This window comes from Lagopus leucura, unplaced genomic scaffold (assembly GCF_019238085.1).
Source record: "Lagopus leucura isolate 7727_CA_CO unplaced genomic scaffold, USGS_WTPT01 Super-Scaffold_100017, whole genome shotgun sequence".
In the NCBI taxonomy this organism is placed as follows: Eukaryota; Metazoa; Chordata; class Aves; order Galliformes; family Phasianidae; genus Lagopus; species Lagopus leucura.
Genome location: NW_024962271.1, coordinates 6512704 through 6644172, shown reverse-complemented (window position 1 = coordinate 6644172; position 131469 = coordinate 6512704). Strand labels below are relative to the sequence as shown.

Genomic DNA, 131469 nt, shown 5'->3' with positions numbered 1-131469 from the left:
GTTTCCAATGGAAAACTTGTTTTTCTGGCTGTAAAGTCCTGTATCTCACCTGTGCATTTTGAAAGGATAAAATAATACCGACACATTTTTTGCAAGGAAAGGTCTATCTGGTCCTGTGTCTACTGAAGAATGAATTATTTATTCTTCTATTTGTTTGTTTGTTTGTTTTCCTAATAAATTGTTAAATAAGGCACCGGTTCTCATGTACTCTGCATTTCCTGCCTTTTTGTACAATATTGCTTTGTGTATTTACATGTAATGTTTATTTAGCGTGCAGAAGGCCAGAAGAGAGAGGAGACAACTGATTACAAAATTTTTGATATTCTAGACATTTACTCTGTAGCTGCTATAGTACAGAAAGAGATTATTTTGACAAGTGCTGCTTCATTTTTTAACAAGTGGTAGGCGTTTCTTAAGAGGCAGTGGGCATATGATGTTAAATTGGAACCAGACTTAAGCAAACACAGGCTTTCTTCTTTGACAAGCTTACAGTCTCATTAGGGTAAATTACTGAGTATTGAGCTCCCTGTTTCTCTGATTAGATGGTTATTGGGATCCAACCTAATTAGTTTAAAGCTGACTTCGTATCTCTACACAACACTGTCGTTATTCCTGTGCTGCTGTGGAGGCATAGTCTGAAGTCTTCATTTGAAATCCATTAAAGTCGAAGGAACTCTTTCTCTTGGTTGAATGAGCTTTGCATCAGGCTGCAAACACGTCAAGTGTACAGTACAGAAAACAGAGAGACCCAGGCCATGCAAGTCCATGCCTGGCATTTCTATTGGGATAAAGTGCCGCAGGGAGGGGACTGGGAATGCAGGCTGTGAGGCCAAGGAGCAGGTGAGGGGAGCTTGTTTGCATAATGCATGAGTGCAGCAAGGAGAGGAGGACAAATCAGAACACCAGAGAGATGATGGAAGATTTCTGAGGAGTTCTGGTGGTGTCAGGAGAGACTTAGATTTTGTATAGAGCGGGGCAGAAGGGTAGTCTGGCAGTTGATGCAGCACACTGTGGGAGAATGCTGTGAGCCAGAATTTCTGGGAGAGTCAGGCAAGTGAAGGCAGGGCTGACGATGTGTGGTGAACGACACTAACAGAAAACAGTCAAGGGGGGGGTAGAGGCTTGGTTGGGGAACAGACAGCACAACCAATCTGGTGGTGAATATAAAAGTCTTCCTTTTCCTAGTGCATGAGATGATTCGCTACTACTGACAGGCTCCTTAAAGAAATCCAGCCTGGCAGGAATGGGGGAGCAGCAGGTGAGCCCCAGGGTGCTGAAACAGACAGTTGCTCTTTGGACTGGTGCAGACATGAATGTGCTAAGAGGTGATACATTTCCACCCCCTCTACCCCCCCCACAAAATCTGAAAAAGCATAGCAAGCATATTTTAGGGCTGGATGGAATGTTTGCTCAATTAACTAGTCAAAACAGGATTTCTTTGTGTTTCTCACAGTGCTGCAAATGGAACTCTCTTTATGAGATTTAAATTCTTTGCCTGTATCTTCCTACCCAACACATACCATCTCCAGGAGCTTTACCAATATCTGCTGATCCAACTGTTGTGAAGTAAATTAGCTCTGTTTTGTCTTTTGTCTGAATGGATGTGGAAACATAGGGTAGAAATCAGATAGTTTGCACAAAATTTCTGGAAGATTTACTACACAAGTGGAATGATAACATTAGAAGGAGTCACCCTGTCATTAAGCCTTGCCTACTGCCACAGTGTTGTAATTATGTCTGGAAGTCCAGAATGATCTTCATGACACTGCTCTACGTACTTCTACAAAACACAGGTTGCAAAACATACCTGTAACAAACTTAAAACTATTAATCTTACGCAGAAGATCAGAAGCTGCAAACTGCCATGTCCCACTGGAAGAGATCTGGAGTGAATAAGAGCTTCACCATGTTCTTAGATACTTGCATTAATATGGAACTTGTTAAGTGACATTCCCGGATTATCTGGAAAGCAAACTCAGTGCTACACTACAAAAGAAGACAAAACTATTACTGTCATATTCCCTAACAACCTGATTTGAATGAATAGCTTTCCTGATTTTGCCTAACCTTGTGCAACAAAGATGTTTAATACCATAAAGAATGTGAATACTTTGGCTATACCTAATGTTTGTGGTTTCAGGAAAAAAAGTATTAATTTTCCCCCTTCCTAAAAGATCACGTTATATATTAGAGGTAAAAATATGAACTGTTTCCTAGCCTGTTTTGGACAACAGGAATACAGCTCAAATGCAGTGCAACAAGCACAATCAGTTGATAGGCACTAGATCTCCTTGAGATTAAAATGGTACATTCAAATCAGACATGAACAAACTAACCAGATCAGCTTCCCTCAGTCTCTGCATCTTCTATTGAGCCTTGACATCATCCTATGATTCTCCTCTGAATCTTCATTCTTTTTTATTTCCTTCCTGAATTAAGGATATCAGAAGCAGAGTGCAATGTCTGAAAATGGATATATTGATTCCTCTCTTCAGTATCCCATTAGATCTGAAGCTTTAGACTTGTTCCTGCTGTACTGCCATGAACAGGATGCCTAGGAGACTGAACTAAATGCTGAGACTGAGGGGTGACCTATACTGTTATTTCTGCAAACTCATATCCTGTAACCATTTTTAGGTATAGATATATTCTATATGTAGTCCTGCCAGAGCTCTAAAACACTTCAGCTACTACAAGCTAGAGCCAAGGCAATGGTCCAGATTGTTATCTCTGCTGTGAGGCTGAGCGGTGGCTGCTGATTGACAAAGTGATAGCCTTGTTGCTTTAGTGACTGCACATTAGAAACAGAAACTGGTGTCATTTCTGTCACTTCTGTCATTCCTGTCTGCAGAAAGCCCAGATGGTACTGCATAGTTTGATGACTGGCTGGAATGGGCAGAACCCCTTGATCATCTAATTTTCTGGTGTTGCTTTGTAGGTTGCTTTTTTGTCAACCATTTAGGCCTTATTAACACTAGTAGGTAGGATAAATGCTTTCTTTTCATAGCAAGCAGAAAAATGAAAAACCTTTTCTAGAGTCACAGCAGAAAGTTGTAAGCAGGTGGAGTGCAATTAGTTAAGCTGAAATCAAGCTAGGGGTTGTTGGAGAATTTACCTGGCAACAGTTGTAAGCATGCAGGCTTTGGGAACTGATGAACTGCAGCTGTGCAGATGAGTGCACCACAGGGGAAGAGAAGGTAGGAGGTGAGGGAAGAGGAGAAGCAGGGAGACAAGATTTCTTGAGATACAGGCCTGACTAGAAGAGTAGACTTGGGATTTGTAAGGTAAGCAGCTGTTTGTTGTTATTGATGTAACTGACTTATGGTCTTTTCCTTTTTTTTCCTTCTTGGCTTCACTGGAACATTCCAATTCTTATTTTAAAAAAGAAAAATCACTAAAGAGAACAGAGGCTCCCAGTTGTGGCCAGTTGACGCTTGAGTGTGTTGCCAAATAAAAATTGTTGTTTCTTTAATTTGATATAGAACCTTGGGGCCAACCTGAGTTGGGAGATTTTAAAATGCTTTAAAATATTTTAGTTTTTTTCTACTTCACATTCCTTCTGAAACTGCTCTAATTACCTTTATAAACATCTGAACAGTTACTGTTTCCAAATACAAAGAACAAAAGCACAGGCACAGTGAAAATACCAAATATTGATTTGAGCCTTGAATACCAGAACAGCTCAGCAGGAGGTATACAAAATATTTCTGAAAAATGATAACTTATCACCTGTAGACCTGGCGGTTGCTGTCCATTATGACAGACTAGCTGGGGGGCTCAGGTGACTTCTAGCCTTTAGCTATTTGTGTCTCTTCCAAGGCGAAGAGGAAAAAATCTCAACCCTCTTCACAGTGTTTGCATTCAACTCATTTTCTGCATCTTTCTTTCACCTAAGTTTACAGAGGTGCATTGAAACACACCACCCACAGCAATGCAGCAGCATCAAAATTTAACTGCAGTAATGGTAACTGATGCATGAACTGCTTTCAGATAAAAGATTTAGCTGTCTTGTTCACACCCTTGCAAGCATGCATGACTCTATAATTTGATTTTGTGGGGTGGGGCTTGGAGGTTTGGCTCTTGCTATGTAACGTATCTGCATTCCCCTTTATAACCAAGCTGCACTTGAATGCTTATTTACCCTGTGCACTCTGATGTGCTAATTATTTCCCTGTTAAAAACATTCTTGTATTACCCTGGGGATACCAGAAATGTTAATGCTTTTTCTTGCAGTCAAATTTGGCTCCATGGGGATAATGAGGGCTTCTCTTTGCTCTCCCTGGCTTGTAGGGTGGCAATGGGGAGGTACTGCTGTTGAGATGTGTGCATACGATTTTGCAGGGCAGCATAAGAAGTCAGGGGAGGTAGAAAAGTCTCTGTAATTTCCAGTGTCATCATTCTTGGAGAAACAATCTGTTTCTGTTTTGGTCTTTGCTTTTTCATTTGGATAGCTCACATCTGGTCCAGACCTGTTTGTGTAGTTCCTGAGGTTGTGCTCAAGCATTTCCCATAGTGAGTGTGGGTCTGGACTCGTGATCTCCAATTAAAGAATGAAAAAAAATAGTGCTTGAATTAAAAACCACGGATCATTTGATCTTGTGGTGGAGGATAAAGAAAGTGATCTGTTTGTTGTGGATCTACCATGTAGTGAATGGCATTCTGGGGTGCGTTAAAAAGAGCGTGTCCAGCAGGTCGAGGGAGGTGATCCTCCCCCTCTACTCTGCCCTGGTGAGGCCTCATCTGGAGTACTGCGTCCAGTTCTGGGCTCCCCAGTACAAAAAAGACAGGGATCTCTTGGAAAGAGTCCAGCAGAGGGTCACAAAGATGTGAAGGGCCTGCAGCATCTCCCCTATGAAGAAAGGCTGAGTGAACTGGGTCTATTTAGCCTTGACAAAAGACGACTGAGAGGGGATCTAATCCAGGTTTATAAATATCTGAGGTGTGGGGGGCATAGTGGTGAGGCCAGTCTCTTTTCAGTGGTGAGTGGAGACAGGACAAGGGGAAAAGGGCATAAGCTGCAGCATAGGAAGTTCCGCACAAACATGCGCAAGAACTTCTTTACAGTGAGGTGACGGAGCACTGGAACAGGCTGCCCAGGGAGGTGGTGGAGTCTCCTTCTCTGGAGATGTTCAAGACCTGCTTGGATGCCGACCTGTGCAACCTACGGTAGGGAACCTGCTTTGGCAGGGGGGTTGGACTCGATGATCTCTGGAGGTCCCTTCCAACCCCTACAATTCTGTGATTCTGTGAAGTGTGTTTGAGAATGTATGTTCCAGGTAGCCATCTAAGGCTGTGCTTGTGGTACTCGAATCTTGATTTCCCTGAGCATTCTGGAGATGGGTGGTGCAGCATGGCTGTTCAGTGATGTTACACTGGTTTTCTGCAGTGGCTTCAGATTTGTTTTGTTGTGGGCATGAAGTAATAAAGGGTAATAGTGTCTCTCAGGACCTCCTTCTGCCTTATATCTAGATGTAAAGTGTTAACAACAGCTCACTAGACGCTAACTTTACCTAGAATAGCTAACTTGATTTTTGTATTGATAAGTGGTGGTGTTCAGTTTGTGTTCATGCCTGGTTGGAAGTGAGGTAAGAGCTGTAGTCAGACCTCAGCCAGCCTAGAATGCTTTTGGATGAAGAAAAAGCATTTCCTTCCCTTCCAACTATAGATATGAATTAGTAACAACTGTACAATGAAAGTGTGCCAGCCCTTTGTCTCACTTACAGGAAAGATGGTGATGCTCCTGGTCTTCCTTTTTTTCTAAAGAGAAAATGGGCAAAAGAAATTGAACTGTGTTTTATTTCGAATGGAAAACTTAAATATGCTGACACAGAAAGTAGGTGTGAATGGCAAAATGGTCCATCTCCATGTACTGCGTAAATGCACATAAAATGATTTTTTTCTTCCAGAGTTAAAAATGTTACACATTAGTATATATTATATTGTAAACTGCTTCCAACCTACGTGGCTTTCTTTCCTTTTTTATGCTCTACTGTTAGATATGCTCCAGCTGCTTTCGCATCCAAAATGATGTCCATGTTCTCTTGCATTTATTAAGGAATTAGATATCTTGTGATTCTTTTCAAGTGTTACATCAGTTACTGCCCCAACACAGGTTTTGTTATACTCCACTTTGGTGTGTTTATTGATTATATTTGCAGTGTTCACAGGACTTTAGCATTTCATTCAAAATATTGATTTGAATTAGAGATCTGGGTCAGACACAGCCTCATTCATCCTCACTGTGACCCCACTGAAATTAATGGCATACCAGAGGTGAGCTTATCTCAGTATGATCAGTCTGCTGCTGAGAAAAGGTGATTAAAAGTTGTTGGTTTTCTGTTGGGTTGTTGTTTTGTTTTGTTTTGTTTGTTCGTTTGAACTTTGGAAAGAGGGTAATTTGAATAGCTGCTGAAGTATTTTTCCCCAGCTTTCCTGCTCCAATTTCTTAAAAAAAAAAAAAACAAAAAAAACCTTAAAAAGAAAACTAAAAAAAAAAAACCAACCTCCAGAGCTTTGCATCTGTTTGTGTTTCTGTCTCTCTCCTACTCTCTCACCCCTCAGAAATTAAATATTCACTTGTGGTTACTAATTCCCGAGATAATTTAATTTAACTTTTGCTTTTGCATTTTTGTACAATCTCGTCTTTCTCAGTCATACATAAAAAGAATCATCCTTTTTGTCAATTGCTCTGAGAACTATTATTTTTTTCTTCTGTTTCACAATAGAGGGAGCTCTAAAGAAACTTATCTTTGCATAAACAGCATAAACAGACTGCATCTGCAAAGTGCTTGCGAAAAGAGCAACTTGCATGCTCCTTATGAGTTATACCTGTGCACACTCATCTTTCAAAGCAAAGACAAGCCTGCCTTGTTACTACAAGTGAGTTTTCATGAGTTGCTGCATAGAAGCTCATAAGTACTTTTGCCCTGCTCAACGGGAGTCACTCTGCAAAACTCACTTCATGTTATTTCTCTTCTGAGGTTGCCTGGGGGCTCTGCTCCTGTTAATGCTGTACTGGGAGAGCAAGGCGGTCTTTACTAAAGGAAATTTACAGCAGAGCATGCATATCGAGACAAGTGTTTTTCTATGAGTGAGTGTTGGACCTGCAGCTTCAAGGGAGGGTTAATTCGTGCTGACTGGCTGGAAATCATGTCCTGAAAGGCTGGTAGTGACAGATGAGCCAGTTGTAATACACTGTGGCCACAGCGATTCTCAGGTGTTTGTATGTGGGAAAGGGAGCTGGTGGTGCCAGCTGGAATGTTGGATTGTTTCCCCTGTGGCTTTGAACAACTTATTTAGCTATTTTTGCTCAAAAAGTGTCATCTTGAAGGATAAAAATGTATTAGGAGCCAGGCTGGTCCTGAGTGTGTAGGTGCTCTGTGTAGAGACTGCATCTTCCTTTATCAAAACCATCTGTTGACAAGATACGCTCAATATTTGGTGGGGACCTATGGATTTTTAAAATAATTATTAATACTTTTAACTGTATTTGTGTATGTAGTGCCTGGAAGCACAAGAACAACTTCTTCCAAAAAATCATTTTGCTTTACTCTTTTAGAAGGAAAAACAAAAAGCATTGTATTGGGTTCTTAACATCCTTGTTTCCAGGGGTCTTGTTTCCCCGAACACACAAGGGCATAGATTTAAAAAAAAAAAATGACAAAGGACATCCAGCTTTGATACAGAACTGATTTAGAAGAAGCAGGAGTTGTTTCTGAACTCTGTATGCCTTTGTTTTCATAAAATTATCCTTGCTTTTTTTCTTGAACCAAGGGTTTTTAAATAGAAATTATGTATTTCTTATTTTCCGTATGTTCTACTAAATTGAAATGCCTCTATTTAAAACAAACAAAAACGCTCCTTCCTCTGTTGACAAACACTCTTTGAAGTGTAATGTGGTGCACTGATATGTACATTGCTGCCTTGTTCATATTAGAAATCTTTCTCAGGAGTGAAATAGCAGAGTTGATAGTAAATTTCTGTTCTTGTATGTCTTCACCTTAGGGTTAGTGTGTAGCTTAGATTCTTTTTTTTTCCTTCTGTCTGATGGCTCTTGAAACACCAGCTGCTTATGGTAAATGCTTGTCAGCTGAAAGGTAACCACACATCAACATAAAGCTTTTCAGATGTGACCAATTTAGTTTTCCATTTTTGGCCTCTGCAGTTCTGTAGCATTTTAAAATATGGTCTGCATTTTGTATTGAATTGTGTGATTAAAGAATACAAACTAATAATATGCAACAATTTCTGTTCTCCCTCCCTCAGTGATGATTGTCGAAGGCTTTTATTGTTCTCTTTGAGGAAGTGTCTGTGCAAGCAAGAGCCAGCCTGCAGACACAGCTTCAGTATTAAAAACACTTGCTGGTATGGAGTGTTTTTAAACCAATATAGGATAGATTGATTTTAAAACGAGCAGCATTTCTTTTAATCAGGTAAAGCTGCATGTATTCTAAGATGTTTTGTCCATTGTGTCTGTGTATGCAAACTGCTAGGAATGGGTCTTGTTTTGGGAGGAGGTATGCTTGCAGTGAGGCATGGTGATGAAGGAATTTAAGGCTCTCCACTTAATCTTGAGGAAAAGTTTAGTGAGGAGAGTTTTTTGACTGCCGGTTAATAAGCTGCAGTGAATGGGACACAACCTCTACTACATACTTTAAATTCACTACTATATTGTGACCAGCTGACTTTCAGTTTAATGATACAGAGCTGTTAGAGGAGAAAGAAGCTGTAACAAAATTTAAAGGAGAAGATAATTTAAAAAGGGTCTGCAGACACTTGTCTGAATATGCCAAACTGATATCTGTCATGGAGCACCATAAGGTTTATGCAGTTATATTTATTGTTGATACCAGTTATTCAGTTCCCACAGGCATGAGTCTATCACCATGCTTTCAGGCAATAAATATTAAACAAACAACAAAAAAGAACTAACTAAAACCCACCTAATAATAAATTCCTGTTGGTGAGGAATTTCTTTTCTTAACCTTTTAAATTATTTATTTTCAAGACTGCAACAATATACAGCTTTGCAGAAATGTCAGGTTTGAACAAAGTCTGTGTTCTTTAAACAAAAATCTCCTTCGATCCTAGAAAAATAAGAGTAAGCAGAAATTTCTCGTAAGTAGCATGTTTCAAATTTCAGTTTGCTGCCAAGGGCAGATGAGGCACCATCTTGGCATCTGTGCCCTTCTTTTGGCTGTTTTGCATCACCTGAGCTTTGCTTTCACTCATTCACAGCTGTGTACAGCTCGTGCCTGTTAGGAGAGGAAACACTTTCTTTTGCTAAGTTAGCCTGAAACAGTAAAAACATGGCTTGTTCTTCTGATTCTGGTTTTTCTTCTAATAGATGTCTGAAATCATAGTTATTTTTGTTGTTTTTATTTTTTTTTTCTAGAAAACAAGTGTGTAACTGTAGACTTCCTCAAATACTGTAATGTATTTGTGGAGTATAGGCCCTTGCAAATTCTGCTTATGTAAACCAGTATGTTTGTGGTTTGTTTTGCTTTTTAATCACATTTTTGTTAAGAATATGCCTTTCGTCTTTACACTTTAATGTTGTCTTTAATTTTATAAACGTGAGTAGATAATTCCACTTAGATTTGCCCACAATAGCTAGGAATCTTGATTGGTCTAATTCTTGCTTTGACAGATTTGCCGTTAACATATATATATGCCTAACTTAAAGTATATGGATAAGAGTCCTTCAGTGTAATCCTTTTAGTATAACTGATAAACTCAGAATTATGTTTGTTGCACCACTCACTATGCTTTCAAAGAATCAGCCAGTAGATACACAAAACAAATAGAATAATTATTCTGCTTAATAAATGTTCATGTTGAAAGTCTGTGCAAAACAGAAGTTATTTGAAGAGTGCAGTTGTAGAGATGGTGGGAGACTGCACAGCTATGAGCTTGCTGCTCTGCTCTAGGAGGTGAACATCAGGTGCTGAGCAGGGTCTGTAAAATCTTCCCCACCTACCTGACTGTGATCAAGAGTAGCACTGATGAAGGGCAGCTGTGTTGTAACCTCAAATCAGGGTGTTATGAAAAAAAGCTGTGTGAGGCTGCCCTGGGGACATTCTGCCTTTGTTCAGATGTGGTATTTAAGCTCAAATCCTGGTCTGAGCTACACTGCACGTGCACCAGTGTCTGGCTTTGTGCCTTGATGTCCCTGACCTTGCCTTGGCTTCCCTGCCTGACCTCAGACCTACCTCATCATGGAAAACTCGTCTGGTGAGTGTGGGGCTGTGGCTGACCCCAGTTCATGCCACTGGACCTGCTCTGCTTGCTCAGGGATTGGGGGACGGAGTTGCTTGCTGCTGAGGTCCCTGCCTGTGTTGCTTTGCCCTTGTACTCCTGTTTGTCTCCTAGGATAGAGCTCTTGCTGCAACAGCCAATGGCACCCCCCAGGTGCCATCATCTCTTAACTTGCTGTTGGTATGGGTGCCCATGAGAATAGACAAGTACTCTTGTGAGAGTGGACTTTGTTGTGGAAATATGTGAGGAGGTGTGATTGTGATGGGATGTTAAATTGATCATTTAACAAAAAAAAAAGTAGTAGTATTGTTCTGTGTTTATGGATGGTGCATTATGTCAAAGATGTAACCCCTCTGTGCATTGTGATGACGTTAGAAAATAAAAACAAGGTATGTAAGTGAAGACTGTGCCATAAATTCTCCAGACGAGAGGATTGATCTACCTTCTCTTGGATAAGAGGAGTACATTGTGTATTATTGTTCTTGTTGACTTAAAGGCTTGAAAGTTCAGAACTGAAGAAGAGCAAATACGCACTAGTAAATGTTTCTACTGCAGGTTTCCTGACTAGGTGATAGATTGCTTTCCTTCATGCCTGAAGTGCAACATCCTCGGATAGCTGTGCGTGCCCATGAGCTCATAGTGCTCGTGCCCAGAGCCCTCTCTGGTCTGTGCTGTTTTGCCCGTAAGCTTTACACCCTGTGACCTCAACAAGGCTCATAGTGCTAAGAATCTGTTTTTAAACAACATGATAAAATGTTAAGATGGTAAGGAGAATTCAGTGTAAGCTCAGAATGTTACATCTTGAGGAAGAACTGAATGCCGACTGTCTCCAAGATATAGCTCATGATTTGATAGGAGGTACCCAATTCTTTTTTAAGAAATTCTGAAATAAAAGGGTACATTGACAGCAAATAAGCTCACACTTTGGGTCACAAATCTTCCTCTGCCATGACTGTAGGCTGTTGCTCACACTAGAAGGTGGTGGTGGTGTTTTTTGGTTTTTTGGCTTTTTTTTTTTGCTGCCTAGGAAAGAGGAATCAAAAAATTCCATGCAGTGTGCCAGACTGAGGTCTGGTAGAACAGAGCTGCTTTGCTGTAGCATCTGTGCTCAGCCTGAGCTTTGCATCTTCCTTGTGCTGGACTGACAGCGTGCAGTGTTCATATCAATGCCTGAAATAGCATCTCTGGGCCCAACTACGCTTCAGTATGTGGGCCTGAGACCAGCCTGGGGGCCAGACTTGTGTGCAGAAACCTGGAGGGCCTTGAGGCTGCTGGGAGCTGCAGCCAAGGTGTTACTGGACTGCCGGGTCTGCGAGCAGCTCTAGCTGTGCTCCAGATGAAACCGTGGGGTGAGATCAGAATGCTCTGGAGCAAAGTCCCTCTTATTTTGCAGATGTAAAGGAGCTAATGTGATGAAGATGCTCATAGAAACTCAGGAAATTTCTCTAGTATGGATAATTAACAATAGTTGACTGACTGTATTTCTTTTAATTTTCAGCTTTGACAGGTCATTATTAAAGAACCAGACATATTTTAGAAAGGCTGAGTGTAAACATTACTTCATCCCTTTGCTATGAGTGCTCAGTGGAGCTATGCTCCCCCTTCTTTTTATTTTTTTCTTTTTCGTTCAGAAAAGAGGAATGTTTTCTCTTTGTGAATAGGTGTAAAGTACTAGCTTGTGCCAAGATGCCTGGTATTTGGCCTCCTCACATGCTTGCAGGACACGGGTTGCATTTAAAGCAGGAGAAGTGTAGAGAGTTGGGACAATGGATATTGGGGAGCAATTGAAAGATTAAAAAGAAATCTCAGACATTACAGAAAGACAAAGACTGTAATGACAATAAAGGCAAGGACGGTATAAGGGCAAAACTTTGTAGGGAAAAGAAGCAATCTTTTTTTTCCAGGGACAAGCATAGCTGTGCATTTTTTCATTGTTTATAGCAAGTTCATATTTTATTATAACAAGAGCATTGCAATGGAGTTGTTTGATGAGAACTCAAGTAAAAACAAAACAAAACAACACAGTGATGCTGCACCTTGACTCTTCCTTTCCTCTTTATTCCCTCTGTCCGCATTGTTTAATTCTTGCAAGTAGGGCAACCAAGGGGAAAAGAGCTAATGGCACCTGGATGGTTTTCATTTTTGTCTGAATCTCCTCTTTAGAATTATTGTTTGAAATGTAGGAGATTGTTGACTTTCAGAAATTCAGAGTTGCAACCAATTTGAAACTTCACATTAAGCAAGCAAAAAAATCTGTTTTACATCTGAGTTCAATAAATCAATATTCCAGTTGCCTGTTGCCCTGTGATGTACTGTATGCCTTGATTAGGCTGAACAACTACTTCCTCCCAAGTTTTCAGGTTAGCTGGAGCTCTTGCATTATACCCTCCTGGGACAGAAATGGGAGACAGGAGTTAGGCCAGTGCCCTTGCTGTGGATCAGCAAGCCTTGCTTTGGAGTAACTTGAATTCACCCTGAATGGGCTTTTAAATAAAAAGGGGTCTGGTTCCTTAAGGAATCATTTGATGCTAGCCCAACTGGTTCTCCGTTTGCCTCAGAAAGTGATGTGTTCTCAGCTGTATTATGCACGGGGCCACACAGGCTAAGGCTAGACCTTTGTTTCCCATGTAGGATGACATATCTGTTCTGTGTTAAGTGGCTGTTAAAAAAGATGAAAGTAATCTGACATGGTGTCCTAACAGTGTGGTGGGGAAGCTCGACTCTATTGCTTTAAAAACTTTTAAAAATAATTAGAATTTAGGTGATGTCTCATTTGTACCAAGTGGAGTGTTCTCACTAGTTGTAGAGAACCTTTGTCCATCTCTGGCAATACAGATTTATTTTGTACATGCGGTTTATCTGCCTTGTCTATTCCTAACTAGAAGAATTAATATATTTTGATGTACATTTCTCTGTAATAATTTCTGCATAAAACTTTTTCTTCAATAATAGGCTTATACATTAGCAAAACCATCTAAGAAAATGAACAGTATTTTCCTTCAGAAGAATATAACTTCAGAAACAGTAATTATCATCCAGAACACCGTTAGTGAACATTATTGTTATTATTAAACTTCCTTTCTATACCACTTCTTAAGAAGATTGCTTAGTGCTGTCATGTCAGATCCCACCCTAATGCAACGTGCTTCGTAATTATTTAAAATAAAAGTCAATGAAAACATAACCAAATCAAAGTTTTTAAGTTTATCTGAACAAGAGTTAGTATTTACATTACTTGTGTAGAAATCATCAAACTTCCAAAACCTCAGGAGCATCTAAGAAAAAATCAACAAAAACCAGCCTCTAACTTCAGTACCTTTAAAAACAAACAAAAGCACATTTAAAATAAAATACTGTAAAATGTCATGATGTGCTACAACACTGAAATCCCAAAATTTCACCCAGAGCTTCATGTTTATAGTGGAATGTCAAGTCTTTTTGTTTATTTTGTATTGATTTTATTTAAAAAATGAAAACTAATTTTCTGTGGCTAAATAAGCATAATAAAGATGCTTTCAAAAGGAGCATCTGCCTCGTAAGAATTCTTTTTTGGAAACTTGGATTCATTTTGGTTTTTTCTCTCATATATGAATGTTTGCTTGACTAAGGAATTGAGCTTTAGAGGTAGAAAATGAGGACTGGCTGGTATCCAGGTGTCACTTAGATATGTTAGTTTTATTTATTTTTTTAAATAAGCGGTCTCTAATGGGATACAGACCAGGACACACATTCAGGCTCATGGAGATTTATTAGGTTGCTGCTGTTCCCCTCTCGTTTCATTAACCCTGCTTGGCGCCAGGCACACGCTCCAGCTTGAGGCAGGGGCTGAGCCCTTCCTTCCTCTCGGTGTATGGACGGTACCCAGCAAATTCCTGCCCAAGAGCAGGAAGGTGCGTGGGGAGGGAAGCAGAGCGAATTTGGGAAATGTTATGCTGGGGTGGCATAGAAGTTTCATGGAAGCTCCTTGTGCCCTCACGTATGCTGGCACAACGCCTTTGCTCTGACTGTCTGGGAAAACACCCATACGCATCAGCTCCAGAGACTGACATCTCTTAGTTGGAAAGTCCTAGAAATCATTTTCTTTTTTTGGAGATCAAATGGAAGACTACTCAGAAAAGCTCAGCTTGATTACAGCAGGCTGACATGGCATCAGGAAATGGAGGTCACAGCTCACTGCCTAGATGGAATTCTTTGAAGATATTGCTGTTCAAGGAGATATGGGGGATGAGCTTTAAAGTCAGCACCTAGTGCTTTCTACAGTGGGTCTCAAAATGATGATGTGCTTAATGTATATTCCAAGCTTGCATTTCAAGCTTTTTTGTAAAGCTGTACATGTTACTCTGCAGTTACAAAGCCAGACCATTGATAAGGTCTTATAAAAATGACTTAGACGATATGCCATGAGTGAATTTGATATCAGATTGATACTGACAAACATTGGCAGAAAATTAGGACTGATCACTGGAATATGCAGAAGCAATAGGAGTGTCACAGAAAAGCTCCCTGCAGTAGAACTTGCTCTGATTCCTTTTCACGTTGGTATTGAGAATGAGGAAATTGAGGGTCAAGAAATGGACACTGCAATGCTACTTGGCAGAATGGACAGTCCAGATTTGTGTGACTGAGAAAACTAATGGGTTTCAGATTTTTTTTGAAAAGCCTGGAACTGGAGAAGCTGTAACCTCTGTAATATCATCCCATTCTCTTGCCCTTCAGCAACTGCTCTGTGGGGCTTCCTGCTCTGCAAATGGAAAAGGGGTCAGATAAGGGCAACATCTGTGTGCCAAACTGACTCTCAGCCTTGTATGCTGTCCTTCTTAGGGGTATGCAGACATGAGTAATGTTACCTAGTAGGTTGAGGTGAATCTTTTTCATATCGTGTTCCACCATTAATATTGCTGAATGCTGAAGGGACAACCTGTTGAGTCCAGGTGGGGGATATGCTACCTCTCATCTGCTTCCCAGGAGACTTATTTCTAATCCATCATCTCCACATGTCTAGAGACTAAGTTTCTCTATCAGTGAAATGTCGTTAGCCATATACCAAAGAGGAGACTGTAAGCAGTGGTGTGTGATACTTTTGGTGTTTTTGTGAATCAGGTATTTACTGTGAATGGTGCAGTTTTGGTCAGATGGCAAATCTGGGAAATACTAGGCCCTGGAGTAACTCAAGGCCTTAAGAATTCATTACATAGGTGATGGTATGACATATGAGAAACCACCTGAGGGCCTCCAGGACTCTAGAGGTGACATTCAGTGACTGTTCGGCAGCTGGACTGACCAAAGTGATTGTTTTCCCCAAAGGAAATGTCTTGACTAAGGTGGTCAAGAGGAAAAAAAAACACCAAAACACAAAATTCATAAGACTGCTTTATCAGCACGTGTCAGGAGAGAGAAAGAAGTGATAGATAAAATGAAAACAGGGATCTATATTTCAGGCTTCCACCTGCCAGCTGGAACTGAAGGTAGACTGACACACAATAGAGCTCTGAGATCAGATGTGTGTTTGAAAGCAGACTCCATGTGAAATATGGGGCAATACCAAAGTTGTGAGGTTGTACATGGCATTCATTTCAGTTGCTGGCAAGCTGGATGAGTGTGGGCAAATGTATAGTTAAACATTTGCATTCAGAAAGTAATATAAAATCTCTGTCAAAGCTGAGAACTGAAACCATTGATAGGAAGCACAGCATTAAGTGGGGACCAGCTCCTTGTGCTTACACGTTCTTCTTGGGATGTAGCTGTCAGTATATGCAAACTAGGCATGTATTTTACAACTGTAGGTTCATTAAGGTATAGTGATTTCAAATTTCAGCATAATTACTCTTTCCAAAGAAATCATGTCAGAAACAGGGTTTGTGTCGTTGCTTTGTGAGTCCCCTTATAACCTACAAATTTTTGGACCAAATTCTAACTGAATTTGAGTGAAACAGAGATATGAAAAGTCGTGTGTTCTTAGAGTGATCTGAAAACAGCTGAGGAGCAATTGCAAAGGGAGTCGGAGTTTTTCCACAAGAAAAGCTGTGTTCATTAGAGAATCCTACAAGGACCTCAATCTTGAGGCGTAAATTCTATGAGAAATAATACTTTATTTTGCTGCTCAGAGAAGGATTTATTTTAACATCTTAAAGAACTTCTAAAAGTGAAGGAGAATTATCTCCATAATTTTGAAGCTGTTAGTCCCTAGTGCTACAAATGTTTATGTGCAAGACTAGCCTAGGCGATTCATTAGACTCATTATTTTCCTCACAGCTATTTCCTTCAAACCTGTGCGTAAATACTTTTAAGATCAGGCCTTTGCTGGAGGTATGTAAACACTAGAAAGAGCTTTTCGCTGTGGCTGAAATAAAATGTCTCCAATGATGGTTAACTGTCGTCCGCTATTATTATCATCATTATTTAATAATGAAAATAGGGAAAAAAATACAACATCCCACTTGCTTATGATACTGACGGCTTAGTGGATATCTTTCCTGAGTTACTGGCCCTCAGCTAGGGAAAAGCAAACTATCAGCAAATTAGATGAAACACTGTATGTATTATGGGAGTCAGAAAGTGCCTGTGAAGTGCATTTCTGATTGCAGAGCTTTAAAAAAACCTGTTCTAACTGTTCATAACTGTTCTAAGGCCATTTACACAAGAGAATGGGAGCTGAATCAACTGTTTTTGTTTTTTAAGAAAAGCAACCCAGTTGCTCTTATAAAAAATAAGAAAATTATTCCACTCTGATGTCAAGCTGGCAGTGCTTTTTAAGATATAAAATTAGCATTGAACAGTCTGTTCTGGGAGCCCATCGTTTTAGTACAACATTTTTTCCACCACAGTCAACACTGAATTCACTAGCATTGCCCTCCTTGCTTCAAGTGCTGTAGCTGTTCAGTGAGGAATGTAAAACTAAAATGAACAACAGTGAGGAGGAATTATTAGGATTGTTTACAAACTTAGATTTGCATGAGGGAGCGGAGATATTGACAGTTATACTTTAAGCTACTGCAGCTGGATAAACATTTATTGGATAACTCGAGGCCTCTTTCTCTTCCCTATCCCCACAACAGAGAATGAACCAAATGCAAGTCCAAGCTAATCTGAAAAATAATAGAACAGCTTTCAACAAAACCCATTTATCTATGAGGTCAAGAAGCCTCAGCCTAGTAATGCTCCTCGCTAGGCTATTCTTGACAGCATCGTCATACTATCTAGGAGGCCAGAAGTTGCAGTGTTACAGACCACCCAGAATTATTGCTCCCGCAAGGCAATGATAGTGGTGATATGATGTCAGTGGCTACAGACTTGAACTAACCTTTTAAAAACTTGAGCAGCAGTGGGAAATGCACTGCGTTGCTGTGTTTTATGGATTGATTTTCCTGGATGCATTTTAGCCACTGGTGAAAACTACATGGGTAGATGGTAAAAATAAATGAAATTAATCTGTTAGAAAATAAATGAACTAATATCAGTGTGCAGAGCTAGATGTAATTAATAAATAGGGCCTCTGTATATTTGACACATCAGAATTCTGTCAACCTACTTATAAGATAGAATATCTCATGTTTGTTTTGGTGAAAGGAAAACAGGCTTTCCCCTGGGATAAAAATATGACCGCATCCCAAATAAAAGAAGACTGTTTTCTGTATCTGTAGGCAAAACTTCTACTGCCTCTGGATGTATCAGCAATGTAAATCTGAGTGCAGTCTAGAGGAAATAACCACTTGTGAAGGCTTTACTGAACATGTGTTGAGGAAAGATTGTAGAAGTGAATTCCCATAAATCTGTTTCAATTGCTGAATGATTTTTCAAGCTGCTGGACGATCCAATATGTTGGTCTGATTTAAAACAAGGCAAGCAACCTTGATTTATTCTTTTTTTTCCTTGAGTGAAAAGAAATTGTGCCATAGGTTTGAATGGAATCAGGTTTGGCTTGAGAAATTAACAACATTCATGGGAAAATGTTTATAGGCATGGTGATCTGTTTGTGTAAGTGCTGTTTTACAAACCTGTGTCCCATTTTGCATAAGGAAGCATATTTGGGCCCAGCTGATCACAAATATTGCAAGACACGCAGAAATCTCATCTTCTTCGTTATTCTAAGAAACAGTCTGCAACCTATTGACTGAAGCTCAAAAATAACATGATCTCTTTTGTCTTTATTTTCTCACTCTTTGTGCCCTTTCAACAAATCTAACAAGATGGTTATGAATCATGGAAACCACAGTACTGTTCTGCTGGTATATCTTTGATATCTGCGTGTTTGTGGATATGTTCTTCTATTTCACTCATAAAGCTGGATGCATCTTATGTAGCAAATACTCTTTGGTTTATGTATGAAGTATTTTTCAGTGCATCTGGATGTAGTGACTAGTACCTGTGTGCTTGTGGTGGGTTTTGGACAAGCATTTATTTCATTTGAGGCACTTTCAGTTCTTAATGCTGAAGTCACATCTAGTACTAAATGCAGATGATGCTGTCATTGGCTTCCCAAGAAGCTCCCAGACCTCTGACTGCAAATGCTACTTCTTGAGCTGTAGTTTAGCACGAGTACAGCTAGCAGAAAAAAATATCAGATTAAACTGAACTTCTGAACTTCCAACAAGTCCTCTGTGACCATGTGACTACACCTGGTATGATCTCTATTGTATGAATAGCTGCCTTAAAATCTGCTCTCTGCTAGTAATTAGTCTCGCTATCCTCCTCATGGAGGATGAGGAAGTGGTGAGTGCTCTGATGTTTCCCTTCTAGTTCCTTCCAGTCACTGATCCCCGAAACTATTAGAATTTGAAATCCTTCATCACCTTCAGTTGTTACAAAGATGAGTATCAGCTATCATCACTTCTCTGTTTCAACTAGCCTCCTGGAGACAGAGATAAATGTTAGCTACAGATTATCAATAATGTTTCTCTATGACTAGAAACAGCTTTTATTTATATCACAATGCTGTAAACTAAAGCTGCCTTTCCATAGTCAGCACAATCCATTTTGAACAGAACCACTCTGTTTACCATCTTTCTATAGATAAACCTTGTAATGGGAACAGAGATGGTTGCATGATTTTTTTCCCCACTATATTGTATTAGTCATAAATTTCTTTGCTTTGTTTTTTTTTCTCTGTTTGTTTTGTAAACCGCTGAGAAATATCCCACTCCTTTCATTGCTGCTGTTGTTAATGTGTGCAGCATGCCAGGGGAATGAGGTGTAGCAGAAACATCTCTTCCCATCTGAGTAGATATGTTTCACGGCCAGAACAGCACAGGGTGTGGTGTGCCGTTCTCAGTAGTTTGACTCGTGGCCCAGGAGCAAGCTTCTCCACCTGCACTGATTTGGCAGCATGTGGCCCTTGCAATATCTTGGAGAGAAATACCTAGAAGAGTAGGGTTAAACTTGTGCTTCTCCATTGATGGATGGTTTGGACTGTGATTTGCTTCTTGATCTAATCTTTAGGGTGAACTGTATAGTTCTTTCCCTAATTTGTTTTATGTATGAAAAGGATCTTTAGTTGAAGAAAGGTTTTACCACTTGGTCTAGTGAAAACTGTCCCAAGTGCTGTTGTTTGAGATGGGCAGGCTTCGATGTAATGCCACCTATACACACAGTAATTTGATCTTCTGGAGCAGATCAAATTACTGATCAGAGCATGATCGCCAACATTCTTCTCTTTGTCATGTTTCTCATCTTATCCAAGATCAAGGCATCCCACTCCGCACACCTCAACACGGCCTCTGGCTGGTAGCACCTGAAACTTCACCTATAGAGCTCATTTCCTACAAAGTTCTAGGCATAACCTCACTGCCCTTCCCAATCCAGCTGAGCCTCCCTGTGCAGTTTGGTAATATTCTGTACAGAGGGATCTTACAGAAAACCCGGGAATTATTCCTGTATGTAATGTGTTGCCTGTTGTTGATGTGTCACTTAAAAAGGCTTAAGAAATATACCTGATTTTCATCTGCTAGTGCTGTTGCTCCTGATAAATAGTCTTTCAAGGGGACAGCTTCAGCTGCCTGTTCCTCAAAACAAAGAAAAAGTCCCTGTCCAAAGCGTCCTGGTTATTTGACTGCATCTCTGGCTCAAGGAGTTCAGTGGTCTTTGCATGTCCTGAGAGCTGAACCAAAAACTTTTAAAATATGTGCTAGGAAGGCTGGTAAATGTGCCCTAAGATGTAAAAGGAATTAAATAGTTACTGGGAAATTTGTCTCCTTGTTTTCTTTGGACTAGCTTAGTTTCCATCACTTTTCTTTCTGATTTTAAAGGGGCATAATTAGTAGAAAATACAGTAGATCAAAAGGAAGTTTCAGTTTTGCATTTGTGAGGTGATTATTTGTGACCCTGGGGAAGTTTTGATAAACTCAGTGTGAAAGACGGGTGTATTCTTATTGCACTGACCAAGAAGTATATTTCATGGAGTCTGTAATGCTTTGCTGAAAGCTGAGCATCTCCTTTACTTAGGACTGACTTGGGTGGATTTTTGTGGTTACAGCCACCCACACGACAGGGTGGAGATCCTGTGTTGTACCCTGGATGTCAGCAAGGAAGTAGCTTCTTTTTTCATCCTTGACCATGAGCGTTCCCAGTCCTGGAAGAGCCGCTTATTTCTCTTGTGCCTCGAGGTAATACAAACACGATGTGTTTAAGTGTTTGTTACTGTTGCTTTTTTTTCCTAATGGGGATTAGGTAGAGCCCTTCACTGCAATTACTCGCTCCCACTGTTGATTTCTAACTCATCGAAGCAGTCTTTTCAGTAGCTTGCTCTTACCTTGGAAATGAATCATATTTTGTGGCAGGAGTCAGTGAACTTCTAAGGGACAGAGTGCCTTTCTGTGTGGAATCATTCCAAATAATGCAGTGCTGGGCAAGAGACACGCTGGCGTATGAATGTACGTTATGTTGCGGTATAAACATGCTGCATCCTCTTCTTTTTGTGACACATCAGTATGTCCCGAAGGAACAGAATGTGCTGCGCTGCATTTGTTTGAGGACAATTAAGTCCTACCTATAGATTAGTGGAAATTATCTTGGGCTCTGAGCATTGCTGGACACTTAAACATGAAGAGTGGGTTTCTACTAATTTCTCTAATGTTTTAGAAGCTATTTTTTTATTTAAATGAGATCTTGGATATTAAAATAAACCACTGTGTGACTGTTACTATATTTTATTTCTTTAAAAGGAGAAGAAAAAAAAAAACACACGTATTCCCTCTTGTGAATTATTGTGGCACTTTTCCCCTCTGAAAACCTTGTCTTGTTCTGGAACAGAGAACTACTTTTATCTTCCAAAATCTGCTGCTTGTCTTCTGACCATAAGAGATAGAAGCATCAGTTGAACTTAAAGTCAGTTGGAAGGGTGTGCAATATTCACAAGGAAATGTTTGGTTAGGAAACAGCTTTCAGAATTTCATCTAGTGATGGAAAGCAATGTGTTGCTGAACTCTTCTCTACATGTTTAAGGAGATTTTAGCTTAAAAACTCAATTTCCTACTTAAAAATGAAACAGCTGCATTTTGATTACAAGCTGTTTTCATGTTTTGTTGTTTTGGAAACACTTGTTATGTTTCTCTTTAACAAATGTAACGTTACTTCCATTTCTGCTATCTGAATTGTGGCGATTTCAGTGTTTCAGCTCAGGCACATCAATGACAAAGGCTTATGTAAATGTGAAAGTTGCATAAAATAGTTTTAAAGCTTCACATAGTTTTTACACAAGGCAATAATTTACCCTTAAGAACTACATTTTCAGAAAACATGGATAGGAGTATACTTGCCTTAGAAAACAACAACAAAAACAACATGATAGACTTTTCATGCAAATAAGCAGTGTCGATGGCATGGTGAGTCTACGTCAGGCAGAGTCCATTTGTGTAGGGAATAAACCCCACGCACAGATTCAACATTACTTCATGACGAGTTTCATCACTGAAGTCTCTTCTCAGTGTTAATTAGTTTTAACAAAGAAAATCTTAGTTGATTTTTGCACTGGTTTTTCTTGTGTATTTTACCTAGTTATTCCCCATGCTCAGCAACACATTAATTTGCTCATCTCTTAAGTGTTGTAAACATTCTGCTCTGTACTTTTTGTAACCAAGACAGTAAGTTTTCACATAGGATAATTCAAAGTGATGTAACCACAGGGAGTCAGAAAAGCAGATAAATGCTAAGATTAGAGACTATCAGACATTTTTTTGGCTGAACAAAATTTTCTGGAAATGTATCACTGAGCCAGAACACCTGTGGGACAAGTGAGGATGGAGAAGAAGCATTGGAAGAAAAAAAAAAAGATGACTTGCACTTGGGTTATGAGAAAGCAAGTACCTGCTGTGTCTGAGACAAAGGAGAGATTTTCGCTCTAGGTCACTGGAGTGTGGCAAGGTCAGGTTTCAATCTCGGGATCTCACCTCTCAGTGAAGTCCCCAGCTCTTTCGTGTATTTTGATAGCCTTTCCTGCTTGCTGAGATGAATTGTGCCAAAATATCAGTACTTTGTAGGACATGCGTTGCTTGTGATTTATGACATTGGGGTAAAATTATAAGAGTGCAATATAAAGACATTAATAGTTTCCACAGAAGACGCTTGTTGTCTTGTTCCGTTCTGGTTAAAACTGAGTCAAACTGACCATTACATCTCAAGCTGGCTTTGAGAGCTTTAAGAGAGAGCTCGACAGGAGTCAGTGGTACTCTTGGGGGACTTCTGGTTGGAGTTCTCTTGGTCATCCCTCTCTACATGTGCAAGTGCATTTCTTTCCTGCACAGCCTGGTAATCCTTCCCGTCCCCACCACTGGAAATGCTGAGGAAGAAGTTCTATTCCTCTTCACTGTCATTTTTGGGAAATAAGTGAGATGGGGATTATGGAGCTGACTGGTTTCCGAAACACTGAACATAAAGCTATGAAAGGGGCAAGAATTAATGTAAGACAGATGGTAAGGAAAATGAGAAGTTAAATAATGGCCACAACATTTTCACTAAAGAAATATTTGTGGTTTGTCTCAACTACATCTTGAAAAGGCTGTGTCAGCTCTTCGTAATCGAAGAAAAAAGTGGTGTGGAATGATAACAAAGATGTACCAATGACTAATTGTAACTAAAAACTATCCCAGATAAGCACCTCAGAAGTGCTTGCCCCAGGCACTTTTTCACTGTTTGCTTATTTCTTGGTTCACTGAGATGAATCACTTCTACGGCTCTCAAGTTGTGCCTCACCTGGAAATAAATATGCATATTACTCAGCAGGTTTTCAAGTCTTGATTAAGCTTGTAAGTAGGATAAAATTATTTTTGCTGGTTTTGAAGAGACAGGTTGCATATTGTTGTAGTATCATTTGACTTCAGTGATGCACTGCTTTCTGAGTTCCAGTATTTAGGAATGGAGCAGCAAAGTGTGCAGGTGGCTAAGGCCACCACCCCTGTGGAAATACAGATCAGAGCTTTGCTGTGTACAGAAGCTTTATGTGACTCTCACCTCAAACATTTCTTAATAATATTCAAATTTTATTGACGTAACACAAATCCTCCTCCTCAACTCTCAGCTCTCTGATTCATGCCCACGGTATGCGAGGGTCTAGGCTAATTGGGAAGGCTTGCTGAAGTTCAGTTCTTATGTCACCTTGACCAGCTTTTTTCTTTTAAGCTGTTTATTTTTAAGAAGAGAAATCCAGGGCAGAATATGCTCTTGTCTATCTCACCGGTGTTGATTTGATACTGTCATGGAGAATATAGCCCTTGTATTTGAATTCTGTGAGGAAAAACACATTGACTTGGTGTTGTAGTTCATTTTGTTCAGAAACCATTCTTCATTTATATTTATTAACTAGAAGGTCTCTGTTATACAGAGTTGTATTTATATAAGTACTACGTTTTAAATGTTTACACACTCATAAGATGGTGGGGTTTTTTTGTTTGTTTGTTTGTTTTCCCATTTCACAGAAATCCATTTCTAAATCTTTGTTACCATGGTCAAAACAACTTTACAGACATTAAGGAATTGTTTCTTGAGATACCTCTGGGATATAGGCACTGCTGTTTCAGCTCTATGGAGGGTTACTAAGACTTAAGCAGACTGCTCACAGAAAGAGAGAAGAGGGCAGGAGCAGAAGCGTTAAGTATTGCACGTTGAACATCCTTACTTTGGGCAGAGCTGCACAAACGAGCAATCTGTTCCGCCGTCAGGAGCTCAGTGTTTTGTAGGACACTGTCTCCCTTCAGAAGTTTGAAGTATGTCAGAAGGTTAGATATCTGTGGTATCCACAGAAAGGAAACAAACGTGTCTGCGCTTTGAGCTGTACTCATTTTGGTAACTTGGTTTGCATAGTTAGACAGAGACTCAAGTTTCTTGTCGATCTGTTGACTCTTCAGCTCTGAGGTTTGGTATCTGCTTTTATGTAGCCATAATAAAATTGCAGTATGTGTGCATACCTTGGCAAAACGTCATGCAGGATTATGAGAGGTATTTCCCTAAGAGAATGAGTTTGTATCACTCTTTGTGTAATACTTAGCCTGATTGCTAGCAATTTCTATTGTTTTTTCCTATTGAATTTCTTTCAGAATATCTGCACTAATTTTTTAGAGTGAGACTCAAGGTTCCAAGAACACGAAGAGCGGTATGTAATGTGTGCAGTTTGGAATTACTGATTGCACTAATTGACTTCATCTCCATGCTTTTCCACTCAGTCATGGGGTATCGAATTATGTCATGATAGGGGTACAGTGCACCAGCGAACCACAGAACGCACAGGCATCCCTTACCTGTGCTGGTAGCCCTAGGGACAGCAAGGCAAGAGATGAAAACTATTTTTCCAGGATGTAGCTGGCTTTGCTTTTCTGAATTACCAGAAATATCCCATCTCCAGAAAGTCTTTGTATAGGGAATACAAGCTTTTTCTGTTTCAGCTGTATTGCTGTCCTACATGCAAAGAAAGCAAACTCACAGTTCAGGTCACTGAAGGTTTGTGTGTGGATGGAGAGGCTCTCCTGGATGGAACAGAGCTTGTCATTACTGACTTTATGGTGAGACCACTGGTGGTGCTCTCTGGCTAGCTATGGGAGGAATGATGTGTGAGCAACTGAAGGGAAAGCAAAGGATTATAAGGGGATCTCTGTAAATGAGCAGACAGTGATAATTGTTGATTGAGAACATCAGGAAAGGTCAGGCAGCAGCAGCTCCTACCTGGCACCCATTTGGCAAGTTACTGTCACGGACACAGCTGTAGGGCTTAGCTCCTCAGATGTGGTCAGTGTTATAGGAGTCAAACATCTTCTGTAGGTTGTCTTGATCCATCTCTTTTGCGGAAATATGCATCTATGGCTAGCACAAAACTGCCTTCTTTGACATGAGTGTGTGTGACTAAGTGCTTGACAGAATATGTGGGGAAAAAAAGTAGGCATGCACCTGAGCATAAATCCTTGGAACTCTTACAGCCTCATCTAGAGTCCAGCTTTGCAAATGAAATCCTCCTGTGTGCAACTGTCTTTTTAAACATGCAGCCAGTATTCTCAGGGGTTGCATTTTCGTATATTTATGCTGTAGCTATATAGATCTTTATGTGTACACTTGAATTCCTTTTTCCCTCCGTTGTATCATTCCAGAGCTTGAGGGTACAGCAAAAAATGAACATGGAGTAGGAGGGTGTTTCTTGGACTTCACTTTTTTTTTAATTTATTTTTTACTCCTCAGGAGCCATATGAATCATTCATAACCATGAAAAGACTGTGTAAATAATGTGGAAAAACAGACTTTCTGTCCTATTTTAGTACTTCAAGATATCAAAAAAAAATTCTGCAAAACTGCTGAAGTAATCTGGAGGTAGGAGGTTTACTATTTCCCCCTTGCATGCCACCACTGTTGCTCTGGAGACTTTTAAAAGCATTGAGTGGCATGAAAGCTAGATGTGACATTGTGCAGGCAGTTGTGGATGGTAGGCTCTTGCGGGCCCATGAAAGTAAACTTTCTGGGGGCAGCTGTTCTGTGTCACTGCTGTCATGTTGTTGTTTAACTGGAGGCAGCAGTTAAGGGGAGTGAGACCGCTACAGGGCTGCTTGCTGCCACTCATACAGGGAGCCTCACCCTCCATCAGCAAATAAGGAGAGTGTGACAACAGAAAGGAAATCACAAAGTGTCAATGCATTAATTCAGGACTCTGCTTGTTTCTCATCACTGTGGGAATGTCTTTTAGATATTATAAGAGTTTATAAATAGCAAACTTCAAGGCAGAGTGATGTGCAGTTTGCCACCATTGCTTTGTGGGTGAGTACATGTTTGAAAATCTCCTGATTGCTGTTTCTGAACACCATCACCTTTCCAACATCTTTGCTGCTCAGGAGATAAGTGTAGGTGTTCAGAATGGGTGGTTGCTCGGGATGTTCAAGACATGATTCATATGCTTATGATCAGAACACTACCTGATATCTTTTCTTTGAGAAGGGAGGATTTTGGGGGAAGCCCAGTATACTGTCCTGCTTTATGGATTTGTTCTTTCAGCAATAAGGTGCCATTTAAGACATCTCTGATAACACATTTGCAAATTTACTAAGAAAGAATATGTGTGCGTATATATATAAATATGTTATTTAACCTTCTCTAGGAAATGGAATTTTGGATTATTTTTCCCCCTCTGAAGTATCTGCTGAAGTGCATTGGGAAAATGCTGCAGTTCCTCTGAGAGAAAATTTGAGGGTGCTTCTCTGCTACCACTAGAGAGCAAGCACTGGCACTGAAGCTTTTGCTTAAACACTGTAAAGCTTAATAGGTCACCAAAATGCTTCTGGTTCTTTATCTTGAGAGGGACTGTGTGAAGTGAAACTGTTACTGTAAACAGAGAAAACATGCAGCCATGTTCCAAAGTGCACATTTTTGGCAGCAGTGAGCTTTCTCCAGATAGCTGCCTGGGAATTTACAAATTGGTCACATCTGAGTCCATTTCGTGAGCCTTTCTCGAATCTGCACCTGCCTCCCCAGGACAGAATAAAGGGAGAGACTATCGATACGTGATCCATTCGCTGCGGTGTCATTAAAGCCAAAGAGAGACAGCCATGTTTTATTGGTCTGATTGTAACATCTTGGGTGGCAAAACATGATGTTATCTGTTGGAAATGAGCACTCGGTGAGTCAGGGCTTTTTGATTTTTCCCCTCTGGATTACTAGGACTGTTTCTGAATGAAGCATAACTTTCTCCAGGTTATTTTAGTTGAGAAGAGAGGACAAATATTCAGATCACAGGCTGAATCATCAAGTGGGAAGAGGATTCCTGGTGCTGTGTTTTTATCAGGCACTGGAGCTGACACTGGAGTAAGGAGGCACTGAGTCACGATCATATGGGAATATATGGGTTGCTGTGTGCAGGTAACATAGCAGAGGCCTTTTTTGGAAGACTGGGTGTAAAGCTGCACAAAATTATCAAAATATTTGTCCATCAAACGTGAAGTTGTTTTTTTTTTTTTTTTTTTTTTTTTTTTTTGTAGTATTTGGCAGGCTACCCTGTTAGATTCAGATACAGAAACTAAATGTGATGCTTACTTGCAGATTTTCAGAGCGAAATAATTATCATTCTAGCACAGCAGCTCTGGAAACACACCAAAAAGCCATATGCTTTTAGATCAATATGTGGTCTTTTCTTACTACAGGACAATTTTACCACAGACCATGGCATTCTGAACTCACCATATTATTTGATTGCTATGGGAATATCACAAGGTGTTTTGGTCTTGATGCTTTCCTAGTCCCAGGTACAACTTGTTTGATGTAAGTAGCTGCTTGTTGTTGGAAATGAATAATGCCGTGTAGCAACAAGAAAGGCCTGAAAGACTTGGTGTTTGTTAGTGGCAGTTCTTTGGTCAGCCAGAAAAACAAAATGAGGCTGGTTAACTCTGGGTTTAAATCTTTGATTGCCGATTCTTTTATAGCCCCACTGACTGTAGTCAGAGCAACTACACAGGTATAAATCTGTGAGGAAATGTGAATTGACATCATTCTCATTTCCAGTGTTTTGGGAGGAATCTCTTGACCAGCTATGTCCTTGTGGGCTTTATTAAAAAATACATGTGCTTATGTATTTGGGCACACACTCTTAAAAAGACAAATTATTTCAATTCTTTCTGAAGTCATCCTTTCAAGGCGGATAGTGTCATGAAGGTGGAGCATCTACTCCTTTTTACTCATTCCATTATCTGTTTCTTAATACTACTTATGTTGAGAAAATGCCACTAAAAAGCTTTTCTGAGTTACAAACACTTCCAAATGTAATTTGGGGTGGAGTCTCAGAGAGGCAGATATTCCTTTGTAAATACAGAAGCCACCTGTACACCTGTGCAATATTTATTTAATAACAAATAGTTACGTATTTGCAAATGAATAGTTGGATTGTTTCAGCTGCTCTCTCTCTTCTATGGCATGAGTACTTGGCTGAAAAGGGATTGTTGCAGCCTAATGTTCTATAACAGGTAATGGAGACCCTGGGCAGTGTGGTCCATCTGCTCGGCAACTCACACCTTTTATTCCTTCCCTTGCTCGTTCCTGTTTAAGTCTGCCGATAAGGCCTGGTTTTATCTGAGAAGGTACAAATAGTATCTCTTGCACACCTCAACTATACAGTTGTTCACATGGCAGCTTTGAAAGCTTCCGGGTTTATCAGTGGAAAAAAACGGTTGGGAAGTTTGGAAAGAAGTTATTTAGTACTTAACTCCGTTCTATCAGCACTTCTTTTTTTTTTTTTTTTTGGCTGGGACTTGTTCTCACAGAACTTCAAGCTGGATTATTTGTATTAAACTTCCTGACTGAATTCCAAACAAGTCATCTTTCCCCACAGCACTGACCTTTAGTACGAGGCCAGAATAATTTTGATTTGTTTCAAGTTTCCCTTATAAACCAGAGAACAAGAAACAAAATCTCTCAAAGGCCCAGCTAGCTAGTTCCACAGCAAAATCCTCTCAAATTCTAAGGGGGAAGGGGGAACGATAAGTTGCATATTCCAGTCTGACATCCAAACTAGACGTTTCTGGAGCATGGCTATCTGCAATCTCACAGACAACAAATCTAAAATCTGCAGAGAAATAATGGCTGTAAAGAAAGGTGTTAACTTACTTGTTTTTAACTAGAGCAGTGCCCTGGTGGAAGAACTGCAGGGCTTATTCCAGATTCTCCTGTTGGATGTTTCTGTACAGAGCAGAAGTGACGTCTTAGGCTGTCATTTGCTGAATTTATCAGGCCACCATCTCACCCTGTGCTTCTCCTGGTTTCCTTCTCACACAAGCATCAGTGCATCACCTCTGTGGTGAACAGGATCAGGTAATTTAAACTAGCTGGGTGCCAACTGTTTTTATTCTGTATTTTATTTTTTTATTTTAAATTTTCAGATCAGTTGTTTGATTTCCTGATTTGGTCCACTGTGTGGCTTCTTGGTTGTCTCTGCCAACACATGGGAGGAGGCAGTGTGAGCAAAGGAGCAAGTGATATGGAGGGGAGCACACCATGCTGATTCTTTCATAGCCGTGATCGAATATGAGGTCAGAAAGTCTTGGCCCTGTGATGGCAAGGAATGTCCAAGAAGTAAGAAGCAAATTCAAGAGGTTCCCTGTAAGGAAGAGAATAAAGCGAAATAGCTGGAGAGCAAGAGCTGGGAGTCCTGTAGGGCATGGGAAGCAGCTCAGGTAACCTTACAAATAATCAGATTTGCTCGCTGCTCAGCTTAGGCTGGCAGCATAGAGGAGAAGTCCCACAGATAATAATGACTTGAGAATGCCCGGTCACTCACAGTGTTTTGCAGGATGTCCTTCTTGCCCTTGGCTTATTAGGATAAAAATACATTTCCTGTATGCGCAGTTCATCGGCTATTCTGTTCTCAGACTTGCTGCTGCACATAACTGGAACTGCAGGGTCTTGTCTTCTGCAGAATTGGCTTTGGTTCCTCCTTGCCAGACAATTAGTCCCAAATATTTATGGGACTGCAGAGGACGTCCCAGGAGTTGAAAGTGATCTTTTTCCAGCACTAGGTGGCTCTGTGGAGTTCTGCAGTATCCTGTACAGAAATGTTTAAAAAGTTGAGGTATGGACAAAAAGTAAAACTTTCGCATTTTCCTTCCCTCAATAATTTTTTATTTTTTATTTTAGTTTAGTTTAGTTTTAGTTTTAATGCTAGAAAATCTAAGAATAAGAGTCTTTTCTTTTTGTAAGCTGATCACTGGCTTCCAGGTGCTCAAGCTGCTTGGAGGCCCTTTTGTGCTCCCCACTGCCTTTGCACCAACTAATTCTGGTAGGTCTCTGACTTCTGGTGACTCTGAAGAGCTGCTGTAAGATTTACTGAAGGACTTGCTGACGGACCAAGTTTTGAGAGGGCATCATCGTCATACCAGATGTCTGTTGTGCTGGGTGCTGTAGATGGGTAGCAGAGGCTTATTTTAGGCCCCAGATGTTTTTTTTATAACTGCTTAAATGCTTGAACTGTGTTGCTTTACAGCCTTGTTTCGTGCTTGGTTTGTTGAAAGCTCTTGGATGAGGATCCTCAGGACATAAGGGTAACATGCAGGAGTGCTTGAACTTGAGTTTTGGACACTTGATCAGACATGAAAAGGAGATGTTGCAGTAACTCACCTGACCATGTAGACGCAAGGCTGGGAGTGCCAACAGTGATCTCTTGCTAAAGCCCCCATCACAACAACACAAAGCATTTCAGAGGCTTTTAACAGTACTTCCAGAGAGTGGCCAGCAGTTTTCTCACCCATATTATTCTGCTTGACAGAGGAAGCAAAAGACTAGTTGGATACATTATTGTGAACTGCTTGTGAAATTCTTTACACTTAGCAATGTAAATCTGCTGTGGGTACACTACTGGTAAGGATAGCTCTGATTTTTGCTAGGATGGCTTCCAGTGTCAGACATCAGTAGACAAATACTTCCTGTAGCAGAACAGGCCAAGGAGATTTTGGCAGTGTTGAAAGATTTGGTGGTTTTTACTCATAAATATGTAGTTTAAGGCAGGAATGTCTTCCTTGTAATATATATAATATAATAGAAATAGCTTTATTTATTTATTATTTAATGTAATATATATATAATAATAGAAATAGCTTTTTGCCTTCAGAGGTCGACTGTCCTAGTTGAAGATGGAAGGTAGAGGATGGTAGCCATAGAGCATTAGTAAGTCTAATTGGCAAAGCTTGTTTAGACATCACAGCAGATGAGGGTCTTAGTGTGGGATTTATAGGAGGGTAATGAAGTAGATAATATTGCAGTTTCTTCTAAATGTCAGTTCTTTATAATGAGAGAAGGCCTTGTAAGACAAAGCAAGCAGACAGTAGCAGAGGGCATCCTGGTACCTGATGATGTGGGTTGAGCTGCTTCCAAGTGCTTCCAAGTGACTGCTGAGAGGCGCGTTGGCCAGGAATACATCGAAGTGTACTGACAGCTGAGGGAGTGTGGAGGAACACAGACACTGCCTTACTACAATCCAAGCCACTCATATACATTAAAACTACTGTCCTGGAATATGTTTAGTGGAAAAGTATTTGGGCAAGAGTTTGGTTTTGGGGTGGAAAAAAAAATCAGTTAGTTTTAGTGTCTAATTTTATACTGAAAGCAAACTTTCTTGTTTGCCCTGTGAAGTCAGCAGCAGCATGATGGGTCTCTGGGGGCACAGCAGTGCTGGCCGGAAGCGGCCTGCCAGGGCTGCTCTGGGATTTGTTTTCTTTTGATTATGGGAAAAATAACCCGAGATATTTCTGTGCGTGCAGAACATTCTTAATGACTGAAAAATCTGTTGTCAAGTAGGGACAAGGCAGGAAGTGCCATCTCAAAAGACAACTAAAATGTGTTTGGATTAGCTCTAAAAACCCAAACAAATTTATTTTTCTACTTCTAAAAAAAAAAAAAAAAAAAAAAAAAAAAAAAAGAGTCACACAGCTAAACCTGAGTTCATTCACTGCAATGGAGTTTATTGGAGTTCACTGCTCATTCACTTCCTCTGAGGTATTAATTACTGATCTCCTTCAGAATGCATGAAGTGAGAAATGTGGCAGAGGTGCTGCCCCACGCAATGTGGGGGATCTGGTGAGGCTTTGTGCCAGCCTGCAGCTCTAATCAGCTGTGTTACAACAGGAGGAGAGAGGCTAGAGATGCTGTTCTCCTGTTTTCTGTGGTGTCTGGGTAGCTGGCCATGCTGCTTGCAGAGGGAGGCTCTGAGTACGTTCCTTAGGGGTATCTTTGTCTGAAATAACTTCGATATTTCCAACGGAAAAACATCCTCTGGTGCCATTCCCATGTCCTTCAAAGTCTTGGCACCATGCAGGAAGCAGAGTGGTGGCCATCTGCTCCTCACCCTGAGCCACTGGCCAGGTCACCTCTGGCTGTCTTAGATTTTAGCTCAACAGTCTGCAACTTTGTTTTCACTTGAGGAGCAAACCCCACAGAGGATGCTTCTTGCCGTGCTCCTGAGGCTGGTTTGTTGTAGCAGGCTGCGTGGTGGTGTCTCTGGAAACACTGTCACCAAAAGCAGCGCAGGACATTTGTCCCCATGTTTTGGCTGCAGCCAGTGTTCTGCTTGTGTGTCCTGCTCCTGCCTCCTCTGCTGCCTGTCCTTGAGTGTGTATCTGCGGCTTGCACTGGGAGCACTTTTGCAATGGTAAAATGGGATATTCAGTACATTTCAGCTGGAAAGGGAGTAGGAAAACATAGGCTGCCAGCCAGCAGAGCACAAGGAAATGTGTTATGTAGCCATGTGTCAGTTATCACCTGTCTCCAGAGTGATTTTTGGGATACATTTAAAATACTCTGTAACACTCTTCAGAAGAAGCAGATGGTTCTTGCTGGTGAAACAAACAGCAATGACACATTTTGCTGTTCCTTTGTAAATAGGGTTGGCAGCTGGCAAGCTACATACAGTTCTGCTCACCTGTTCTTCACTCCTGTTTAAGATGTCAGCACTGCTGAGTCCCTGCAGTATTCTTCCTGCAGATCTGCTTTTCTTCTGGCCTGCATGTTCATATGCAATGCTGCAACTGAAGATTGAGCTCAGACAACTGCAATCTTAGGTACCTTCTGCTCTGTGCTCCCCAATTGCACCTGCTCAGCCTGCAAGTGCAGCTGCTGGAGATCCTTAGGCCATGGGTGCAAACAGAGCCATAAGATTCTGGGGCAAGATCATATGAAAGTAACTCACTGCAATGCAGTAGGTTCCTAGATTTACATTATTTTTTGTCTTATCTGCAAAGGAAAAGATTTCAGCTTTTAAGGTGTTAGGATTAATGCAAATGAAAAAATAAATCAAACTTAAGGTTAAATTATATCATGAAATCCAGCATGCTTCATCAAAGCATTCTCTGGCAACTGCCAGAGCCATTGATTTAGCAGATTTTCTGCTCTGTATTACAGAATAAAGTTAAACATTTAAAGGAAACTTTGTTTTCCTTGAGCTTCCTTCTTTTTGATTCAGTTTGGAGGGTGCAATGTTGCGTTAAGAACAACTGCTCTGTTTCAGTGCTGCTAATGAGCTTTTCCATATAGACCTTTTTGTTGTTTTATCCTCATTCTGCTGGTACTTCTGGAAAGTAATTGGCCAGTTGCCTGGCAGTAAGCTTATTCATTTTTTAAATAGTTGTTTGTTTTTTTTTTTTTCTCGCTTTTTTTGGAGTATATTTTTGATCCAGAGCTTGGAAAATGTGCTGTGGGTTAGAGAGAAGCTACCAGCTGGTTGCTGGGAAAATATGTTCTTTAAAAATGAAAAGGTTATAAATGCTTTTTTCTTTTAAATAGAAAATAAAATTATATTAATAATCAACTACAGCTGAACATCTGTCGCTTTTACCATTAAGTGTGGTATATTGGGCGAAAGAAGAACAAAGGGCCAAATGAGGTGTAGGTATAGCTTTTATAGTTTGTGAATCTAGACAGCAGGGGATCTATTCTAAATAGTAAGACATTGCTAGGGACAATAGGACGTGTCTAAAGTTACCATAATGTTTGTTGAATGGAGACTTGTCAGTTTGATAAAAAGAATTAATGTTAGAGAGTGGCCACTGGCAAGATCCTGTGCCAAGATGCCACAGCCCTGTGCCCAGCTGGGCAAAGCCTTCCTCTTCTCCCTTGCCAGCAAATGTCCCAGTAAGGAATGGAGATGAATGGAGATATAAATGGTGTAGAAAACTTTATGTATTTATTTCTCTCCCCCTAGTCTTTTTCTGATGTAGGAAGAAGTGGAGAAAAAAATGGAACAACTCTCAGGTGAACTCCCTGGCATAGGCAGGAGTGGAGGAGTGCTGCCACTGCCATCATCTTGGAAGATGGTGTGTGCTTCTTGCTGCAGGAGACCAGTGCCCCTTTTTACCTCATTCTGTTAAGGAAGGTCTGTGGAAATCTTTTTCTAGGATCTGTGTCGACTGCTAGAGGTAAGTGCAGTTAACTGCACGGTTTGCAGCTATCACAGGCAATTCCTGTCGTGCTCTGCCTGTTGCTGCACCCTGCCATGCATGCAGTTTTTGTTTTCTAATCCTTTGCTGCATCCATCCTTGTGTGCAGTCTGCAGACTTTACAGACAAGGGACTAAGGTGAGACCACAGCCATAATAACTGACCTTCAAAGAGCAAAGTTTATTTCAACTGTATTTTGATGAAGATTCAGCTGCAGGATTTAGATGGTAAAGGACACAGATGAATGCAGTAATTTTCTTTCCTACCCTTAATGCCTTGTCTTACATAGGATGAGAGACACTCATTTAGCACGAATGAGCACAGCTTCCTTGGTTTTATCAGAGCAATGTTTATTTTCATTAGCTGGGAACAGTTTATGTCATGGTGTTTCCTTGCTGTGCCTGAAAGCACCAAGCGGTGCCTCTGACTTTCATTTGCTTTGCCAGAGCAGCTGGCAATTATCAGTTAAACTATCAGTTGGCTTTAACATTCACTTTTAAAGGAAAGGCTGCTTTTTTTAGATAGCCCATTTAGTTGAATCACCGTAACAAACCAACGCAGTACTCGTTCTTTGACTTCCCCAGACACGTACATACAGGTATGGGCTTTTGTGTATTTTTTTCATCTGTGACAGAAATCTTTGAGAATTTGATCTTAAATGTATTGCTAGATAGATACTTTAACACTTCTGGCAAGCCAGCTCTCTGCGTGGTTTCTTAGCTTTTACACGGTTTTCAGCTCGTTCTTCTCCTACACCGTATGTGAGTACTGTGATTTATGCTAGCTGATGTTGAGTATTTTCTTCAAATGGGACAAAATCTGACAGCACAGGGAAAATGCAGATACAGCAGAACATGCTGGTTTGTACGTGCTCTTAACAAACAATATGGCAATTGAGAACTTATTTTTGCTATCTCAGTGTTAAGTGAAGGCGAGAACTATGCACTAACAGAACGTTAGAATCTCGTATGAATGGTCAGCAGGAGGAAAACAATTGTACTCTTCTGGAATTTTGCCAAAAAACCGCGGTTAACTTCATAGCTTTACAAATATGTAATTCAGTTCTGTGGGGATGATGATCCCAGAGGTGGTCACTGAGGGACAGCCTGCAAATTCTTCCAGGAAGCAGGAAGTCACTGCTTAATGGGTGACACTTCTGTATCTAGCTTAGACGTGTAGAAAAAACTAATGATGATGTGTCCTGCTCAACATCCAGCAGCTCTTGCTGACTTTTTCCAGATCCTTGCTTAATATTATTTCCTCCTTCAAAGTTTCTTACCTATATGTGATTCCAGGCAGGAGTTGGTAGCACCAAGCAGGATCACAGTCTGGCAAGTTAAGCCCAATTCTGTACCTTTGAAAGCTGCAAGTTGGGTGGGCAACAAGTAGGAAGAAGTCTGCAGATTGCTCCTGTGTTCAGAGTGATGAGGTCCAAACCTTCAGGTGGGAGAAGGGCTGTAATTGCAGAATCCTGTCTTTTGCTTTTAAATGAATTTCACAAGCAGAGGTGTCTGTAGCCATGTTCCAAAGTTTAATGTAAATAAACCAGTGATTGAAATTTGAACGTTTTAGGAAAAAAACAACAAAAACTCACCACCTTCAGGAATACTGCTTTTGAAAGAAGCCATACTAGTCTAAAATATGTGCAAACTGAAGTGCTTCTTAGATCCAAAGCTGGTTTTTATCACCCTCAGCAGAGCCCTGATTCACTGTCATTCTTCATTTGCTAACTTCTGCCATCCTTTTGCTCCTCTTAGCTGGTGTGAAGTTAAAAGTATGGGCAGCAGTGATCCAGCCAGCTGGGGTTTTGAAAAGAAACCTGTAACGCCAAATGTGAATGCTGAGCAGCTGACTCTAATACCTGTCAGACTGGGCTGATCAGAAAATGCAGTAGAGGTAGGAACAAGCCTGCAAATCCAGCTTCCTCAATTACACACCCAAGGGAATATTTAAGGTATTACACACATATAAGGTTAGTCTTTCTTTTGGGCCTTCTGGGAGGAGTGCAAGTGTCACATCAGATGACTTCCTGATGTCTTGTCTAACCTCACTTATTTCAAGTCCTCACTTATTCCTCAGCCTATGAATTAGGATGACTAAAAGTTGAGTAACAGTGACGTGAGCTGAAGGCAGACATCAGTCTAGGTCACACAGTCCTTGTGTTTCCCATCAGTAGCCAGTGTCCTTGGATCAGTCCTGGGAGACCTGGCAAATCCTTGTTTACCTCTCCAGCTGCAAATTAAAGGTTGCAGACCTGGGAATGGTTGATAAGGTGAAAAGCAGGGCTAGCAAAGCACTCTCGAATATTCTGCATGTAGCAGATTAGCAGCCATGCATCATGTAGCAGTTTCCAGTGGTACGCTGCCCTGTGGCTTAGATGCCAGGGAACTGCAGAGTTCTGTGGTGCTCCCCTCTGGGAACCAGGTCCTGACTCATGCTCTCTCTGCAGTGAATATATATTCATTTTCCAGCATGCGTTTCCTGCAAGGAGGCCCACAAGGGGCAGTAACTATTTTTTAAGTGTTCTGTTCTTTTCAACCAGGCTAGTTAGGGGTTGGCATAAATACTTGCTGCATTATGAGTATGTCCCAGATTTTATTGACTACATTTGTGTCACTCGTGGTGATGTGCTGTTAAAATGCTTTACGAGTTAGACAGTCTTATATTTTTTATGTCTTCAAAGAGGGCGTGAATTGCTCACTTTGAATGGTTTTTTAAGAATTGTGAGAATGTGGCATATATTTTCTAAGTCCTTATAGACCTGCAGTACATCTGTTTCAAAGCACAGAAGTGTAGACTGTGTCTCTAAAACAATTGTTTGTAACTCTTTCCGTTCTGACTATGTGGGAGAAAAAATTACCAAAATAGCTGTTGTATGAAACCCACCAATAAGTTTCATTTCTGAATTTGAAGTCATTTGTACTTGGCAAAGCCAACGTGGCTGAGCTGCAGCAGGCCTCCCTGATGGACAGAGTGGCATCACACTTGTGAACACTCGATGCAAGTCACTGGGGGAAAGAGCATCCATAGGGATGGGACCGTGACAAGGTAAATTTAAAAGAAACTCAGGGAATGTAAGTATACAGAAACTAGGGAAAAAACTTTATTCTTCAACTCTTCCCCAGGCATCCACTCTTGGCCAAAGTTGACAAGGAGATACCAGTGCTGACAGATCTTTTGCCTGACAGATGTAGCTGCTCTTGCAGGACTGCTGTGAGTGGTAAACATGTCCATCTGTGCTGTGAAGCTGGAGGCAGACCTTCAGAAAGGTAAAATGCGTACATATATGCAAAAAAAAAGAGCATCTTTCTGATCCTATCAGAGCTTTGGCGGGGATTCTTTGTTGCTATGGCTTGGCAAAAAATTGAGAAACTTCCCCAAACCAGGGTCTTAGCACTTAAGACCTACACAAGTTCATTGCCCAGGATTGTGCTGCTCTTCTGGAATGCTCTGAGATCTCATGAAAGTCTTGAAACGGAAGTGTTCCTTCATACTGACTGGCCTGCATGTGAGCTTTCCAGACTGGTTAAAGCTTAATTAAAAATTGCCAGAGTGGCTAAATTCTTTTCTAAGTGCAGCTGCAAAATATTAGCTGTGGGCATGTTTTAGACCTTAATTAGTAACACTTGCACTGGAGGACCAAAATCCTTCATGCATGCAGCTGCTATAAATTAACATCAGTTAGGCATTTCTTTAGGCAGTACAAAGGTCTCTTGAAAATGGTGTTAGAGCCCACCTAGATTAAGAAACATACATCACTTATGCAATGAACTGCAAAATCAAAGATAACTAGAAAATGTCTTTATTGAAAAAAAGCAGATTATAGCATCTAAGGTTAAATGAAACGTCTGACTTTAATATTAAATAACTTAGGGTGATAGCAAGTAGCTTCTTCTTTAGATAAATAAATCTACATTTCCCAATTATTTTTCTTCAACAATCAAGGGAATCAAACACTGAAACACAAAACCACAAGTAATTCTAAAAACTAAAAGACAGAAGCACATTCAAAAGTTTTACAAGGATATATACAAAAATAGTTAAACTAATGTATATTTTCAGCATGTAAACTAGTTACATGATATACAAACAGGGAATTTATATATTTCCTACAAAATAAAAATCAATGTTGGTCCAAGTTCTTGGAAGAAAACTATATTCTTTTAAAGAAAATGAAAATATTTCTCAAATGAAAACTTAATTTAAGTCAAATTATACACTCTAGTTACGGCATTAGTTACAGGATGAATGACAAACTTTTAAACTTTCCTTGAAACGCAAGAAAGCAGCTTTTGTCTCCTTTAGAGCTTTGGTTTACTTAACTACTCTGGAATTTCTGGTCTTAAAGAGCTCCTCTACCATGTTTTCCTTTTGAAGCTCCACCTTACAAAATATACATACACACACACACGTGCACACAAGTGAAAAGAAACAGAGAGAAACCCAAACAAACTCCTTCTGAAAGCTCAATTATCTGAGTGCATTCTTTTGTTTTGTTTTTCAGTTTTTATTTTGGTCCTTTCTTTGGAACGCTTCCTCCAGCGCATGAGGGACTCTGAATCACCGAGAACAGCTCTGTGCTGCAGGGACTTGGTGAGACTACCTCAGCGAAGAGGTAAGGTGCGTTCCTGATAGTTGGTGTTGTTTTAACTTTATGGACGTATTCTGACAGTACAGAACATAAAAGGCCGCTGATGAACAGCCACGTCATAAAACGAGCTCCAGAAAGTTTACATCTGTGTTGAACTGATTTAAGAATGTACTCCTTAGGAATATAACTAAATGAAGTTTTCTCACTTACATAGTTCCCCAGACAGGAGGTAAAATGTGCAGAAGCTGTTGCTAGCACTACAGCACGCATCGCTATTTCAGATTAGCTTTTATTTATTTTTTTTTCCTCTGTTCTTTGACTAAAAGCTGGCAAATCTCACCCAACTGCCAGTTTTTATATTAAATGCTGGAAAAGCAAACTTTATTATCCAAAACCAAAATGCACCTGTCTGTAGGAAATACTGGAACAACTGCTGCTTTCTGGTTTTAAACAGATTTCCTATTCTATACTGAAACTGTAACTTTCAACATAGCACTGTGAGGATACTTAACACATTGGAACTGAGCAGAACTACAAGCAGGACAAATTGACATGTGAAATTAAATATTATTCTGATCTAAAGTATGATCATTTAAAAAAAAAAAAAAGAGGAAAAGGTAAATACATGTACATGTTAGATCACGCTGACCCTTGAAAAGTAATGCTGAGCTGGAAACTTAACCTTGCTGTTGACTGGAGGTGGAAGTGCTGAGGAAGGTGCTGGTGGAAGCCCAGCTAAATGCCAGAGTCACCTCCACCTCTGGCCACAGTGGTTTTTAAGGTTTTTGCATCAGTGTACAGCATGTACTGCTATGGAATGACTCGCTCACAGGAACAGACTCAAACATTCTCTGTGTATTTGAATGATTGTTTTCTTAATTTGAATTCTTTAGTATGTAATTGTAAAGACAAGCAATTAGAAATACCTCAAAGATAGATGTGGGCCAAAGCAGCTTCCTTAAATGGAAAAGTATTACGTTGCAGCTCAGGCTAAAAGTTTATCCTGAAGCTCTATCTTCATTTCCTAGTGTTTGTAGTAACCTTAATGGAATTCACCTAGTTATATAACCCAACTGAAGACAATTGTTTCTTTTTCCAGAATTTGCTGTTTGGGCAAGAGGCACCTGTACTTCTGCTTCCCTCTTGAGGCTGGTTTGGTGACTATGGGCACAGAGGTAAAGGCATGCGTGCATGCAGCCAGTGTCTACCCTTCTGCAAAGGAGGATTCCTAGCTCACACTGCTGAAACAGGACACTAGTTATACAGTAATTCCTACAAAACACGGCTCTCACACTAACTTGTATATTAATTAGAAAATTACTTTTTAAAGGAGTATCTGACTTGCCAAAGAGCATTCAGTAGAACAGGTTCATCTAGGCCAGAGGAAGTTTGGTAGAAGTTCAGAAAACATAGCTTTTGTTCCTTACTAACAGAAAAAAAAAAAATAGTGCACAAGAATCTTTCCTGCCTCCCTGCTCTTCCCCACCTCCCCAAGGAAATTCCAGACTGTCAAAAAATTCTGTTAAGGGAGTTAATTATTCCACTTTGGAATTAGGGTCCATTGGATGCCCTTTGTACTTTTTTCAAGAGCACCACAAATGGCTTTCAAAAAATCAGTGGAGCATAAGAAACTAAACTGCAGTGGTGTTACCAAATAAGTCGTTTCATCAGTCTGCATGCTGAATTTAACGTGATCACTTCTGAACGGGCCAGTCAGATTCTTGACATGCTGAGAACTCGCACTGAAGTGTCCCAATTTACACATGCCGAGAATCTGGTCTGGTATTTCCACTTCCTCTGGAGCAGAAGAGCTTTATTTTATTGTAATTTTGGATACAAAGACAGCAATGATGGATTTATTTAAAATATAAATTCAGGAAGGCTGGATAAATTCTCATGAGAATGCAAGGAATTTTTTAAACATACAGATGTGTGATTTGCATGTAAATCATCAACACATGGTAGAAAAACCATAAAAAAAGATTCATCGAACTTCCTATATGGAAGACATACATTTCCCCAGAGCTCTGAGGTTACTGTAACAGCTTATGCAAAACATGAAAGTGTACATTCTATGTACATCTAATACTTGTTATAAAACGTCAGTGTTTCAATTGTCTGACTCTAAGTTATTATTTCTGCTAAACTGTGTTGTGTTTTTCCATTGAAGATAACCATCATAATCTGTTGAAAAGTACATCTAGAAAAGAACACAAAGCTGAAAAGATAATACAAAAACCGCAGCCCCTCCATTTTAATAATGTCTCAACATACAATCTTAAAGCAGTTGGTAACAAATGAACAAATAGTAGCCTGCATAAAACAGGTAGTGTAAGGTTTACCTTTGCATAGAAAGGGGCTGCTAACTCTATTAAACAAACAAAAAAATTTAAAGATGAATTGCTTACTAAGTGCCAAATCATCAATGTCATGTGAATGCGTTTTGAAGCTACGGCTACACTTGTACATAACAAGCAATTACAGAGCTCAGTACCTTCCTTCAATTTTACAACCCTGCATGCACTGTTCTTTTGGATATATTCTTCTGTAACGTGTTTTTTATGAGACCCTTGACATTCTTCTTTAACAAAGTTAGTCCTTAGATCACTGTGGAACACGTAGGTTGAAAAGTTGTCCTGATATGTCTTCACAGAATGCCATTATCTAAGCCATGCCGAAAGCTGTCATTGCTGAAGACACTCGTTTGCTTCCCATTCACTAATTCTGGGAACGTACGGTTTTTAAAATGTGAGACTTGTATTCTCTAAGACCAGATTTCAAGGAAACTAGTGAAAATGCTGGCATTTATCTTACCATGCCTGCTGCAATGTGATAAAGGTGCTAAATTTTGGAAATTTATTCTGTACTCCTTACTTGGCCAAAACCTCCACTGAAGAAACGTGAGCAAGGAGTGCAGAACAGCCCTTTGTACCACTGTTTTTAAAAATGCTGCCACTTACAGTTATGACTTGATGGCGCGTTATTTGTTCAAGTAGACGGTGCCTCAGTGAAAACGTCTAAATAAAAGAATGCATATATACAAGATTAGAAAGAAGCCCTTCCCTCTGATTTAAAAAATAAATAGATGGTTTAGAAGGTTATTACTGGAATATCTTTAAAGGAACAGGAAAGTCACTTTTAAATTTGTCTTCTCTTTTAAACGGCTTACTGGCAATGGAAATGTCTTTCAGAGTTCCGTGACGTGCATTGGATAGCTTGGCGGGGGATGCGATGGCAACTTAATATTGAGGCGCCTGATATGACAGCTGTGACAGAGCAAGTGGCCCTCTAATGGGTAACAACGATGGCCTTCCTCATCATTGAGCTGCAAGCCACAATCCTAGAAGGAAAATATACATCCCAGTTTTATGAGAGACTCAGGTAGGTCATCTTATATCAACACTGATTAACCCTGCAAGCTCCCTCTCGCACCACAAAAGACAGCAACATCAAGAGTTTATGGTAGACGGGTCCTGTCTATCCTGCATTAAACAAAATGACATCACTAAAATCTACTAGGACTAGCTATAGTAATTCTAGCCCAATTCTAGCCCAATTCTTTTTCCTCTCTCCATCTTTTCAATGTCGATGCAAATCAAACAAAAACTCTCTAAAACCGTATTCCTTTTTCTGTAATAAGAAAGTCCATTTCTTCAGTGGATTTCAGTTTCAGATTGAGAATCTATTGAGGTTTCGCTACAGCTGTTAAGCTGTCACACCAGGAAAAGATGACACAGGAAAGTAGAAAAGTTTCCAAGCTTGACTACTGACTTTGCATGATGAACAAATGGTGGATGACAACTTAAATGACATTTCTTACAAACTGGACATTTGCAAAGTGTCTGTGTGCATACCTCAGAATACTGGTACTGACTGAACTAGCATAGCTGGAGACAGCAGTGACCCAGTGTGTACAGTTTGAGAGCCTAATTTGAAGCTATTAGGCAGTAACCTACCCCTGCCAACACATGGCTAACCTCTGATTACTGTACATAAATGTTCTCTGCCGTTCTCAGCAGATGTGGAAGCAGCTTAATTTGCCTCAAACTGAAAAGAGAATGGGGAAATGAATAATGAAACAGAACAGAAAACAAACCCCCATTGGGACATTCTAATATAATGTCAATAGGCTGAGAAAGAAGGGGAGGGAGCTGTCATCTTAAGTGAAGCCCGCACAAAGCAATAGTTGAGGGAAGAAGGGAGGGAAATACAGCTCTCCACATGCTGAAATGTCCTATGCCAATTTATCTTGAGTATCAGCTACCTCTGTTGGAAGGAGCTGGCTAGGCGCATAGGCTCAGATGTAGGTCCTGAAACATACATTTCAGGATGCCCCAAATTTTGCTATCCTTCTCCCTCAATTGGAAACCTCTCCATAAAACCATTTTTGAGCTGGATTGCACGAAAGGTTGATCTCAAATTAAAGAGTTTGTCTCCTTCCTTGTATTCCTGGGCTGCACAGATAACACTCAACTGAGCTCTCCTCGCTGTGAAGCAAAAGCACCAGTCCCAGATCTTGATCTGCTCCAATAAATGTTTGAATGTTCTGCACAAAAATACTGTCATCGATACTGTCCTCTCTTATGTAGTAAACAAGTGTTCATCCAGCATGGAAACACACAAATCCCCTGGAAGAACTTTCCAGCACAGGATGAAGGTCTTTCCCTGCATAAGCAAATTCAAACCTCCTCATATCACAGCCACACAAACTGTATCCAAAAAGATCAGGAAAAAGAGACCCAGAGCTTCCTCTATGTTCTCTCCCCATCTACAAGTACAGAGAAAATTCCACCACAATGAAACTCAGCCTTTTAAATTAATATACTGGAAAAAAAAAAAAAAAGGAACCTTATTTGGTACTACTGGAAATAGCAGCTAGCACTCATTCCTCCAGCTCCTTTCAGAAGCCACCGTGCAAAGCCCTACCTGCCCAGGCATGCAGGAGTCAGCAAACGCACCCTGGGTTGCAAACCATGCATCTACTGAGAGGAGAATGTTTGGTATAAGCAATCCTTGTCCAGTGCCTCAGCCCAGCTCCTCTGTGACACTCACCTCACAGTGATAACATTCCACATGGTAATCTTTGTCCATTGACACTACTCTGATGGTTTCTTCAGATCCCTGTTGGAGAAGCACAGAAAAGGTAAGAGTGGGCTTTTAAGTGGTGTTTTCTCAATCTTCTTTCAGTATGTTGCCCAACATACAGCTTTGGAAAGGTGCTTCTGTGTAAGATATCCCTTCTCCTTTTGTAGAACAGAACTCTGTAACTGCTGAGGGTCTTTCCCTCCATGCACTGCACTGCAGTACCAGTTTTCCTGTTAAGCAGTCCTGTGGATGTCTGAAATAGGCTGTAAAGGTAATTTGGGAGGCATAGCTAAAATTTCATGTTCAAAAGAGAGTTTTTCTCTTGAAATAAAATCATTTTCCAAGGGCACCCAGAAGTTGAACAAACTATAAGCCAAACACTATGAGATAATGACTAGGTCACTATTCCTAGCAGACTCATTCCCCTCAAACTAGCTGGTGCACAGCTACTCTGCATGTGCACGTGGCAGTGTATGTGCCCTACGGTCCTTTACATAGCTGTCTAGCATGTAATTATGCACACAGGCCAAAGCCCCAGTGCGATGATGGATGCAGTAGAGCTGTGTAATACCTGGCAGAGCCCCAGGCTCTGCCAAGCTGCCCATACCCTTCCTGTAACCTCACAGGTTACAGGAACCTTTCCCTGAGCCACTTCCATGCCTCTGAAGACAGAGCTCATTAAATTTGCTGACCCACACTGTTTGCAGTTCCAGGCGTGGTTAGAGCATCAGATATGACGTAGACTATGTCTGAGAGAAGCCACAGGCAGGTTAGCACCTGCACTGCTGGATGTGAACTAACCTATGAAACCTCCGTGGGAAAGAACATGGAGTCTATCCTGCTAACCATCAGATGAGTCAGCAGTAGGACTGCATTTTTACCTTCTTTTAATAATTATTAATTTTTTAATCATTTTGTAAGGCAAGAAACTAGAAAAGCTCTATGGAAACTTCACTCCTTATACCACCATCAGCAGGGCACGAGATTCTGGCCCAGCTTTCCTAAGGTTTTTAATTTAGCACAAACGTAGGATAATGTGGCATGGTAAAGGTGGGCACACTGAGAGGCTCCGGCCACAGACTTTACTAGGGCACAGCAGCTTACAGGAGGCACGCTCTGGCTACATGTGCCTGATGAGAGGAGAAACAAGGCGCGAAGGGCCTTCCTTGTGATCAGGCTGGCCAGTGACATGAGCAGTGGGAACTCAGAGGGTCCTGCAGCTGCTGGAGTTTAATGGAACATCATTGTGGGCAGGCAGAAAGGGATCATCTTTTCCAGAGTCTTACTGTGCTAACAATACCATCACAATGGTCTGAGGTTGCAAGCAGCAGTCATTCATCTGGCTTTCCTTTTAGGCAACTTTTCTACCTCCTTTTCCACCCTTTAACCACTTCATTATAGTGACCTTCCACGACAACAGGCTGTGTGGCTTCTGAGGGTCAGGGTAACCCCTCAGCTGTCTTTTCAAGCTTGGGCATCCTAACAGATGCACATCAGAAAAGCAAACATAGCGGACAAGGAAAATTGCTACTTGAGCTAATGGGAAATTCTAAAAATAAACAGAGCTTTACTTCTTGGATTGTTCTTGGAGCCCCAGTTAGGGCTTTCAATTAAACGAGATTTATAACAGCCCAATTAAGACCTGGAAAGCACCCTAATGATACAAAGTAATATGCTACATAAGCACTATGACTATTACAACCTCTGGGAATGTTTGGGAGTGACATTACTGCTGAACTGCGTTTAATTTAATATCTGACATACGTTGTGGAAGAAGGAGGAAAAGTTCTTGGAAAGTGTTCTTATGCCAACAGCTGTTTGTTGTAACGAGTCTGTGCACATTAACATGTACCTGTGCTGGTAGAATCGGCTGGTTACAGGAAGCGCATTTTGGTGCAAAAACCCTAGGGAGCAAGAAGACATTTTCAAGTTACATTTGAAGTTTCTTCAAAAAGTAGAACCAGGAGAACTATTCTTACCATGCCTTCTTTTAGTAAAATGTAAACCTGGGTTTGAAGATATCTCTATGTTGTTTTGGGGTTTTTTTGTTTGTTTGTTTGTTTTTACAATATTCAGGGAAAAGGAGACTTAGAAAGATGTATCTACCCCAGCTTTATTGCTTAGCTCTTCTTGACCTCTAAGTATTATCAATCCACCCCTCTTTCTATACGTGCCCTTTCTCTCACCTTTCTTTATTCAAATTGTGCAAAGTAGCTCCTGACCTGGCCGGTCACCAGCTCGCATGCTAAATGGAAGAAGGACTGATCTCAGCTAGGATCTGTGCAAACCAAATACATCAGCTGGTTTTACCTGCAGCTGCATTATATGGTAGTCACTGGGCCAACATCACTCCATCCCCACAATACAGTCAGACCAATACAAATGAATTTAAAGTGATTTTCTCTTGATCCACGAGCTGAGTTACTAGTTGGCTGGAGCAAAGAAAGCATTTACATTTCCTTTGAGCAAGAGTAGAAAAGAGTCCAAAAGCAATCACTTAAACAGTAAAACTTCATCCGGTGAAGGTCAGATCATTCTAACACTGGCTGCTAATTCTATGTCTACTGTCCCATCTAACTTGATGTAACTTACATTCCCAAGTATCACGCACCACTAGCATCTGGACACTCGCAGAACCTACCACCACTTGCAGAATTAGCCACATCTAATTAGTAATTAAGTCCTGAAAGAAGTAGAGAAGCAGCCAGCAGAGAAATACATCCTCTAATACGACCTCATTTTCAACCTCACTTAGCCCTTGAATTCCCCACAAGACCCACCAAGTGAGTTTTAGGATAACTTTACAATGCAGTGTGTGAGAAGAGCACTAAGGGACAGCTAAACAAATAGGAATAACTCTTCATCTACTGCAAGACTCACAGCTGTACCAGTAACTTAACCGGTATAAATCTTCTAAGCATACAATAGATTTGTTTACTTACGTATGGTAGTCTTTGACACAGTAAATATTGTTCTCCACATCTACAGTGAAGGGGACTCCATCCAAACACTCATTACATACCACGCAGCGGAAGCAGCCAGGGTGGTATGACTTTCCAAGGGCCTGTAAGATCTTAAGAGGCAAAGAGCAAAGTAAATGGGTGCACAATTACATGAAATCCTTCCTCATACACTGCTGTGTCTGACTTTTAAAAATGACAGAAGCACATGCTTTGGGATGAATTTACCAATCTGGAGTTCTGTCAGCAAGGGGCCTTTTAAAATAACGAAGTTCCTGATTTCTGTGGGTTTCTATCAGGCTCCCAATAATGACAGAGATCTGTGAAAATCAGATTAAGTCCATCAGTATTAGCTCTGCATGGCTAATACTGCCCAACAGAAACTAAGAACAGCTTCACAGACTACTTGGAAAATCTGTTGCAGTCAAACACAAGTGAGTAGGATACAGAGTTAATTCACAAAATGCATCAGACCGTGACAGGAGTCTAAAGTAGCCATTGCTCACACCTACGCAGTAAAATAATAAAACTCCTGTTCCACCACACTTACTGACCAGTTATTACTCAGTTATAGGGGCCCATCAGTTTTTGCTAAGATCTGTATCAATGAGTAATCAAAACTGCCCATGCTTCTGTCATGCTGACCTTCCCTACTGCCTGTTCCTATGGAGATATTCGGGACCTGTCTGGACATCTGCCTGCGTGGCCTATTGTAGGGTACCTGCTTTAGCAGGGGCTTTGGACTCAGTGATCTCTTGAGGTCCCTTCTAATGCTGTGATTCCGTTATTTTAGAAGCTTCACAGAAAGCCTTTATTATGCAGTTTTCTCAATACTGTTATAAAATCCCTTCCACTTAGTGGAGGTGGCGTGGCACAGGGCCATCAAAGATAGCACACCGAGTTCATGGACTAGGTTCTGGGAAGGACTAGACAAGGTTCCATCTTCAGGCAACTCTCAAGAGATTATAGCACCAATTGTACACGTTTCAGGTGTAACCACTATCTCTGGGAGGTAATTTCAAAAAGTTTCTGCTAGCAGCAGCACTCAGCTACTAATAGACTGTACAGGGAGAATCTCCACTGACAAAGCTGATGTGACCTTGCAGCTGTTTCTACAGGTAAAGTTCAACAGGAACTAAGACATGGAGCACAGCTTTCTGTTCAGTGACTGGTATCAGACACTTTGATTTGCAAGACTGCTCCTACCCAGATGCAACTTGTGTTTAGGCATGCATTGCTATCCAAACAGCTACATAACAAGCACAAGTCCGGTGTGGTTGTGCAGCCACCCTTTGCACAGAACAACTGCACTTTCAGCCCTTGAAAGCTTCAGGCTGCACCCAACCCTGTGGGGCTGCAGCACTGTTCCTCTGTTGCACACCAGTAATGTGACTGTGCAGACATGTTTGCTGCCTGTGCACTCCTAAGGAGGAACACAAAGCAATTAGCCAAATAAGACTGCTTAATTCCTGGAGCTCCCAAAGCAGGTTCCTTTTTTTTTGGAGTATACTTGCTGATGGGAGAATGGCAGACTTGCCAAGCTTCCGGCCACTGAGCTCCACCAACAAGATATTAGACTCTTGCCTGGCATCCTGCAATTAAAGGCCAGTTCAAAGCATGCAAGTTGTGATACCCCTCCCCCTCCCAGCATGACACAACTCTAGAAGTTTGCTCTTGGGCTAAAACGAACAATATCCTTGTCCAACCAGTGGTGCCAGGATATGTGCCAGAATTCTCATTAGTGAAGTCTGTGTTCCAGCTCCTACTGCACCTTTGTGTTTGCAGTGCAATCACTACTTCTATTATGTGCACTGATAAACGTTCATGTACACTTTAGAGCAAGAGAAAAACATTGGCATACATGTGATCTGCACTTCTTCAGTGTGCAAGCCATTTTACTTGGGAATTCTGCTTAGAAAGAACAGATGAAATTTATCCTGCTTTCACCTAGAGAAGGATGCCAGCAGTATCTGGCTCAAACCACAGCTCCTTGTTTTCTTATAAAAGTAACTGACCACTGTCTCCCTGCAAATCACAGTAGCAAATAACAGATTTTAACAGATGTAGAGCAAGTGGCAGAAGGTAAATAAAGCAAGAAGCAACTCACGGAGCTGGCAACAAACCTCAAGACTATTGTTAGTGTTTCTCTCTTTTCTAGCCCAGACCTCGACCCCACTGAAAGAGCTCTTGTCTTACAGAGCACAACCCGTTTTCCTTTACCATGCTCATACAAAGCTGTGGCCTATATTCTCCCTTTGTTATTTCTTTTTTTAACTGGCATGTGGAAGAAAAATGGCATCCCATGATCTCAGGTAGAAGAGACGCCCAACTTCAGACCAAGTAAGCAAGAATATACTTCAGGTTACAATACTGCCTCAATTTGAAACGCTGCCTTTACAATAGTGGAGACACAATGATATTCTGACTAGCGAATAAGCATGTTGTCTAACAGACCACTATCCAAAATACATCAGAAAAGATATAAAACAGTTTAGGTCTCTTACCATTTCCATTATGAGGTGTCCACAAACAAAGCACTTATCTGCTGTTTGCTGGAAACCCGAATACTGTTGAAATAACAGAAATAACAGGGTTATTAGTAGCCACTCTTTTAGCTGCAGAAATAGATGAACATCATGCTGTTTTCTATCCTGTGCTGTATATGACAGCAAACTACACAATAGATCTGCTGCCATATGTTTTCCTTTATATTAGCGTGAGGGGATTACATGTTATTTCAGATCAAGAGGTTGGAGGCAAAATTATTACTGTTATGCAACAAAGTGATTATGAAGAAAAAGGTCTTGCAGACACTTTGGTGGGCCTGAAAAGTCACCCAATGATGCTGTGGCAGCTGACACAGCTCCACACTAAGGAATATAGCTTATGCAATCTTCAACTTTGAAACTTGTGCAAAAGAGACTGTAGTGCTGAGGAACACATACAGAGGTGGCTTTTTCTGCAAGATATTGCTCTGAATTGTGCAGTGAAACTGATGTGCAAGTCTGGGCGAAACACCTGAGTTCACCTCCCCACTTTCAAGTAGCAGCCTTTGTATCAAAATGCTTGCTTTTTTCTTCTAACTGAGGTAGAAAAGGCCTGGCTGCTCGGGATGCTTCTTGGCTGCGCTGTATCTCAGTAACCATCTGGCTAGACTGTTTCCTAAGGTTGCGAACTGAAGGGTTACTGGAAACAGGTGGGTAGGTCCTGGCAGCACAGACAGCAGAGGATTAACAATAATTCAAACCCAGCTAATTCTAAAATCCTGCTGGAATGAATTTACCGGTACCATCTGGCTGTCGTTTGATAAGGAATGCAAAGGAGCATTTACCCAGCTATTGATTAAGAAAGAACGTTATTTCCCAGGAAGAGAATGGCTTAATGGTCACATTAATGTCATTTAGTGCTAACTAGACTGTCATAAATTACACTGTTTGTCAGAAAGAAAGGTTTTGCTGACACAAAATCACTCTTTACACGACTTACCCTATTATATTAAAACCCTGATTTGTTTTTAACAAGAGAATTGTTATTTGCTACATTCAGAACTACATTACTCTATTAAGACGACTTCATAACATGGTAATAAGTCTGATATCAGTGATAAAATATTTCACAGGCTTGGGAAACTGCCCCTTTGCCGCTACACTATTCTTTCTTCCTGATCGCAGCACTGATCTCAGACAAATCAGAAACCTGCTTTACTGACAGCTGGTAGATTAGGCTTTGCTTGTGCTTTACCTCTCTTTGGACTGGAAAATAGTAGCAGGCAGGGAAAACAGCAGCACCATTTCTCCATCTGATGGCAGTGCTGTTTAGAGGTAAACAATATGTCATCATCTCTACATTTTTTGTCTCTCACCTGTCAGTCAACTTCACCTCTGCAGTTTGTTCTCTTCTCTTTGAGAATTCAGACGTGGCTGTTGTGCTAAGTTTACAATTTTAGAAGCAGAGCTTAAAATATTAATTAAAATTGTCAACCTCTGCCTTTGAAGCAGTTGATTACTAATCTTACTAATTACTAAGCTTCACAAGCCTCCTGCGTACAAGACAGAGACTGTTACTTGCTCCGGACAGCAGACAAGGGAGAATGGCTTCATTATCATCTGTCAGCACACCAAGGAGCCTCCCTGATGACGGGTTCCCAGTGTGGCTGGTGGAAGCAGCACTGGTCCCTCAGAGCTTGCAAGCGATTCAACCCCATGAGAAGAGTGGTTTGGTTGTACAGACTTGTACTCTTTGTCATTACTGACATTACTCCATAGCTGGAGGTGGGAAAAGAAATTTTGGGTATGCCACCCTTCCTCATAATCTGGAGACGTGAAAAGCAGATTGAGACAAGACAGTGAAATAATTAATGGATCGACATGCAAGATCCTAGCTGAGAAAGCCCATCCTAGCTACATTTCTTGTACACAAAGTAGTTTATACATACAGTTTCATTCTAAATGCAGACAGAATGAGGCTTAGTTTGTAAAGTTCTCAGATGTATTTTTTTTCTGAAGATAACAAGTACAGACCAGCCTCAAACTAGATAAATGCGTTCAAAAGGATACACACAGTATGAACCCAGGACAAGTAAGTGTATTTTTGAACGTTCTCAAATATTTGTTATAGATGCTCATTAAGTATATACAAAAATATTCGAAGAATTTGTTATGAAATAATTGCTGTGAAATTCAAAGCTCAAAATGAAGCCTTATTCTTTACTGTCCCATCTGTGGATTAGAAGTAAGATGCTAATTACCAAAATGCAAAGAAAACAAGTAAATGCTAAGGAGCTGGTAAAATATTTTTCCCAATTCCTTGACTTGGTCCCAGATGCCTTCTCCCATATTTACCTTGTCCTTGAATTCTCACTCAGGATAACAAAATCTCAGTTTATGCGCAAGAATCAAGACCTTCATAATCCAACTCCCCAATGATATTTATACTAAAATAAGACTCTAGAAAACCTTGAGATATGATTAACGTATGCCAGAACGGAAGAGTGAAAATAAAGTAGAAGACTTAGCTGGCTGAACTTTTCTTTTGTTCGCTGTCCACTATACTTTGATTATCTAACAGGCACAAAGAGAAGAACAAGTCCCCTTCTGTCTCAAATATTTAGGACTGATAGTGTCCTTCTATGAAAATCTTAGGGTTTATGAACGGTTCTGTCTAATATGCAAGAATTTAACAATGAATTTTGGACATATAATGGACAATTATGCATGGAGGTTAATCCCACCAAGTACGGTAGGAAAACATTTCTCCTGTCTGCCCTGAACCCTCCAACCAACGTTGGTTGTGTAGCCAGGGCCTTTTAAAGTTCAATACTCTCATTGGGATTTTCAGAAGCAAAACCAAACAAAACAAAGCATTCCTGACAGAGGCTTCGGGATCCCAAGTTTCTACCTTAGGCAACATCAGAGCTTGGAAGGGACGTGTCACTGCTTCTCCTTCACATGCCTAACCAAGCCCAGGGAGAGACCGATGCACTTCCCTGCTGTCACGTACTCAATAAAACAAAACCCTCCTCCTGGAAACAGACCCTGGAATCTCATTCAGACCCATTTTCTTCTTTGATGGGGATGTTCAAAACCTGCTAAAGGTTTGTGCAAACAGATCAAGTGGGTTACATTTCAGTAGGTGTGGCAGTTACTGCCAATGGTATGAAGCTGTAAAAACTGTTACAGCACTGCAAAGTCACCGAATGTGAATGTTAAGCCTAGAATTGAGATTCTTACCCTTTTATGCTTCAAGGGCTTTTGAGAGGTATGATCAGGAGCTTTTGCCAAAATGCTGTAGGCATTTAATTCGGAAAACTAATTTCTGAATTGGGTGCTATGCTAATAATGTATTCCAACCCCAGGCTGCCTGTAATCCCTCACAGACTCTCTTCTCCTTGGTTTCCCATTAGCAGAGCATCTGTCTTCTCACTGCTCTATTGTTTGCGCTCTGCATGGGACCCTTAGTACATGGGATACAACAATGCAAGAAATTCATGGGGTCACATTAAAAGAGGGAGAGAATATCAAATTTGGTTTCATGCAGATGGTTGGTTTTTTTCTGTTTTTTTTTTTTTTTTTTTTTTTTTTGCACACACATTTAAATGCAGTGATTAAATTGAACTGAACAAAATGGAGCCTTCACAGATATCAAAGATACTGGAGCCTCAGAGCAGGTGGCAGAGATTAAAGCAAAACAGTCCAGAACCTTACCCTTCATCTTGCTGGAAAACCTTTCATATACCCTGTTGCTGTGCCCTGCCTTACTGCCAGTAAGGAAACACTACCACAGCAGCGTATCTTCATGTTTCTGCATTTCCACTTAGTTGCAGCTGAAAGACATGGATTGGGCAAGGATAGACCTTACGTTCAGCACAGAATTTGTTGGACTGTGAAAACACTGACAAAACCCAGGAATTCAGCTGGTAACTGACTGCCTTTCAAGGCACATGACTTGGATTTGTCCACTTCAGATTAATGGTATCAGCGTTACGGAACTTGAAAGTCCCTCCTGTCCCAACCTACAGCAGTCAGCACCTTTAAAATACTCACAGACTTCCTCAAACTTACATCTACCAGAAATACCACACAGCAAATTCCTTTCCAAGCTTTCATTCCATTACTCCAGTAAACATATTGATAAGCAATGTTTGTCTGTTCTCTAACTGGAGAATGCATTTTAATCTCAAGTCTCCTAAATGCAACATCCTAGCTATTGTCTAAACTACATTTGCTCTGTGACTTCCATTAGATATCAAATGGGCACAACTACAACTTAAGTCGTTTACCTTTCAGCTGGATTCTGTTTTTTTCTGAGAGTTTCCGTCAGCAGCGATGGGCTCTCGGACCAATGCACCAGTCCCAGTGCTCACCTCCCAAACACTTATACTGAGGTGGAAAATCAAACCTCTGGCTCCAGCTGACACCAGCTTCCATTACACTAAATAAAAACAATCTTCCTGAGGATGCAGCAAGTGGAACAGACTATTTCCCACACTGCCAGTTGTAGAAAACAGCATGTGTGCAAACTGAAAAGAATAGCTTCATTATCATTAATATTTACATTTCAGCCATGTATGTTAGAGGCCCAAATTAGGGTCAGGGTCTCATTTTACTTGGTGCTACAGGAGATGAAGGTGCAAATCACCCAGTTAGCCCTCCATTAATATCCCACTCCTTGCTCCTATGATCTTTGTCTCCTCCTTGCCAGTCTTGCATTCATTGCCCCTTACATACCTTTAAAAATATTTAGTGTTTTACAGTTGTGGATCTAAGATGAGGCCCAGTATGTTCTCTGTAACCAACTTCTGTGTTCAGTGGTCAGTTACAGAGAAGAGGCTAGGGCTGTGGCAAAGAAGGCGGTGTTAAGAAGAGGTACCAGTTGCTGGTGGGAAGGAATGATTAGAAACCCTGGAGAACTAGAATGAGGGGGAGATTTGAGAGGCAGCCAGCATGATTTCAAGGCACAGCTCTGTTAGCACTGTAGGCTGATGACCTTCCATCTGCTCAGCCCTTGTGCCTCTGGAGTAGAGAGGAACGTGGCCAGGGCAGGAAGCACACCGTCATGGTGGGGCTGGCCATACTCAGGGACACAAAGGGCAGAAAGGGGGCACCTTAAAGCCTCCCAACATCATATGTCTCTCTGTTTGGTTGGCATCTGTAAAATGACATTTTTAGAGCTTTTCTCCTTGAGGATTTATAGGCAAGGTGACAGACCTTCCTCCAGTCTCATTCACTGAAATAGATGAATAGATTTAGATGAAACCTTCAACAAAAATTGACAGCAAAGTTAGTCAGAGGCAAAATCCCAGCATGGAGAAGTTCAGCCTAAAAGATTAAATTTGGCAAAGTTGTAAGACAGGGGAAAAAATCATCCTAAAAGGGGAAATTTTGTATGACCTTAATGCTATGCAGTGCAGCATGTAGTGTCTGTAATTGGTTATTTCCATAGCATCTGAGTGTCTTCCAGTAGTACACTAAGCAATGTAACTAACAGCTGTCACAAGGTTCATTTTCCCTCTGATCTCTTCCTTGGAGGGAAGTTCTCTTATTTCTAAACCTCTGCTGGACCCCCACTCAATAATGTTCATTACCTCAAGAGAAAAAATAAGCCCATAGAAAGTTTTTAAAAATGCAGTAACAGATCTAAGATTCAGGCTGCTTTGTGACATTTTAAAAGTTTTTTTTCTCCAAGAAAAACAGCAATTTATTTTAAATTTCTTTACATGGTATTTAAGCATTGAACAGGAAAGACAAAATTATTGAGCTGCTTTTCCTTCACCCATGATTAGGCAGCAATTTATCAACAAAATGGCAGAAGCCATCTGACTGGGATTATTTACTATATTGTAAGGAATTGATGTTTTGTTCACCAGGAACAGCGTCCCTGTTATGGCTAGTTAGCCATCTGTATCCTCAGAGCTTTCAGGGAAGGATTAAACTGTCATTTGTTTTGTTTCCTTTCATGAAATAAGTATCCTAACAGGGCTGAGGCAAGAGCTGGAAATTGCTGGACTTGCTACCTTAAGGTGGCATAAGAAGAGTAACTGTATCTTCCCTGGAGCCATAGCAAGCCAGTGAAAAGTTAGGGCTTTCTGTTTTGTTCTTTTCTGTGAGCTACCACAGTGCTCCTACCAGAAATTGTAGATGAGGACATTTCTACAGCACACCAAGGTAGGATCAGGATTATCTGGCACTGTGATTTTTTTCCTAAATCTGATTCTTTCACTACATTTAGTCCATGTGGCTTGGATCTACGCACTGGCTGAATTTGCAGCTGGTCAGGACTGGGAGGCTGACAACAAATAAAGAGTAATGCCACGTCCCCTCCTGTAGGTGCAGTTCACCAGCCCTAACACTGATTCAGGATCCCTCACACATCGAGGTTAGCACTATTACCCAAGGATGATCCCAACAGTGCCATGTGGCATCTTCCCTCCATCTACAATTCCACGAGCATGTCTCAAAACTTGTAGCGTCTCTTTCTTGGAAAGAATGAGCAAAATAAGCTGCCTGATTTGGAGAAAGATAATCTGTGCCCTCAATAAGAGCAAACATGTGGGAAAACTATTTGTTAGAAGAATGTACCTTGTGGCTACTGCCAAAGGTTTTTGATGGGTGTATCTGTGCTTTGGGTAGTTTTATGGCTGCACAGTGGAAATTGCTCATAATGCAATTTTACAGTGCAGACAACATCTGCACTTCTGTAACACCTCTGTCCAAAAATTAAAAGCACCTTTCAAAGAAAGGGTCAAATTTATATAATAAATAACCAGGTCACCAGCTGCAAGGTTGCAACTGTGACAACATTCCCACACATATAGGACCATGTAACTCATCAGTTCTCAGAGAAACAAAAGCCAAAGGGACAAGGACACCAACAGGAGACAGTATTTTCTTAGCAGGAATACAATCACAATGCAGGTCAATTGCTATTGCTTTCCTCTCCAATATTTATTTATTTTTCCATGTTCCATACTTAAGAATGAGACCAGAATCAGCCTGCATTTAATAGTCAGAAAGAAGCTGCAGTGAGACAACAAGTAAGTCTCACAGTGCAACAGACGTAGATAGGAGTACGTACTCTTCTTGCAGCTGCTACTGGCCACACAGAGGTTTGTGGGGCGGAAGGCAGGTCTCTGTGGGGACTATGGAGCCACTCTAGGGACAGTGCATAGCAGCTCCTATAGTTTTGCCAGCTTGCTTCTTGACCTGCAAAGCTCTCATAGTAGTGCTCACAGAACTGAGTGCAAGATTAGCCTCAGACATCCTGAAGCAACTTGTTTTGTTTTTTTTTTTAAACACAATCCACCTCCCCAGCTCTTTGACTAACATCATACTGTGGTCAGCAGCTAATCTGTATATAAAGCTGTAGGAAAGTTTGGAGCTTTAAATTTTCAGTTATATTGAAAAAAAAAATTGGCTCTCTGTTTTGGACAGAGAAACGTCTTTTTAGACAGCACGAGGCTTCTGCACAGCTTAGGAGCAAGATCTGGAGGCAAGAAGTAGTTAAAGTGATTTCCTTTTTGAATGCTACTATGCAGCCTTTTCCTCTGACTGCTCTGTTCTGAGCTTGCTCAGTCCACAGGACTCTGAAGACGGCAGAGTTGTTTTAATTAGAGAAACAAGGCAATTTCTGGTATTCTCGCTATGAGGTTTGCTCAAGGGAAAATGAAAGAGAGCAAAATCACTTTCTGAGAAGCAGTCAGTTTAATGCTGGCGGGATAATTTCAGAAGTTAATTTCTTTTGCTGCATTTTGCTGCAGTCCTTGAGTCTGTCTCTCTCTCATCTCCCCATGCTAGGAGAAATCTGTTACAAAGTGCCCACAGTAGGATTAGGCTTAAATATCTACACCTTAAATGTCCCAACAGCTCCCACAGTTGCAGAAAATGTATTTCTATCAGGTCCATAACCTGTTTTATTGGGAAAATCACTGCATCTCCCTACAGAAGCCTACTACAGAACATGTCAATTCCTCACTCAAAGCCTGAATGTTCTCCAAAAAGATGTCGATTTTCAGATTTAAAATTGCCTTGTTTAGGCTGAGATTACAAGCTAATAGCAACAATCATGTCCACTGAGTCTGTGTGAGAGGTTTTGGTCATGGAAAAAGTACATTCTGACACAGTACAAAATAAAAATCTCAAAGGGTCAAAAATCTCTCCACCTCACACTCTATTTTTCCTCTGTCTCTCTACACTTCTCAGAAACAGAGGCAAGAAGGAGTTGAAAAAAGCATGGAAGAAAATAACATTTTCACTCCAAAACACAGGCAAAACAGTAATGTATTTCAATTACTAAAAGTAACCTTTCTGTACAAAATATGACCAGCTCTTCTTGGGAGTTTCCAGCTGTGGTAGGTTGAGAATACAGGTATAACACAAAGGCAAACATGGCTTACATTCTAAGAATTTCCATAGTTTTCATGGATTGCACTGATGAGAAATGCATCTGTGCAGCCTGTACTACCAGCAATACTTCTGCTGTGGGATATACTCTGAGTAATTCCCTTGCAAAAAGGATGGACATATTTTCATTAGAAATGGAAAGCTGTTCTGAAGACCCATGATTCTAAATGAACAGTATTTCAGTGAACAACAAAGGTGCTGTAAATTCAACATACTGGTTTCTCCAATTCATCATCCTATAAGCTGAAACGTAGCAGTTCAATTCCCGGCCACACTGTTCATTCGTTCCTAATTATAAATGGTGTGCCACTTATGAAATCATCTCTGTGTACTGCACAATCTGCACCCTTAATTGCACAAATACTTCATTTTTGGAACAACTCAACCCAGCAATAAGCTTCCTTTTCCTTTTTCATGACTCAGTTTCTATTAACATACAGCATTTATAAAAACTCTGGGTGCATGGAAAGAAAATTAGTTACTCCTCTACGGCTCATGGTTTTTAGCTAATCACAGCAAAGCTCCACATCGCTCCTAGCAGAGCTGTGATATTAAAACTGCACCGGCAGCAACACACACAGCAATGACGTGCTCCAGACAGAAATGTCTTCCCTCTTGTTGTGACTTGCATTCCCCAGATATTTAAGGTTGAGTTTGACAGGATTTGTGGATCCAATAAGACCCAAGCTTAAGCAGCTCCATTGTTTATTCTCATAATTTATACTTTGTAATGGCTTATGAACAGTTACACACTTGGTTTCATACCCATCCCTTCAAACTATGGGCCCAATCCTGTTATGGAATTAGTAGTAAAATGTTTCCCAATTCCAGCATTGGCAGAAAGGTACTCCAGAAGACAAAACCAACTCTCAAGCAAACACAATATGAAAGAACAATTTGGTCTAAAAACAGTGAAAAAAATGCCTGAAGTCTTACTTACTAGGAAGTCTTCTTCACAGTACACCTTGCCATTGACATTGTAGAATGCTTTTCCTCGTAGTCTTCTCCCTGTTAAAATATTGCACTATCAGAATTTTGTTCAGGATACGAAGTACAAAGCACGTCCTGCTGCGTGTGTTAACGTGGCCAGCTCCTGGTGTCTTTCCTCTTGGCAGCATCCACCCAGGTACATGGTGAGGATTAGTCTGTAGTCTCCATCCTGCATTAACAAACTCCTTATCAACCAAACATTAGTTGTGAGTGATAGAACCCAGCTGATACCAGTTCCTGGAAAATTTGAAATCTAAAACCAAAGAGGATTATTCTGTGGGGAAAGGCTCATTTGTAAATTGATACAATTCCCTTAGTAAGTAAAATCACACCACTGGAATCCACTGGATCACATCCACTGGAATCAACATCAGCAACACATTTGTCTCTGAAGGACCACAAACACAGACTACAGCATATGGCTGTTCCTGTCACTAAAGCATCAATGTCAAAACAACTATGCACTGAACTACCTGTGATACTAAGGCAGTACTGGTCACACACGAAGGTGAATACAGAAAATCACACTGAAAACAAGAGATTTCATGAAATCTTACAGAACTCTAAAAGCCAGTGGTCATCATGAACTGGCAGCACCCCTTACAGTTAAGAAGTAAACAACAGACTACAGTGAGTCCCAACAAAACGGATACAAACTCAGAAATAACTGAGCCCAGACAGATTTTAGGTACCACACACGAGATCTCTGCTGTACATCAGAACTGCTACACCAAAGGGGAAGAGATTTTATCAGTGTAAAACCAGCTAGTGGATGGAAACCAAACCAGTGCTGACACACCTTATTTCCACTCCCTGTCAGGTTCCAAGTGGCCAAAGCTTCCAAATACTTGGATGCTCTCACAAGCCACTTGCAGCTTAGGCAGGCAGATGGTACAGTGCGTACTGCAGGCTGCATATCAGCTGTGGATGGGAATGCACAGCAGCAATACTGTCAGGGACATGAGAGTAATGAAGAGGGCAAAAGACTCTGTACTACAGGTCAATAGAAAACCTCTCCCAGGTCACCATTGAAGCTTTTTTTACACAGAACAAGCTTGGACTTCTCATAGAGCAGCTGCCCCATAAACACCGCCTATCTGCGGTGGGTTCAACTCACAGGGCCAGAGAGCTGAGCCAGTTGGCCAAGCACAGAGGGGCAGAAATGTTCTTCACGGTTTCCATAAGCAGTGTTGAGGAAAATATGATTAATTTTCATTGCTTAAAAGTGCCTTTTACATGTTGCCCCTGTGATCCAATCCTGGGAAACAGTGTGTGGCACAAAAAACGTAGGATCTGGACTGAAGCTTTTGGGAAATCACATGCTGCATGTGGTTGTCTGGCGGTTTTACTGTCGTGGCAGAGGGAAATGTTTCTTTTGTGTGCACATTCTTGGGCTGTTGATCTCACAGGCTGCTGTCTCCATACTGCTGGTAGGTGGAGCCAGCTCTTGTTTGTCTTTCCAGCTGCCTGGTAGCTCTGGTGGGGACCAGGAGCCTGGCGGCATGGACAATGCCCTGAGACCATCAATCTTCTTTGAGACTCTTTGGTAAAACAGCTCTGTGCCATATATCACAGAAACAAGACACAGGGCCAGGATAGCTCTCAGGGTGGGTCACAGAGCCTCTCCAGGCTGGATCAGGAGCAACCAGCACTCGATCTCTGCTGCTTTGTCACTGTTCCTAAACCTCTCCACCAAAAGATTTGTCACCGCCCTTCCCAGCCTGCTCCTGGTCTTAACTACAGCACTGTTGTCATCTTTCAGAACACTTCTGAGTACAGAGCTTGTGCCAGCGTGCTGACGAGTAACATTGTCTGCCAAGGTGTAGGGCCGACCAGGCACAGCATTGGGCAAGAGGACATTTGGCCAAGAAAGAGATCTACTCCAGACAAGAAACCAAGGATTGCTGTCCTTTTCCCTGATGTGCTTACCTAAATGAAAATAAAGGAGCTAATAATAAAATTGTGAGAAAGAGGAGGAAAAGGACAGAGGTCAGAATAGCTTTTTGAAGGATATCTTGGCCTTTGTATGGGAAATGAAGGGGCCACACTCTGCCCACAGACTCGTCTTTGATGTGCTGATGCACTTCCAACTTACTCACACACACTGCCTTCACCAGTACAGGAGAGAATTGGCTTCATGTAGTAAAGCTCTGTCCATCACCCTCACTGCACACCCATTGTGATCAGAAGCAGCACAGATAATCAGGGGCAAATCCTGAACTATGTTGCTGAAAGCATCTCTACAAGAAACAACGCCCTCAGCGAGGGCAGGCGCTGGCATCTCCTGAGGCACTACAGAAGGTACATGAGGGCCTGTACGTCCTGCTTCTTGTTGTGGCGTGCAGACCCTGGCAGCTCTCAGGTTGACAGAGGGGCCTCAAATTCTAATCTTGCGATTTCCTCAGCACAGCATTCTGGCAGAAGTCAATCATGCCTGATTCTGCCCTGAACGAGGATGCAAAGTAAACTTGGCAAAAAGGATGTTTTAGAATGACACTTAGCGATGCTTATAATATCAAGGGTGTTTGGCAGCTGACTGCCCTAAGACATGAAACAACCTTACCTCACCCAAGCACAGCAAAGCTACTAGCCCCTATCCCAGTCATTGCACAGCTCGTGAGCTGCTGCTCCTCAATTCCACATGGCTCTGTACCAGCTGGCAAACACAGATAACTGACCTCTCTTCCTATACAGCTGATGCAGTCTGTTTCATACTGTTTTAGTTTCAGCTGAGACAGAGTTGTTTTTCTTCATAGTGCAATGCTTTGTTTTGGTTTTTAGGAGAAAACCAACGTTGGTAACACTCTGATGCTTCCAATTGTTGTTGAGCAGTGCTGTACAAAGCCAAGGACACTTCAGTTTTCCCAGTTTCTTCTGCTGTCCTACCAACAAGCGGAGCAAAAGAAGCAGGGAGACACAAGGGCCTCCCAAGCCTTACGGCCTCAAGGGAACAAGGAAGGTTCAGGTTGGATGTTAGGAAATACTTCTTCTCTGAGAGAGCAGTCAGGTGCAGTAACGGGCTGCCCAGGGAGGTGATGGAGTTACCAACCTTGGAGATGTTCAAAAAGCATTTAGATTTTGTACTGAGAGACACAGTGGGAAATACTGGTGATAGGTGGATGGTTGGACTGGATGATCTTACATGTCTTTTCCAACCTTGGTGATTCTATGACTCTAAGGGGCCCAAGGTGCTGCGAAGAGACAGAATCAGGACAACTGACTTAAACTGGCCCAAGATATATTCCATACCACATGACATCACACGGAAGGAAAGTTTAGAAAAGTTTAGAAAAGTTTAGTGACTGCATGCTGGGGGGCTCTCCTGGGCACGGTCATGGGCAGTAAGCAATTGCTCGTGCATCACTTGTTATAGACATTCATATACATACATACAGTCCTAACTATTGTCCTTTACCTTTTCTCTATCTTAGTAGATAAGTTCTGTTTTTCTGATTCTTTCTCCCATTGCACTGAGAAAGAGGGAGTGAGTGAATGACTGTGTGGTGCTGAGCCACCTGCTAAGTTAAACCACAACACATGCAACACTCTCATGGCACGCAACACTGAGGAAAACTACTATTTTCCCCATTTCATAGCTGAAAAAAAACCAAGCTATTAAGGAAGTGACTTGCCTAAACTCACAAAACAAGCAAATAGCTTACTCACATGCTAATTACTATTATTAGCAATAATTAATATGATTGATATGTCTTTTACCTTAGAGGACATTCATTCAGGGATAGTACAGTAATTATCTCATAAACAAGCAGCAGCAAGTTATCACACAAATAGTGCAGACTGCACTGCATTGGTTTCTACATACTGCAATTTAAAAATAGAGGCAAAAACCTGCTTTCCACTTGCCCACTAGGAGCAGCTGCTAAATGGCTGCATTGAGCACAGGCAGACGCCCAGCTCTGAGAGCGCCTGGCATCGAGTGAGCACCGTCATCGACCCAAATCCTCCAGCAATTGCCACAGGGACGCAAAGCGAAAGAGCCACAGCACGCTGTGCTGCCTGGCCAGCCAGCCAAGGATACCCTGCACCAGGGTACAAGGCTTTGCAGGCTGGGACAGCCGACTGAGCTGCTGTCAGGGCAGCTTCTTCTCTTGAGGTACTGGAGCAGCTCTGGAGCCCACAGAGCACTAACCTGTCCCATGCAGCTGTAACCTGGTACTGTCAAGTAAAGTTTAAGAAAAGCTTTAGCCAAATTTGTTTTAGCCAGCTGAGTCAAGCATCTGGTCAAATAACCAGGTACATCTCCTGTCCACTGATAAAATAGGCCTGCTGCTCGGTTTTCCTTTAAGTGTCTGAGTGCAGCCAAGTCCAGGTTACTATTCGCTTTCATAATATTGAAGCAAAAATCAGAGTTTCTAACTAAACTTGAAACAACCCACAGATAGCTCATTAAAATAATAGTAAGCACTTAAAATGAGCAGCCTCGCAGAGAGTTCACAAGTACAAGGTTTCACAAACACCATGCTTCTTTCCACTTTTAGCTGGATACCCACCTTGGCACATCCACCCCGTCAGACCAGTTTTCAACAGCAGCAGGGAAAAGGCTCAGTTTCATATCTGACCCAAATAGCAGCAGGTCGGCCAAGACTGTGTGAGGGGACCATGCAGGTCCAAAGACAAGGGCAGAACACCGTCTAGCCTGTAATCCAGGTGCAGACATGTAACACCAGCTGGTACAGGAAGCTTTTTTTTTTTTTTTTTTTTAAACTTGAGTGCTCTTTAGCCTTGTTTACTGTAGAAAAAGCTTATGCACACAAAGTGACAATATATGCCCATCTACTAAGCTTTAAACTGACATCCACATGTTGTAAGGTAGAGAGGCTCCAGGATAAAAGGGTTCTGCTATGTTAGGCAGAAGACAGACAGCTTGTAAATGTTCCAGTTAAGAATGAGGCACTTCACAGATATCACATAGATATCTTAGCATTTAATAAAAAGTACGCTGGAAATGAAGTTGTCCCAAGGAATGATCACAACTGGCATTTGCAGCCAAGACAACAAACACCCAGAAGAAAGCAGGCCCTTTGGAACTTTCTTTTCATACCTAAAGTCAGAATCAGCTCTAGGTTTTTAACATCAATTTTTCATTTAACCAATTTGTGTGTTTCTACCGTTTAAATGTATCTCATAATTACTTCCTGCACTGTTTTTATGTTCTATGTGCTGCAAATGAAAAGGAAGGCATAAGAGAATGGTTGCTTTAGCAAAAGACTCAACTTGCAAAAGGAAAAATGACCCACCACTGACACATGCTGTCCACAACTATTCTCTCCAGTCTCCAAACGCTTTGCCTGGTGCTGAAAATACACCAGTCAGGAAGCCAAGATGGGGTAGAACTTTTTCCAACAGTTTCAAAAGCTGCTCCAGGCCCTTATGGAACAAAATGCAAATCAGATCAGGTTTTACAGTCTCAAGAAGGAGCTCCAAGTGCTGGAAATGTCCTGCCCCCTTCCCCAGCAACACTGAAAACATCTTCAAAGCCCTTCTGGATGCTGTTAGCAGGAGGATGTTTGTCTACAGAGAGGTGAGTTTATCAAGTCACAGCCTTCGGTGGTAGATTTCCAGCCCCACACAGGATGATGCAACCGAATCAGGGGCTGACCCCCCTCTTCTCCTTTGTAAAACAAGAGATACCAATGTCTCACTGTCACAGCATGGTTATTAGACCTAATTACTGCTTGCAGCGCACTTTGAAGTTGAAAAGTGCCAAGCATTATTATAATATTTTAAGGACTTTGATGATTAAAAACATGCAACCGTTGGGTAATAACAATGATTTACTACTATTGTAGAGTAAGCAAGTTCATGTGAGAAGTCTGTGTTGTCTCAGGGGCTACCGGTACTTAAAAACAAACAGCTCCCCACTGACATAATGGGAATGCTGCAGCCTCAGTCTGTAAGATAATGCCCGGCACAGCCCTGAGATTACTCGTGTGCTACAAAAAACACTGGTATAGTTCCTCATCATCATTATCTCTGTCAGGATATTTTCAATACATGTGCCCCTTCTCATAACTTCATGCTGGAAGGTTTCAGTGGGAACAACACACAAGATAACTAGTAATATTTTTATTTCTTATGTTACAGCTGTGTGGAACAAGAAGCCCATATTTTAGTCAGAAAATATAATTAAAACCTCCCAGTATGGACTGCACTTGAAGACTTCGGCTGCACTGCTGCTAAAGATAAGGATGCTTCCTTCGATAAAACAGAGCTAATTAAAAGCCTGCACAGCCAGAGCTATTGCCATGGAATACTATTTGAGTACCTGCCATTCCTGTTCGCTAGAAACATGCCTGGGTAGGTCTGACCGCACACGAGCACAGATCTCAGTTCTGCCACTGCATCTCCCATGGAGGTGCGGCTCCTCCAGGGCTCTGCTCAGGCAGAAAAGGGTGGCTGTGTGAGGGCAGGTGGGATGGCTGGTGCTGCCCTGCTGCAGCACCTCTCCTCCAGCTACAAGCACAGAGATGTGCATGAGGCCCCAGCACAGCCCAGTGCTGCTCCAGGGGCACTCTGTGCATTTCCACATTCTCCAAGTTTTGGTCCAGAACTCATGCAACTTTCTAAGCACGTCAACCCCAGGCTCTTCATGCCTGGCTGACCAACAAATTGTGCATATCTGTTTTATTTAGCAATGTTAAACATGGACCTAATTGCTCGCTAACAGCTTCAGATGCCAACTCTGCAGCAACTGATGCAGCAGCAGCATCATTACCAGTCTCATGCTAGCATCTTAAGCAAGTCTCTCAGAGTTGGACTAAAAGTGGCATGTAAGTATACAGTAAGGATTCATATTCAGCAGCATTTGCTTAACTACTTCACAGCTATCATAAGAGAGAAGGAAAATGCCTGTATGTTGCCCCAGAACCCCATTCAAGTGAGATCAGGCTAGTCACAAGGTAGCCCGGGCTGAGCAGAAGTTGCATTTGCTCGCCTGCTGTCATTCTGCAGCTGGAGCCAACGCTGATTTAGGAAACTTAAAATTTAACAGGGCGGACTTGGTAACTTAGTTTTACAAAAGCTCTTGACTGGGGATTTCTGTTTTAGAGCCATTCTGCAAAGGTCATCTACAGGCTGCCCTTGTTCCCTGCACAGACAGAACCCCAGGTGCACCATTACATCCCACGTGCCACCCGTGGCTGTGCCCTGGGTGCCCATCACTGAGCCTGTGTCAGGGTGATTGGTGCCCAAAGGATTGCAGCAGGGGCTGCAGATACCACACAAACAGCACAGGGCACCACAATGGAGACCACCATCCCTAGTATTAAATTCTCCAGCATGGATGCTGCGCATCTTCTTGCCCTGCAATGTGCCAGAGGTGTGCCATTGGAAAGCACAGAACTGCTTAGTCTGCCTTCTGATAGCATGAAACAGATCCAGATTTAAAAAAACATTAGGTTAAAAATGTAGATACACATTTTAGCAGTCGAGAAGCGGGGACTAAGATAATTCAAACACTTAAAAGTGAATGCAATATTTGGAATCCATTCTGCCAAACTAGAGGTCAGAACATCAGTATGTCTGAGAAGCAGAAGCTAAAACTGTAGTTAGAGGTTGATACTTTAAGAGAAATACCAAGCTTAGAAACACAGAAGAAATCAATGAAATATTAAATAACAACTTGTTTCTGTTACCTCCTCTACCCACTTAGCACAGGACAAAACGGATGCTGAATTTCATCCAGATCTATTTTCTTTCACTAAAAGGGGGCACTCACTCACTAGGCATTACAGATGTGCCAAAAGAAAACAAAAGCTTCCAATGCTTTTTATTTTTTGTTATCATTTCTCCTCGACTGACACGTGAGTTAGAGCCTTCAGTTCTCTGCCTCTCACTCTGGCTTCTGACTGCATATCTGCAGAGAGGTTTCCTTTACTCGGGGTTTCTGTTCCTCGGTTGAAAACAAGGAGCACCAAGGCTGCTAAGCCCCTCAATTAACGGCTGTTAATTACATTTTTCTTCTCCATCCCTTCCACAGGAGCGTAACCCCCCCCGAGTAAGGCGGGACAGTCCATGCGGCGCCCGCAGCAGCAGGGTGCAGCCGTGCAGCATCTCATTGTACAGGGCAAGGAGCCACCGACAGACCTGCGGCCCAACCCCACAGCCAGCAACCGGGGTGGGTGACATTTCCATCCCCCACCACCACCGCCCATTCCCCATCTCACAATGCTCAGCGCTGCGGCTTTGTGAGAGGAGGGGTGAATTTCTAGGGCTTTCAGGGTTTTGAAGATAGGAAAAAAATCAATGCCAAATTCCTCTGAATAGAAGATACTGCATGTTGGCAGAAGCCACTTTTTACAGACTGCAGCCGTTTGAAATCTGAAACACTAAAAAGTGGCTACTGTGGATGTGCTGTATTCTTCTTTTCAAAGCAATCTGGCACACAATTTTGGTTCCCCGTTTCAGGACCCAATCCTGCATTCCTTTCACGCTCAGACTCCCATTGACTTTAAGGAATGCAGGATTGGATCCTAAATGTGTGCTTTACTCACACAATAGCTCCTCATGGTTACGATCTATTGAGAAAGGCACACTTTTAAAAACCATTTGGAATTGCAGGCTCATCCACCGGGCCAGAATGCTTGTAAAGATCTTCCATTATTTCAGGAAAAATGCTCGGTGTGTGAATTACACATACACGTACACTCACACATTTTTCTGGTTTCAAGCTGCAGGCACAGCTTAGCTTGAGATGCATCAAAATATTTTGAGCAGCGGCCCGATAGCTAATAAAGAAACCACACTAAATTTAGTTTCTGAAAACAAGGAAAACTCCAGAGAAAAACAAAACGCTGAGGCAAATACATAAGCTGCTGAATCTTTAGGATGGTTTTTCAGAGAACTCTTGTGAAAGCCTTTAAAAGACCAGCACCGGCTAAGACAAAACAGAGTCCAGCACTGCTGTTTTTGAGGATGCCATATATTGAGTTACGAGGCTATTACAATGCAAATCTCAAATGTACAAGCTTTTTACTTGGCTGTAAACACAAAACAGTATACATTGTCCTTTCAGAAGAAAAGGTTTGCTGCTAAAATAGCAGAAGCCCTACGTAAATAACCAACATTCTTTCTGACTGAGGTCACTGACTTGGCCTATTCAATTCCGGGCTAGTCTGGGATTTGACAATCTAAGCAGGGGAGAGGCCCTTTCCTTTTTTTCAAAAGAATGCTGGGATTTTACTTGAAATTTAAACTCATGCAAACAAAAGGTGGCATCGTACGCTAGAGGCCTATGAAGGTGGAGTACAGGATGTGTATTGTTTTCTCCCTTTACATAGATTCTTTCAGGAAAGAGTATTCAGAGTCTCTGACCAAATTCTAATTAAATATTATTGTCAGATAGGTAGAAGTGGTACAGCACAAATGGATGGTTTTAAGGATTAGGAAATATACTTTTAAAAAATTTTGATCCACTGTATCTATTAAAGTGTTTGTGTGATAACTTAAAATGTCTTTTAAAAAAACATTAACTGAACGTTCCTCCACAGTTTAAGTTCCCATGCTAACTCTTTATTTGTATGTTAAAAAATAACCTCTCAGTACAAATCAGCTGTGGCTGCAAAGCAGCATTCATTTTCAATCTCTGTCTCAAGTTGATCTGTCCCAAAGAGGCAGATGGCAGCTTGCTGTTGTCCTCCCACTTCCTGTTGCTCTTACTGGAGCACTCACTGACCCACCCTCTTTATAAAACAGTGGCCAATTCTGTGTCTGTGCTGCCACAGTGAAGTACTGTACCCACACCTCCCATCACATTCAACTACACTAAGCTGAATTCGCGGCTGGTAGAAATTGTCCTGCCCCAACATACTGCGTCTTTGCTGCCCGCTAGCTAAATGGTAAAATCCAGATGAAAACAAGGCACTTCATTAGTTTGACACATCTGCAGCTCAAGGTAAACTCTAGACTCTCCTCTGCAGTTTACCTTAACCTGCCATGACATCAAAATGAAAAGTTCATTACCCTCTCTTGGATTTTGCCTCACGTCAACTAGTACACTGAAGAGATCACCTATCCAGAAAGCATGCCCTTGCTGCCAAGAAGCTCCACAGTTGTGCACTAGGTTGGTAATATGTCTTGCTCTGACTGCTATGCAGCTTTCATCTTCACTAAATCAGCAAACCTGGGACTGAGAGGAGAGAATGTGGAGGGCACACTTCTGGCCCCATCTGGCTGTGTGACCAAGCTGTCAGTTTCCAGTAGGATTACATTGATAAATTGCTAATATCTTTTGTTACCTTGCTGGAAAACCCCACCTTTCTTGGCAGGGTATCCACAATCTCCACGCCATGTTTACTCTACTGTGGAATTCTCCCTTTCTCTCTCCTCGTACTCCTCTGTCAGGTTATTTAACCAAAAGGTTACTTAGTGTTGTAGGGACTAGAAGATCTCTGACCTTTGCACTTGAGCAAAGCATTCCTGTACAGACCATATTATAAACTCTGCAGATACTTTCAAGCTTCCATACAAACTACACAAAGTTAAAATCCAGCAGATGTTTCCGTTCTTTCCCCACTTACGTATTTATTCTATCCCATCACCCATCAATTCCAGGATTAAGGCATAAATTATTTCCATGGAGCTCTGACAGACAAACTTGCATTTAAAAGGAGTTTGTAAAAACGTATGCTAAGCATGTATTTAGAAACAGAAACACAAGAGTCTGCACTGATCTAACAGCTGTTTTTGACCTATATATATTAAGATTTCTCTTAAAATATAGTTTTTATGAGCTAGCAGACAGACGCGCTAACAGGGAAATATAAGATAAAGTTTGAAATGTATTTGAATTAGGATTCCTTTTTTCAGAACTAGGTTTACAACTGCAAAAAATTATAAAAAACAATGGCAGAATAACACAACCAAGTAGAAGCTGTAAGAGGACTTTCTACCACTCAGCAAGTTGGAAGGGAAGCAGGTACATCTATCTTACCCCAAGGTAGGTTCCGCTGCGAGAGGCTTTCATGGCTCCATCACAGACCCAGTTTGGTATAAACAAGGAATACAGCTTTCCCAGGTTCCTTCAAGTCCTGTGAGCTGGGACTTAAAAGAGGACTTGTCTTACCATACTCTCCCAGAGGTCCCAGCGTCAGCCCATTCCATGGCAAAATACATCCATCACCAAACTGCAGTCAGTTCCAGCCCAAGCCTTCCTGACTCCGCAGGACACAACTTCCCAAGCAGCCTCACTAGCTGTTACCCATGGAACATGGTGGGTGGTTTTTATTCAAGCTCTATTAAGAACTACTGCAACGGCAGCCCACCATTTAGCACAGTATCCTGTCTTCAGCTCCGGCCAAGAGTTGAAATTGAATGGGAAAGTGCATTAGAAACAGGGCTTGCACAGGCTGATGTGTTCCCAAGAACAACCTCTCTGCTTCCAGCAAGCAGCACTTTAGGCCTTCCTGCACTGCAGGTTGCATCAGAACTATTATGTTTTATAGCCTCACTGGACCAATCCTTCTTTAATTTGTCTAATTCCTCTATGAGCTCATTTATACTTCTGGCATCCACACTGTCCCTATGGCAGCAAGTTCCACAGTTTCGTTATGCACTGTATGAAGTGATCCCCTTTTGTTTGTTTTAAACCTCTGCTGATCTCAGCTTCTGTTGCTTCCTACAGAACAAGGCAGCCTCTCCAGCCATCACCACAAGACTAGAGAAAAGTATTGTAAATCAAAGCCTAAAACTTCATTCTTGAGCTGCACACGGCAGTGAAAAAGATGCAGGTCACAGACACGGTATTTTTAGCAAGCAGCTTTTTGACACTCTGCTCAGGTCCTTGCTGTATAACACAGAAGTGGACACCTACGCTTGACTCAAAAACTCCTTGCTCTCCATGTGAGCTCCCTACAGGAGCTGTGACAAAGCCACCAAATTCTGCACTGCCCCAAGGTAACAAGCAGCCTTCATGAGAAGTGAAGTGCTATACCCCTCACCATTGCCACCAGTTCTTTCCTGCAAGTCATTGTTCTCCTTTCAAGTTCAGACTCAGCTCAAAATCATAGCTTAATCTGAATGGAAACTTGATTAAAAGCTGGCACAGGGAAACAAGTCAGACTGCCAAATGTCACCTTTGCATAGAGTTAGCGGTAGCATCATCACCTTCTTTCCTAACACTTTATACTTAAAAGTACATTGAACACAAGGAGTGGACACAGCCCAAACCTGTGGCAACATGCAGGAGTGCCTCAAGGGTGATGAGCAATTTCCCTAAAACCTAAATCTTCTGAATTATCTCAGAGAAACAAGAATGGATTTGCACAGGAACAGCTTACTTTCTTCCTCCTAGTAGCACTGTATGCGTCAGCACCTCACTGTGAGTAGCACCAAAGGATGCTGCTGCTGAACCTAAACATGCTGGCAGTGCTTGAACTGAGTCACATCCAGAAAGTGTTGAGCAGCCAACACCAATGCACCCATGCATTTGTGAAATCAAGCTCACAGTGCTAAGATTCTCATTCTGAGATAAACCTTTGCATTAACATGAGATTATTGGGAATTACAGTGCCTAGAAAGCAACAGCCTAAAGCTCTGAATTTGATAATGCAAGTTCACCATCTGGAAAAGGAGGTCTAAATATGTTCTCTTTCAGCACCGACAGTGCAAAAAAAACCAAAAAAACCAAAAAAAAACAGCTTAGGTTAGTAGTATACTGTGTGAAAAATCTCAGGATGGCAAAGCTCTACAGTGTTCTGCCAGTTTTGAAGCAGAGTCTTTGGGTTTAGATCACTTAGCAAGAAACTCAAAAGAAGTAAGATAACTCTTCTCTTATTCATACTAGCAAATGATTACACTGATGTTAATAATGTTACTCTAGGTTTATTCCACACAAATAAACCTTGCTAGGATCTTAGACGTGTTTTAGCTGATAATCTAATATACTTGATGCTAATGATGAAATACAAATCAAAAGTGCAATTGTACTGAATTACTGAAATGAGCTGAGGCTTGCTGAGCCAATTCAAAATACAGTCAGAAAACAGCCCTGCCAAAAAGCCTGTCCTTGGTATTTTGTGGCAGACTGACCACCGCTTCCTGCACCAGGTCCCTTTAAAACTAAAAGCACAAGCAGCTTCCAAGACACAGAGCTGAACAGGTAGGGCTTCTGATAGTTCACTCACTCCTCTTGGCACTCAGGTACAATAAGGATATTGTTCCTTTAATGCTCAGCTTTCCTTTTAAGAAGTATGTGAGATTTCAGCCAATTCTCCCCAACGATTAGTTCAGGATGAATGTACTTAACTCAGGATTCAGCTGGAAAGAGCCCAAGTAGATGCAATCAATTTTCCACTAAGTCCACTTCCTTCTCCTCTTCTCTAACCAGCATGAGACATCAGCTTGCCACTACAGCCAGTGGTGACTAAAACAATGAAAAACCACTGCCTTCAGCCATGCTTATATCAAACCTAGTTATTCCTTCTTTTGGATTATTTCCCTGATGCTTTTTTTTTTCCCCTCACATCCCATTCACAAAACCTTGGGCTAGAAAAACCTTCATGGAAAAGCAGCTGTACAGCAAACCACAAACACCAAATGCATTGGTTGCTATAGACTCCAAGGTTAACCATGCAAAACTGTACAGAATCAGTTGCAGAATTTCTCTGATAAATTATAATTTCCCCTTCACATGTTTAAGTGGAACCTCCCCAAAACTCTAATGTGCTGATGCTGCACACCTGCACCTGCTAGTCTCTGAGCTGTGCCATCTTTGTGTCCAACACCAAATTTCTCCACCATCATCATCATCTAAGCACCACAGTACTTCTTTGATACCAGCCACAGGTTGCTTTACTTGAGCCAACCCCACACACTGTTGCCTGAAAATCAACTTTTCCAACAGCAGGCATGATTTGCTCCTCAAATTTAGCCAGGTAATAAAAAAGTAACATTTTTCCTTTTTCAAAAACAAGGCTTAGAAAACGTGATCTCTGACTACATGTCATCTTAATAGTTTTAGTAGACAATTTCCAACCAACTTCCCCAAATGCATGAACTCTTCTGTTAAATAACTTGTGGGGACAGCAAAACAAATCCTAGTGACTAGGAATTCTTTAGGCTTTCTTCTTTTAGAACAGCCATCCTCAAGCTTTTTTTTAATCACGCTCCTCTACCACTTAGAATTTTTACAGCACCCTCAATATGCATACATTGTTTATAAGTCACATATACACGTGCTATTGAAAATTTTAAAGGTTTCTTCCTGCAGCCAATCAGCATCAGCATCCCTTGGGATACACACACCCTTCTTTGGAGTTCACTGCTCTGGAAACCATGGGGTTGTTAATACCAATCCAGCAAATTATTTCCGTAGGTCTGAATTTACTCTGCTGAAGTTCCCACTGTCAGAAATCCACTGACTCACTTTAAGCTACTGCACTAATTCTAGGAAGAGCAACAGGGTAGAGCACCCAGGCAGCCAGCAAGATAACTGAGGTCCAATAACTCTATCCAATTTAACATCAAGAAAACGCCATATTTGTGATTTAAAATACATTGATAGGGAACAATTTAGATGCAGCAGCCAATAATAAAAACTGATTGCTAAATACATGCCTGCTTTTATAGGGGTAATAAACCAGATCCCTCTAACTCCACACAGGTACAACTGAAGAGCTGGTAGACCTTGTTAGCAGCCAAATTCTGCATGCATGCACACAAGCAGTGTGAGTCATCAACACAGCCAGCTTTGCTGCCAGAAGCCAGCAGTACCTACTAGCTTTACTTCTTCCTACAGCACATATTATAAGAGTTACTCTCTTCAGCTTCTTTACCTAGTACAAGCTAGGCAGCTCATCATTTGCTTTTACTGTTATTCTGAATGCTGTGGAAGTTTACAGGACTGTGTCAAACTGAGTTGAGGTTTGATAGTTTCAGACAAGAAAAATCAGTTCGAAGGCTTGTGTGGAAGGAAAAGGAGAGAGCAGCAAGCCTCAGGAGGGAATGGGGAACCAGAGTAAAGGGCAGTGCTGAAAACCAGGCTGCCTGCCCCACACCGAGTCTGGCCTGCAGGAGAGAGACAGAGAGTAAGCAGAGAAGGGCAGTTAGGGACCAATCAGCAGACTGCAAGGGAAGCAGCAGTGAGAACAGATGGCGAAGTGAGTATGAAGTTATTTGGGGTCCTGAACACGAGAAGAAGGAATACAGCTGCTTTTGTGTATCAATAAAGAGAGCTTGTGAAGATTAAACAGGGTAGTGCACAAAGCAGGAACCCCTTGCAATGTGTCCAACTCAGCTGCCTCCATGCTACCTTTGCTGCATGCAGTGAGCAGGCAGAAGGAAGACAGGACATCTGTGAGGCTTATTTTCGTGAGCCCCCTGCTAACAGCATAAGGCAGTGAGCGCTCTCATAAGATTTCAGAAATGATTTCACAAGGACTCCGTAACCTCACTGACACTGAAGTTTACCAGGGGTTTGAACGCATCTCAGAGGCCATGCCTGTCAGCAGCCTCTCCTACACCCTTCTCTCCCAACACACTCCTGGCACAAGACAACAGCAGTGCTTGCAAAACCACTTGGCAGAAAATGCTCTGCAAGAATAACAACACTTATTATCTCTGGTAGGAATCCACATCTCTGCCTCCATCATGAATTAAAATTTAAATGCAAAAATACAGAGCTACGTCTTCACTTGTTATTCCACTTTGTAGAACAAAGTACAGAAGCGGGAACTGTCTTTGCCATTTCAGGTTGCAAAGCTGTCCTTTCATTGCCCAGAACCAGCAGTATTATGTGTGAAATGTTGAAGCAACCTGTCCCCAGAGCAACGGTAGCAGATTGTTCTGGCCGCAGACCTGTTCCTTGAGTACTAAACACCCAGAGGAAGAGGAGGACTAAGCATCCTGCAAATACTCAGTGATGTTCCCTAAGTAACACATCCTCACTCTTTGCACGCCCAAATCCTGCTGGGACATCTGTTCCAGGCAAGAAACACAGACTACACCTCAAACTATTGCATCTCCTCTTCCCCCATTGCTTTAAGAAAATAATTCTCATTGACTTATTTTGAGCCAGGAGTGGTGGTGAGCTCTCATGAGAAAGAGTATCACGAAGAGATGGACTGTCTGTCTGAAGAGACAGCACAGAGCAGTTTAGGTAGTGGCCACAACCAAAATGCTTTCATCCTCAGCAGCCCAGCACCACTTTCTAGACACACACGGGTACTGCAGTGTATCATGTTATCTCTGCTGGCTGCCAAAGTGCGCTGGCTGTGCTCAATCAGATACCGGTCCTGAAAACTGCCAAATGGAGTCAATAATCCTACAAATGGAGGAATACTGAATACAGACTGGATGCTGGCCATGAGGGAGGCCACAGCGGGGTTCTGCTTCATGTCTGTTTTTAGAAAGTATTTACCACACCTAATTCAACACCATGGGATAGAGTTCACAAGCATGAAGATTTCTTATTTTTGTGTCAGTTCATTGCAGGGCACCCATGCAGAAGCTCCACTCAAACAACATTTTTACTGAAAAAGTCCTATTTTAACTCATTATTTCTGGCATAGTGTTTGTAATCAAAATTCCTTGGCTTTCCCACAAGGACAGGGAACAGGCTCACCTAGGGAGAACCATGCTGTAAAGCTCTTAGCATCAGTGTGATCACAGCAGGCTCCTGCTGCTCAACAAAAAGCTCATGGCACTGCCCACAAAGTCAGAGGTACTTTAGACAGTAAATGGAAATGGATTTGGCTATGAACAATGACAGATCTAAAAAATCTCAGTAGAAATTTCGGTCAAAGGAAGAATTTTCAGGAAATTAGATATTTATTGGAAGGGGAAATAATGTTTATTCTGGATCTAATTTACTGATTTTATTCCTCATGTTTTGAGAAAAATAGATGGGCAGAGAAGAATTCCTACCTGCTTATAACCAAGCTAAAATTTCCTGAGAAGTCTAAGAATGGAAGACAATATTCACCCACTAGCAAGGAAGTCTGGAAAGTGATCTGCAGAAGTCAGTGTATCAGAACAAAGTTGCTATTTTATAACAGTAAGTTTATAAGGAAACAAAACATTCAGCCCATGTCAAATACCAGGGGTCACCAAAGCACTTTCCTTGGTCCCAAGGACAGCCCACTGCAGCTATAATCGGACGATCCTCCCGAGTCCCATCATTTAAATGAGGAAAAAAAAAGTAGGGTTGTTTATGTGGGCTTTACGCCAAGCCCATTTCTCTGATATGCTCCTCTGGTGCATTTGTGCCTCACATCCGATTTAGAGAGTTCTCTGAATACTGGAGACAGCATTCCTTGGATACTTAATATAAATTAAAAACACAACATTGGGCTTGGACAGAGGAATGGGAACATTATTCACATGGCCCATGCACTGAGGGCTCTAGGGAATGGTGCTGGGAAAGTAGTCTTTTAAAAATCTTACATTAGTCCATGTATTTAATGACATACAATCCTCAGAACGGTCCTTCGTAAACTGTAAATATACATTATTTGAGCAAGTAATTATTTTCAGTAGCATGCTGTAACAGCTGTATGGCTTGGCTGCCAGATACTGCAAATGTTTATTCCAGCAAATGCATCTATTTGTGATATAATAATTATTTAATGATTTACAAAACTTGTCACTCCTCTGGTACTTTCATCTGAGGATCTCTAATTCTTTTCAAAATACTAGTGAAATCAGCACAGAATCACTTGTGTGAGGTAGGTGAGAATTAGCTGCATGGGAGAAGTCAGACTGGTTCAATGATCTGCCACAGTGACAAGTCCATAGCAGAATGAAGTAAAACCCCCTCCTCCGATTCACAGGGCTGAGTTACCCCTTCAGGACCACCAGCTTAATAATTCATTCAGCTGAAAATAACTGTCTTTTGGTAATATTCTCAGCCAAAAGGAAACTGGAAAGACAATGTCAAACTTTTCCCATTGTTGTACATCCAGGGACAATACTACCAGGTCTGCTGCTGCTGTTTTATCAATTTCATAAATGAGAAGACATATGATCATCTATTTTGTTCCATATGTAGCAGAAGTCTTCAGACAGCTTTCTTAGACCCATTTTTAAGGTGAAAAGTGATAGTGGAAGCCTTTGTTCTGTAAAATTATTTTCAAATGTAAAATCCAGGCTGTTTTCTGGTGTGAAACATCAGTAAGTTTTCAGGCCATACAGATATCTCTCCATTAAATTAAATACTAAACAAAAATTACCAGAGAGGATGAGTCAGTAATCTTGCTCAGGCAGGATGAAGTGCAAAGACAGAGCCCTTTGTTATAGAGCACGTGAAGATGAAGATAACAGAAGCAGTAAAAACACATTTTTGCTTCACACCATCTCCATCAACAGAAGCTTTAGAAAACATTTCTCTGGTAGATGCTGCCCAACTTATGCAGGACTTGCAGGGCAGAAGAGAGAGGTGTGAGTGGGGCTAGGGAGGAGAGGTCTTGGCTCTGCAGTGCAGAGCATCATCAGGGGGATGGACAGCAAGACGTCCGTGACTAGAAATGAAAAACAGGAAAATAGGCAAGAGGAACGTGAACAAAACATGACTCAGTTGAAAAAGTACATGGAAGTCTGGAAGAGCAGTTTTGTTTGTGAGAAGGAACATACTGAAGCTTCCATGGCTGTGAACTGATATAACTTTAACTCTGGTTAGGAATATGATGGGCTGCCAACAGTCTCACGTCGTATTCCCAGAGAATATATGGACCCAGGAACAGCATAAATACACAACACCAGTCAAAACATGGAATGATTGGAGTACAATGAAATTTCAAGCAGTGCCAAGGACAAGCTGACAATTTTCTGGAGACAGTAACTGACAAGCAGTGAAGATTTCTACTAAAGAAATGCACTGTGCTGGTTTGAAATAGAGAACAAAAGATGCTCAAACAGAAACAGTGAAGTCTGATTTCTTCTGTTGCAGAGCAGATACATGAGAGCAAACATATTCAGAAAGAAGGAAGAGAATATTTAGAGAATCAAGGAAAAGTGAAAGTTGGTTTCCCTTTGCAAAAACTATCCAAGAAAAACTGCAGCCTGTTTCTTCAAAGACACTGGAAAGAATGCAGTAATGGAGGCTGCAAAGCACATCTCTAGTCAGCCCAGAGCAGGGGCAGAGAAGTCCACACATCTGAAAGGCTGGACAGAAGAATGAGAGATTCAGTTAAGCAATAGAACATCCAGGAGACACACTTTTAGAGGGAGATCAATCCCATGGATGTAAGTGTGTGTACATGGACAGGTTTGTAACTGAAGCCCAAATTCACTAGAATAAGCATCAGAAAAGAAACTGTCAGTTGTACTGGGTGCTGATGTGATCAAAGACAAAAATCGATGAACCGATATGTGTGAAGGTAAACCTCACTTATTACGGAGTGACAATATATTGAGTCAGAAATGGTTTAAGAGAACTCCGTGGCCTTTTGGGGCTTGGTTTTTAGATAGATTGATCCTCTGAATGCTAAAATAATGAAGAAGTATTTTGCAAAACGCATAAGAACAACACACAGAAGAACCTAGACCAATAAAATTACATTCAGCAACTACTCTCCCCCCACATCTCACTTTATCTGCTTTCTTTTACACTTTTTTCCCTGTTTTTTCCTTTGTTTTTAGTTAATACTCAAAAATTATAGAACCTGGAAAAGGAAGCAGAAACATCTGTCAATAATGTCAGTTATTTCCCTGTGCTGTGCTCAGGATTATCTGAATACCTTCTCCTTTGAGAGATGATCTCAACAGTAGCACAAGGGAATCTTTTCTCTTGGAAAAGCAAGTACGTCTCCCCAAAAAACATTTTACATGGACAAAGGAAGACAAGAAAGAGGAGCAGAATAGAAAGATGGAAAAAAAATGCAGCAGAGAGATGCGCTTCTAAGACAATCAAGAGTGGGATATAATAGATATTGAGAAGGAAACTGGGAAATTTTTGCAAATCTTTTGTTATGATAAACAAGACAAACACAGAATTACACAAGTGATTAGGCTTTCTGTAGTATTTACCATAGCTCTTAAAGATAAAAAACTAAGGCTGAAACCTCTCAGAGTATAATTCTTGCATTTTAGATTTTCAATCCCTGAAAAGATCACAGGTGCTGCCTATGAGTTTCCATATTATTAATACAAAAATGTATTTGAAGAACTACATCTATGGTCAGTCAGTTAGTGCAGAAAAAGGTCTGCATCATTAGTTGCCAAGCAACCTCCACCTATTAAAATAACCATCCAATGCATTTAATGCTAGATTAATTAATGGGAGAATGCAATTAATACTTTCCAAGGAAACAGAGGTGGAGACAAACCACTGACCAACTACTAATCACATGTCCTCTGCAAATCAGAAACAGAGGATGGTGGAAACATTTATCATTTCTCTGTTGGACATTTATTCAGAGAAGAGTGATACTCTTTGTTAAGATAATTAATAAGCACATGTTTTCTTTGAGCATCTGAGGTATCTCCCTGAAAGCAAGGGTGCAGGATTGCGATAATGAGATGTGTTGCCCCTAAAAAACAGATCGTACCGCACCTCTGAACCAACTTGATTTAAAGCAGACACAGAATTGAAAATCTTTCATGACTTAACATCCAGCAGAACTGTCTGCAGATGGACACATATCTATACCTGAAACCAGTGCTGCGTCAGACCACAGCATGGCTGGGGCAATGCAGAAAGCACTTCAAAACACATCCTGAAAATCACAACCAAAAGTCAAAAGAACACACTATCAGCAACAAAAGAAAACAAGTCATAGCTAAATACATCTTGCATGAAGGAGTTTCCTATGTCAATTTCAACTCAAACACTTCTGACTATCCTTTCCCCATCGCGCCTCATTTTTCTGAAGCTAAGAATACTATTGGATTCCAAATGGATTGAGATAAAGGAAATATTTTCTTACCAATTGGTACCTGAATGTACTTGGGCTCTCACAAGGACTAGTATCCAAATTTGACTTTTAAGTATCAGGAGACAAGATTACATTCTTTTGCTAAGACACATTCATGGTTCAGAGTCTTGTGCAAGGTAAAACCAAAAATCTCAAGCTAGATGTTATCTCTACAATCTGTCTCTTTTTAAAGCAAGTACCTCCCTTTTGGTGAGTTTCACATTTATAGATACTCCTGGGACTGCAGCCACATACCTTATATGACTTGTAATTGTCCATCTTGATAGGTGTTAAAACCGAAGGCACAGAGCTAAGTGCAAGCTGCAGCTTTTCCCAAAGTCACAGAATGACTCAGGCAAAATTCTGCCCTCCTGGAGCCATGTTGCAAGTTAACTCAAATACACTTCTACACAAACCACAGTCTTAGCTACCTATGCAGACACAGAGAGACCACTGCTTCACAAATCTTTTGGTACTTTTTTCTAACTGAACTTACACCTCTCTCAAGTGCTTAGGCTTTTCCATGAATCACTCATCAAAATAACTGCCTTGCCACAGAGCATCAGGAGCTACTGCCAGCTCCATTTATGGCCTGGAAACCACCAAACATTCAGGTGGCCATGAATTCAATCTGAACACAGGGTCTGAGTTGAGGATGAGTAACAGTCGTAGTTATGCAAGTTTGGGGCACCCAGCTCTCACACTCCAGGCCACAGGGGTCGGCAAGGAATGTTCCCACAAGCACAGTGCTGAATCATCCGCCAGTTTGTCTTCCCCCAAGCACCAGGTATTAACCAATGGCTCTGACAGGATTACAGACCAAAAATCCCAAAATTCCAGCCTGCTCTGGTCTGACAGTACGTGGTTAAAAAATTGCAGAGGAAAGCGTGCAATGACGTGAACTACCCAGCAGACTTTCACTGCTCAGCTTTGTACCCCTCAAAGCAGTATTCTTTAGCTTCTCTGCTTTCAGTGTTCTCACTGTGTTCCTCTGTGCTCAGAATAGTTGCACAAAACAGTGGTAGTCAGATGAACAGATATTGAAACTGAGTCACCTAGAATTTAGCCATGAAGCACTAAGGAGTTAAAAGGCAACAACATGCACACACAAATTCATACCACCATGATTACCAACCCTATAGTAAGCAGACAAAGTACACCTCAGACTTGACACTGAATTTTATTTTACATGAACATGACTTTCACAGAGAATCTAACTGAAGACTGAAGCAAACATTGGCAACATGCAATTTTGATGCAGTGACTCATGCTAGACTTATAAATATGTGCGGACAGAACAAATTTGAACTGGAAACACCTTCCACCAGGATTTTTATTTTATTAAAAACAAAGCACAGCATCTAACCACCAAAACTCATCAACTGCTGATAAATTTACGCTGAGGGGAAACATCCCCAAAGGGAAACATCCTTTAGGATGCTCTGTGCCTTACTACCACCAAGAGCAAACAAAAGTTCAACTCCAGGCAGCAAACATGGAAAAGAACTTTTCTAATGTCACAAGGAACTTGTACAAGTAGGGACACAACCAGCTTCCTACTAATAGACATTTACATACAGCAGGACTCAGTGGCCTCAATAAGAAGGCAGTTGTTGCCTCTGAGATGTAATACAAGTCTACAGTCAAGCTGCAAATACAACTATGAATCGATTCCTCTCTTTCACTATTTGGAGGGCAGAGGCTAATACAGTACAGCACATCATACCTTCAGGGCAACAATACCTGCTGCTACAGGTGGTCCTCTTGGGCCTTTTAGAGCGAATGTGCTGACAGCTTTCACTGTGATCTCTAAGAGATGCTTGAACCAATGAGTTTTGTACAGTCTGGACAAAGGCTAGAGGCTGAGGCAGCAGCAGCACTGCCAGTAAGCAGCTGAACTGTGATACCTTTATGTTCCATCCCTTGAAATGAAATAGCTGTACAAAAAACCCAGTACTCCACACTAATCAATACCTACTAGGTAAGAAATGAGCTTCACACCTTTGGGATTATACAGTTTGCTTTAGGTTTCTGATTGATCCTGCAGTGATTTCCTGTGCCTTAACACCAGTGGCAAAAGCACAAATTAAAGATGAATGGCATGCTCAAACATTTTCCTTCATCAAGAACAGAATATGTCCCTGTTTTCCATGGCAAAATACATTAGAGCCTGGAGACTTGAAATCCCCCAGACTCTGCAAAGCTCACTTGCTACCACCTTCTATTACTCTGAAAGAAACAATGACCAAATTGATGTTTCTTCAGAGTAGAGATTTATTTTACTGTAGTGCCTACAGCCAGTTGCACTGGAATAGAATATTCAGCCTGAAAAGATGCTATGGATGCAAATGTAACTTGAACACTATTGTGCCCCCTGAAGCCTGGAGGTAACAGGTAAGTTATTTTCTCCAAGAAGTAACAAACAGAGCGCATTAATTCCTCCAACCAATCACCTGCACTTACAGCACACAAGAGATCTGACATTATTGCAATTACCCTCCAAGACATCCTGTCATGCTCTGAAATACTATCAAGAGAGACCAGACAATGAGCTTTTCAGGCATACATTTTTTAGCAAAATTTGCAACTGAACTCTTGCCAAAATGAAGATCTTACACTTAACAGACGAGACAGTATATGCTGTTGCCTAAATTAATCTATTATCTACGATTCAGAAAAGCATACATATGAGTAACTGACATGTGCTTACATATAAGGATTTTGCTGAATCAAGGCCTAAAAGAGGTTTCAATGGCATTACAGCTAACAGGGAATTTAATCTACTGTTAAAAAGCATCCTAACAAACATCCTTCGATTGTTTTCTGTAAGAGACTGTGATGAAGATACATGTTAACCAGCAAAACCGGACAGCTTGAACTTTTACACTGCCTGAAAAGAATTATCTGACCTTTGAAAACTGCCCATCTGAGGAACATGGCTTGTCACAAAAGGCAATAGGTATTTACAAAGAGAAATAAAAATGTTACCGAAAAAGTTCTGAGATGCTGACGTTGTTCAGGTACATATGTTAGGCTCAAATACCTAAAACTCACTGACGCATTTCTGCCTCTCTAATGTGTTCATTTTATTTTAAAACAGAACGTCTCTGCCTGCTGGATCATTGACTTTTCCTTTCCATTCTTCCTCTGATCTCTACTCACTAGAAACTTTTCAAACAATTCTGAATCAGTACTATCAAGTCCTGCCCCAAAGTTCCTAGAAACAAGAAAGACAATGAAGAGACTTACCATATAAGCATATTAACAAAAATGTCTACAGGAGACAAATCACCACTTCTTTCCTGTTTATCTACTACATTTCTGAAGTATTTCCTAACCTTTCTGCATTCATGATCAGAAGAGATAAGCAGGAGGGCTTCAGAAGAGTCCCAAGAGTCTATATCTGCATAACTGCTCACACTTCTGCTTCTGTGTCAAGGGCATGGACAGTACTGGCCAGGAGAAGAAATAATTCATAATGTACGACCTCTTGCCTAAAAAAGGTCCTTAATTATTACCCAGGTACATATGTACTAAAGCTTAACTTAAGACACTTTCCAAAGGGACATTTGGTCTTAATCTGCAAACAGAAGAACAGAGAATCTGCCACTTCTCTGCTGTTCTGTTCCAGTGATTAATGATCTTCATTGTATAAGGACTGTCTTTGATTCCCTATTTGAATCGCCTTGAGATCTGTCTTGTGTTTGCATCTCATACATATGAAACCACTTTTTAATGCTGTTTCCTGGAAAAAGTTGATCACGAGCTCCAGCCAAGTCACATACCCCTGCCCCCACTATTTCTGATACTCAAAATACATTGGGCTCTAGTGATCATCTTTTCTCTAGTCTTTCATCATCCACATAATTCCTTCCAGATCCTTTCCAGTTTCTTCTCTCCTTTCTGGAGGTGTGCATCAAAACTAGAGCACAGAAGTCTAAACTGGGTATTACTGATGATATGGTAAAATGAACTCCCTGTTCATAAACTCCAGCACTGTGAGCAGTTTGTGTTCAGTTGCTCATACAAGATATCTGGTAAAGCTGTGTAAGCAGCACACTCCAAGATGCATCTCCCACAGATTTGACCAGGACGCTTCATTCCTAAGGTCTGGATCTAGTGCATGTGATGCCCCAAATCAAGCGTGCAGCTGAAAAACTAATGCAACATCCTCTCTCTAGCTGTGTTCACTTTGATACTATTTAGGGGCTGAGTTGAGAGGGAAGGCTCTGCTTTTGTCTCATGTTTGCAGGCAACTGAATATAAATTTTCATCAAGTATTTCACCTGTAGTTAGACCTGCTGCTGCATTAACAACACAGACACTTTTTCAGTGCCTAACATTAGAAAGGCCCAGACTACTCCCGTTTCGATAGGTTGTATCAGAAGCTGCAGGCAAAATCAAATCCCAGCACTTCTTGCTTGTGAAGTATCCTAGGAGATGGCATCTGGGCTCTCCAGCCCACCAACAGTACAGCAAGAAGCTCAGACGGCAACTGTTTTCTTACAGATATGGGCATGACTGACTCATGGAAAGTTGTACGAATCATGAAATTCTACAGCACAGCAGGGTGAGGCAAAACCACACTCTGACAGGACATGTCTCAAATCGCCCTCTGTTAGATGTACACTGGCCACACACACCTCACAGAATGGTCACAAAAGCTTGCTATGCTTTTGGATAATTAAGCTGGGAGTGTGTTTTGCTGTTAATACACTCCTCAGCCCTTACATATATTCTTCTGCGGAACAAAGTTACTTGCGTACTGACACCTGTGGTGACAAACGTGCATCTTAACTATTTAAATAAAAAGTCTGCCCCAAAGAGGAAGCTGGAACTCACCCACGCAATTAGGTTAGGTTAATGCTGGCGATGAGTGAATAGATATTATCCACTATCATATTTTGTAATCCTCTGCTAAGTGGGATGCTAGAGCACTTCATTCACTCTGAGAGCCAACAAGACAGCTACTTATTCACTGTCAGACTTGAACAAGTCATAAGCAATCTCCTCAGCTTTGAGACAAGTTTATTCTAGAGACTGGTAATAGTCCAGAGTGATTTATACAGATCACCGAGTCCTACATTCAAGTTGTAGGTTTCTTCAAACAAATATTTACTTACCTGTAGAAACCTCAGGAAAAAAGACAACACTTCTCCTTTCAGATGTAAACTTCACAATGGTTCTTTTCATTACCAATAATCCCTTCCTCTCTTTCTCTAATCATTGATGATTATTTTAATAAACAATTTGCACTCAGCATATTTTATTCAATCTTTTGCTGTAAGTATGTGTCACAACAAGATATTGATCTGGATATGGAATACTAGCAACAAAATAAAAAATAATAATAAAGCATAGATATATCAAGGAAAACTACCTGACTCCAGAAAATGAGCTATCATCCCTCCCTTGAACTTGGTAAGAATTTGTGAGCACACAGCAGTGTCAAACAAGACACCGAGGAAGCTTCCATCCAAAGTGCTTCACCCAGAGGGCAGTGAGACATGGCACAAACTGCCCAGAGAAGCTGTGGATGCCCTATCCCTGAAGGCTTTTAAGGCCAGACTGGATAAGACCATGGGCAGTGTGACCTAATGGGTGGCAAGCCTGCCATTGGCAGAGCATCAGCACCAGACAAGCTTTAACATCCCTTCCAACCCAAGCCATCCTATGATTCCACAATACCTAGCTTCAAACAAACACAGTTGAAAGTGCTGTCTTGAATTTTCTAAAGCCTGTTATCCCTGGCAAAGCCACGACTTCCTCAGATGAAATACTAAGTGCATCACTTTTACACGCATTCAGATTTAAAGAGAAACCTGAAGAATTTCTAAGAGTAGTAAGCAGACAGTGATTTACATACAGTTCTCCTTTACAAAAGAGAAATGTTGTGTAAGGTGTATCAACTTGTGATTTCTATTTGTTTTTATCACATTTAAGCAAAGCAAAAACTGAGCACCACAAAAGCACAGAAGCGATTAATATATATATGCTTGATTGGAGTTACATTTACAAATATTGAGGCAAAATGGCTTTGGCTATACAAATTTTATCTTTTTTTTTTTTCCCTGTAAAAATACACATTACAGTTTCATAAACAAGTGATTTAAAGCTCATAGTGCTTATGAAAGCCAAGCTCAAGCCATTTTGTAAATGTAACCTTTAAAACAACCAAATACTACTTTTTGGGACTGGTGCTTAAGAATAACACCATTGAAAACTTACAAATTAAAAATTAAATTAAAAAAAATGAACTTCTGAAGCTGGAGTCTCACATAGGAATTTTGCCTCAGGAAACAAGCAAGATGAAGTTTGCATGCTGGCTGCTACAGCAACACAAAATTACAAAAGGAAGCCACTTAGTAAGGCTGCAGAAGGTCTGACTTACCACAAGAGCAACACGTGAAGCAGTTGGTATGATAGAGGTTACCCATTGCTTGGCAAGCCTGGCTCGCTCCATACACACCTTTTCCACATTTTATACAAATACCTACAAAGAAGAAACAGAACGAATGTTAGAATTCTTTTCAGATCCTAAAATTAGCTCTGGGCCATTGAATCACAGCACTCACAGTACCCCCAAATCAATGAGCTCCTCCACATCATTAGACTCAAATATGCAAGTCAGCAGCAGACAGTTCGTATGAAATAAATACATTGTAATGAACCCAAAATAAAAGGGTTGGAGCAGGCCTCTGCTGGCAATTCAACATATGGAGACTGAGACTAGCTAAAGACAGAAATTTTGTTCACTAAACAATCTAGTAAGACCTTGACCATTTTACATTCAATGATCACAAATGACAATAATCACATCTAAAATGAAGTATTTTCTTTTTGCCTCTCTCCAAGAGCACAAGCCATCAGAAATGCTGATTCAGGTGGAAGCAAACACAGGGAAACGGGCCTTATTAGTTGCATTTAATAATTGTTTAACATGTTAACTGTCCACAATTAGTAATACGCAACCTAAAACATAACCTGGGAGCTTACAAAACAGAAGAGCAAAGCTTCCACCTTTCTTATGGTCTAAGGGCAAAAACTCTGGCTAGCAGTGGGGCAGAAATTCACCTTTAGTGCCTAAAACCTGCTCTTGGTGAAGCTGGGGATGTTTCTCATACATAGCCTGTATAAGATGAAAGTACAAAGAAGCACAGTGCCAGCAAACTCAGCTGTCAGTCTCACACAGCGCAGGCTCACTATGAAGCAGAAATGAAACGCTCACAAATCTGTATCCTTCTTCCATGTACTCCACAGAACTGATTAAGTTCATCTGAGATGATCACTGATCTCTGGAGCTGTACAGAGCATCTCAAAACTTTGAATTTGGAAACACTACAGTAGAAAATAGAAATTGAGTTTTCTACCTTGCACAACTTTGTAAGGAAGTTGTGATCCATGGACTGTTTGAGGCCCTCTTTCTGCAAATGCACATACAAGCTCAGCATTACTAGCATCAACAAAGCTGCTAATGTACTTGAAAGCCTAGGAACTCAAGAACTATGAAACTAAGCTTTAACCACCCAGAATTTTTCCCTGTTACGGTACGAGCATTTTAATTTGTACACACATAAAAAAATATAAATGCAAGCTGCTCAGAGAAAAGTAGTATATTACGAATTAGTAGAAACTTACATAGCAGGAAAAAAAAGGTTAACAAATCATTTGGTGTTTCAGTTCCCCTCCCATAGGTTTTATACACTTCCAGCATATGAACTGGAAAAGACAAAAAATGCCACCTGCCTCTGGCAGATAGCAGCAAGGAGATGAGCAAAGCTGGCAGAAGAGCAGGACTCATCAACACAGCTGAGATTTAACCAGATCTCTCAGTAAAGAAACAATCAAACACAACAACCCAGAAATATTAAGTCCCTTAAGCTACTCAAGACTTTAAACTCCACTTCTGAAACTGCATCTGTATGGACTGTGCATCTGTATGGACTGCGTAGTATGAACTGTTTAAAAAGAGATATTTGAAAAAAAAGCAACTTTCTATGCTACTAATCCAAGTACTAAAATGGGAAGACCTTCCATAAGTTATGGGTTTCTTGGTGTTTCCACATTTAACTACCTCTTTTCAAATCATGAAAAGAGATCAGCTTTTCATTCATCTTGTTCAACAATGCTGTAATTTTGCACCATGAGAATATCTATCAATTAAGTGAAATTATAAACTTAGAGAAACCAGCAAATCTATTAACTTTTTTAAACTAGTAGTTTAAAAAAAATCTTGAACTTGAGTTTTGTGTTTCAATGAAGCAGGAACTATGGTATTTAATATTATTAAAGCTAATATCCTTAGGTAAACCTACAATACTGAACCAGATGCCACCTGTATCCATCAGTTCACTGTACTGCTGGTCCTTCATTAGACAAGCTCAGTTCAGATACAGAAAATGGAAACTTCAGCATATCTGTTGTCTTATCCAAGGCTGTTACATCTATTTATTTATGCATAGACAAAGGTTATGAAAAAAGTCTGCTATTAGCCACAAGTTAATGGTTAATTGCTGATAAAAGACCACTATTGATTATTGAGGACACTGATCAGAAAACAGGTCTGTCAGCCAGCAGCTGCAGGAGGAGCTTGCATGCAACCAACAGCAGCCACAGCAACTCCCAAACCTGCTTGTTTCACCACAGGCTACAAGACCCAAAATAACTGCTGTCCTTCGTGGCCTTTGGGGCAGAAGGGCTGCACACACAGCAAAGAAAGCAACTGTTTCAGAAATCAGAAGTCTTCTAACTTCAGCATAAGGCTGTTGTACCATATTTCAGTTTAACTCCACGTAGAGGAGCCAGAAGAGAGCCCATGAGAGCTCCCCAGCTGCACTCTTTTTTCCCATCTCTTCATGCCAACTGTGCACCTGAGGTGGATGGCTAACACTAGCCTGACTGTGAGGTCACACATCTTTTTCTTTTTATGCTTTCCTGTTTATCCAAAGAATAACAGAAATCCAGCCTGTAGTTCTGATGTTACCATCAATGAGCTCTCATATTCTCTACTACAGCCATGAACTGCTCTGATAAATGAAGATATTGCCTAATTTATTTGCCATTGCACCAGTGAACCATCAGAAGCAAAAGGATCTATTGTACATGTTAATATTGGTCTCTGCAGCAAGTGATTAGTTAAGAGCAGCTGTCACTTTGTTACCTTACATTCTCTGAAAGAACAGTCATTAGCTCCAGGAATAAATGATCACAGAGACCATCAGCATGCTAAAAAGGCATATGTATAATTCCAAAAGTGTATTTTGGAAAGTATACACGCAGCTGGGGTGCGAGCACAGTGTGAGCTCATGACTGCCTTGGAAAAGCACCAATCACATGGTTGTTCCACCATGTTTTCCACCAGTCACAGCCCAGACTGCACACTGCAAGCTTGTGTAAGCCCCAACATAACAGCTACATCACTTTTTCTTTTTCCAGATTTCATTTCAAAACTTGTTAAACTGCCTATGAAGAATGCACTGTTACAGAGCAAGCAGATCTCATTTCTGACTCCTCACTTTACCCAACTCCAGGTCAACTGTTTCAGCTTTCATTCAATTCCTTGTCCCTCCCAACACCTCTACACCAAGCTTCCAACTGTACCTCCAGTTCTTCAACACATTAATGACTGCATTTTCACCCAGGTCTAAAGCTCTCCTACAGAGCTGGTCTCCTTCTTCAGCTAGGAAAAGATGTTGCCAGATGTTGTGTATAGGCTCAAAGTCTGCATGAAGTCTCCCTCAGAAGCAGCACGATTCTGCATCCTTCCTTAGCTAAGGTAAAACAATGTTTGCATCTTTACACAGCATTTGATAGAACTGGGGGGAGAAACCACTGAAAAACATGCTCTGTGGACCTCAGCTGAAGTCCTATATTAAAAGCAATGCTGGAAAGAGAATGAGCCCCCTGAGAGGCTGCCAGAGTTAGCTGCAGCATGCTGCCAGCACTCCCCACACTTTAACCAGCCCACTTATCGAGCTTGACAGTCAGTCACAATGGCATCTCCAGGTGCAGCCAGGACTGCACAGCAACAGAGTTATCAGAAAAGCAATGTTCCCCAGCTAACACGTGTATTAGTAAAATCCTAGTACAAGCATCACAAGAAAATAGAAAAACTGTTATCAGCCTAGATATGTATTTTCTGTCACAGTCTGTTTTTGGCTTAGACCCAAGAGATCAAAGCACAGTGTAACAAAGCTACCAGCAGCTACCTAGAGAAGACATTAAAGCTATGCAGTGAAACTTGCTGTAGCACTCCTGCAGTAGTCTACACGCTGGAGTAAGGTCAGTTTGGGTCCTGTACATCCAGCTCTGGGATGATCTCTCTCCTGACAAGCCTGTGTCTTTTCGACCGTGCAAGTACAAGCAGCAGACTGGTACTTCATCCAGATTTCACCAGTTACCCAGAATTAGAAAAAAGGCGGTAGTCAAAGATTAAATGCAGTATGTATAACAGCAGATGTACAACCTTTTGGCCAGGTCTTGTCCTCAGCCACATGTGGAAATCAGCCTGCACCTATTCTATCCTCACTTATCCTGAAGTCAATGGTTTAGCATGAATGCAAGAGAAATGGTACCATATGGCCTCAACTTCAGCAAGAACCAGCTGTATGAGTCAGAATGAGAATCTGTCTATTGCACTCCTTGACAGCATGCCACAGCTCAGGGATGAGCTGCAGCTTTACTGTCTTACAGTCACACTGTATCTCCTGGATAACTGCTACATGCTGCCTACAGTAGGAAACAACCATGCCCTGTCGTCAAGAGTTATGGCAAAGCTAAAATTAACAACTAACACATGGCACAGATGAATCCCTCCCTGCCTCAGCAGTTCTGTTCACATTGCAGTGCAGGGAAGGGAGGGTAAGTTAATTTTACCCTCGAGTTACTGCAAAATCTCATTTTCTCTTCTCTGGCAGAAAAGACCATCTCCAGAAACTTCAATAATAAGCTTTCCACACCCCTTTGGCATACTCAAGGTGCAGGGAATGAAAACCCATAGGCATGAAGCAAGAATTATAAAGGAGGAAGAAACTTTAGCTCAGAGAAAGTAAAACGCAGCACAAGGGGCTAACTGTGAAAGCACGAGGACTGCAGATGGGCTATGCTAGACCTCCACAAACACACATATAGGCTTCCTTCAGTGAAAGGCCTGCAGCCTCTTGCAGCTAAGCAAGTTTTAAAGAGGGTGTTGTTACCACCTTTAAAAAATATTCTGCGAGGAAGCTGCGTAAATAGGGAAGCAGCAAAGCTGCTTCAGGCACAGCCAATCAGGCTGTGCTGCAGCTGTACCTGCCTGACAGCCGCTACTGTACCGACATCCTGGTCTGCAGCAGCTCCGGATGCTGTGACTTCAGCAGAGAAAAATGCTCCCCTCCTTCCAACAAACACAGGAGGAGCGATGTTCTGATGTACACGTCATCCCCCAGCAAGAGACTAGAAAAAAGCAAGGCACCTATGAAGGACAAAGGAGCAGAGCCTTTTTCCAGCAGCCAGAGGGGAGTGAGGGAACCCCTCTCAGCCCTTGTCACCATTGGTAGTCCTTACTGAATTTGTCACCTGACAGATACCTGGCAATTTTTCCAAGACTTCAGTACTCAACACAAAATGAAATCTGATATGTGCAAGTTATAAATAAGAAAAACATACTCTAGATGCTCTGAGAAGCAACATAACAACTGCAGTAAGAGTTGGCCATAGCGTTTTTACAATAGGTACAACAAGGGGATCAGCTGGGTACGCTGCCTACGCTCCCTCTCCCACTGGGAAGATGAAAAGGTGTCACAACTTTAAGATGAAGAATGACAGACTCAGAGTAGCAGACATGCTCCAATGAACACTTCAAACTCCCTCCCAAGCCACAACCCATCCACAAGTCATGATTCCTCATGGCTGGGGGGGGGCTTGGCCCCATCCGGTTACACTGCTCTGGTTCACTCGCACCCCGCACAAAGTAAGGTTAAACTGTGGGAAAGATAGGCATAACATCACCTAACAGAAATAATGTCTTAAGCAAAGCAAGACCTGAAGATTTTTTTACCGTTATTAAATTTTTCTGACACACCACCCCAGCTTTCCGCCTCCTGGAGAGGCTAGAAGTGCCATCAATATACTACTACATCTGCCAACATGAAAAGATCTCCACTGTTTCAGTGCCTGCATTGCCTGCATACTGGAGGAGACATTATCACACAATTAGCTTTAGCAAGGTTTGGAGCAGGAGGCATGCATGCATGCTTAGAACTTACTCAGAAAACAGAAATTAGGCATGAATTTATGCAGCAAAGCTCACATTCACTGAAGGTTTTATAGAAGCAAGCTCTATGCTCAAACATTAACTCCTGAAAAAAAAAAAAACAAAAAAAAAACAACCAAATACCTCCACTTTGTCTATTGCTAAACAAGGTCATGGCTTGTGTTGGACGAGACTGCTGAAAGAGGATGAAGTCAGGAAAGGAGTCACTGGGACCAGTTCCAGGCATGGCACTGCTGATCAGGACACTGGAGCGGAGCTTTATCGGCCAGAAGGAATCTGTGCTGCCAACAAGCAGGTCAGCAGGGTTTGGCGTCTGCCTGTTCTGAGACTTGCTTAGTTGATACATGGGCTGTTTTGTTGGAAGCTTTCCAAAGTCTCAAATGTATTGTGAGACAACAGGTGCGAGTTTGAATAGACAGAAGGCTGTAGAAATGACTCTCTGATACCACTTTCTCCCACTATAATTTAGGAGCTATCAACTCAGCAAACATCTGTGCTGGTGAATTCAGGCAGCTCCAGGTCAGCATCACAGAGTGGGTAAAGTGGGAGCCAGTATCAGCTCTGATTAGCAGCTGCTGGACACTGGCTTTTGTTACTCTTAAAGTAGATTCACCCAATCACACACTGGAAGCCTGAAGGTAGAACAGAAAATGCTTATTGCTTCATACAGTATGTGAAATTACTGCTCTGAACCATGAAATTACTGACACTATCTGCACAGAGTTCATCCTGCCTTGGCTACAGCCAGCATGCCTCTACATAACTTTCTTTTGTGTGGATATCTGACTGCACAGAGCCTCACAACAGCACAAGGCATATCACAGGGCTATTGTTCTTCACAATATTTTAGTTACACTGACACTTGGTTTACAAATATTCATTCATTTCTCTGCTTCTTGATTTAGTGCATGGCAGTTCCAGGATGATTTATACTTCTCTCTTGGCATTTATAGAAAGATCTTTTGCTGCTGAGGCAATGAACCGGAAGACCAAATAGTTCTTGTGGGCTGCTGTATCATCTTTGCTGCTTTGGGTTGCTTTGTTTGCGATTCAGAGCTCAGCTGACTGCTCAAGCTTCATGACTAAGTTGACAATCACAGCTAGAAGCACAAGAGGACTTACAAATAACTTCAAAAACTGACTTGTTGGAAAAAAAAAAAAAAGAAAAAGACTAAGGTCTTAAAAGCAACTTGTTATTACGGAAATTATCAAAGGAAGGAAACATACAACTGTTAGTAAAGCAGAGCACCAGCAAGAATTAGTGACTTCTGGAGGGAAAAACAAGTAAATAAGTGTCCATCCACATCCTACCCATTCTCCACTGCTGAACATCAGAAAATCTCACTGTGGGCATGCATCCTCACAGCTGCATTTATAATGACTATGTAGATGCCACATCACAGCCATCTCCAGCTGTTTGCCCCTACCCTCTGACCAGGGACTATGATCCCTTTAGTTCTGCCAGCAAAGCGGCTGCATGCTCTATCACATTTCAGCCCAACAGGCCCAGGTCAACAAGGCCTTTCTGCTCAAAACCCTTAGCCGAGCTCTTTTTGCCTGGAATCATGCACAATTCAGACATTTGAGGAGCAGCAATTTCTAGCATAGTGGCAGCAGCAATCAGGCTGATGCCTGTGAAAACAGGCTGACGCCATCAAGCCCCGAGTTTGTACAACTGCTGGTTGCAGAGGACACACCACTGCACCCAGAGGCTGCCTCTGGACAAGTAAACTCAACAGAGAGGCACAGAAGTCATGCTTACAAGCAAAAATAACTTAGGCTCCTGAAAGCCCTGGTTTCAGTCCAGAAAGATCTAATATCAACATCCAAAGCTCCCCTGGGTGAATTTCCTGTTGGGGAGGTGGTGTATGAGCCCTGTGAGACAACATGGAAAAGACGACCAATTTTAACGCTTTGGCTTTGAAAAATCCGTACAGCAGGTAACAACAGTGACACTAAAGCACCAGCAATGCAGTGCAAATATCCTGAACTACACAGCACATCAGTTCTGGAAACATCAGCTGCACTCAGGTCAAGTTGGAGAGATTTTTCACTACAGTCTTCTGACATTGCTTGTATGAGTCATCACTAATATATGGCAGAAAAACATCATATTAAGCTGCCTTCCCTAACATATTTAAAATGGGCTCATGATTAAACAGGGACACTCGCCAGAAAGTCTCCAGGTACCTTCTTCTATTTTCTTAGATAACGGTCTATTTCCAGAACGAACATGACATCCTGGAAAAGGCATGACATTACATAACCACTGTGGTTATAAACTCAACCACCCCTTCCACGAGCACTGCCCAAGCGTTTGAAGCTGGTGTCAGTGCGTAACTCCTACTACCTACCCTGCAACAGTGCCACAGTCATTAGCATGTGTTGTGGAGGTTCTTTATCATTTCCAGAAGTATAAACAGGTTTGCTTACATAAAAAGCAAGCACATAGGTAGGCACTGTACAACAGTTAAAAAAGACATACCTAAATTAAAGCTGGAAATTACCTAAAAACCTCCGTGACCTCAAATTTCTGAGGTTATTTTTATTTAGTCACTGAAAGTAAAGCAAGTCAATGATGCTTTGGAAATGCAGTAGGGAGTGGAATATAACTTCATGTAAAGGATCCTGCAGGGGCAGCAATTTCAGAAAGTCATTTGATGTAGGCCTCTCACACTTCCAACTCATGGATCATTTTAATTCTAAAATAACTACCCTGGCAAACCCCACTTTCCCTGCCTTAGCTTCACCAAAAAAAAACAAAACAGTTTTCTCTGAGCAATTAGGCACAGGAAGCTCCATGCTAGTGCAAACAATTAAGCTCTTCTTCCAAATAGGACAGGAGGAGTCTCAGACCGTAAGAAAAGCCTGTCCTAATCTAGAAATATGAAAAATCTTGGGATGGGTGGTGAAATGTAACACTAGCTTCATGTAAGCAGGATATTCCAATTTTGCTTTCTTCACCTCCCTGTCCCCCTGGGAAACAGTAATACTAAATGCTACATAAGCAGGCTCATTTCCTTCCTATGGAACCAACTGGAAAAAAATAAAATTAGAAAATCAACACATTGCCAACTTCCAAAAGATGAGGCTTCTACAAACCTAGCCAGGCACACGTTCAGCTGCTTTCCAACGCAAACCAAAGGCAGACATTAGTAGTTGTTTCTGACAGTTTTCAGTTTACAGTGGCTACACTAGAAGACGACCTTATGCTCTGCATAACCATAGACTTAGGCTCTATTTCCATCTTCAGTGACTTGCTCTCCAAGGCACCCATGGCCAAACAGCACTGCTGAGACTTAGTGGTGAGCAGTTCTCAGTTCACTCAATAGTGACACTTCCACTGAGATAGGCAGTGGTAAAGCAGTAGAATTAAACTAGCTTTGCAACTCTTACTACCATATAAAAACATGCCATGCAGTGTTAAGCACTGATGGATAACTTCATACTGGCATGATTTCTGCTGTGTCAAGTATCAGCTGTCTGGACTGCTTTGACTTTTTGTTGGATCAGGTATTTCTGTTCTGGATCAGGTAACAAACTGCTCTCCAACAGCTGGCATGAACTCTGTGGTACGTGGCCTATCTTGCTGGTTCAACAGAAACGTCACCATACACATGACATATACCTAGTTTAGTACTGCTGAATGATCCAGAAATGCACAAACATCACACTTAGAAACATCCCTCTTCCCCCACTTTGTCCCTGAATGCCTCACTCAATTCAAAATGACAGGAAAGTAGATTTAAAAGGATAGAGGATTAAAATGATCACTGTGCATAACACTGGCAACCTGGTGCATAACAAGCATCACCTTCACAGAACAGAAGAAGCCAACCAGCCTTCAGCATCACAGTACCCAACCACAACCCATGTCTGTTCCCAAAATCAGCACATGCACCCTGCTAGCACAAAAACAGTAAGGCATCCTCATTTTAAGCTGAAATTAGGAACGTGAACTCCATTTTTTGTGGAGTGGGATGCCAGTGGGAATCACAAATGGTGAAAAAGAGGCAAGACGCTTTTCTCCCCCAGTCTCTCCCAGCACACACTGCAGCTACACACCGCCCAAGCAGCACTTTTAGGAAGGAGAGAATCAAGCTTCTGCCATAGTAGGCAGATAAGAAAAGAGCTGTGGCTCAACCGCACTTAAGAGTACTAGCGCTAAAGCATAGAAACAACAATTATTTATTAAAAATCTCTATGTATTTACTAAAAAGAAAATGTAAAATCTGCAAAACTAGGGAAAGAGCAAACTGACAGAAAGACTGGAGGGTTAAGAAAAACGATTTTTCACTTCATTAGTTACAGTAAACATCACCAAATGTGATATAATGTAATTTATCAGGTAAGCTTCTCTCCATTTTGCAAGGTTACACAAAGTGGTGAAATGTTAGCAAATTTATGTCTTAGAGGACCAGCTGAAAAATAACAGAAATGTGTTATCCTCTCATAATTATCAAGTCAACACTTAATTGACATGAGAAGCCTCTATTCATATCGCAACTAAAAGGAACATTCATTCCTTCTTACATCATGCCTTCAACATTATGTCTAGATAAAATTTTCAGCAGCAGGTGAAATCACTACAAATCGGAAACTGTGTGAAAATTTTTCCTTTATCTGGTTTTAATTAAAATACTCAGCAAAATTCAGAGAAGCCGTAAAGAGAGGTAAACTCTTCCACCCCAATTGAGCTGCCTGTTCATCATGACAGAGCACAGTGGAAACCCCACGCGCAACCTCAGTACCAAGTATTTCCCTACTTACTAAAGCAGTAGTTCAGGATTGTGACAAGAGCAACAAAAGATAATTCACAACTGATTATAATCACTATGGTATGTATCTGCAGCCTTTTAAATTTTGAAAGGTCCACCTAAGAGTTGGGTACCATAGCCACTGTTGAAAAGATGGGATGAGACTGCAGTGCCCCAACACGCTCACATCCCAGCTGGCAGACCTTCCACCTGACACTGGCTGCGAGCTACTGCCTCTTCCAGCCAAGACCACGTGGACGCAACTTGCTCCCAACCCGCTATAGCACCAAGCCACAGCCAGAGCAGACACCCACGACTGAGAACACCGAGTGGATCTGGGATCTCCCATTTAGACACAGCTATCATGAGAACCGCCTAGACACTAGGGACACACGCTGTCTAGACAGAGTATGAGGGCACCTGGCTCCCCAGATGGATGCGCAGGGCATGCACTCAGCTTCAGTATTCCCGTGATCCAACATGGCAAGAAATGAACACCAGCTCAGGATGCTGTTGCCATCTTTGCCACCAGGGAGCATGCTTGCTCATGTGTCACTCATTGTCCAGTAGGATGCCAGATAGCCTTTCTACAAAGCTGCTATCCAGTCAGTGGGCCCTCAGCCTGTGCCAATGTACAGGATTGTTGCTCCGCATACAGTACTTCACATTTCTCCGTACCGAACTTTATGGAATTTCTCTGTTGGCCTCTTTTTTCAGTCTGTAAAGGTCCCACTGAATGGCAACACATCCATACAGTCTACCAAGCACTCCTTCTGGTTTTGTACAAACTGCAAACTTGATAGGGACCCATCACCCAGGGCACTAACGACAGTACACAGTATTAGCACAGGATAAATTGCTGAGGAGCACCACTAATGGCTGGCCTCCTGCCTAACCTCATGGTGCTGGTCAGAGCCCTTCGAGCCCAGAAGCTGAACAGTTTTAGCCTATTTCATAGTCTACTTACCTAGTCTGTACTTCATCAGTTTACCCATAAGGTGTCACAGATGATAGTATGAAACATTCTGAACTTTAGATCAACACTGCTCTCCTTTTATTCACCTACTCCCTTCATCACAGAAGGCCATCCCAGTATAAAATCAGTAGGCCCACATTTTCCCTACACTTTCTTTTGGTTCACAGAATCATTAAGGTTGGAAAAGACCATTAAGATCTAGTACAACTATTAACTCATCATCAGCACATCCCTTAAACCACATCCCTCAATGCCACATCTACTGTTTTGTTGAACACCTCCAGAAACGGTGACTCCATCACCTCCCCCATCAGTCTGTTCCAATATCTCAACACTCTTTCCGCGAAGAAATATTTCCTAATATCCAACTTGAACCTCTCCCAGTGCAACTTAAGGCCACTGTACTTCTCTTCATATCACTAGTTACTTGGGAAAAGAGGCTGACCTCTCACCTCACGACAACCACTTCCAGGTGTTTGTGGAGAGAAATAAGGTCCCTCCTGAGCCATCTCTTCTCCAGACTAAACAATCCCAGTTTCCTCAACTGCTCCCCATAAGACAAGAAGAACCTTCACTGTCTTTGTTGCCCCAACCTTCACTACCTCTACCAACCTGCAGAAGCCCTTCTTGCTGACCATTACACCTTTCACCAGATTCAATACCAGATGAGCCGAGATAGTTTTTATTCCTTCCAGGTCTCCTATCCCTGCTTCCCACTCTTATATATTGCCTTTTCATTTCTTAGTTAGGAGCTCCTTGATCAGACGTGATCCTCCTGCCACTTCTTCTTCAAGAGTCTGCCCACATGACAGAATGGACCATTCTTGAGCTTGGAGAAGGCCAAGACTGAAAAAATCCTTGAAAAATCAATTAGCTGTCCTGGACACCCTTTTCTCTTCTTCCTACCTATTTTTTAACTCCTTTCACTGATATGCTAAGTCAGGACAGCCTACACAAATGCCTTCCTCTGCTGTACGTGCTACATGGGGCAGGACATTAATCTTCTAGTAAAACTTCTCCTAATGCTAAATTCACAACAACAAAACGAAATGGGCAATATAAGAGCTACAAGAATATTTCTATATCCAGCTTCTACTTAGAGATCTCATCCCCAGTGGTTTCTCTTCAGGCTTCCAAACAAGCATAAATGCATTTCAGAGTCTGACCTTTAATCAAAACATTCATGATCAGTGTGTAAATCACACAGTTGGGATTTTATTTCTTACTTGCTGAATTGCTGCAGCACAAATGAGTGCAACTATTTCCTTAATTTCAGAGAAGTCTTTTGGGAACCTTTCCTTTTACTGTATCCGCTGAGAAAGACATTTCTAAATGTTGGGGGGTTGGACTCCATGATCTCTGGAGGTCCCTTCCAACCCCTACAATTCTGTGATTCTGTGATTCTCTTTAAAAAAAAAAATCCACAAAAATTCTTCTGAAAACTAGCAAAAATAATTAGTGTATTTGGGTTTTATTTTTTATTTTATTAATTAACTAATGAAGCCTTTGTTTCCATATGAATCCAGCCTCTTCTGTAATTACAACCATGGAAATAAGGTTAGCTTTTACTTAATGAAGAATCTCCCCACTGTGTGTGCCTTTTTTGTAAGGGCAGAGCACAGCACAGTCATTACCAAGCTAGTGACTACACAATCTCTGCTTCTCCAACTGGTACTTTTGCAAGATGAAGGATTTTATCCTTTTTGGAGATGAGCTATTTGTCCAGTTTATAGAAGGAATCATTGTTTAGCCTCCATTAAGTGGATTCTGCTCAACCTAGCACCAGGCACAAAACATCTCCTCTAGTTGTCTCCCACAACAGCCCAGAAGAGAGATGTCACCTCAAGCAAAACAAGAAAAATGAAGCAAACTGCACAAACAGTTACTCCCAATTGGTTTTCATCTAATGGGAGCCCCAGCTCGTGTCTTGCAGTGGTGACAATGGCTTGTGCTAAGGCAATGGCTTGTACAAGTCTCTGGCAGAATGAATACAGGCTGAACACATATCTTTTCCCCTGTTTCTTTGCACCAACTGACAAGTTGCAAATGTATGGGATGCCACATGAGAGTTAGGATAAGCAACTTATTTAGAAAAAAAAAAAAGTAGGTTCCTCTACAATACTAGGTTTAAATCCTGGCAGATATCTCCATCCACTACCCTCTGAAACAGATCAAACACCTATTGACAGGCAAAGAACCTTTACCTCAAACCTGAAATACTGAGTGCACCCCAGCCAATGATTTCTTCAGCACCTTTTCCTGTACAGCACTTCCCAGAGAACTATTTACTATTATTTCTTAGATGACCTGACCCAGGGGCCCCTGGAGGAAACAACAAATAACTACCATCACACTACTTGAGACACTCAGTGCCTATTTAGGATCATCATGTGGACTGCTCTCTGTTCAATTCTACACTCCAGCCTGCAAAGAACATAACAGCCTTATCCCACCTTTTTTTTTTTCCCCCTAAAAAATTGGATTAACAAATTGCTTGCAGGCCTACTGGAGATAGTTTTTGCCTGGTTACGACCTTGTTCAGAACAGCAATGCTAAAGAAGGAAATGATATGAGGAGAACTAACTCTGCAAAAGTAGCATATCCTAGTCCTAGCTGTTGCTTATGCTCCTCAAATTAAAGATTCTCACTGATTTCACTGCAGCTTAGCTGCACACAGTCCTAATCTAGTTTAAGATGAATATAGCAAAATATTGCTTATGGTCTAACATGTCCCTCCACAATTAGGCTCTGAACTCAGACTGCAAACAGTTCAAAATGAACACAAAGTGTTTTCAGCTACTTTCAGCTTGCTAGCAGCTCTGGATGAGCAAACAATGCTTTGCTACGGCAAAAGCCTAGAAAATGCAGGATGGGGCAAATGCACAGGTATAAGCTTCATAAGTAAAGGCAAAATAACAGCTTTCTCAAAACTTTAAGCTATCATTGCTGCATATTTGCCAAAGTTCTCAGCAGCTTTCTCTCCTTTGAATCAAAGCCTTCCTTGCAGTTTAAATATTAAGTCTCCATATCCACATGCTGGTGAGTTGCCCTGGTGCAGTGGGCACTCCCAGAGTGACTCACCCTCTAAAAAGCTATTTCTTACTGCTGCCCGCCTATCACTCTTTGGCTTTAAATATCACAGCAAACATAATGGCAACCTTAAGGGACTGGAACAGCTACCTCCTTGCACAGCCCATAGTCCTTGCTACTACAAGCCTTGTATTTGCAAGTTAAGGGAATGAAGATATCATCAACACCCATCCAAAAGATCAGAAGAGAGCAGAAAGGAACTGTGACTACCAGGACCAGCTAGCTGATACGCATCATCCTTGCCCAAGTGCATGGGCTGGAAGACTCAGAGAAAGAAACGCTTCCAGGGAAAAAGGAAAAAACCATAACCTGTATTAGTTGTTAGCCTGACATGTGACTTCAGACACAGCTTTCAGTGCACAGCTGGGTGCCTCAGCACTGGCCCAGGGCCTCCCTTTTCACCAGTACCACTGATAGAAGAGGGATTCAGCCCCATACTGGGAGTCCCCAGGCATGACACAGCACTCAGGTGAATGGGGCAATTGGGTTTGCAAGATCCCTATTCTGCCTTGACTCGGGCAAAGCAGCCTCAGCAGCTCTTCAGCTCATTTTCCCACTTGCAGAGCAGGGTTAGAAATTCCCTTCACAGTATGCTGTGTGGGGACTGACCTATTTGGAAATGAAAAGCTCTAAGCCAAAATACTCATTATTCATGGGGTACTTTGTCAGAAAACCAAAAAAAAAACTCTACTTCCCCCCCAGACCTTGTGACTCACCCCTTCTCTGACCCTTCAATAATGTACCACTGGACTTCCTAATTCTGCCAGTCTTTACCCAAGTAAAATGCCCAGTAATTTCAAAGTTCTGCCTGCAGAGTCCAAATCTTGGCCTCAGTCTCAGGAGTTAGGATGTTTTCTCTTCTTTGTCTTACACAAACTTCAGAAATAAATTAGGTGGGCACAAGCAGGGCAGGGGTGGCCAGCCAGAGCAGGTCAGCACTACGGCCAGACAGGTCCAAACTGCTCTGTCCCCCCTCCCCCAAGGAAAGGAAGTCAGGCGAAGCCCCCTGCAAGGTGGGAGCAGCAGCAGCAGCAGCGAGCTTCACACACTTGGCACACCAGGAAGCTGACTTTCAAGTCTGTGCTTGGAGTGTCTTCAAAGTCTTTTCTTTGTGAACAAATGCAAATTAGCCTCTGGGGATCACCTCTTTCTGAGCCAGTTCTTCACCAGCCTGAATTCCTCCGAGGTGTGGAACACTGGCTGGGGAAGGATTTTCCCAAAAGAGTAATGTCAGTTTGCTCTTGTACACCATGTAAGGCTGTTTCAGCCAAAACTCTCTCTTCTCTTTTCTCCCATGTCTAGTAAATCTAGAAGGTGTTGTATATTGTGAGTTTTTTTATATCATTTTTTTCCAAATGGTAACTTGTTTGGCACTTCTGTATCTTTCCAGCACAAAGAGAGAGGGTACAATGGCTCTCTAAAGTTGTAGGACTACATTGGACTTAATGAGTGCATTGCCATGCCTCCACCCTGACAGAAATTACAGCAAGGGGCAAATCTTGCTTCGTACCCTCCCAGTGCAGCAATCATACAAAATTCCAAGCCCTGACAAGCACCAAACATGCAGTGGATTTGATTTTTCTCCTCTCAGTTGGGCAGTGACCCATGTTGAAAGTATTGCTCATCAGTGCTAAGAAGCATTATGCCACTCTCACAGGCCTTGCACAGGAATAATCTTCCCCTGAACTCTAGTACAAAAACAGTACTTAAGAGATTCTCCTTCCAGATCAAAATGAGGAGCTTTTCTCCAATTGTTTGTGAAATAGCATTTGAATCCACACCTAACAGCCTCCACAATTTCAGGAAAAACTAATTATCAGTGGCTAGGTCTATTTTGCTGCCAAAATTGCAACCAAAGGAAGAAAGGTCAATAGCACCTGAAGCCCCAGTATTTCATTCACAGTCCGCACAGCATCAGGTGGCTCTATACAATCACGTACAAACTAGAGCCCAATGACTGTCACGTACATCATATTCATACATATTCCTCCACTCTGTACATTCTCTTCAGTTTTAAGTCTTTGTACCATTAAGCAAGGTGTTCTGTGCAAAAGAAAACAATGGAGAGGAAAAGCCAAGTACACAGAACACTTTGCTGGAAAGCGGAAAAAATATCACATGAAAGCACTGGATGGAAATAGGAGTCCTGGCAAAGTCTTGACTTGGCAAGAAATCCTTTAATGGACAGAAACCAAATTTCTCCTCCACAGAGGCACAGCCAAGTCAGCACTGTGCGAACACGATCCACCCACTGCAGCTCTGCTAAAAGAATCCTTGTGTTTTGGTAAGATACAGGGGGGCAAACTTCAACCATGGAAACATGGAGAGGGTGTGGAGCAATGCGGATCACAGGTGGATGGAGGAGAAGCATTAATCGACTTTCCAACTGCCCACACGCCAACACCTGGAGGAGCTGCTGTTACCCAACTCAAGGGTACAGCCTCCAGGTTTTTTAGGATTCACGTTCTTCTTCAATAAAGCCGTCTCCTTGAAGTGCACAGAGCAATTTGGGGATCCTGTGCCCATAGCCAATTTTGTACAAGCCGAAAGAGGTCAGCATGACTTAAGAGAGCATTATAGTCCTCTTTCATACCATTAACTCTAGCTGATCATGTTTATTTACATTATAACTTCCAGAATTTTGTTGCCCGTTGGACAAGATAACAACTTCTCAGGAAAGATTGCATATAGCTTTTACAATGAAAGTACAAAGTAGTCATATACTTTGCCCCTCTACTCTGCTCTCATGAGACCCCACCTGGAGTACTGCATCCAGTTCTGGGGCCCCCAACAAAAGAAGGACATCAAGTTGTTGGAACAGTCCAGAGGAGGGCTATGAAGTTGACTGGAGAGCTGGAGCACCTCCCCTACATGGATAGGCTAATAGAGTCAGGGCTCTCAGCCTGGAGAAGAGAAAGCTCCAGAGACTTTATACTGGCCTTCCAGGGGGCCTTCAGGAAAGCTGGGGAGGGACTTTTTATAAGCGCATGTAGTGACAGGATGAGGGAAAATGGCTTTAAACCAGAAGAGGGTAGATTTAAACTAGATATTAGGAAGAGATTCTTTACTGTTAGGGTGGTGAGACACTGGAACAGGTTGCCCAGAAAGACTGAGTGCCCAATCCCAGGAGGGCTGGATGGAGCTGTGAGCAACCTGGTCTATGTCTCTGCCTATAACAGGGGGCTGGAACTCGGTGACTTTAAGGGCCCCTTCTAACCCAAATCATTCTATGATTCTACTCCACAGATATGCCCTGAAAGGTGCAGAAAAAGCTGGACAGGACAGGCAGGGAAACACGGGAAAGGTAAAACAGATAAGGATTTACTTATTCTGTGGACCTCCACAGTGTAACTAAGAACAGCCAGAGATAACTCCAAGCTGTCAGATACAGGTCAGACACAGCCCTGTGGCATTAACAGATAAGCATTACATTTTTTTTTAAATAAAAAGTTAGTAACTTGCAAAGTTGTGTGGATTTTGAGAGCAGAGAATGCTCTGTTAAGTGAAATTCCGTGTAGGATCCCTGTCAAGTGCAACTAATGTGGTATCTGTTTTTCCATTAAACATTTAATTGTTAATTTTTCACCTTTTCATAGTGTTCCCGTGTGACTGTAAACTTCACATTTAGTACTATTTCCATGTTGTCTCAAATGTTCACGATAAAACTACAACCCCCTCAAGTGCCACTGAAAACCCTCAAATGCTTCACAGACCATTTGCCAAAATACAGAGCTGGTGCAAGGATTCAAATTAGCACTGAGGATGACCAGCTTCAATAGAAACATATACACAGGAAAATGGAAGGTGTGATGTTCTGCTGGAAACTCCCATCCACCCCAGCAGCTGACACAGGACAACTGGACTAAAGGGCACGAGGATGCTTAGAGTGCCTTTTCTTATCACCCATCAGGACTTGTTCTCTGCATCATCTCATATGCAGCCAGGCAGCACCATCCTACGCTGTCCATGGGGATTTGTCCTATTACACAATAGCACTAAGGAAAATCAGGTGCGTTAAGGTACCTTTTTTTTTTTTTTTTTCCCCCCTGGAAGTTAAACCACTGATCTCTGCACTGATCCACAGCAGGTTTCAACTGCAGCAAGCACCACCACTTGATGTGAAGCGCTGCTGCTTTGCAGTCCTGCAGCCCAGAGGCCCAGGCCTGCTCCAGCCCGGAACAGGTACAACAAGCCAACATGCTTTCTAAGAATACCAGCTACTGACCTACACTTGAGAAAATTACTTGCTTATTTTTCAAACCAGATCAAAATCTGGACTCCAATGCACTTGATTGTTGTACAGCTCTGTTTTCCATTGAGTGTTTTGATCTGAGAAATATGGCTTTGATTAAAAATGGGCAGCAAACCAATTACAGAGAATTTTCACATAACTGTGGCAAAAAAAAAAAAACAAAAACCTACGGCATTATAATCCATTAATTAAAACTCTTCCTTTGACTGAGGATTTTCCCTCCAACTATACCCGAGTGTTAGGTCAGCACATGATTACATTCTTTGTGTTTTTTTTTTAATCATACTTATCCCCACCAAAACCCCTTTCTATACATGTACTGCAGTGCAAATGCAAAGACTGCACCTGGGTTCTGCACTCAAAGACGCACCTCAGAAGACCTGCAGATTAATTTGGGATTTATGCAAACAGTTTCCCAGCCCTATGTTTCAAGTCCAACAACACCTCACAATGACCCTGCCAGCAACCTACATTCAGTACTGGCCTTTCTCAATGTTTCTTGCAACTCTGTGAATTGGGACCACGGGTACTGAGGTAACATTCAGGGAGATGGAGAAAGTGCAGCAGAACCAGTGACCTTCCACCTCAGGAGCTTCGCTCATGGGAACCCAGTTCTCTGCAAAGCACGTGCCTAGGGACAAGGCTGCAGCACAGGAGAAAGGTTTAGGCAATGACTGCCAGAGTGAAATGGTATTTCCCATGCCTGGGAGAGGCCACAAGGTCTCCATGTCTCCATGGACCACATGAAATATGATCCAAGTGAGCTGGAGCAATGCAAAAGCATCTAAATCTGCACAACTGTCAAACTGCATTTAGGAATGGCTTTTCTTTTCTCTTTATTTTAACTTAGAAAATATTTTCTTTTTCAAGTGGCCACATTAAAAGGGAGAAAGCATCTTGTTTTCACTTTCCAGAAGTTCTGTGGCATTGTAAGTGAAACTGTTCACCAATTAACCAAATGTTTGGATGGCCAGAAAAATATCTGAGAATCGCCAGCAGTTCTTCCACAATAGCTGTCTACTTCTCACAAAGACTAAACATGTTTTGAACTGAAACACATCTTGTTAGGACAAACTCATAAAAGAGGAATGGTATCTACTCAGGCATGACCTTTAGTAACCTATCAAATGCCTCATGATTGTTCACTTCATCCCCTTCTTGGGATTCTGTAACAATACACATAATTATTCTTTACATTTCAGTGCTTCTTTCCCCACACTTCTCTTGATATTTGTGAATGTACATTTTGACCCTCACAATAATCTTCATCAATAGGAGTGCTGCTGTCTGCAATAGAATTCATCATCTTCCCTCAAATAGAGTCTTAAGTATTTGTGTTTTCTCCAACCACATCATAGCCCTGTTCAAAGCTATCTGACTTCCTTCCCTAGAATTTGCTCATCTTCACTACTAACTCCTCAAAAGTCAGTGCTAGAAGCCACAATCAAGCCAACTTTAGCTTTCTTATGAACCAAGTTCTGGGTGACCAACCCAGGCTATCCTGACCTGGAGGCACCTGTAGGTAACTCAACTCCTAAAAATTAATTATAAGGAAAACTCTGAGCACACCTGCAGCACATACCCCGCATGCTACCAAGCAGACCCTGCACCAGACCAACTCCTGCAGCATGGATCTCAGCAGGGTGAGCAGCCACACTCAGCACAAAGAGGGACTGGAGGTGCTACCTCTGCTTTGCCAAGTGTAAGGGAACAATCTTCTCCTAAGAGGAGTTCATCACCGCTGGGTACATCGCACACGGGAGTTCTCTAAGCCATGTGCTTAAATAACCAAGCCAGAACTGCCACGCAGCACCTCACAGCCCACTCTCTCAGGATTTCACACAGGTGCCAAAGCCTTTCCTACAACAACCATGTCAGCTCCATGAGACCTACTCTTTCAAGCCATGCAGCAGTTGCAGTTGTTGCCCCCATCTCAGCGGTGAATAGAGCCAGGACTCACGGCCATGCTGGCCAATACAGCTGAGCTGAACTTGTCAGAGCACGCACACAACAACCTGAGCAACGCAGAGGTTTAAACCCAACTGCCTACAAGCCTTTGTGCAAAACCTGCTCAGAGGAACTTTTCCAGGATCACAAATTTGGAAACAGGTGTCAATAGCAATAAGTCCTTACGCCCTTTTCAGTCTCCCAGTGTAAGTCTCTACACGTTTTATAGGTTCAGTAGTTCTCAGTTGAGCATTAAATGAGTGTTTGGGCTATGCTGCGCTGTTGGTTTTTTCCAGTTTTTTTTTCCCCTCCTCCTCCTTAATGAGTCATAGGACTTCTCTTAAAAGTTTTGTGGAATACATAAGTGTAATGTTAGAGATATGCAAGAAATAAAGTTTCAGATGATGCGAAATATTCCAGTTGGAAGAGATATGATGCATCTGGCCACCTCCTCGTGCCCCTCTGCCTCACTGTGCAGCCACAAACTAGCCTAGACTGAGAGTAAGCTAAAACAACATGGTGAGGTTAACAGAAAGAGATAACAGGTCAAAACAGAAATACCCACACCATTGTAGAGTGTGGAACAAAATCCACTTCCAAAGACAGGATCTACATGGTGAAAAATCACTTAAAAACACAACCAAAATCAAACATCTACCACACAATTATTACCATAGCTGCTAATTTTGTTTAGAGCTGGAGGACGTTTCTGCTTCCAAGTAAGCAAGCAGGACACCTACTTCCAGCCTGGAAGAATCTCCATGTGATACCGTGCCACAGCCCCAGGTGCCACCGTCTTGGCAGGACTCGAACATTTTCAGGCTGTTGAACACAGCCCCCCAAAAAAAGCTAATAGTAAAGCTTGCTGATACCATGCACATTCCTTTATTTCTTCCTCTGTTACTGCTTCAGATTCACTTGATATCATATATTTGCAGCCCTGCCAGAAAAGCAGCACTTTGTCCAGGACAGACATGCATCAAGGACTGTACCGTACTCCAGGAGACACTCCATTTCTCCAGCCATGAATTGACTGTGGGCAGAGCTGATAGCAGAAGTGCTCCACTTCGGCACACTGCAAGACAAAACAGAGACTACTTCAAGGCAACACTGAAGTAGCTGCACCCCTGAACTGTCAGTGCCTTGAGAGGGGACATATGGGAAGTCAGCAGACAAAGTTGAAACGGTTTGGGAAAAGGCTGCAGAGAAAGTGGGTGCAGCTATAAGAGCACAAAAGCTCATAGTCTTACCCAGCTGTAGGCTGCCACCAAAGGAGCAGTCTCATCCTCCAGTGCCCTCCATGCACACCCTCTCCCTTGGGTCAGACCCAGCCATCTCACTGACAAGGGAGAATCAGAGCAGTTCACGGACCCAGCCCAGAACAACCCTCCCCGTCTCCCTTTTTTGCAAGCACTGTCTTCTCTAAGATCGGTGAGCACATGTGGCTGCAGTGTGCTGGCAGGAGCACTTGGATGCGGTAAGGTGCTACTTCTCAGCTGTGCAAGCAGGAGTAGGGAAGGCATATGGAACTTCTTGTAGCACTGCCACTTTCAGTCAGATTAAACCAACTGTGGAATGACATTTTCCTTCACTGAACAGATGCACTGAAGTCTGCTGGAAGAAAGGGGAGGATGGAGAAGGGAAAGCAGCAAGGCAAAGCAAAGCTCTCAGCACAGCAGTGTTCAGAGCAGCTGCTAGCCCCCCAGCCTGCAGGGTCTGCTAGCTCCCCCAAGGCCTCTCCAGGGCTCAGGCCCTGAACATGCCTCAGTCACATGAAGCCACTTCAGCAGGTCCCTGAATGCCTGCAGGGCTCCAACGTAATTCCTGTTCACCCTCTCTAGGTGGTAGGCAGCCCCCAAGGTCAAAACCAGCTCGGTGGGGCAGCACTGTCTGGGCAGCATTACCAAAGGACTAGCTCTGTTCCTTCTCTTTGGGTCCTTCTACTGACACATCTACGTTCTAACTTGGTGCAGACACTTGATCTAGAAGTGCTGCCTTGCCCTTCTCATTCAGGAAAAGGGAAATATCAGGGGCATCAACAGGAGCTTCATCATTTATTATCTGCTCCGTGATACAGGCTTCTGAAATGCAGCCTGACTGCCAGTATAAGCATGGCTAGTGGAACACTCTGACCCAACAAGCAGTACAAATACACAGTATCCTTCCACCTAACAGGACTAGTTAGTCACCTGACCTCAAAGTAACTCACTGTTCACATCTTCAAAGTCATACGTGGACAAAAACAAGTGGCATGAAGACAGCAGTACCACATAGATTAGCCCTCATACTGAATGGACAAAATAGAGATTACTGTTTCCTTTCCTGGAGGCGGGGAAAATGCAGAGAACACAGCAAAATTATAGTCACCATATGAACTTTTACTCATAGGGCAATGGAGCTTATCCAATTAAGGAGTATTAAACCATCTGCTGTTAGACAATTGGCTTAACATTTATTTTCTCCATCGGTATCACAGGACACTCCGCAACTGCCTTTAGAGTGTGTCAGATACAAATATGCACAAATCACAATGCAAATCAAAACATTTCTGCTGGCCTCCTTTTATTAAGACCTTCTCCAATACATCCGAGTGGATTATTTATAAAATTATCTGTCAATAAGTGGACTTTTCCCTTGCTGGTTCTTTCTCCTTGTCTCTGACATATTTGTCTGCAGTCATACCAGACTTGCCCCTCACATGCTCATTCAGCCAAAGCTCAGCATTTACCCCATGAGTGAAGCAGACATGCAGGACCAAGGCCCACCAGGACTTGTTAAAACCTTGATTTAGAAATCAGCCTTCTTTTACAGTAACCATGTTTTCCTGATTTCATCTGCTAGGATGCAAGACACAGTAGTGCTTCTCTCTACCACCACAACAACACACACACAGGGCAGCTGGCACTTACGTTCCCTAGACAGAAAGGCACAAACTCCCTCCTAATCTGACATAGGACATATCTGCCAGAGCTTAGGGCTTGCTGCAACACGTTCCTACACATGCAAACACCAACACAACGGGTAAGCTCTTACAAATAAGAAGGAACTATCCACAACACCCATTCCTGCGGCTGCTCCTGGAGCCCCTGATCACACCCAGCTCTTCTGGCCACGGGAGAAACCTCTCAGAGTGCAGGATAGCAATAAGTTACATTTCTTACTCTAACCATATTTCAGCTCTCAGCTCTGGACACTGCTATTTTGAAGATAACATTTCTTAGCATGTTAACTACCTCCCTCCACAGTCCTGCTTCTGCAGATACTCACACCTGAACCATTAACAACCTCAGCTGGTGATGTTCCAGCAATCATCTGAACCCCACACCAGGTGCATGACACTGAAAGGTTTTCCTTGCAGGAGAGGGCACCACTCGTTCAGCTACCTCATCTGATCAGCGCAGGTCTGTCTCACTACAAGCACCGCACGAAGTCCTGTACTTCCTCTCTTTTGCTCAGGGCACGCTAATGTTAACACTGAAAGCAGCTTGAATCTTCAGCATTTAAGTCAAGGACCAAGGTAATACGTGTCTCTGTCCCAAGCAACGCAGCCAGTGCAGAAAGGCACAGAGGTTGCCTCAGAAGGCCACAGACTCCACAGCCCCGACGCACAGGGCCACTGCTGGGGGCTGGCTCACCCCAAGCCCCTCATCTGCCTGGGCCTCGCTGTCCCTTCTCTCCCGCAAGCTCCTCCATGCAGAACCCTCATCCCCACAGTAAGCAGGGAACAAGCCACCTGCCACCAGGGATGCCCAGCCTGGCTACCACTCAGCTCAGCTACCACCCAGCTCATTGGTCCCCAGCGCCTCAGATGAGCAGGGTACTACTTGCAGGCTCCAGGATTATCTTTCAAAGGCATTCTGGCCTTTTCTACTCAGTACAAAATAAAAGACAAACGAGATCTATCTGAACTTTGGTGTGACTACAAAGCATATTCACGCGCATAAAGAAATTACTTCTGTTCTATAAAGAACAAAGACATTCAGGATATTGCCAACAGGCTGACAGCCTTAGCAAAGACAAGGAGGTCTCTTCCATCCTCCCTCCCACAGCCCACAAGCGACACCAAGCCCCTGCCCGACTCAGCACAATGCAGGCCCCATGAGGCCACAAGGGGCTGTGACAACACTGGGGCTTCCAGGAGCACTGTGGCCTAGGACATCTCTGAATGAGACACTGAGAACTACCTTAACAGTCAAGCTGTCCACAAGCATCAGAACGTAGTACATGACCTGAAAGTACAATCACAAATGACACAACCTCAGGAACACTGAGCCTTACTGACAAAGACAAAAACATAAATCACTATGAACTCCAACAGCACAAACAGCTTCTATAATGCCTCAGACAAGTCTCCTACCAGCCCCAGGAAGGGAAGGCATCACAGATCCTGACAAGCTACACAGAACAGAGACAAAGCATCAGTTGGGAAGTAAGGTACAAACACTGGTGTCACCAGTAAGAATGTTAGTACCTGCAAGCTGGCTTTCTCCTGCGATAACCAGAGGTTTCAGCAGATAACTGGTTCAGAGCAGCCCTGGACATCATGCACCCTTCTCTAATACCAAAGCCCTCGGCTGCCTGCAGGCCCCACACCTTCACCATCTCGAGCCGCCTGACCGGGCACTGCACCCTGCCCCTGCGGCGAGTCACTCACCGAAGTACTCCTTCTTCATGTGCATCTCCAGCTCCTTCTCCAGCTCCAGTGTCAGTGCCTCCAGCCGCCTCTCCGCCTGGCTGGGGCCGCTGTCCCGGCACGGCGTCACCTGATACGGCAGCTTGAACTTGGGCGCCGAAGCGGAGCCCTTGGTGGGACTGTAAGCGTAGGGGGGCGCGGCGTCGGGCGCAGCGGCCGGGTGCTGCGGGTCGTGCCGCTGCGGAGACTGGGCACGGACCTTGCGGTAGACGTCCCCCAGCTCGGGCGCGGCGCAGTCCTCCTGCGGGCCGGGACCAAGCAAGGAGGAGCGGGGCGAGGGCAGCTGCAGCTCGGGGTAAGCGCTCATGGAGCCGCGGGAACTCCGCGAGCTCTGGCTGGAGATGCTGGAGCGGGGGCTAACCACGGCGGCGCCCGGCCCGCCGCGGCCCTCGGGACTGCAGAGGCTGGAGCGGGGGCTGGCCACGGCGAGCCCGGCGGCAGTCGTCCCGTCCAGCTCGACGCCGCCCGGCGGCCCGTACCTGGAGTCCGAGTAGCTGGAGCGCGGGCTGGTGGTGCACGAGTACTGGCTGGCGGTGCTGGAGCGGGGGCTGGCGTGCCGCTGGTCATAGCCCATGCTGATGCCGCTGGTGCGGTTGCTGCTAGGTTTGCTGCCGCCGTCGTAGCTAGTGAGGCTGGCGCGGGGGCTGGAGTGCTTGCTGGTGTCGCTGGCCGTGCTGGCGTAGCTGGAGCGAGGGCTGAGAGCGGCCCCGTCGTACTGCACCAGGCTGCCGCGGGGGCTGCCGTACTTCTCCTGGCCGGGCACCACCAAGCTGGAGCGGGGACTGGAGAACTTCTCGTAGGGCGGCGCGGCCGCACCGCCCAGGCTGGAGCGCGGGCTGGAGAACTTGCCGTGCTCGGCGCCGGGGCCCGGACCCGGCGGGGCGGCCAGGCTGGCCCGGGGGCTGGCGTTGCCGTACTTGGCGTCCGGGCCGCCGGGAGCCCGCCCGCCGCCCTTGGCCACGTAGCCGCTCTCGTAGGCGCTGCCCGCGGCGTAGCGGTAGCCCTCGGCCGAGTAGCGCTTGCCCTTGTCGGGGAAGCCGCTGTAGCAGGGCAGCGCCACCTCGGAGCGGGTGCACAGCCCCTCCTCGCAGCACGGCGGCTCGGCGGTGGGGCGCCCGTTGGCGGCGCGGAGCGGGGCGGCTTTGCCGCAGGGGGCGGCGGCGGAGAAGGCTTCGGCGGGCGGCGGCGGCGCGGCGGTGCCGTTCATCTTCCGGCCCCGCTGCTCCGCCGTCATGTGGGCGGCGATGACCCGCTTGGTCTCCTCCAGATCGGCGTGTAGCGTTAGGTCCCGGCGACCACCCCGGCCATAGGGAGCGTCCGGGCAGGGCTCGTAGAGGGACAGGTCCTCCATGAACTTGGTGGCCTTCAGTGCCATGTCCTCGTACTTCTCCATGCTCGGCCTGTGCCCGGCGGCCCGGGGTAGGTTGGGAATCGCTCTATGAAAACACAGTCCGCAGTAGGAAAGGGGAAAAAAAAAAAAAAAAAAAAATTAAAAAAAAAAAATCACCCCAAAAGTTCCTTCCCGCGGCGCACCAGCGGTGCTATCAGCGGGACGCGGCTCCCTCCCCGCACAGCGGCCCGGCTGCGGCACGCGCACACCCCGGCGGCATCCCCACGCCGCGGCGCTCGCCTCGGTACGGCCGCGCTGCCCGGCGGAAAGCGGCGAGCGGAGACGAGGAGCCCCTGTGTCACTTTCCAGCCTTAAATAAGTTGCTCGGTCCAGTCAATGGCGCGCCGCGCGGAGGAATTTGCGCTCGGCGGCTCCCTGCCCCCGCCGCCCCCGGCCGGCCGACCCGCAGCGGGTTCCCGGCCCGGCCCGCACCCCCGGGCGGGGGGTGAAGGCGGCGGCCGCTCCGGAGGGGCTTCGCGGCGCGGCGAGCGGAGCGCAGGGCTCGGCGAGGCAGGGACTCCTTTGTGTAGGGCAGGAATGCGAGGAAGGAGACTGGGCGCTGCGTCCCGCTGGAATGTAGTTAATGCTGGAGCCAAACAATGATTTTCACCGAGTCAGTCAGGGAGAGGGCGGCCGCGGCGCTGCTCTGCCGCGGGGCCGGCAACCTCCCCTCCGGTCGCTTGGGGCCGCGGCTGCTCACGGAGGACCGGGGCTGTCACCGCGTCCAGGGCGCGGAGCCGGACCGAGGGGAGTCCCCGCGCCGGCGCTCGGCGGGCGGAGCGCGCCCGGAGGAGCCGTGCCCCGGCGGGCTCTGTCAGGAGAGCGGCGGTTTAACGGCCGCCGGGGTTCGAGCCGCCGCGCGCGGGAGCGCCGTGCCCAGCTGGGGTCGCGTGCACCCGGTTTCCCGCTCTCGCCGCTGACTGCAGCTGGATGTGGAACTTCCCGCCGCGCCGCTCGGGCGCGGGGCGGCCCCACCTGTGTGAGACCCCCGGGCGGGGGCGGCACGGCAGGGAGCCGCTCTGCAGCAGCAGTTACTTACGTACGGTTCTCACAGAAACAAAAACACGATGCTGAAACTGAGCACCCTGCACCCGGGAACGGCCGCAGGTCAGGGCTGCAGGTGCTCTGTCCGTGCCAGGGACGCGTTGTCCTGCTAGCGCTCCTAATTAAACATTGAATGCAACTGTGTACTCAGAACCCTCCCCTGCTGTGGAGGACGACTGATGGGCAACCTGTGTGTGCAGGGTAGCAGGCAATAAATAAATAAATAAATCCTGCAAGCCAACAAACTAAGCAGAACCGGTCCTGAAAAGCAGACCTTGGGGTACGGAGGACACCACTCATAAGTCAGTGTATGTGTGCTAATGCAGCCCACCTGGAAGCCAGGCTCTCCTTCCTGCTGTGTGGCAGCTTGGACCATTGGAGCCTTATACAATAAGCTGATGGACACTGTTGCAGGAGTTTTTGTTTTTCACTTCTCAATTAACTGAGCAGGGCATAGGGCCTGCACCTGTGTGCTCACGCAGGGAAACATTCCGAGTGGCTGTGTGAACTGCAGAACTGTGAGGCTGAGGCACGGGCTGTGGTCCTGGTGGCTCTGTGCTGAGCTCCAGCCAGCCAGTGCCAGGCAGCACAGCACAATGCTGCCAGCAGGCAGCAAACTCCTCAGTGCACATTTGGTACCTCAGCAGTTCAAGCACGTGCTTTCTTTGGTATTAACTCATGGGAAAGCACACTGGGTTCTGAGAGAGGCTGGGGTATCAGAGGAAATAGCCCTTTTTAGCAAGCAGTTTGGATCAACTGATACGCACCACTCACGTTCACTGTTGAAAGCTTACGTTGGATAATTAACTCCTCAAAGCAAGGCCCAGTCAGGTCTGCTGCAGCCCAGGGCCAGGGGTGTTCCTGCACAGCACTCTGTCGCTACTGCAGGCCTGCTCTCCAGCAAATCATCCTCCTGTCACACACGTAATGAACATAGTGCTTATCCGTGCTGCAGCCACAGATGTAGTCCACATGGGTGAGATAAATATGTTTGCAAGGTACACAATGCACTCGAGCAGCGCTGTGTTTCTCACAGAGGACCATATGTGCAGTGCTGTGCAAACAAGATGCATAGAGTTAGAGCTGCTGTTGTTGTAATAAGTGCTCCTACCATACTCCTTACTGCTGTATAAAAGAAAAAATGATTGGCAATTACAGTGTGACAAGTTTTTCTCCCCAATTTGTTTTAAATACATGTGTTTAATTTTAACAACCTGAAATAAAATGTTTATATTGCAAAAAAGACTTGTGCAACTCAGAACATAAGAGCTGTCATGGAATATTAAAAGAGGAGAACTTCACTTTGTAATTTGTTGTGGCAATCCTTGTGTCTACTGTTAAGTTATATCAGCACATCAGATATGAAGGAAAGCCAGCTGCTTCTGCTAAATAAACTCCTTTGTGTGAGATTTAGAGGGAGCAAAAAAGCCAGGTGGAGTTATTGATCTGTGAATATTGGCCGGCTGGGCCTCACAGGCAGCACACTCCTGTTTCTTCTAATTGCCAGTGCCTTCAGCAAAACCCTGGCCAAGCCAGCAGGCAGGGAAAATTAATGGTCTGCTGGGGATTCTGTCTCCCTGAGCTGCAACAAAGCAGAGAATCTGCAGATTTAAGAATTCGCTGGTGAACTTCCTGAGCAGGGAGTTGATTATTATTATTATTATTATTGCATTTTTCTTCTTTCTCTCCCTTATCAAGAAAACAACAAAATTATACTTTGAAATCCACACGTAAATAACACTTAGTGCTACTTGGGTTTACTTTTCTGATCTCCATTTATAAAATTGATTTGTTTCTTGGTAAAGAATATCACTATTATTCCTGTTCCTCCCTCTGTTCCAAAGCCTGATTTAAAAAGAAATACTTGTGAAATTTATATAAAAAATATGAAGAGGAATAGTTTGATTTGGAGCTTTTATTTTGTATTCATTTAAGTTCTAGCTGTATTGTGTTTTATATTGCTTTATCTTGCTTGAGTCCTGTATGTTCATTTGTGTTGTGATGAATTTAATCATAAGCAAGCTTTTCAGAATATAAAGTCTGGATATGAACGTGCATTAATATTTTGGTGATTATTTGGAATTAAAGTCAATTGAGGTCATTCTAGTTCTCCAAAATACTTTAGATCTAGATAGCCACTTCACTGAAAGCAGCAGACCATGCAACTATTTTTACACTACTTCAGGATTTGAATGAAGGTACAAGCATCACAAAGGCTGTGCTGTTTTGTTTTGAGGACCGTAGCATGGCATGGTTTTGTTGGTTTTTGTTTGTTTTTAAATACTCATTCAGAAATCGCTGCTTTTAAAAATTGCAATTACCGAATGTATTCTAGGGCACCATCTTCTGGTGGACAGAAGGCGGTGTAGCTCAGCGGCTACCTTTGACTGCTGGACACAACTATTTTTTGCTAACATTATTCTGCAGGTTTGTGAGTCATTTCTCATTCTCAATCTGCCATAAAGCACTATTTAACATTTTTTACATTCTTCTTATTCATTGCAAATGCAGCTATTCACCATGCTGCACAAATGTAACTTGGGACAGACCCTGAAAAGTTCTAGTCACTACAGCCACTTTGTGAACGTGCTACATTAGACAGACAACATGTGTCTAAGTACTTATGATTAATACACCATTTATGTATCTTATTTCTTTTATAGCTTCATCTTCCACTTCTCTTACATATTTCTGCTTTTGGCATTCCTGGCCAAAGCAGTTAATTGGCTCATACTTAAGAGACTGTGCACAGCCTTAGTCATACTTCCCTGCAATCAGAGGACATAATACCATAAATTCAAACACAATCAATTAGCTTAATAGCAGCCACTACATATGCATAAGTGCATGGTTTAGTTGGCTGGCTCGGTTAACAGTGCAGCCACTTAATATGTTTTAAGTCTTATTCAAACATTCAAAGAAGTGAAAATATAAAAAAAAGGAGAGTACATAGATTTAAAATTCATACTGACATGATAAAAATGAGGGCTTGTTTACAGCAGTGCAAACCATCATGCATTAAAAAAAAAAAAATCAGACTGCATTAACATATTTCATTAAAGAAAAACAAGAACACCAGAAACACTGCATCTACAGGTCCTGCTATATACGTCCTGTTCCATGCTGGTGAAGAATACCAGACAAACCATGCCTTTTTATACGCGTCCAAGAAAGATGGCAGGCTACAAGCACTGGCCTCCTGCCCTGACAACACAATGCATTTCAGCTCTGATGAGAAGAATCTTTTTAGAAGAAATGGGACATCCTTTGGTTGAGAATATGAATTATATTTACTTTTTATGGTATTTTCCATAATGTAATAGATTTAACACTCCTTGAATGAAAATAATCAACCTATTGGCGAGAAGGAGCTGTTCCACAAACAACGGAACCAATGAAAGCTGGTCTTATACATGTCTGCTTTCTGCATTCTTTGCATTCTCCAGCTTTTAACTTCTCCAAATTCCCAGTACCGTTGCAGCAGTGGCACCCTCTTTGTATCAGAAGAACAGTCTTCAGAACTTACCCAAGCTTTAAGCAGCCATGTGCAGTACCTCGAGGTTTCTCCATGGCATTTGCCTGCTTTCTTCAACAGTCTTGTCAGTACTCTTGTCTCTGGCACTCCTCTACAACACATCCACCAACATACAGCCTTCTTGTTCCCTTGATAGCTACAGCTCCAGGCAGCTTCCCAAGTTTCTAGGTTAAAAATCTTAGTCACTCTCCTTCCCAACACACTCCTGCTGCCTTCAGTCCATACTTAGATGGACAAAAAACAGCGAAGGCCCACGAGCAGCTGTGTAGGTGTGTGACTGCTGCATCTAAAAGCTGAATGCTATTACAGAAGCACTTGTGTGGGTCTCTATCTACAGCCACTTACTTGTAGAATTACAGTATGTTTGAGATGCAGTTGCTCAATACAAGTAGCTTCAAATGTTGAAGAGGACTGGTGGAGCAATTCCCTAAGTCTTTTGTTTAGGAAGCCATGCTGAAAACGTCTCACTTTTCTCATGTGAATGAAGTAGTATGCTGATGAGAAAGACAAATGTAATGACAAGTAACCAAACAGCAATTTTATGTTGTTAATAACTGTATATACTGTATCAACCTGTATCTAGTATATTTACTTCCTTCATCCTATGCCTCTTTAAAAAGAATCAAAGCCTCCAAATCATTAAGTTGCAAAAACTTCCTATCCCTTTGTCTGTGCATATATGCTCTCTGTAATTGTTCTGCTTAAGACAGTAGCCCAGAAATAATCTCAGGCAAGCAACAAATAAATGACTGACTTGTGTGAAATTTGTTGTATTACTTTCATCCTAGTTTCTGCTTTCTTCTAAATTCAACATTTTAGATAAACACAGCTGAAGATTTCTATAACAATAGACGCAAAAGGGAGAAAGAAAATACCTCCATTTAAAAGGAAGAAAACAGAACAGGTAGAGAGGAGGGGACTATTTTCCTTAATTCAGTGTTTGTTCAGTTTTCAAATGCAGATTTACAACTTTGTGACAGTGGAGATAAAGCTTGACACATACAATATCAGTATATACTCACTGAACATGGGCTCATTTTATCTTTTGTGATCCAACAAATGGCTAGCAAGAGCTCTTTGTCATAAAGGTCACAGCCTGAAATGGCACATCAATCTGCTTGCCAGCTGTCGCAGTCTAAAAGCCAGAAAATCATGCACCATCTCCCTGCCATTCAACAACAAAATAGTTTTATAAAGCAAAACTAAAACCTCACTACTACAGACATCTTACTGGTATCTCCATGTTAAAGTTGCTTTCCAGGAGGTGGACTGGTTAGTACACCATCACACCATCACCCACAAAGTTCCCCTGACCTGAACAGTCATCATCTGCCCCTTAAAGAGTGATTCTCTGTATGCTTTGAGAATCAGGCAGGTTTTTAAAACAGTAAGATTTTGGGAAAATTGTTACATGTTTTTTTACCGTAAGTCAGAACAACTTAATGGATTCATAGTAACTGTTGGATAGCAGTAGTGGTCCATTCTCCTTTCTGCGCTCCAGTAAACAACAACGATATTGAACTAATAGCATACAAAGGCAGATAGTAGACAATGCTCACAGCTGCAATCAACTACACTAAATTACAGTCTGTCTCATTCTCTTTATATATGGCACTCAAATTCACCACACAGATAAAAATACAAGCATTAAGAACGAATTAATATGAAAACCAGTCAGAAAGAATTACTTGTCTCACAGAAATTAGCACCAATATAAGCAATCAACTACAAAAAGCTGTGTGTCAGAAAGGCCACTTTGTATCACTGCAAATAGCAATTTATAGACTGCTTTAATGAGCCTGGCTCAGAAACCCTTAGTGGAGCAGAGCTTGCATCAAGGTTGCAAAGCCAAGGAACTAGGGAATATTTCATTCATTTTAACTTCTGAGTGTTGTGTCTTCCAGCTGTATTTCCTCCCATATTGATATTACTGCTGTGAGGGCTTTAAGGTCTGTTGAAAAGCTGCTTGTTTTTTTAAGAACAAACAAAAATCTAAAAGCTTAGTAAATGCATCAATGTACAATTTGCTTATAATTTTATATATTATACAATGTATAATTTGCTTTTGCAAGAACAAGAGCAAGTTTAGTTTGGAACCTTCTCCACCACTACAATGTTAGTGGCCAGTAGCCACTTAAGGACGCTCGTACTTCCATCAGTTCTGAAGAGCTGTTTTCATCCAGCATAGAATCATTCTGCATTTTTACTGATTCATTCAGTATTACCAAACTTAACAAGAACCCAAGAGAACAAAGACTGTATGAACATCCTGTCACGTTTACAGAAGCTGCTGGAATACAGAAAAAATATATTGAAGAATTAATTCACTTTAGATTATTTTACAGGAAGGAGAGCCTTTTTTTTTGCTAAGTAACTACTTAATCCCCCAAAAAAGCAGTACAAACGTATCTCCCGAATTGTCAACTTGTAATTGCTTATAGTTAAATGCTATTATTACCTTTTATGCTGCAAATCACACAATGATGCATACCTTAAGTTTTTCAGTACTTCTCTAAAACATCCTGCAGTAAGACCCTCCTTCACACATTATGATGCCAGCAGCTTAGATACGGCATTGTCACGCCACAGTGAGAATCACATCCTATTACACAGATAACAAGCCATTTGACAACTTATTTAATAAACCAATAATTTTATTTTTAGTGAGCTAAAAGAAAGATGCTGATCTTTGTTATTGGAAAATGTCAGACATTAAATTCTAGTACTTTAACTGTTTATAGTGAGAACTACAAAAGCTTCCCATTATAGCGCTGAAAATTGTTTCTCTCTCTCTTATTTACATCTTTACCTCTCAGTCTTCACTTATGCTGGCCAAGAAGCAACTAACTCAAAGGTTTAATTTCACTTTCGAGTATTATGTCGTCAAACAAGCTGTTTTGTGTGACTATTACTTCCTAAAAGTAGAGAAAAAACATTAATTGCATTGCATTATAGTTTTATACTGTATTGGCAATTCAATACAGATGAGAACCTGGTCTTCTATTAGACAGAATCAGATGTAGAACCTAAGAAGTGCCATGTTTGGTTTTTACATTCATTACATGGTTCACATCTTGTTAAAAATGCAGTCAGTTTATAAGCTGCAACAAAATAAATCCTGTCCACTGTATTTCTCTACTTCGTAAGGCTGCCACTGAGTACTTATCTACGAATAGAAGCTGTTCTGGTTCATTAACACAAAGCTAGCAAGAAATTTCAGTGCAGTGACAGAAATGGCAGATTACCATGTTTTAAGAATCAACACTGATAGTACAGAGAGCTACTAAAACATGTCAACAAATGCAGTAGGCTTTAAGACACTGTTCCTAAAGGCTGCACTTTTGCCATAAGCACAGAGTATAGCACATAGAAGCCCAGTGCTTTCTCTTTCGGAAGGCACGAGGTGCTGAAAGCATGCGTGTGGTGATGCAAGTGCTCCAACTGAAAAAGCCAATAAGTGTCCAAGGAAAAAAAAAAACATTCACAAAGGTTTTATTAAAAAAATTCCCCTTTCACCTCCAACAAGTGAAGCTCAAGTTCTGTACTACTGGGTTATGTTTAGAAAAATGAAAATAGTACAGTAATTTTTGAAGGCTATACATTTTAAAATCCCATAAATCAGCATAAACTTGGACTGTGCAAGCATATATAGCAAGTACTTCAGATGTCATTTATTTGGTCCGTCAGATGTACAGTGTAGTAGTAGTATCTGAGTTTACAAAACATCAAATATAAATAACCAGAAACTGTAACAATACACAAAAAATTTGCTTCTTACATTGACATACCAGGCAGTACGAGCTGAAAAACTTGAGTAAATTAACAGTTTTACAGTAATGTACACAGTGCCAGTTAAAGTTTAAGAACACTGTTAAAACATGGCACTAATTTGCTTTAGTGAATTCTCTCCTTGTTCAGGGTATGAAAAATGTTTAGGACTAGACTAAAAATACTTTTCTTCAAGCAAAAGAAAAATTTAGGTACTTACAAGTCTGGGCATCAAGTGATGACCCTTTACTAAAGCAGAGTAGGTTTTTTTTGTCCTACTGAGTTATACTTATAAGGTATTTACACAAAAATAACATGCTTATTTTCATGACTGTTTAAGTAAATACTTATCTGCAAGTATTTAAAAACTATGTTTCTACTACATTTAATATATGGAATTCAATATGGAAAAACTTCTAGAAGACTCTATTGAGATGACAGCTTTATCATCAAGAGAAACAGACAAAAATTATTTAAGCCAATGGTTTGGTATTTCCTCAGAACAAAAGCCTTACAATTAGTCTAGTTCTGGACATTTTTCACATCCCCAAATAATATGCTGTTGCTGCATTACATGGACTCAATCATTTTGTCAAACAACATCTGCATGTTCAGTCTAATGCTATAATTTCATCTTGCTCTTCTGTCTGCTCCGTACGCACTCTCTTTGTACTGATGCACTCTTTATCTTCTAGTTTTCTCTTGCGGCTCTTATTTTCCGTATCATCAGCATTACTTGAATGGCCTTCATCTTCAGAATCAATTATAAATAGATCATCTTGATCTGGAGCTGCAAAATACGTATTTTTAATTCCCACGGGTACTGTAAGGACAGTCTGCTCTCAAAAGAAAGCGCATACAGAATGCCCCTCACATAACAAATACATCTCGGATCATTCTTTATCCATAATCTCTGTCAACAAATGGCAAGAATCTTTTGAATTTCTCCAAAACCTGTCAAATATGCTAGTCACATGGCTATTCCCTTTTCATTAGAGGTATGGAAAACATTTCAATAACTCAAATATTCCCATATTTTTAGGAATTCCCACATTAGCTAATGCGAATGCATTAGCACAATTTTTTGCATATATGAAGTAGAAGAATTGCATGCTATCTGCTAGAGTCTTTAAGAACCTTTAAACAAACACAAAGCTGTAGTCCAGCCTCACCTCTGGCTAGTGCTTTCAGTAACACTCTCCACTAGAAACCATGCTCTACGGGAGAGAAAACGTACAGAAAGGGTGGAGTGGCAGACTTGAAAGAGCTAATGGATAACAATGGATGGCGTAAAGAAGGGAAACTAGAACCAAACATGAACTTTCAGGACATCTGGTGGACTTCAAGAAGAAACTCATCTTAAAAATTAATTTTGTGCTAGTTTCTAATGCTATCTGGGGCAGAGGGGTTGTTTTGTACTTAATTTGAACCTACATCAGTACTCATAACATTTAATCTTTCATGAAACAAAACACAAGATGCAACTGACTACACACTTCTGTGTCTGAAGTAGGACTCTCTGACAGGTAAATGAACATAATCCAAAAGCTTAGGATGGAGCTACAGATATCACTAAAACACTACAGTGTTTCCAGTACATTAGCTTTTACTGCCTACACATCTTGTCTTTGAGTTCAGCTATTGTGGGCATATTCAAAAGAATACCCTGTATTACAAAAGTCATGGTGGCACTTTTTGGGTAGCAAATACTTCTTTTTTTTTGCCATGCCTTCACTCAGCAGGTGAAAAATAATTCTTAAAAAGCGGATTTAAAAAGACATCTTCTTAAATTAACAGAATAAAATGTGATCAAAGAGACCCACACAGTAACTTTTAATCTGTAGGGAGAAATCAACAAACCTGATTCTTTTTTGTCACACAATAGGGTATATTAACAAATTAACTGTATTTGAATCACCATGCAAATAGTGTGTTTCAGTTGACAATCTCCCTCAAGCACCTCCAAGTTAAATAATGTAATAATATAGTAAGTTGTATTTACTACAAGCCTTTGAAACAGTCTATGCATTTTTACCGCTTAAATATTATATTTATACAGGGGCAATTCGAGTGTCTTTCACTTCATATTGGCAAAGTTAAGTCATAAAATTCAAGTATTTTAATTGGACTGAAAGGCTATTTCACTTTATTTAATATTGACTGCTATTTACCTGTTGATGTTGAAGGTTGTGCTCCGTCATCACTACCATTGGTAATGTTTTTGGATGTTGGTTCTGATGGTTTAGGGCCAACTTTTTCAGGGGTGTCGCCCACAACTTCAAATTCTACATCTTTTTCTAGGTCTTCACTGCAGAAAAAACGTATACAGTTCTGAACAACAGAAACACTGCCTTTTCCACAAACAAAATGTATCATTCAAATTATCAGAGTCCCTCCAACTGGGACAAAGTAAGGAAAATATACTCAAAAGAAGGAAAATCTGTTCATCCCTCCTCTATAATTTGTGCTTTGTCTGTTTGTGAATTTGTTCCCCCGCCAATGCCATGCCATAAAATGCTTAGGAAAGAAAGGAAATCATTACTACCCTAGATTACTTTTCTTCCTCAATCTCAACATTTTCATTTGCACCGAAATTGCAGTGTGTTGATTTACTCCATACAATGAGTGTATTACTTACCCAAAGTTAAATGCACACGAATTATTTCAAAGTGACTTCTCTTTGCATTACCATATCTGAACACAGATAAATGAATTACTACTTCAGCAGGTCTTTATCTGGTTTTACGCAGCTGTTTCTCACCTTTTAGCTGCTCTAAAACCAAATCTAGCTTTGCACAATTCTTATGTTACTTAATGAGCAAACTGTTCAGATAAAATCTTACCAATTACTTTTGTAATAAAATAGAAATTAAGAAATCTAACACACTGAACTATATCCATTTATTAAAAAAAAAAAAAAAACCTTTAATTTCATTATATAAGCAACTAAATGTTTTAGCTTTATTCACAAATTTAAAATTCATAACTGGAAACTCGCTGTGGAATTCTATACATATACACAAAAGTAATTATTTCAGAATTCTTACCTATGAAGCACATTGATTAACAGAGTATAATCCTGGAGGAAATCATCTGCTTGTAGTCGAGTGCCATTTCGAATTCCAAAGTCTGATAATTTCCTGTGGTTATTTGCTAGAAAAATAGCAAAACACAGTGGTGTGTACAGCTATTTACATAAAGACTGTTTTTACTATTAAAAATACGTATTCCAGAAGTTTAACCTATAAAGTGAACATTAATACTTACATCTGAATTGAAAGTAAAAGTTTACATTTAAACCTGAAGTTAAAACTACAGATTTTGAGTTATCTATGTCTCAAGTGTCATGTTCACGTAACTATTATTATGAATAGGAACATCTTCTGGAGATAATATGGGTACTGCAATAGGGCTTACAAGGAACATGAAGATAACACAAATAAGAAAGTGAAAAGGACTACCAACAGGGGAAGATAACTGCTGCATTTTTACAGCTGAATACCCGATTCCCGAGTGGAATCCTGATGCTCCAGGTGAAAGTACTTGATATGGGAAAGCAGAACAGTATACACAGCTAGACAACACCACTAGCTACTCTTAAGCCACTTACATACCTGCAAATCCAGTTCTCTTCAATTATTAATCTACAGGCTGAGCACTAAACCACTTACAATTCCTTGTATTTTAATTTCTTCCCAGTTTTTATCTACTTTTATCTAAAAAGCTTCAGTACACATACCTTCTGTTTCTCCTTCTTCTGAAGAGATAAGAATGGTTCCCTTTCCATCATCTATCTGTACATCTGGTGCTACCATAGCAAATTTTTCTTTCACTATCTGAAAAGATTGATTATATAATCAATATCTGCTTTTATAATGTTCATGAGACAAATAACCTTGAATTACAGTTTTTCCTATCCTGGCCCATGTTCCAGCATTTGCTAAAAGCCTAAACTTTGTTTCTTCTTTCTCATGGGAAAAAAAAAAAAAAAACCAAAAAACCTATCATTTTGTTACCTGAAATCTCAGGATCTAAAAAAATGATGTCTATGACACCTGTGATCTCACCTTTACAAGTTCAGATGATGCGCTGATTTGATTTTTTAAATACTTCTTTCATAAAATGGTAGTTTTAGAAATCAGTTGCTACTACAGAACTGTAATATAGCTACTGAACTATTCAAATGAAATGTTGGTTTTTTTTTCCTGTTAGTTAAGAATAGAAATTTAAAAGCCAAAATACATTCTTTCACAAGATATACAAGGACACACAAGTAAGATGCATACTGGCTAATCTAGCTTTTCTTTCACCTGAGAAAAATACAAAGAGCAGAGCAAATATGACAAAGCTAACATTCAGTCAAAATATATTGAACAAAATCTTTAATAATGTACAGTACTGGAATCAAAGCAAAAGCCATAGCTAATATTCAAGATTTACCTTGTCCTGGAGTGTTAGCACAGTAACTTTGTGTACATTAAGTCTCACAGTCACTTCTGGCTTACTTGCACATACGTAACAGTTAGGATTTGGTGGATCCAAAGCACAAGGAACCAATAGCTTCTTTTTGGGATTTGGCTGCTTGTTCAAAAAAATCTTGAAGACAGACAAGAATGAAACAAGTTATTCTGTAAGTAAAGCACTCATAAAATCTGTTTCCCTACAGATTTGTTCTCTTAAGAATCCCAGGTTGTCTTGTTCCCTAATCCTCTTTGACATGCCTACTAAACAGGAGAAAGTGTGTATTACAGCCAGGCCACAATGACACCTGTGCTGACTAACCAGCTACTGTCAAACAGAGCTGTAACATGAAAATGGTATGTTTCAAGTGCTGTCAGTCTGGTTCTTTCTCTTATCCAGCAGCCAATTTTCATGAAATCAGATGAAACTCCACAATCCTCAAGACTTCCACTTTTCTTTCTGTGGTGGGTGAATGTTCCTAACACATTCAGAATTACTGAAACAAAAAGTGACACGGAGTAAAACTACACACTAATAAAAGAAAGTTAAACATGACTGTTGAATAAATAATGAATAACAAGAAAGAGAAGTGTCTTATTCCCACTTACCGTTCTACACTGATCTATTTTTCCCGATAAAATCTTCAAACCCTCCAACACTATCAGACCAGCTATTATTGCATTAGTAGTAGCTATAGCTGGGATAATATTTCCTGCCATTGCTGCAAAAGAAGCAAGAGTGCATGGATTTTTAACAGCAAACGGAATGTAGAAGTTTAGGTTATTAAATAAAGCATTATATTTTAACTCTTACACTTGATATCAAATCTGCTCTTCATATTCATACTGAAAACATGCATCCTGAGGTTTGCAGCAGAAGTGACAAAATCCATTGCAGAAGGGTCATCCTGACAAGAAGTTAATGGAAAGTGCATTTAAAAATCAGATTACACACTGGAAAAACTTTGCAACATAAAAAAGTCTGTAAAATATTCCATTTCAAAGTATGTATACTTCCTCATCTAAATACTATGTTTAAACAGAGCAGCAGTACTTTAAAAACATGTTTAGAAAATGTATTTAGTATTTTAATACTGCATTAGTGTATTAATAAAATGCCTTTTCATGTTCAAAATAATGTCTAAATAATAAACCTTACAGTGTTTTATGCTTGTTTTCAAACACTGGTATTTCACAAACAACAAGTATTTTCATCAGCTGTTGCAACACTGTTTTTCTGTTTTGGTTGTCACTCCCTCCCAACTGACACACTGCATTTTTTTCTTACGTCAGGTGACAACGGACCACAGGAAGATCACACTGCCTCTGGGACTGAAGAAGAATTCTCTGCTTCTTGTTTTTCTTCTGCAGAACTTGCAATATGCCTCATATCTACTGTCAGAGCTAATTATGTCCAACTCTAGCTACAAACTACTGTGCAAGAACATGTTTTAGAGAAAGCTACAAAGGAAAAATGGAGTGGCATTATTAAAATATTTTCAAAATGAAAATATGGCACCTGCTTCTTAATTTGTGCTTTTCAAAGTTGGTAAATTATTTTACATCACAATACTTAATTGATAAATTCAATGACATATGAAGTACCTAAGGTATGCATTTGTTTACTTACAGCACATGCTTTTAGTGATGTGTCAGCCATTTTTGTCCTTAGCAGCACTACGCTGTAATTAAACTTAATCACTCCAACATTTGTATTAAGAACACAGAATATAAGTTTCTTATCTATGAGGTAAACTAACCTTATCCCATATAAGCTCTGCTCCATCACCTTTCTCAGCCAGGTGAAGTCTCAGGGTTTCAACACTCTTTGAGAATAAGTGTGCATAGCTCTTGACATCGAGAACCTGCTGATCTTTCAAAACTGAGGATTCATTTTGTTGGTCAGATACACTTTTCTCTTCAGGAAAAGAAAAAAATAATACCAGGAATATTTATAAATTCAAAAAAAAAATTCTCTCAAAGAGCTAAGAATTTGCAGATTTAACAAAATTAAATGTTTTCTAAACTGAAGAACAGTACTCTTAAGCTACAGCAGCCCTGACTTTTTTTTTTTAAAGTCTGTGTTTTAAACTGCAACTAACAGCTATACTTTAGGGCATCTACAGATGTGCACACGTTAAAACAAATGTACGTTTTCAGCTTTTAGATAAAATGTATCAATGTGTGCCCTAAGGTCCCCTAGAATAAACTGCCATGTAATTCTGTGAAATAGGAATTTTCCATAGCCAATACTGATCACTCAAAACAAGAATTCCAAAACAGTTTTTAGAAAAAAATGTTTTCTCTATAGGAAAAAAATATCTTCAGGAGTTATGAAGTAGTGTGTTCAGTATCAGTACCCAATTGTGAAAGTGAGAAAACGTACATGTCACAGAGCTGCACTAACAAACAAGAAATGTGACTTACAAGTATGTACCAGGAGAAAGAACAATTACCTTGATTTTGTACTTCAGCCCAATCCAGTGGCACTGGAGGCTTTCTTTTCCTCCACAGCTTATCCATTGTCAGCAAATATCTAATGTCATCTTTGAAAAGCTAGGCAACATTAAAAAAAAAAAAAAAAAAAAAAAAAAGGAAGAAGAGGAAAAGAGATATATTTTATTTTTTCATCTCCTTTGAAACTCAAAAAAACAGCATTAGATTCATGAGTTTTTGCTTTTCTCCTTGATAATATTTCAAACAATACATATAAAACCAAACTCCACAATAAAAAAACTCTCAATGCTTTGTGCAGAAAGTAGACAGTTCTCATTAATTTGGGGGACACCAAAATCAAGAAACAGTCATCCAAACAGTGGGTCCATGTGAAGCTATCACTACAGCCATTTGTATACTAACCCCCTGCAATACTGTTACCTATATGAAAATTAATCTCACGAGGAAAATTACTGCTATGTATCAACACTACATTCTATACTCATTTCCTCTTTTTTTGCAACTACTTAGAAACATAACTCCTAAGAGTTTATGTTTTCTTATACCAGCATCTGATTATATACAGGGCATGAATTATATATTTCTGATCCTCAGACTGGTTGTGATAACGTGCAGTGAAATTTCCACAGAACTCAAGAGATTACCTTCTCATATTACAACAACTCCACTGGGTTGTTTTACAATATGGACAAGCTGCTGAAGTTGTCCATATAGACACAAACAGAATGCCATAAGACAAGCAAATGTTGCAAAAGACCAACACAACAGCAAATTGATCAAGTCATAATACAGCTGCATGACTGATGCTCAATGTTTAGTGTTCAAACTGGATTTTGATCAAACTTTTAAACTTCTCATACACTTCAAATAAAGATGTTTTATTGGGGTAAAAAATGTACCTTGGTAAAAAGCTTAACTGGATCATATCCAGTTGATTTAGCCCACTCCTTAGTTGAAACACGTTTAATCTCACCATCTTCATTTGATGCTCGTGCTCTGGCTTCTGCTTCTGCTGGCTCCCCTATAAATAAAGCATTAACAAAATGTTAGTTAACAGGAAAAAAAAGGAAATCATATCCAAATATTTCCTAGTGTCAATGATCAAAATCATTCAAGCACCATAAAATGGCTTTACTGTTCCTAATAAAAGCTAAATTAGACACAGTGCAACTGTGATTGTTCATTTCTACAACTACAGTTCACTAGTTCAACTCAATGCCATCAAATTCTTTTACTGGCAGAAACAATAAGCAATTGTTTCCTATTTCTTTTTTTCTCACTGTGTTGTGAGTTCATAAATTTCTCACAATCTCCTTTTAGTTGTCTTTTTTCCTGGCTTAAGAGTTTTAGCCTCATTAGAATTTTAAGACAGATTATCAGCTTCCTACCTGTGATCATCCCCATATGATAATATTCTATCCTTTCAGGTGCTTTTCATTTCCATTTTTTTCTCCTAGTCACTTCCAGCAATTGTTATCTTGGCTACTAGTAAGCATCAAGTTGGTATTTTCAGATAACTATTAAAATCTTGACTGCATGCAGAAAATCAACTCAGAAAAATCACCATTTCACATGCAAATTTGGGAATGTTCTCCCTTCCCTTCTCCAATGCATCTTTTTATTTATCTGCACCAATATCTACCCAGCATTTCATTGTCTAGTCATTTTATATTGTGAAACTTTCTTCTACTTTTAATTCTTAACCATCATCCTTATTATTCTGAGGAAGTCTGTTTATTCACATCTGCTGAACAGCACTGGAGACTCCTCTAATCACCATTTATCTCTATCATTTCCACTTCAGGATCTTCATCCTTTTTCCTGCAATACATCTTAGTTTCTTCAGTTTCCTTAAAAAAGAGTGCCACCTGCAGATTCACAATGGAGTACACCAGATATGCCTGTCCACAGTTTTGCCAATGCTTTCAAAGGACCCTAAAGACACATGACACGGTTTCCTTTCCCTTACTTTTCCTCGACATACCATAGAAGGTCCCCTGATTCTTAGCAGCAGTAGAGCAACTGACAGTTTGATCACTACAGAGATGAGGCCACAGCTCAGTCCTCCCTATGATTGCCCTGGAATCCTTCAAGTTAGCAGCAGCATGTTTGCTGCCTTCAAGTACTCCCTCAGCTGTTGCTGTAGATGAGTTTATGTGCCACTCCCTTAAGAGTCTGAAATTTATTAAGGACGCCCCATAGGAACCATTCATTACATGAACGTTATCTGATGTTCAGAGATTCTGAGGCTCTTTTTAAACTCCCTCTCCCTTTTAAGTTCACCACTTAAAAGAATCCAAGAGGAGAAGCAGTAAAGATGCATATTCACCACTGCAGTGACTACGGCCACTGTTCATATAAAAAAATGCAGAATAGCTACAAAAACATCACACTAAACAGGCATCTTTTCTATGCAGATGAACATGGAAGTGTCTCAAACTAGAAGAATTGAGACTTGACCCCTGTTTTCCAGTTTGGCAATCCCTCAGCTAGGAGTGGAAAATGCAGTGTGACTACATACAGCACTCAGTTTTCAGTCCTTGGTTTAGAAAGCAAGTCTCCCACCTGCAGGGAGGGAAGTACTCCATCAAATTCAATACACAGGAAAATACGTTGTCCTGCAAAGACCAGTAATATTTAATTTTCACTTCACTTCTCCGTGCAGATGGGAACGAGAGTTTGCTCCGGAGGGAATAGGAGTCTCTGAATATATATAAACTTACTCACCTAAATCATTTATCACAAATCTGGATGTATGAACTGGAACTTCACAATTACAAAGCATACTGACTGCTCCTCACACCTGCTCTACCCACATTCTTACTGAAGAC

The 131469-nt window shown here is 41.7% G+C and overlaps 2 protein-coding genes and 1 long non-coding RNA gene across 6 annotated transcripts in view; 1 reads left to right on the top strand and 2 right to left on the bottom strand.

Annotated features, from left to right (window-relative positions):
• Positions 1–39133: 39133 nt before the first annotated feature.
• LOC122183291 lies at positions 39134–45244 on the top strand. 2 transcript variants are annotated; one of them, XR_006180201.1, is made up of 4 exons: positions 39134–39240; positions 40316–40391; positions 42408–42597; positions 43679–45244. It is a non-coding gene; the product is annotated as an uncharacterized LOC122183291 (long non-coding RNA). The 2 variants fall into 2 exon arrangements; XR_006180200.1 differs by having other exon boundaries at positions 42408–45244.
• Positions 41447–113559, bottom strand: LOC122183289 (WT1 interacting protein). 3 transcript variants are annotated; one of them, XM_042877160.1, is made up of 9 exons: positions 111946–112008; positions 108284–108366; positions 86408–86509; positions 59100–59167; positions 49766–49828; positions 47244–47374; positions 46154–46205; positions 44269–44337; positions 41447–42556 (listed from the first exon to the last, which is right to left on the bottom strand). In XM_042877160.1, the coding sequence occupies exons 2-9, from the start codon at positions 108315–108317 to the stop codon at positions 42404–42406; spliced, it is 672 nt and encodes a 223-aa protein (XP_042733094.1). In that variant the 5' UTR covers positions 108318–108366; positions 111946–112008; the 3' UTR covers positions 41447–42403. The 3 variants fall into 3 exon arrangements, with proteins under 3 accessions (XP_042733094.1, XP_042733093.1, XP_042733095.1); XM_042877159.1 differs by lacking the exon at positions 108284–108366 and having other exon boundaries at positions 111946–113559; XM_042877161.1 differs by lacking the exons at positions 108284–108366; positions 111946–112008 and adding an exon at positions 92393–92420.
• A 7869-nt stretch (positions 113560–121428) lies between these two features.
• The window catches only part of UBA2 (ubiquitin like modifier activating enzyme 2), a 17174-nt gene continuing 7133 nt past the window's right edge, over positions 121429–131469 (bottom strand). Inside the window, exons 8-17 of the mRNA XM_042877162.1 lie at positions 129538–129659; positions 128638–128737; positions 127942–128099; positions 126996–127089; positions 126791–126903; positions 126162–126317; positions 125461–125557; positions 124769–124874; positions 123893–124029; positions 121429–122511 (exon numbers count right to left, since the gene is read on the bottom strand). Coding sequence (XP_042733096.1) covers positions 122333–122511; positions 123893–124029; positions 124769–124874; positions 125461–125557; positions 126162–126317; positions 126791–126903; positions 126996–127089; positions 127942–128099; positions 128638–128737; positions 129538–129659 — 1262 coding nt within the window. The 3' untranslated portion in view covers positions 121429–122332. The remainder of the gene's footprint in view (positions 122512–123892; positions 124030–124768; positions 124875–125460; positions 125558–126161; positions 126318–126790; positions 126904–126995; positions 127090–127941; positions 128100–128637; positions 128738–129537; positions 129660–131469) is intronic.

What these genes read in the sequence shown, in the direction of transcription:
- LOC122183289 (XM_042877159.1), bottom strand. Translation starts at nt 113,377, where the DNA reads ATGGAGAAGTACGAGGACATGGCACTGAAGGCCACCAAGTTCATGGAG. An exon ending in TGTGTCAAAGACTACCATAC is followed by an intron (nt 46,206 to 47,243) that starts GTAAGTAAACAA and finishes CTTGCTCCCTAG; the next exon opens with GGTTTTTGCACCAAAATGCG. An exon ending in TGGAATGTTATCACTGTGAG is followed by an intron (nt 42,557 to 44,268) that starts GTGAGTGTCACA and finishes TTTTCCTTCTAG; the next exon opens with GATTGTGGCTTGCAGCTCAA.